We start from the raw sequence: 106612 nt of genomic DNA, 5'->3' as shown, positions 1-106612 counted from the left end.
TGCCGTGCCGAGTATGCAAATGTATGTTTTTTTACTTTATGTTACTTCCGGGTTGAGTGAAGACTAGCGTGTGTGGCTGCCGCTGCTCACCCGCAGAAAAAAAATATCCTATGACTGTAAAGTGTCCTTGAGAGTTTTGAAAGGTGCTTATAAATGAAATGTATTATTATTATTATTAAATTTCTAAGCGCCTTTCAAAACTCTCAAGGACACTTTACAGTCACGGGATAAGAACTTTTTTTTGTGTGCGGGTGAGCAGCGACGGCCATTCGCGCCAGCTTTCGCTCTACCCGGATGTAACACAGCAGCAAAGTTAAGAAAGGAAGAGGAAAGGAAAGAAAGAAGTAGAAAAACAATACAGTTTGAGTTCAATTTTCACTAAACTGTTTGAAAACTGAAGAAGCAAGATAGAAAGTAATTCCTTGTATGCAATAAGTGAATTTGGGGAAATATACAATAGAAAACATTGATTTATACAGCGCTTTAACAGCTGACCCGCTTAACATGGGCAGCTATTATATACAGGAAATAAAGCAGTCACAAAGAGAGTAGAAAGCACCAGGGAGTGAAACCCAAGACCAATTTATCTGTCAATTTTAAAGTCACCGTCCAGTTTAAGACCCACGGTTGAGACTGTTGACTTCAGGTAAGGAGCCAGGGGGGTCCAAGTCTACAGGATGAGATCCACTGGGACCAAACAGTATCTATGACTTCTGTCTTCTTTTCATTGAAATTCAAGATGTTTTGTGCCATATAGGTTTTCATTTGTTGCCAATATATATAACATATATAGGGCCAGAGCTACCAGCAAGATTTTAGTTTGCTGACGAAGCCTCTTGGATGAGAAGCGAACCGTCCGACACCTTCAAAGAATTACAGATGACGGCTGAAGAAACCTTTTCAGTGATTGTCGCCCAACAGTACAACAAATGGAGATGTACATGCAACAAAACCATAGGTAACAGAATTGAAAGTGTTTATGTTCCCATTTATGTATCTAAATAAATTAATTGCAGCCTCTCTCAAATCATGAACATGCTTTAAATGAGATGTTTTCAAGTTATAATGCTAGTGTTAACATTACAGTAGGTACACTACAGTGAGCAATATTCCACCGCGATTGTTACTGTCCAGTGAAACGAGCGCACTCTGTACTCGCAGTCGTATATCATTGCATTTTTGTGAAGTACTTCATGGCTTTTGGCAGTATTTTCCAAGATATGCATGCTGGTTCTTGAAATGTCCCAATACGACAATGAGAAACGGGGGAAAAATGGATTGAATTTGACGCTCTTTTTGCTCACACTACATTTTATAAAGGTGAGTAAGTTGTATTTTTATAACTCATAAAAGTGGTAGAATATATATTTTTCTCCATAAGTGCCAAGTTTCAAGCAAAAAGAAGCATTAGCATATATATTTCTAGCGCTCGCAATTTTCATTCCTAGTATTTCAGTGACAGCCATTTTTGATTTCTGACGAAAATCTGCCTGCATTCGATCGTTGATATTTGCTCATTTATGTTTTGAGTCTTTTCTTGTGTTTTCTGTTTCTTGTTGAGAATTTCAAAAGCTTTCCAATGGTACCTTACTCGTTGAGATCTGCCAAAAAAATAAGAAAGTTATGATTGTTTAAACTGTAATAAAGAACTCGGTCAGATTTTCATTGTTTTAACTGTGTAATTACAGGCAGAAAATCCCCTCATATTTCTACAATTAAAAAATCAATTATTTCCTTATTATTTGTCCTAGAACAATAATCTATACATCATTTGAATGCTATTTAAATGCACTTTAATATGGCATTAGAAAATGTGGGATGAATTATTATTGAAACATTTTGTCACATTCCTACAAATTCAAGTAAGCTAACTGTAATTTACAGTTAGTTTACTAGAATTTGTTCTTATCTTTAGATATAATTTATGTGGGGGGAGACTGTCTTGTTTTCGATAAACACTTACATTACGGTACTTTATTTTTGGTCTCTATGGTGGTACTTGGAGATGTTAAATCATGGCAGTTTGTACACTTAAAAAGTTTGAGAACCACTCAGGGAATACATCATGTGACGCGTTCCAGCTGTCAAACGCTTTATTCGCTAACCAGTTTGTTCGGCACCGTGGTACGATAGCGAGATAAGTTGCAAATGCAGTAAAGTACACCGAACATTCCCATCAAACAAAATATGAATTAATAACAGATATAGAGTGAGTACATACCCACACTTTCCTTAAGTGAGCAGGATCGTCGCGATAATGTAACTCCAAGCTAAAGCTAGCTCTCGTGACCATTTTCACGATAAATCACAAAAAAACTTTTTGGGGTGACTTTGTGTGAGGCTTTTTTTTTCAAGTTTTACAACAAATGTAAGTAAACAATCAAGGACGAAAATCTCAGACGCGTCATGATATCATTGATTTCGATGGCTTTATCGTCATACGCGTCTACGCATATAAATTATTAGTTGCCTCTACCGAATGACGTCGTTTTAAACGTCAAAGTTTTTTTTTCAAGGAAGTGGACTACTGTGAATTTACTTCTTAGACATACCTTTAGGCCATTTAATATTATGGAGAAGAAACACAAGATGTTTTAGGTCTTTCAACAACGGCGTAGAAGAACGTAGTCGTTCATTTTGTTCACCGGCCGTGTCGAGAGGGCTCGTCGGCTTGGTCTGTTACCACCACGGCGTCTCGTTGCTCCCTCGGTCGAAGCTTTTTGCTTCAACTCAATTTGTCGAATGGGATAACTAACATCTTAATTAGATATACAACATCTTCGGAGTTTCCCATTTATATTCGTTTTTTTTAAGAATCCACAGAAGAATTTGGAATATAACTTGTGTTTATTTATATATCACAACCCTAGTCGTTGGTAAAAAATGGCGGTGACACTGAAAAAGTATTAGAATATAGTACAGTATTCGACTCTTCAGTCAAAAAAAAAAAACAAACAATAAAGAGCAAAGACGACATCTGCGGTGAAATTTAAAAAAGTATTGGAATATTCGACTCTTCAGTAAAAAATAAAAGAGTAAGACGACATCCACTGGTCAATCGTAAATCGTCATTCATTGCAAGGCGCCCAAAATAGGATGTCACAGTAATAGCAACTAAGCTCAAAGATGTCATCATTGCAATAAGTGATGACTGGATGAATCGCATAAAAGGCAAAAGTAGTGGTGCAAGGAGGAAAAAAAAGTACTTAAATATTCAAGAGATTACACGTAAACGTTTGAAGTGTATTTTTAGGTGCGTTTTGTGTCACTGTTGTGACAAACGTCACATATGGTAATTGCTGATCAGGTTTGTACTCGGTGATGATCAAGTTTCAATCGTGTTATATTTATTTCAGATTCGTAGTTGATAAAGTATATTGTTGAATAAAAAAAAAAAACATTTCATTTATAAGCACCTTTCAAAACTCTCAAGGTCACTTCACAGTCACAGGTTTAGTTTTTCTGTGGGTGAGCGGCAGCCACACGCACCAGCGTTCACGCAACTCGGAAGTAACTCAAATAGATAGAAAGCTAGCTAGCTAGCTAATAATAAACCATTTGAAATGACTAATTGCCAATATAGCGCATTACTATAGGTGAAACAAAATTACAGTAAAATGAAGAAATTGACAGTGTTGGTGAAATAATACCCATATAGTAGTGTATTAAATAAATTAATTTAATTAATGTCAATTTGTATAGGTTATTTTGTCATTTCTTTACAGAGGTTTGTCTATTCGGTTGAATCCATTTTCTCAATTGTATGCGGTATTCTAAATACATACAATCGACTGAAGCTGAGACATCAAAACATTCAGTACGACGAGTGGCAACATGATGAACCCAAACTGACGCTTGTCATCTCCATCGGAGATGCATTTCACATCTTGAATAATATTCAATATTCAATACATTATATTGAATACAATATAGATCAGAAAGAAAATGTGCATCGAATAAATGTTGAGGCTTGAGACATTTTTAGTATTCCTGTTTTGTTTAAAATGTGATATCACTTACAAAAAATTGAGCTGCAAATTGGGCATTTTCAGAAAGTCCCGCCCCCAGTTCGTGACGTCACGCCAATACGTTTTGCATTGCTCGAGAATCAAAACAATGGCTTCATGTTTGCAATCGATTAAAGAATTTATTCCGTGCCATTTTGAGGCAACATTGGGGGAAATGTATCATCAAAAAAGAGCCAGAAAATGGCGACAGAGCTGCGTGTAAGGAATTAATCAGCCCGTTTCCACAGGCTGATAAATTCCTTACAAGGAGCTCGGTCGCCCTCTCCTGGCTCTTTTTGGTGCAACATGACGTTTTCAGACCAAACAAGTACAGCAAAATATATTGACGTGATGGAAGGACTGCTACAATGTGTCCTTTTTTCGGTCAGGGGCGTTCCTTCAGTGACGTCACGTACGGACTCGTCACCAACTCAAAAACGAGACTTCCGGAATATTCAGCGCGAGTCTTAAAAGGTAAAATCTAGCTATATGTGGTGGATTCTTTGTCAAATCCGCTCAGGAGAAGTCATTTGAAGCCATTTTACAAATGATGGACACAAATTGTCCGGAGACGTCGGTAGTCCTTTCAAACAAAGCAGCTCCTCCTCAGATGGTCCATTTGTGGCATCTTGCTCCAAACGGCTTATACCTCATGGTTCTTCCTCAGTACATTCACATACTGTTGCCTTGCCCTACTCACGGGTGACACACAGGCCGAAGGCATGTCCAGTTTGGCAGAGGCTGTGGAAGGAGGACGCACCTTTCTTACATTTTCTATATTCTTCTTCAATATGGCGCTTCTTCGAATGTTTAGAAAGGCGCCGGCGAATCACGTTGTCGTCACCGCTTTAAATGCTTTGATCGTGTACTCACGATTGGATAATTCTCTCGACATGGCTTCATCCAGGTCTTGCCGCATCTGCAGAGATACAACGCAAGGAAATTAAGCATCATGACCACATTCTTCTTGATCCATTTTGCGCTTTCCATTAATAATAATAATACATTTCATTTATAAGCGCCTTTCGAAACTCTCAAGGTCACTTTACAGGATACGTTTTTCTGCGGGTGAGCAGCGGCAGCCACACGCGCGAGTGTTCACTCAACCCAGAAGATCAGAGCATTGACGTTATATCAGGCACTGCTTATTATTATTAGCTAGCTATTTGCTATCTATTAGCTATCTGGCTGGCTAGCTATATAGTGAATATCTATCTATCTATCTATCTATCTATCTCCTACCTACCTACCTAATCAGACTAGTTTCGAGCTCATTTTTGTGGCAGTTTTGGGACACTTTAAGTCATTTTTATTGGTGTTTTGCATTTAACTAAAAATATCAGTGGGTATTTTAGATGCTATAAAACGTTTTTTTTTTATATCAGTTAGGAAACAAAAAAATGGTGTCGGTTGTTCTTTAATCTATAAAATCCACCGCAAGAAAGTGAGCGACAAATACTGCGGTTTTACCGTTGGCTCGTCCCCACTGTATAAACCTTTCCTGAAAAAGTCACTTCATTTGGCCTAAATAGGACATGAAAACAATTTGATCTATTCAAATAGTCAGTTTGAAGACACTTTCTTCACCAACCTTGGCCAGGTAGTCCTCCGCACTGTAGCTCGGTCCTTCGTTTACGGGACTGAAGGCTTTCGAGCAGTGGCATCTATATTGTAAACCCATTGCGTTGGCTACTGAAGCCAAGCAGTTTCCATCCAAAGGGGGTCCTTGGCTCCGTCTCAGATTCAGCAGCTCTTCTTCCAGCCGCCTTTTTGTCTTCTCCAACTGGTTGCGGGAAGATACTTCCTTCTCTAGTTGCGCCTGAAGTTCATACACCTGGTGACTCAACTGAAAGAAAAAAAAAAGACTTGACATATCAACCAGAATTCACACATACAGTAAAGTCTCGTTATATCGATATTCAAGGGAGTCCAAAAAAATATCGATATAACCGGGACTATCGATATATCCGATATCGATATAACGAGACTTTACTGTATTTGCGTTTTGGACAACCCGTTGCGTTCACAATCACACAGAGGGACAATTTGAAATGAAATGTATTATTATTATTAATTTGGGAGTGCCGAATCAGCCTGCCATGCAAGTTTTGGGAATGTAGGTGGAAACCGGAACACCTGGAGAAAAGCCACGCGGGCACAGGGAAAACATGCAACCTCCACGTAGCAAGTCTAAAGGGGAATTGATGATAATAATAATAATAATAATCCATTTGATTTCTAAGCGCCTTCAAAACTCTCAAGATCACTTTAGAGTCATTTTTTTTTCTTTTTCTAACTGCTCAAAACATTCAACAAAAACTAGCGCTTTCAAATATATGAGCGGGATTTTGATTTAAATTGATGCAGTGGTGGGACAAACCTTTTCTTTATCGGCTCCAATCGTTTGCTGATCCTGCAGTTTCCTCTTCGCGATCTTAACAAGCGATTGTAGCCTAAATGAGTGAAATAATAAATATAATAATAATAATACATTTCATTAAATAAGCACCTTTCAAAACTCTCAAGGACACTTACAGATCATTAGAATTAAGCAAATACAGCGATACCTTGGCTTACAAACTTAATTGGTTCCCAGAAAGTGTGTGTAAGGCGAAAAGTGTGGATTCCAAACATTACTTTCCCATAGGAAACCATTAAAATGAGAATAATCCGTTCCCAGATCTCCATAAAACATAATTTTCAACTAAATAAACCTTGCAGTCTACACTCTGCCTTTGAACTATCAATAAAGTTGAAACGAGTCCAAATTTCACTGTGTTTTCTATCCATTTTCTCACCATTTCACTTGTTTTTTTTTGTTTCAATCTCTGTCATCTCCCTTTCGTGTGTGTGTTTCTGTAGCCCCTCCCCCTGCTCACTGCTGCGTGTCACCCCTTCCTCCTCTACCACGGATCTTGACCAAGCACATGCGGCTTTAACTGAAGACTGGGGGTGGGGGATAGAAGAAAAAAAATCCGGCTGCCATTTCAGGAGCTCCAAGCACCGGCTCGTTCGCGAACGACACATCACTCATTGTGGCGCTCCGTATGTTTCCCGAAAAATAGTTCATATGCCAAGATTATATTCTCGCAAATTTAACGTTCGTAAGGCGAAAAGTTTGTTCGCTAAAGCGTTCGTAAGCCGAGTTATCACTGTACCTTTTCTAGAAGTATTTTTATAGCAAACTAGAAACGCTACCAAAGTCATTCACAAACAAAACCGATGCTAGTAAACAAAAGAGTTATGTTTGACAAGCGCGAAACTGAAATTTGCAATTACCTGTATAATTCTTTTTGAATCTCAGAATTTCTCTTCATTTCCTGTTCCAGACGAGAATCCAACGCCATTTTCTGCCCTGCTAATTCCTCCGCTTTCTTTTTCTCCATTTCCACCTGAATGAAAGAAAGACAACTCGTTCAACCCATCCGGCATCGAGCGTATCGAACAATCCACAAGTAGATCCAAAATGCGATTTTTCAAGAGCCACCTGGTTGTTCATTTCATTTTTTTCCTTTTCCAGCTCTGCTAGACGAAGTCCTAACTTGGAGCGGCTCTTCAGTTCCTCTTCCCACATGAGTTGGGTGTCCTGGGCGCTGTTTGATAACATGCTGTGCTTTTGTACCTGAACAGAAAAAAAAATAAAACAAAAATACAATCTACAATATTAGTTTACCTTCTCTTTGCACATTTCTATATTGGATAAGGTGGAGAAAAGTACTGCCGCTCACCTCTTTGCTGAGTTGATCCTCCAGTGTAAGCTTCCGGCTTTGAAGTTTGGTCACCAAGTCCTCCAATTGAGCTCTCATCTATTAAAATACAGTGATACCTCGGTTTACAAACGCTTTAGCTAATGAACTTTTCCTTTATGATAATAATAATAATAATAATACATGAACATTAAATTCGCAAGAATATAATCTTGGCAAACGAACTAGTTTTCGGGCTTAGCGGACTAGTTTTCGGCAGAAGAACATCAAACCACGCGGCCGAACAGCGCCACAGTGGCTGCTGGATTTCTCTGAGTGCATACGTGGCATGCGTGGTTTGCTATCGAGTGGATACTTTTGCTTTTTTGGGACCGAGAAAGACCCCACCACAGACTAGTGTTCAGCTGAAGAGGACACAAAACAAAATTAAGGCAGAGTGTAGACTGCAAAGTTAAAATATCCCATCAATCAGCGTTGTGTGGCTGCGACACACAACGATTCACCATGGCGTTATTGATGTAGTTTACCTTATAATTTCGCCATCAACATGGTGTTTTCAGCCGAAAAAAGTACCCAAAATGCATTGTGTGCCGCTTTCTCGGTCAGGGGCGTTCCCTCCGTGACGTCACGTCTGACATCGTCATCAACTCGAAAACAAGACTTCATGAATATTCAGCGGGAGTCTTAAAATGTAAAATATAGCTATTTGTAAAATACGCTCAGTAGAAGTCATTTGAAGTGCTTTTACAAATTATGGACGCAACTTGTCCGTAGGTGTCGGTTGTCCTTTAATTGAGGTTGAACACGCATCCAATGCACTCACTCACCCTTGCTTCATCTTGGGCCGCCTTCTGAAGCGCATCAAATTTGTTGGAGTGTTGCTTTGCAGAAGCCTCCAGCCTGATGTTGTGGAGCTCCAGTCTAAGGCGGCGCACGGCCACGTGAGATTTTGGCTCAAGAAAAACATACGAGGACGGACGGACCGTGTTGTTGGGTTTACCTTTGCACATCCTCCTCGAGCTTTTTGGTGAGATCGTTGGAGAGATCCGCAGCAGCCTGAGCTTCCTTCTGTTTCCGCGCTGCAACGCTCAATTCGTTTTCCCTTTCGTCCAAAAGACTCGTTCGCTCCATCATTTCCTTCTCCGCTTGGACGCATTGGGCTTCCTTTTCCCGCAGCTACATTTTAACAGGCATTTTTTTTCTCAGCGATCGTGTAATAATAATAATAATAATAATAATAATAATAATAATAATAATAATACATGTCATTTATAAGCACCTTTCAAAAATCTCAAGGTAACTCGGATAGCAAGCTAGCTAGCTAAAAATAGCTAACTAGGCCTTCACTCAACCCGGAAGTAACTCAGATAGAAAACTAGCGAGCTAATAGACGGCTAATAGAGCGCTAAGTAACTCGAATTGAAAGCAGGCTAGCTAATAGATAGCTAACAGATAGCTAGCTAGGCCTTCACTCAACCTGGAAGTATTTCAGATAGAAAGCTAGCTAATTAATAAGACAGCTAATAGATAGTTAAGTGACTCGGATAGAAAGCTAGCTAGCTAATAGATAGCTAAGAAACAGCGAGCTTGGCCTTCACTCAACCCGGAAGTAACTCCGATAGAAATGACGGCAACGGTCACCGCGCCCTTGTTTTTACCTTTCCTTTCAGATTTTCAATGTCTTGCAGGAGCCGAGTTTTCTCTTCCTCCAAATCGGTGCGATACCTTGTGCTGAATTCCAAAGAAGCTTCACACTTGGACAGCTTCTTTAATGTGTCATCCAACTCCTGCTGCACCTGCCTCTGATGACCCTGCCACACCGGAAACAAAATTACAGACAAATACAGAAATATTCCATCACGTCATGTACACACAAAATAAGCTTAATAGCTATTTAGCTAGATAGATAGCTAGCTAGCTAGACACAGCTAGCTAGCTATAGATAGATCGCTAGCTAGATAGCTCTAGATTGATTGCTAGCTAGCTAGTTATATAGATTGCTAGCTAGACCGCTAGCTAGATAGATTGCTAGTTAGCGAGCAGTCTAAGAGCAATAATTAACAAATTCCGGACAAAAACAGAAATACTGCATCACGTCACGTACACAAAAAAAGCTAAATATCTATCTAGCTAGCTTGATAGCTAGCTAGACAGCTAGAGACAGCTAGCTAGCTAGATAGATAGATAGATCGCTAGCTAGCTAGGTCGCTAGCTAGCTCGATTGATTGATAGACAGACAAACAATCAATCAACACATTCGCCGCCATTCCCAAATTTATTCGGGAATTGAAAAGTGTGACGGGGAGCGCCATTCCAAAATTTGTTCTGGTTTTGGGTTTTCTTGCGGGTGGTGCCGATAAAGCGCTGGTCAGACCTCTGGTGTTTTTTTCCCCTTCCACGAGGGGGCCCCATTTGCCTTTTGTCCGTGTTAGCGCTTTGTTACAGCTTCAGTTGTCGCTAAAGCGATATATAAATCAATATGTATGGATTGTATTTTGTACAGCTGTCCCCATTTCAAGATCAGATAACTCCAGAGCCATATAACTTAGGAATTAACTTTTTGTTTCTGATGAAAGAAGAGACTAACGTTTCTAACGCTGAATGGAATGTTTATGTCGTTCTAAAACTGAATATTCTATGGGTCCTTCAATTTGAGTGACAATGACAAAAACCCCGAATACTGGAGTGGACACATTTTTGCACATCGTCTGGCAGTGAATGAGTGAACCAATGATTTATTCAGTGATTAATTGGGCGCCGTTTCCTTTTATCCACGACGGGTCCCACCTGTCTCTCCATCTTCTCCTGCTCCAATTTATGAACCAGCGTTTCGAGTTGTGTGGCCTTATAGTTGAACTCCTTCTGCCTCGCTTGCGCCTCCTGCACCCTTTCCTCGGAATCGCTTCGAAGCTTAAACAACAAGTCATCGAAAGTCTTTTTGGCGTCGGTCAAAGCATTCTCGTCGGCGACGGCCTTTTTTTGCGCCTCCTCCAGCCGTTGCCGTAGCAAAGCGACTTCGTTTTGAAATTGGCTGAGCTGCTCCTGAGCGGTTCCTTGGCGCGACGTGGCCCGAGCAACCAGCTCCTTCTCGGCCTGGAGGGCCGTTTCCAGCTCTTTGACCTGCGAAGCCGTCTGCTCGCTGTCGCGCTGCAAGTTGTTCAGCTGCGTGGTCGTCTCGGTCATCTGGACCTCAAATCGATGTGCTTTGCTCTCCATGGTGTTTGCGTTTGTTTTCGCCTTGGAAAGCTTCTGGGATAGTTTGTTGATGGCTTCGCGTTGACAGGATATTTTGCCTGGGAAGAAACAAACTGTTGGAACTAGTTTATATATACATCCTAAAAACATCCACTGTTATTTCATTTCTACTTATTTTTATCAGTTAGTTAGTCTATATATGTATGTAGTTTAGTTATTTGTATATGTTAGTTTAGGATATATTTATGTAGCTCAGTTAAAACCTTAAAGGACAACCGACGTCTCCGGACAAGTTGTGTCCATAATTTGTAAAATGGCTTCAAATGACTTGTACTGAGCGTATTTTAATAAGATTCCACCGCATATAGCTATATTTTACCTTTTAAGACTCGCGCTGAATATTCCGGAAGTCTTGTTTTTGTGTTGGTGACGAGTCCGTATGTGACGTCACTAAAGGACCGAAAAAAGACACATTGTAGCAGTCCTTCCATCACCTCAATGTATTTTGATGTACTTGTTTGGTCTGAAACCCTTGTGTTGCACCCAAAAGCCGCCAGAAGAGGGCGTCCAAGGTCCATACAAGGAATTTATTAGCCTGTGGAAACGGAGGTGGCAACAGGAGGTCGCCATTTTGTGCCTCTTTTCTGGGACGCTACATTGCAGTCCAGATGCCTCAAAATGACACGGAATAAATTCTTTAATCGATTGTAAACATGTATGCTTTCCTCTTCAGAACTATTTGAATCATATTCATAACTGGATGTGTAACAAGAAAGCATATTCTCCGAATCTGAAGCCATTGTTTTGATTCTCCAGCAATGCAAGATGAAAATGGCCAATTCGCAGCTCCATTTTTTTGCAGATTTTGGACACCAAGTCATTTTTATTGGTGTTTTGCATTTGAATAAAAATAACATACTGCGTGTTTTGGGTATTTTAGATGCTATAACACATTTTTCTGATGTCGGTTAAGAAACAAAAAAGTGACGTCGGTTGTCCTTTAAGACTCGTGTTGAATATTCAGGAAGTCTTGTTTTCGAGTTGGTGACGATTCCTGACGTGATGTCACGTCAGGAAAGCTCCTGACCGAGAAAGCAATACACAATGCATTTTAGGTACTTTGTTTGGTCTGAAAACTTTGTGTCGTCGTTTTGGGTATTTTAGATGATCTAAAACGTTTTTCTGATGTCAGTTAGGAAACAAAAAAAATGGTGTCGGTTGTCCTTTAAGCTATCTTGTTTCAGTGATCTGATCTGATTTCAGTGAGCTGATAGGTTCTTTTCAAAATGATGTCACTCCTGTGGCCTATATCTGTTGGAGACTACTTTCTCCCTGGCTCTCTTGGCCCCCTCTGCTCTTGCCCCGAAGAGCATACCTATTTCTCTGCCTGCCTAAGAAATAAATTATCTTTTTGTATATCACCTTGCTTCCTGCTGATTAAATATTACCACCAACGCCAACGAAGAACAGAACCAGGAGAAGAACAACAATTGATCCAATACAAACTTTGGAGACAAGACGGCCCGCCGGAAGAGTAGAGGAGTTAAGAACTGACTTGCAAGATGCTGGTTTTCATCCTTCTCTTGATGAAGAGCTTTCTCCAGTTCCGAACGAGCTCGCTCGGCCTCGGTCAGGCAGTTGCGGGTAAACTGAGCCTCGGTTGCTAAATTGTTGTGGGCATGCTGCTCGGTCTCCAGGTGGTCGCTCACTAGTTTGAGCTCATACCTCAGCGAGGTAATCGTATTGTTCCAGTCCAACGTATTTTGGTTCTCGTTGTTCTGTGCAAGTTTGAGTTCCTGCTGAAGATCTTCGACCTGGTCCTTGAGGTCTTCAATCTCTGTGGCGAGGTCTCTCTGTTTGCTACTGCAGTCGGCCTGTACGACCTCGAGTTCCGTTCTCAGTTTCTCCTGAAAGATAAGAGAAGAATCTTAATAACGGCTGCGATGGGAGCGGTATCTTCAGAACAGTTGTTAGAGATGTTTGGTCGGACACTGTGAACAAAGGCTCGGACATAGGAAGATTGTATTTTACTGCCGGTAGGGGACGTAGACGTTCATGACCGACGCCCAACATCTACAGCCCTCTGCCAAGCTACTTTTTGAGAGTAGAGTGATACGGCTTACGAATGCTTTAGCTAACGAACTTTTCGCCTTACATTTTAGACTTTTTAATTGGTTGTCCTTTCCATGAACTGATAAATGTGTAACCTGGCTAATGACTTCTTCCTGTGAAGGAGTTTACCAAGTCTTAAATTAGGCCAGATCTCCTACATGAAGATGACAGTTTAACAGGCTGTGTCTGTTTACCTCAGATTGACCCCAGTTTTCAGTGCTTTCCTTCTGGGCCTTCTAAGCATGAAACTTAAATATCGGATTGGATTTGCCTTTATTAGTCTCGCAGTGGAGAAATTTACATTTCACAGCAGCAAAGTTATGATAACTTCTTTTCTGTCTATTCTTGATCAAGTTTATTCAGATGCGTTTCAAGGAGGTGAGATTCGTACCTCGTTATTTTTGCTCCGTTTGAACTCTTCTTCCAACTCTTTTTGCTTCAAGAGGTAACTGTTGAGAATCTGATGGTGTGCATTCAGCTCGTTACGTTTCTGCGCCCAACGCAGTTCCACCTGTTTCCGATCCTCCTCAAGCTGGAGCATGCGAAAAACATCAAACAAATGTTAGAATAAGTAAAAAAGAAAAGAACGCTGCCATTCCTCACCTTCTTATTGGTACTTCTAAGCAACGAGATGGTATTCATGGCCTTTTCCAGCTGCTCTCTTTAATGGGCAAATAAGTGAACAAGTCAATGCCGCCAATCCATTTCACAAAAGACAATTACAGACGCTTCCTAACTTACGAACGAGATACATTCCGGATGGTTGTTCGTAAGGTGAATTTGTTCGCAAGTTGCTTCAGTGCTATATTTTGGGTGGAATGTCTAAGGCTTATACAAGTATGTTGAACGTTTATATAAGTATGTTTAAGTCTTTTATAAGTAACCAGTATTGGTTTATACTGAAAAATAAACATATAATAAAATAGATGCTCTACAAAGATATGTACATGTACAACTGGACAGAATATGACATAGGTTACGACAAAACTGTTCAAATGTACCGTTGTTCGTAAGTAGGGGAGTGTCTTATCAAATCAAAGGTATCGCATTTGAGCAAAAGACAACACATTTCATTTTGGAATACACATCAGTCACAGGTGTCAAAGTCAAGGCCCGGGGGCCAAATTTGGTCTGCCACATCATTTTATTCGGCCCACGAAAACAAATCAAACTTGTGAAATTCCATGATGCTTGCAAAACTCTGAACCAAAATTTAAAATTGTGCCATGTAAACCACAATAACATCTTCAAATTTGAAAATTGGTTCTTCATTAACTCATTCTCTGCCATTCCCAAATTTATTCTGGAATTGAAAAGCGTGACTTGGAGCGCCATTTCCGAATTTGTTCAGGTTTTGTTTTTTTTCTTGCCTATAAAGCGCTGGTCAGACCTCTGGCAATGTTTTTCTGCTTTGCTACAGCTTCAGCAGTTGTTAAAGCGCTATATAAATCAATGTATGGATTGCATTGTATTTTGGACAGCCGCCTCCATTTCAAGCTTATCTAACTCCAGACCTATCCAACGTAGGAATTAACTGTTTTTTTTCTGAGGAAAGAAGAGAGTCTGTGGTTTTTAACGTTGAATTGAATGTTTATGTCGTGCTAAAACTCAATATTCTGTGGGTCCTGCAATTTGAGTGAAAATGACAAAAACCCTGGCACTGGAGTGGACACATTTTTTGCACATCGTCTGGCAGGGAATGAGTTAATTTGTTGTGTGCTTTATATGAAATATGTGGAGGGGATGAAACATTCTATTGGCTTCCTCAAATTCATATCCCCTGCCACCGAGAGGAAAGTGTAACTACAATGTGGCCAGCAGAAAAAAAATGAGTTTGACACTCTTGACTTAAAAAAAATGTATTATTATTATTATTATTATTATTATTATTATTATTATTAAGTGAAGAGGAAAAAAAGAAGTCATTGTTACATGAGCTCCGTGACATCACTTTTTGACTTCATCTTGCTTTGCTCCAAGACGCGATTTGTCAAATCCACTTGTCTCAGCCTCTGTCTCAAAGCGCTATGGTGACCATTTGCTTTCAGCAAGTAGCGCTCATCCAAGTCCCTCGGTTTCTTCTTACTTCTGGAGTCTGAGGATTATCAAATAGGTGGATCATCGAGGAGTCAAATAAGGGCAGAAGGAATTGCATTGTGTCTTTGTAGATCTGGAGAAAGCGTATGACAGGGTGCCCGGAGAAGAGCTGTGGCATTGCATGAGGAAGTCTGGAGTGACGGAAAAGTATATCAGAGCGGTGCAAGACATGTATCATGACTGTAAGACAGTTGTGAGGTGCGCTGTCGGTGTGACGGAGGAATTCAAGGTGGAGGTGGGACTCCACCAGGGGTCAGCTCTGAGCCCCTTCTTGTTTGCTATGGTGATGGACAGGCTGACAGACGATGTTAGACAAGAACCTTCTTGGACCATGATGTTTGCAGATGACATTGCGATCTGTAGCGAGAACGGGGAGCAGGTGGCGGAGAAACTAGAGATGTGGAGATATGCCCTGGAAAGGAGAGGAATGAAGATCAGTCGCAGCAAGACGGAATATATGTGTGTGAATGAGAGGGATCCAAGTACAAGCGTGATGCAACAGGGAGAAGAGATAAAGAAGGTGGAGGATTCTAAGTACTTGGGGTCAACCGTCCAGAGCAATGGAGAGTGTGGAAAAGAGGTGACGAAGCGTGTCCAGGCCGGCTGGAGAAAAATGTCACGTGTGATGTGTGATAGAAGGATTTCAGCTAGGATGAAAGGAAAAGTGTATAAAACAGTGGTGAGACTAGCCATGATGTTTGGACTGGAGACAGTGCCACTGAAGAAAAGACAGGAAGCAGAGCTGGAGGTAACAGAGCTGAAGATGTTGAGGTTTTCTTTGGGAGTGACCAGGTTGGATAGGATCAGGAAGGAGTACATTAGAGGGACAACTCATATTAGAGGCTTTGGAGACAAAGTCAGACTGAGATGGTTTGGACATGTCCAGAGAAGACAGAGCGACTATATCGGGAGAAGGATGCTGAACCTTTAACTGCCAGGCAGGAGATCGAGAGGAAGACCGAAGAGGAGGTTTATGGATGTGGTCAAAGACGACATAAAGGTAGCTGGTGTGAGAGGAGAGAATGCACAAAACTGGGTTAGATGGAGGACACTGATTCGCTGTGGCGACTCCTGAAGGGAAAAGCCGAAAGGAAAAGAAGAAATAACATTTGGCTTTCCAATTCAAAGTACCTGAGATGGATGCATCCAGCGTCCGAACGTGGAGGGCAATGTCGGAGTCCTCTGACATGCTAATATCGTCCGTATCTTTGGTTAGATCTTCTTCAGTGGTCTGATGAAAGAAAACAGGTTACATCGTTCACACATTCGGAACGTTGAAATAAATATAATGACATCTTTTGAACACATCAAAACTTACTGTGAGAGTGCTCGTTGTTCTTTTCAGATATTCCGATGATTGCTCCCTGATGTGGAGAAAGAGGGAAAATAGCAGCTAGTGGAGTAATTGAACTTCCATCATTGTGTCAATGTCCGGTAAAAACATATTTCTAAAAATGTGGTTTTCATGTCGTTAAAAAAAAAAAAAGTTGATCTTCCAACTTTCTCTTCAACATCTCGCTTCCTGATGATTTAACCATCCTCTGCCATCCATCAAAATAAACCCATCATTATTTCATTTCATTTATAAGCGCCTTTCAAAACTCTCAAGGTCACTTTACAGTCGCAGGATCGGTTTTAATGTGGGTGAGCAACGGCAGCCACATGCGCCAGCATTCACTCAACCCAGAAGTGACTCAAATAGATAGAAAGCTGGCTAGCTAACAGATAATAATAATAATAATAATACATGTAATTTCTAAGCGCCTTTCAAAACTCTCAAGGACACTTTACAGTCATAGGATTTTTTTTGTGCGGGTGAGCAGCGGCAGCCATTCGCGCCAGCGTTCACTCTACCCGGAAGTAACACAGCAGCAAAGTTATGAAAGGAAGAGGAAAGGAAACAAAGGAATAGACAGCAAATAGATAGCTAGCTACGTAACCAGCTAGGTAGCCAACTAGAAAGCTAATAACTAGCTAGTTAGATAGCCGGCTACAAATAGAAAAAAAATAGATAGCAAACTAGGATCGTTAACAGATAGCCAGCTACATAGCGAGCTAGCTAGCCAGATAGCTATAAGGCGCACCTACCGTTTTAAAAGTGAAGACAAAATAAGGTACTTGTACGTTTTATCTGATGGCACTACATAGTGCTGTTTGGAAAATATAAACATCCAATGTATCCTACAGATTACTAGACAACGGTCTTAAGATACCTTCTGTCATCTTCTGACATATCACTTGAGGTGCCGTCAAATCCAAAGTGATCCCTGCAGATTTCACCGTTGCTACGAATGACTCGGAGGTCACGAGGTTCAGTAACAGCAGTCAGCTGAGAGCTGTTCTCAGCCTGGTCATCAGGTCTGATGTCCAAGAATAGCTGATGGGCGACTTGTGGCTCCTCTGCCTGGTCATCGGTTCTGATGTCAAAGGACAGCAGATGGGCGAGTTCTGGTTCTTCTGCCTGGTCATCGGGTTTGATGTCCAAGGACAGTAAAGGGGCAAGTTCTGGTTCTTCTGCCTGGACATCAGGTATGATGTCCAAGGTGAACTGATGGTCAAATTGTGGTGCTACTTTCTGGTCATTGGGTATGATGTCAAAGGACAGAGGTTGGACAAGTTCTGGTTCTTCTGCCTGGATATCGGGTTTGATGTCCAAGGAGAGCTGATGGCCAAATTGTGGTTCTAGTGCCTGGTCTTTGGGTTTGATGTCCAAGGACAGCGGACGGGCAATTTGTGATTCTTCTGCCTGGAATTCGGGTCTAATGTCAAAGGACAGTTGATGGGCGAGTTGCGATTCTTCAGCCACGCCAGCAGGTCTGATGTCCAAGGACAGATTGGCGATTTCTGGTTCTTCTGTATGGAAATCGGGTCTAATCTCAAAGGACAACTGATGGGCGAGGGGTGATTCTTCAACCAGGCCAGCAGGTCTGATGTCCACGGACAGCTCATGTGCGAGTTGGGATTCCACGCTGCCGCCCGAATAGAAAAGTCATTGTTTCTTTTTTTTTAACACATCGCACGTACAAAACCACACATTTGACAGGGGCATATGCAAAATGGCGCATACCTTTGAGAGGTGACCGCTTTCTCTACTTGTAAAGAGGATTCAGTTCGATCGGCTAATCCGGCTTCGGGTTGCTCAAATGTTGGCCCCTGTAAGGCCCTTCGACCTGCGTCGCAGGTAGCACTGAGCTTCTTCAATGTCCAAGGAGTCTCGTGAGCCACCTGAAAAAATAAGACGTAGCAGCAAAGAGAATGTATGGGAAGCTAGCTTCACGCTAACAAATAATTTGCATGCAAATGGTTTGTTTTGAAAGGTGCAATTTCCAAAGCCTTTGAGCAACGGATTCAGAAACAAATGGTGGGAAAACAGATAATTTTGGGGGGGGGGGAACAGATTAAAGGCTTTTCCAATCATTTCAATGGGGAATGAGGATTTGAGATGCAAATATCTTCAGCAATGGAAGTCAATTCGTATAATAACGCACCACCGTAAAGCGAATATCAACCTTACCTCAGGTTCTTCTAACTGAATGTTGTGACAAGGCCGAACTCCGGTGTCGTCGGGTGTGTCGTGACCAATAAGGAAACCTGTGGAACCAAAGTCGACATCGCTCTCCTTTTCGGTGAACGAATCTGTTGTGTCACTCATGAGTGATGCTTCTACTTCCCGAAGCATGATGTTCTCTCGACCGGGTAACTGACAGTCTGCTATCATCTCCTCTTGGAGTTCTCTACCAGGCGGTTCCACCGCTAAGTCTTGTGATTCAGTCACGCAATCGTGGGGTAGATGAAGTGACCGAAGAGATTGCACATCCTCTTCTTCATCGCTTGAATCGCCTTTGTAGGGCGAGGTGGCGTCACTCTGCTTTTCGTCATTCACGCTTACTGATTTGGACAGTGCATTAAACATCCCTTTAAAACCTTGAACGACGTTAGTTAAAATGGTTTTATCGTCCCCATTTTCCTCTTCTTCATTAAGTTTCTCATTGCAGATCCCAGGTTGAGATGGATCCTTAAAAGATGGGGGTGGGCAAAGCAAGGCACAGCAAGAAAACAAGCTTTAACCTTCATGAATAAAATGTTTGAAAATTCAATAGCTACATGGATACAACTTAATACGATCCTAACATTGCTTCACAATACAGTGATACCACGGTTTACGAACTTCTTGGCTTACGAACTTTTCGGTTTACGAACGTTAAATTTATGAACATTTTACCTTGGCATACAAACTAATTTTTGGGATACACACGGAGCCCCACAATGAGTGATGCGAACGAGCCTGTTCTAACAAGAAAATGGCAGCCAACTCATATATTCCCGCCCCCAGTCTTCGGTTTCAACCCACGTGATTGGTCAAGAATGCAGCAGTGAGGGGTGGGGGGGGGGTTTACAGCCAGAAAGAGTGAGGCCGTTCTCCAAAAAGAAAATGGCAGCCAACTTTTTTTTTTGTCCTCTATTCCCGGCCTCCAGTCTTCAGTGAAAGCCGCGTGATTGGTCAAGAACGCAGCAGTGAGGGGAGGTGGTTTAAACATTAAAGAGACAGGCAGACGACAGAGAGAGAGTGGGAAAATGGAGAGAAAACTGAAATTCGCACTGGTTTTTTTAACTTCGATAGTTCAATGGCAGAGTGTAGACTGCAAGGTTAAAATTCCCATCAATCGGGCTCCACAAATAACCCGCACAAGCCATCTGTACACCTGATGCAAAAAGCTATCAACCCAGCTAAACAGAACTCAATTGATGAGGAACAAGGTAAAATTATCGCAGAGAAAACCGACAAGAGATCATTCCTCAAGATGGTGAAAGAAGAAGGCTACATTCCCCATCAAGTGTTTCATGCTGATGAAAGCGGCCATTCTATTCCATCAAGCCATCAACGATCATCACAAAGGTAAATAAAACAACTTTATTCTACTGTATAGTTAATTTCTTTAATTATAATACCATATCACATTTATTATACATATAATAAGGCATATTTTGTGTAGTTTTCAGGCTTAAAAATGAGAAATTAGTAAATGATGTTTTATAGGGAACTGGGAACAGATTTTAATTTTTTCCGATGGGAAATTAATTTTTGGGATACACACTTTTCACCTGACACACTGTCTGGGAACCAATTTAGTTTGTAAGCCAAGGTATCACTGTACAGATCGCGGGTGTGCTGGAAAGTTCCACTGGGCGACAAGATTGTATTATTAAAAATAAGAACTTGATGAGAATGATGTATGTCGCGTGCCACACACAGCACTCAAAATAGACGTGTGTGTGTGTGTGTGTGTGTGTGTGTGTGTGTGTGTGTGTGTGTGTGTGTGTGTGTGTGTGTGTTTGTGACATGATCACCTGTTGGCGTAACTTGTCAGAAGAAAAATGACTTTTGGCATCACTTTCCAGTCTTGAGACTGCGGGGCCGCCTGAAGAAGAGGTGAGATTTTTACACAGACAACATTTACTCACAACTCGGTCGGCTAACAAAAAGCGAGTGTTTTTACCTTCTCTAACTGCTTCCTGAATCTGCGGTACGTCTTTTTTGGCCTCATTACAAAATGAAATCAAACTGTCTCCATCCCAATCTGAATCTGAAGGAGTCCAATTGAATGACAAACGTCATTAAAAAAAAGGACAAGTGTCTACACGGGCCTGTTTCAATTTGACACTAAAGTGGAAATCTGAAAAAGAAAGGCCAGTTGAGTTTTACCATCGCTCTCTTGAAGAATCACATTTGGGGAACGGCGATGTCCAGGTGAACTTGGAGATGCAACAGCCTTTTTGTCATCGGGGATGATTGTTACTGGCAGAGCAACGGGCACTTTTGGAGACACATAAACCACATCTTCTTTAAAGGACAACCGACGTCTCCGGACAAGTTGTGTCCATAATTTGTAAAATGGCTTCAAATGACTTCTACTCAGCGTATTTGACAAAGATTCCACCGCATATAGCTATATTTTACGTTTTGTTTGAAGTATTTGAAGTATTGTTTTTGAGTTGGTGACAAGTCCTCACGTCACGGAAGGAACGCCCCTGACCGACAAAGGACACATTGTAGCAGTCCTTTCATGGCGTCAATGCATTTTGCGGTACTTTGTTTGGTCTGAAAACGTCATGTTGATCACGAAATTAGAAGGAAAACGATGATGAATCGTTGCGTGTTGCATCAAGACTTCTACAGTGTATTTGGCATTCGCTGACAAAACTTCCCAGGAGACAATTTCCACTGAGCTTTGTCAACATCTTCTGCCTTTTTTTGGGTACTTTGAGTACTAAAGAGTTTGTCACTACATTTCTCTCCAGATGCATCAAAATGACCAGAATAAATCCTTTAATCGATTGCAAACATGTATGCTTTCCTCTTCAGAAGTATTTGAATCATATTCATAACTGGATGAGTAACAAGAAAGCATCTTTTCTGAATCTGAAGCCATTGTTTTGATTCTCGAGCAAGGCAAGACGTCTTGGGGTGACGCCACAAACAAGGGGGCGGGACCTTGTGAAACTGGCCACTTCCGGTTTCAATTTTTTTTTGCAGTTTCAGCACACTTGAAGTCATTTTTATTGGTATTTTGCATTTGACTAAAAATATCATACTGCGTGGTTTGGGTATTTCAGATGCTATAAAACGTTTTTCTGACGTCAGTTAGGAAACAAAAAAAGTGATGTCGGTTGTCCTTCAAGAGATGAACTGGGCTGAAATTCCTCTTTGCATCCTGGTAGATTTCCATGATTGATATTGCGAGATTTTTCCGTCTCTGATTTTTAATTGCAAAGAAACACAGGCACAATGTGTGGTATTCAATCATGAAATGTGCGATGGATTTGGATTTTGGTGGGGCTTGTGTTTCAGCGAGGGCTGCAGTTTTACATTTCTAAAAGTTACCTTCATTACAGTCTGGTTGTCCAAAACCTAAATCTTCCATCGGTTCTGTCAAACAAACCAAGTAAGATGTTAGACAAGGACACATGCTAGGAAATAAAAATGAAAGTGACTTACCAAGCTGTTCGATACTTCCCTCTTCACATTTGCTTGAAAGTAACCCCCATTTGTTCAGGTCAGTCTAGTGAAAGGGAGGAGGTGGAATTCAACATTTTTTTTGAAAATCTATTTGGCAAGAGTTATCCTGTATTCTTATGTTAGGCTTACCTGTGTTTTAAGTTCATCGTTTATACAATGCTCAGGTCTTGCATCCACACGTTTGGTGATGGGTAAATAGATACCTGTTAAACAAATCAAAAGCAGTCAGGTCTACATTGCCTGAAAATGATGTCATGTAACCATCGACTGAAACCAAAGTATACTTTGACCAAATACATCACAAAATAGGAAATTGCTAAACAACCCCCCTAATAAACCACATTTGGTGACACGAATTTTGCCACCGTATCCATTTCTTCTGAAGCAAACAACATTTAAGAAACGTCGCCGACGTATGGCTGGATGCCTCAAACTGACGTCTCATGGGTCGATTAAAAAATACAATCTAGCTAGCTTTCGATACCATTCGGCGGTTTGAGTTTAAACATCAAAATACTGAATGACAATCGTCAAATTAAAAACGAGTCAACAAAGGAGATTGCAATGTACATCATCATTTAAAAATAGACACAACGATTTTTAACAACGATTTTTTTTCTGTAAGGAGGACAAAACATACCTGCGTGACATGATCACACGAATATGGCCTCACGTAAAACGTCGGAAACGAGTCCATTGGCACACGCTAACACATTAGCTAAACATCAGCAGCTTGACACTTTTAACATTGCGGAGGTGGTGTAGGGTGCACTAGTAAAACGGTTATTATAAACGTCACAAACAGTAATGCTAACTCATTTAGAACTTTAGAAACTTGGGTCGAATGGGCTACAGAAAGCGCGTAGCAAAATGGATTTGTAACAAGTTACGAACTAGCTTGCTAGCTAGCTAGCAACAGTAACAAACCGTTATTCCACAATTGCGGCCCACTTTACATTTCAATAAATTGAGGTTTGCTTCAATAGAATGGCCACGACATTTAAGTAGAAATAAGCACCGCAAACTGGGTCATTTTCGTTGTGTTTTTGAGACGGACGATGTCGTTTTAAAATTCAGAAAAAAAGGTTTCCCATTCCATTCGATTTGCACACCTGTACCATACACAACAGGCGTGTTGATATTTTTAGTACAGTATACTAAAAACGAAAACATTGCAACAAACAAAAAAGCATTTTCTATTATGTATAGACTACTTTGTTTTTAACTTTTGACCCACCCCCTGTCATTTTTTTCTGCTTTAGATTGCAAATTTCCCGATTGTTGGACCATTAAAGGCTTTCTGATTCTGATCAAACAGGGAATAAAAAAAGCTATTATTCCTATGACTGTAAAATATAGAATACTTTGTTTTTATGTTTTGACCCCCTGTCAATTTTGTTGCTGTAGATTGCAACTTTCCCTATTTTGGGACTATTAAAGGCTTTCTGATTCTGATCTTCTCCTTTGGGCTTTTCCCTTCAAGGGGTCGGTCGCCACAGCAAATCAGTGTCCTCCATCATTAGAGGTTTGATCCGCATGTTTGTTTTGGACAAGCTTTTACGTCGGATGCACTTCCTGACACAACCCTCTGTATTTATCCGGGCTTGGGACCGGCACAAGAAGACTTATGTCCCTTTGTGGCTACAGAACAAACAACTCGCTCAGTAAAAGGCTCCCAAACACAAAATGGTCATCGGCACAGCAACATTCAAAAAAGTAAAAAACTACTTTCTGATTCTGATCAAACACGGAAAAAAAGTTCTTATCCTGTGACTGTAAAGTGTCCTTGAGAGTTTTGAAAGGTGCTTAGAAATTCAATGTATTATTATTATTATTATTATTATTATTATTATTATTATTATTATTATTATTAATTCAGTCGTTCTTTTGCACCAATTATGTGACACAGAAGAGGATTGTTTAAAAGTTTGGACTTAATTTGTAGACCCAACACACCTGCGTGATAAACACTCGGGTTAAAACTAAATGAAGACACACAAGAAAATCAGTCATGTAAAAGCATCACCATCTTTGCTTGTGGATGGTCCTTCCAAAGCTTTGAGAGCTTCGATTGGCCGATCCGGTTTTAATTTGATGGGCTTCGCACATACAGCGGCAGGAGGTGGGGAGGTCACGTGCTTCCTTTTGATGGAGTTCTCAGTAATAAGGACTGTGCATCTGCAACAGAGTCAAGGAAATGACACAGTCACCGTGTTTTGAGTCAGAAATGCCGCATAGGAGAAGAGGTTGAAAAACACAGTGGGAGCTCCTTGCTGAGAGTGAAGCCAACACATGATCGTCGAGTTCAGACTAAATATTTCCCATAGAAAACAATGCAGGTTAAAGGACAAGCGACGTCTCCGGACAAGTTATGTCCATCATTTGTAAAATGGCTTCAAATGACTTCTACTGAGCGTATTTTAAAAAGATTCCACCGCATATAGCTATATTTTACCTTTTAAATATATTCAGGAAGTCTTGTTTTTGAGTTGGTGACGAGTCCTCACGTTACGTCACTGAAGGAACGCCCCTGACCGACAAAAGGACACATTGTAGCAGTCCTTCCATCACGTCAATGCATTTTGCGTTACTTGTTTGGTCCGAAAACTTTGTGTTGTACCAAAAAGAGCCAGAAGAGGGCGACAAAGCTCTGTGTAAGGAATTACTCAGCCTGTCGAAACGGGCTGATTAATTCCATACACAGAGCTTTGTCGCCATTTTCTGCCTCTTTTTGAGTGCTACATTCCCCCCCCCCCATTACCTCAAAATGGCACGGAATAAATTCTTTAATCGATTGCAAACATGCAAAGTATGCTTTCCTCTTCAGAACTATTTGAATCATATTCATAACTGGATGAGTAACAAGAAAGCATCTTCTCCGAATCTGAATCCATTGTTTTGATTCTCGAGAAAGGCAAGACGTCTTGGCGTGACGTCACAAACTGGGGGCGGGACTTTCTGATTTTTTTTTGCAGATTTTGGACACTTTTAAGTCATTTTTATTGGTGTTTTGCATTTGACTAAAAATATCATACTGCATGTTTTGGGTATTTTAGATGCTATAAAACGTTTTTCTGATGTCAGTTAAAAAACCAAAAAGTGACGTTGGTTGTCCTTCAAAGTGTCCCAAAACTGTTACAAAACGAGCTCGGAACTGGGCAGATTCAGAAAGTCCCGCCCCCTTGTTCGTGACGTCACTATTGGTCACACACACTGCCCTGTTCCAGAATCAAAACAATGGCAGAGGCAGAATGGCAACACCATTTTTTGTTTCCTAACTGACATCAGAAAAACGTTTTATCAATAAATTCCATACATGGAGCTTTGTCGCCCTCTTCTGCCTCTTTTTGGTGCAACACGAAGTTTTCAGACCAAACAAGTACAACAAAATGCATTGACGTGATGGAAGGACTGCTACAATGAGTCCTTTTTTTTCGGTCAGGGGGGTTCCTTCAGTGACGTCACGTACAGACTCGTCACCAACTCAAAAACAAGACTTCCGGAATATTCAGCGCGAGTCTTAAAAGGTAAAATATAGCTATATGCGGTGAAATCTTTGTAACATACGCTCAGTCGAAGTCATTTGAAGCCATTTTACAAATGATGGACACAACATGTCCGGAGACGTCGCTTGTCCTTTAAATTGTTAGAAATTGAACAAAAATCACTCACGGTCGATGGCCATTGGCCACGGCGTAGTCCTGCGCCGATAATCCTTTATCATCCTTTAGCGTACAATCGGCTTTAAACAATAAAAGCATTTGGACCATATCCATTTGTCCATTGGCTGAAGCGATCATTAACGGTGACCTATAAAGGTCGGGGAGCGGCGCACAAACAAAAAGTAAGCGTTTTATGATTTTCTTGACTTGTGTGTCATCGTTTGTCTCCAACCTTTGATGTTTATCTAAAATATTCACATCAGCGCCTTTCCTTAAGAGAAACTCGGTCACTGCAATGTGGTTTCCTCGGACTGCCATCGTCAAGGGTGAAAGGCCTTTCTTCAAAATGACAGCAAACTTACGAATAGCGCAAAGTATGCTGGATTTTCATGTTACGCGTGTTTGGAGAATCACCAGATTTTTCACGTTCAAGTCGGCGTCCTTCTTCACCAGCATGACCACGCAGGTGAGCGAGGGGATTTTGGCGGCCAAATGTAAAGCCGTGTTTCCATCTGCGTCCGCGAGGTCGGGATTGGCTTTGTTCGCCAGCAAAATTTCCACGCACAGATCATTCTGGCATTGCACCGCCTGAATCAGAATCAGAATCAGAATCACAATCAGAATCAGAATCAGAATCATCTTTATTGCCAAGTATGTAGAACACACAAGGAATTTGTTTCCGGTAGAACACGCTGCACTAGTATCGTTGTCAAAAAAAACTGCTAAGTGGCACTATACAGTTCCATTTTGGCTACTGTTGAAAAGCATGATCGCAAAATGGCTGGTGGCAATTAAAATGCATCGGCAATAAATACAGTGATACCTTGGCTTACGAACTTAATTGGTTCCCAGAAAGTGTGTGTAAGGTGAAAAGTGTGTATTCCAAACACTAATTATCTATAGGAAACAATTAAAATGAGAATAATCCGTTCCCAGGTCCCCATAAAACATCATTTTCAACTAAATACGCCTTAAAACTAATAATAATAATACATTTCATTTATAAGCATCTTTCAACTACACACAATATACCTTATTTTATGTATAATAAATGTTCTATGGTATTGTAACTAAAGAAATAAACTGTACTATATAATGAAGTGGTTTTATTTACATTTGTGATGGTCGTTGATGGCTTGATGGAATGGATAGCTTTTCGCATTAAGTGTCTCAAGGAGCTCTGGGTTGTACATCTTAGAAACCCAGCCATTTAAATTGTAATTGCAATTACAAAAAAAAGCTACACATTTCCTGTGTAGCTCTATTTCTTGTTTCTATTTATAATTATATTTTATTGTATTCTATTTGTAATTGTATTTTATTTATGATAGTATCTATGCTTGTCTGTGACTGTAAAGTGTCCTTAAGAGCTTTGAAAGGCGCTTACAATAAAATTATTATTTTTTTTAGGATCAGAAGTTATGATATTGCAACAGCGACAGATGGAGGCAGACACACTAGAAACGTCATTAATAGCTGGTTCCCTTGCTTGAATGTTCTCATCAAATTGTACAGATGGCTTGTGCAGGTTTTTTGTGGAGCCTGATTGATGGGATATTTTAACCTTACAGGCTACACTCTGCCTTTGAACTATCAATAAAGTTGAAACGAGTCCAAATTTCACTGTGTTTTCAATCCAATTACTCACCATTTCACTGTTGTTTTTTTCACTTTTGTTTTTTTGTTTCAAGCTCTGTCATCTCCCTTTCGTGTGAGTGTGTGTTTCTGTTTCTGTAACCCCTCCCCCCTGCTTACTGCTGAGTGTATCCCCACCCTCCTTTATCACGGATCTTGACCAATCACGTGTGGCTTTAACCAAAGACTGGGGGCGGGGAATAGAGGGGAAAAAAAAAGCCAGCTGCCATTTCAAGAGCTCCAAGAACCGGCTCGTTCGCGAAAGACACATCACTCAATGTGGCGCTCCGTGCGTTTCCCAAAAAATAGTTGATATGCCAAGATTATATTCTTGCGAATTTAACGTTCGTAAAGCGAAAAGTTCGTTAGCTCATAAGCCGAGGTATCACAATATGTCTTGTCTTACTTTCATCAAGGCCGTCCTCTTTTGGCTGTCGAATAGATTGATCTTGGCTTGTTTACTGAGAAGGAAATCCACCACCCGAGCATGTCCGTTGGCGCACGCCAGGTGAAGTGCAGTTCTGTTAACGACAGAGAATGTTTCGGCCAAGCATGCATTTATTTTTTTTTACCTCGTTTTTCTCTACCAGTGGCGTCGTTTTTGGCACTCACTTACCTATTGTGCTTGTCAACCTTATTCACATCGTTATTACACATGGCCTGCAATCGCAGTTTGCTCATATCACCCATCCAGGCAGCCTTGTGCAATTTGTCCATCTTCCATTTCTTCACCTTGTAGCCAGTAGTGGTTGTTGGTCCAGCGGTGTCTGGTGCAATACTCGGCGCTCGTATTTTGTTGGAGAAGTTGCCAAATAATTTCTTCATCTTCACCACAGCGGCAGTTAGCGCAGCGACTTAATTTGATGAAAACTGATCCGGGGTGGCAAAACTCCTTATTCCTGAAAAGGAGTCATGGAATGTGATGAAGTTTTGGGAATAGCATTTTACTTTTGACATTTGACCTTGCACGATGGGTCCAAGAGGACAGTAATTTCATCTGTGCTGTATGAATCAGAATCAGAATCAGAAAACCTTTATTCGTCCCACAATGGGGAAATTTGCAACTGTCATATGTATGTCAGACATATTAGGATATTTGACAATAAAGCTGACTTTGACTTGACGAAATGAAATACATAGAAAATTAAAACGGATGCATCAATGTAGCGAAATGATACTCATTGTCCAGTGACTGTCAAGTATCCTCGAGTTTTGAAAGGTGCTTAGAAATGTTTTATTATTATCATTATTACTATAATAATAATAATAATTGCCATAATTTCATCACTTCGCTGCTGTGAAATGTAAATTTCTCCATTGCCAGACTAATAAAGGCAAATCCAATCCAAATCCAATTGTAATAATTGTAATTATAATTGTAATTATAGTTGTAATTGTAATTATAATTGTAATTATAATTGTAATTATACAATTATAATTACAATTACCATTACAATTATAATTATTATTACAATTATTTGTACAATTATTACAATTATTATTACGATTACAATTATTATTACAAGTACGATTACTATTACACTATTATTATTACACTATTACTATTACTATTACACTATTACTATTTAACAATTACTATTACGCTATTACTATTACATTATTACTGTTACATTATTACTATTACATTCTTCTTCTTCTTATTATTATTATTATTATGAGTGAATGCTGCCGCGTCTGGTTGCCGCTGCTCACCAGCAGAAAAACAGTTTTCTTCATATTCTGTGACTGTAAAGTGTCCTTTAGAGTTTTGAAAGGCGCTTATAAATTGAATGTATAATAATAATTATTATTATTATTATTAATATTGTGTTATATTGTCTCCCTCTAGTGGTATGTTTCGGAATTAACGATTCAAAGTCAAATTACAAACAACGTGGCAGGCCAGTTCGGTTGTACTGTATTCAACTTTTACAATACGTTTCATCATTTTGAAATGTTTGTTTTCTCCGATGTATTCAGGTGGAATTTTTAAATGCCATTTTTACAATGTAACATCAAACTGACACGTCATGTTCTAGTTTTGAGGGTCTGTAATTAGCATGTGCTTGCCTCCCCATCCACCACCACAGTACACTGTACACACTATACAAATACATGTACTGTATACCCCTCTATTCATCATCCTGTATCATACATATTTGTAAATAATAATTAATTTACTTGCGGAAATATGCTTTCACAAATCTTGAATAAAAACGTACCTGTTTAAATGATGTAATTGATCTGTGTTGTGACTTTGAAGCATTGAACTTTGGTTAAAATCTTCCGACTGACACCGAACGAATAAAAACAACAGTGGCGGAGAAGAATTTTAAATGGCTCATTAAAGCCACCAAGGCTGGTTTATCAATCACTTCGTCAAAAGACATGAAAAGTGTTTGTTTACTTGTCACTGCCATCGAGAAAGCGCAGGCTTTTGCCACCCGGAAGTGCTAATGACGTCACAGCAAACCCCATCAATGGCTGCCATTAAATCAATTGAAAATATGGACTTTACAGTCCATTTATTAGACGGTATTTGAATTAATTAACTAACCAACAAAATTTCCTTTACAACAAACATACAACATCTCGACATTGCATCAACCAATCTGTATTGCAAAAACTTAATTTACTAGACAGGAACCCGACAGTTTCGGGAACGTATATTTATTCTTCTTCTTTTTCTTTGGGCTTTGAAATGACAAAAGGAACGCGTTTTACATACCCACGTTTCCCTGCCGAAAGGGAGACTGGTTTGTCCCCCGTGAGTTTTGCCAACTTCCTGCTTTGTACACGTTTCGAAAGTATTATTTCCGAAACATATTATAATTCTAAGATATTTTCTCGGCGTATCGCGAAGGACAAAATCTACTGAAGACAACATTGTCTAAAAAAAAATCAGATGCTTTACTGCACGCCTCAAAGCCGCAGAATTCTCGAAGGTCTCCACCTCATGACGTTTTGAACGCCATATTTAAAGAAGCAGAAGGCTGGGGAGTTTAAACCAGCATAAATAAATACATAAATAACATACAATAAAAAATACAAACAACAACTTCTCGCATATTCCTACAAATCAATGTAATTCTTTTTTGAAATAATTTAAAACAAAATAAGCCTCAGCGTTTTCGCGACAATTTCACATCGATAGAGGTTCCTTGATTGGTGGAAATATTTCACCGCGCCGTACCTATGCTTGTATGTGACTATAAAGTGTCCTTGAGAGCTTTGAAAGGCTTTTAAATTATTACTATTATTATTCAAACGTACAATTTTAATGCTAAATTGACCGTTCACCCGTGTGAGTGTCGACGGTCTGTTGAACTAAGCGTCGTCTCATTGGTTAAAATGCAAATTTAAGACGGAAATTAAACAACCGTTGTCCATTTTTTTTTGGACCGTTCAGTCTTTGTTCATAATCATAATAGCAAACGGTGAAAAAAGTATACCGTCTTGCGCGTTATGGTGAAAATCTATAGTTGACCACTAGATGTCAGTGTTTTCCAAGAACATTTCTGAGATGGTTTGAGAATGCACTTGAGTGTCGAGCTGCGATCAGAAGAATTGAAATGAAAAAAGTGGCACGACGACTAAGTTTTGATGATGTCATCCTTGTGTGCCAATCACAGGGCACACAAAGAAAAACTCACACTGATACAGAGGAACATTTAAAGGACATCCGACATGTAGCCTGTGGTGGGTTCTTTTTCAGTCCCATAATGGCAAAAGTATCCTTGATAACAAACCACGTCTGCACTCAAAAAAAGGACGGTGACGAAAACTAGTCCGCTGTGGATGCAGTCCTCCAAGCTCACGGGAATGCCATCCACCATATTAATTTCTTTTTCTAAGGCATCATGACTTTATGTTCTGATGTTATTGTTGCATCGTTGTGTCTTCAAAATGAAATATATGTCTAATTTCTACATTATTTTTGTATGCGACAAAACTTTAGTCCAAGCAAAATCTGACCTTTCTGTCCTCATTAAATAATAAAACTCAATGAATGATACAAAACGTTATTTTGCTATAATAAGCATAATCTAGAGATCGAAAGAAAAGATATTTTAACAGGAAGATGTTCACTTTGTAAATGGACTGCTTTTATTTTGTTATGTTGGTTGTGGTGTTTAAAAACAAACAAAAAAAACAGATTGTGGGATAAAATAGATGCTGCCAAGGTATCTTCAGCCGTCATTTGTACAAATTTGAAGGTGTCAGACGTTTCGCTTCTTATCCAAGAAGCTTCGTCAGCAAACTATAAGTCTTACTGGTAGTTTCGGCCCTATATATATATATATATATATATATATATATATATATATATATATATATATATATATATATATATATATATATATATATATATATATATCCCTACTGTCCAGACTTGGCGGTGCCGGGATCTACTATGATTGGTCTCTGCTCTCAGGTTGGGGGAAGAAGAGGACTACTCCCTGCGGCTACACCGATTACTTCTCTCGTGTAATAGTAAGAAAAGAATCTGTTTTAAATTAAATTAAACTGATTACTTCGATTGTCCTGCCTGAGTATGGGGTCTACAACTGGCCTGATTGCCCCATTTGCTCTGGTATCACGTCATCAGCATAACTAAGCCTACGTTGCCGAAGAAGTCTGTTGTACGAACGATCTAAATTGAACCTCACCCCACCGTGGCGATTTAGTGAAGGGTTTTGCAGTTTTCTGAAAAAAGCTTCTTTTACTCCCCTTAAAAAAACATCGATTTTCTTTCGATATTTTTTTAGTTCGCTGACGAAGTTTCTTGGATAAGAAGCGAAACGTCCGACACCTTCAAAGAAGTCCAGATGACGGCTGAAGAAACCTTCTCATTGATGGACCACTCCTGTACGACGACTGAGAGCTTACGTAGACGTAGATGCTGCAATATATTTACGCTTAAATCTCTACATACATTGAAAGCCACCAGTGCTCTCCAGACATTCTTTTGGATACAAATCCTTTACATACTTGCTTTTCTCAAATGCTGCCCCTCCCCCACCTCCTTTCAGTTCAGCCAACGTAACAGTTTGACCTGATGGAACTTATCCCCTCCCCCCCTGGAAAAAAAAATTAAATAATCTATTTTTTTGTCCATTATGTCCATGTCAATTTGGATGTGGAGCTTTTTTGTGTGAAAAAATAAAATAAAATATACAAATTAGTGGAGTTGAATAAAAGGCCATAAATGAACCCGTGTGCATTGAAGAACCCAAGTCAGGTTCCCCTCCAAAACAACAACAACAACAAAAAAGGATGGCGTTGGCGTTCCACAAGTATGGCGAAATTAAAGTGGTTCATCAGTCAAAAAGTCAATCCCGGGGAAAGTTTTACATTCGGCGTGCCAGAAAAAAAGTCCAAAATCTGGCAACCAAAACGCGAGTATTAAAAAAAAAAAAGTGTTTGCAGTCCAGTCCAGGAAAAGTTCCCTTTTGCTTCTTCCACAGTGAGATTTTGTTTGTATTATGTGCCACAAAGCCATCATAAGAACTACTACAAATTCAGGAAAAATAAAAAACATTGCACGTTTTGAGGCGAGGAGGCAGAAACAACAGCTTGACCGGCTTATTACAGTGATAACCTTGGCTTACCAACTTAATAGCTTCCCAGAAAATGACTGTAAGGCGAAAAGTGTGTATTACAAACATTAATTTCCCATAGGAAACCATTAAAATGAGAATAATCCGTTCCCGGGTCCTCATCAAACATAATTTTGTACTAAATAAACCTTAAAACTAATAATAATAATACATTTAATTTATGAGCGCCTTTCAACTACACACAATATACCATATTTCATGTATAATAAAGGTGCTATGGTATTGTAATTAAAGAAATAAACTGTACGGTAGAATAAAGTGGTTTTATTTACCTTTGTGATGGTCGTTGATGGCTTGATGGAATGGATAGCTTTTGTCTCAAGGAGCTCTGGGTTGTACATCTTAGAAGTTGTGATATTGCAAGAGCAAAAGATGCTTGTATCTTCTCTTCAAATTGTACAGATGGCTTGGATTGGATTTGCCTTTATTAGTCTCGCAGTGGAGAAATTTACATTTCACAGCCTTATTTGTGGAGCCTGATTTATGGGATATTTTAACCTTGCAGTCTACACTCTGCCTTTGAACTATCAATAAAGTTAAAACAAGTCCAAATTTCACTGTGTTTTCTATCCATTTTCTCACCTTTTCACTTTTGTTTTTTTTGTTTCAAGCTCTGTCGTCTCCCTTCCGTGTGTGTGTTTCTGTTTCTGTAACCCCTCCCCCTGCTCACTGCTGCGTATGTCCCCTCCCCCATCTGACCAATCACACGCGGCTTCAAACGAAGACTGGGGTCAGGGAATAGAGCTCGTTTGCGAATGACACATCACTACTTATGTGTGTTTCCCGAAAAATAGTTTGTATGCCAAGATTCTGTTCTCGCGAATTAAACGTTGGTAAGGCGAAAAGCTCGTTAGCTAAAGCGTTCGTAAGCCGAGGTATCACTGTATACCCTTTTTTTTAAACAACTTTGAAGGCCGTAAATGACAAATGTGTCAAAATATATATTACAGCGTCTAGCTTTGTAAAAAAAAAAAAAAAAAAAAAAAAATCGCTAATCGCTGGCTCATTTGGGAGAAGATCGTACACTTAAAAGTGTCGTAATGTCTCTTGTCACTACATTTTAACGGCCGATTCGTGGCAGGTTTTTGGCGTAAAAAAAAAAAAAAAAATGGAGGATAGAGGACAATTTGAAATTTCAATTGTCAAATTCATCTTTCTTCATAAAAGATGATTCGGCTCACAATTGGATGATTCTATGGTCCGCTATTTTAAACTAATCCAAACAATCGATGAAAAGGTTTCTTCAGCTGTCATCTGTATTTTCTTTGAAGGTATCGGACGTTTCAAGCTCCTCATCCGAAGAGATATGTCAGCAAAGTAAAGTTATGCTGCCTATTTATTAGCTATATGGCTATCTAGCAAGTTAGCTAACTGTCCAGCTGGCTATCTATTAGCTAGCTAGCTAGATTTCTATCTATTTGAGTCACTTTCGGGTTGAGTGAACACTGGCGCATGTGGCTGCCGCTGCTCACCTGCAGAAACACTAATATTGTGCCTGTAAAGTGACCTTGATAATTTTGAAAGGCGCATAGAAATGAAATGGATTATTATTATTATTATTTTGTGGATGGTGCTGGTTGGCCGCCATATTGGATGTGGCAAAATGATAGAAAAACAACCTCGAGGCAACATCCGACTTACGACCAGCTCGACCTACGACCACCCGCACTTACGATCACGACCTCCAGACCCTATTTTTAAAATGTTAATTCTACGCCTGGCACCGCAACGCGCTAGCAGGCAGGTCTCTATTCAACATTTTGAATGGATTTCGACTTACGACCATTTTGACTTATGACCATTTGGTCAGAACGGAACTCGGTCGTAAGTTGGATGTTACCTGTATAGATATATATATATATATATATGTATATACTGTGTATCTTTTCGTCCGACACCTTCAAAGAAGTACAGATGATGGCTGAAGAAACCTTTTCATCGATGGATCACTCCTGTACGACTGAGAGCCTACACAGACGTAATCCAAAAAAACAAAAAAAAATCAAAAATTAAAATTTTTTTTCAGACTTTTCGAACAACTTGTATCTAAACGTCGCCGCTGTTTTTCTCGCCAGTGGTCCAAATCATCTTTCCTTACTTTCAACTGACCAATTTCTACCCGCCGACACGTTAGCGGCTAATGATGCTAACTGTATACACCGAGAATTAGCATTAGCATCAGCGCAGGGACCACAGAAGGGGGCCGAGCGGTCGCTCTAGCGACCACACGGCGGTGGTTCTCAGAGCGGCTGCGACTGAGTTCGGTGGAAGGTGTTCGCTAAATGCCCGTGGTTGCGCCCGGCGGTGACGGACTGGTTCAGGTTCTGGGACGGGGGCCGCGGTTGTGGCTGCCGCAGGTTGTGCACCACCCGGCTCAGGCTCTCCGTGGTGGCAAAGGCCAAATACTGACAGCAGAGCCAGTCCTCCAAGCTGACTCCGCAGGCGGAGTCCATGGAGCGCTCGGCGAACTTGATCATCATCAGCGTGCGCTTCAGGTCCAACCAATTCTGGAGGGTCGCCTGGCGCTGGCCGGCGGTGGCCGACGACACGGGGCCAGAGGCGCTGCCGCAGCCCAGAGCCTGAAACAGGTCCTCGCGGGGTCCCCAGAGAAGGCACTGCAGGCAGGCCCGAGCCTCCGACATGCGGATCCTTTCCGACGGGTTGACGGTGAGCAGCAAACGGGCCAGCTGCTGCAGGCCCCGCGAGTAGAGCGATCGGACGGGGATCGAGGGTAGGTCCGCCCAGGTGTACTCTTGCTCCTTCAGGTCCGGCGTCTCCTCAAAGGGGTTCGGCCGGTGTAGCATCTCGTAGATGAGGATCCCCGTCTGGAACTCGTCGCACTTGCGGAATTGCGTGGCGGTGATGATTTCCGGCGCTAGTCGAGAGTGGTCCCGCATCGCCCCGGGGTCGGCGGTCATCAGGGCGCTCTTCCGCTTGGCTTGGGAGAAGTTGCTGATTATGAGGCGGGCGGGGCAGGTGTAGTTAGCGGCGGCGGCGGCGCCGTTGTCGACGGGGTCTGCGGTTCTGGGTCGACAGTGAACCAGCAGCAGGTTCTCCAGACGTAGGTCGCAGTGCGTGACGTGGTACGGTTTCATGTGTTCTAGGCCTGAGCACATCTGGAGCAGGAGGAGGCACACCTGGCGCTCGTACAGCTCCGGGTTTTGGACGTGTCGAGACGCCCCCTGGCGGACAAAGTCGGCTACCGTCTGGAAAGGAACCTCCCGCGTGATGACCACCACTCGGCTCCTCAAGCGACCGGCGGCGCTCTCGTCCAAGCCCACCGGAGTCTCTTCCGACTCCCCGTTTGGACGTTGGGACTGGGTTGACCTGGACTCTGATTTCCCTTGACTTCCTTTCAGCCCATCTCCACCGTCCTTCTCCTGTTCTACTTCTTCTCCTAAATCCTCCTCCCAGGGTAGCATGCTACCGGGCACGTCAGCCAGGAAGTGGCCACAGTCCTGCTGGATGTTGAAGTGCACTGCCAAGCTCTGCCTCACCGCCAGGCTATGGAAGAACTGCTGCTGACTCTCCTTCACTTTGCTTCGGCAGATCTGCGGAAAACAAACAAAAGATGGTTCACATTCGCCGCAAAGGGAGTCAAGAGACTCTTGGTGTTGTGAACGTTTCAGACACTGCCATATCCCACCTTAATGGCGTAGTTGACCAGCGGGTCCTTGGCGTAAGAAGCCGTGTAGTAGACGGCATCTCCGGCTTCGCAGCAAGGTTTACCGGCGGTCAACCTGAAGTCGGACCAGCTCTCCGTTTCGAATCTCAAGTGATCTTTTTGACCAGCCATGAAACGGTCCTCGCACTTGGACGTCAGCTTCCGCAGGGTGTCCGTGTGAAGCCCGCGGATCCTGCCCACCACCTCGTCCCAGCTGTCCAGACCCCGGTAAAGGGCGGGTCTGGCGTGTTTGGAAGAAGCGGCGGCGGAGTGTCCGGACTTGCGATTCTTGCTAGTGAGCGATTCGGTGCTCGGGTAGACTTTCCTTTCCCTGGAACCCCCGGCGGCGCCGCTAGCTTGTGACATAAGTGAAGAGACGCTAATCGCCGGGCGGGATTTACCGATGGGTGCCGACGGGCGCTCCAGGGAGTCGCCGCTTTCTTGATCGTGGGTACTGACGGAGGAACCCTGACTCGCCGTCTCCCAGGTGGTGTCCAGGTCGTAAAGCGGGTTAGCCACGCTCAGGTTAGTCCCGCCGGGTTTAGCTTCCGCCCTGGGTCGGCAGGTACCCTGGAGGGGTTCCCTGCCGACCCCTACCAGGCTGGGCTCCGTGATGGAACGCGGGACGGCCTTTTTGGGCAAGGGCGGCGGAGAGGACTGGGATGCCGGATGGTCGCCGAGGCCTTCAAGATCGATGGAGGCCAGGGTGTCGTTGGACGCCTTGATGCTGCGCGGCTGTTTCAGAGGGATCATGTTGGCTCGGGATTGACCTGTGGGGGGCAATCAGAGTTGTAACTTCATTTAAAGGACAACCGATGCCCCCGAACAAGTTGTGTCCATAATTTGTAAAATCACTTCAAATGACTTCTACCGAGCGTATTTTACAAAGATTCCTGCGCATGTTAAAGCTATATTTTACCTTTTAAGACTGAATATTCAGGAAGTCTTGTTTTTATTCAAATGCAAAACACCAATAAAAATGACTTAAAGTGTCCAAAATCTGCAAAAAATTGAGCTGCGAATTCGGCATTTCCCGCCCCCAGTTCGTGACATCATGCCAAGACGTCTTGCATTGCTGGAGAATCAAAACAATGGCTTCAGATTCGGAGAATATGCTTTCTTGTTACACATCCAGTTATGAATATGATTCAAATAGTTGTGAAGAGGAAAGCATACATGTTTGCAATCGATTAAAGAATTTATTCCGTGCCATTTTGAGGGGGTGGGAAATGGATCACCAAAAAAAGTCATAAAATGGCCACCGAGCTCCTGTGAGGAATTAATCAGCCCGTTTCCACAGGCTGATAAATTCCTCATATGGAGCTTGGTCGCCCTCTTCTGGCTGTTTTTGGTACAACATGACGTTTTCAGACCAGACGTGATGGAAGGACTGCTATATATAATGTGTCCTTTTTTCGGTCAGGGGCGTTCCTTCAGTGACGTCACGTACGGACTCGTCACCAACTCAAAAACAAGACTTCCGGCATATTCAGCGAGACTCTTAAAAGGTAAAATATAGCTATATGCGGTGGAATCTTTGTCAAACACGCTCAGTACAAGTCATTTGAAGCCATTTTACAAATTATGGACACAAGTTGTCCGGAGACGTCGGTTGTCCTTTAAGTCATTTTTTTCTCAATGTTTTGCAATTGAGTAAAAATATCAGCCTGCGTGTTTTGGCTATTTTAGATGCTATAAAACGTTTTTCTGATGTCAGTCAGGAAACAAAAAAAATGGTGTCGGTTGTCCTTTAAGCCTTGCGTTACTTTGCTAAGACGTTGAGCCTACACGTGACGAGATGGCTTGTTGGCCTTTTTAAAGACTCAAAGGCAAACATCGCTTGGCAGCCACTTCAATAAGACCTGCGGGTAGGATGAAAGATTTTGACGCATTTTTCCACCTTTCCAGACGATTGTTTGGTGCCATCTGCCTGCCTGGCGCTCAAATCCAGCCTCTCATAGAAATAAGGTCACTTGGACTTGAAGCCACCACGTGCCGCCTCTTTAATCCGCGCTTGCATAGCAAGAGTGCAGCTTGAGTCGAAGACTTGGCGTCCAGTTCCCTCACATGCCGCCGCACGCTAACGTCTTGTCAGGCTAAATGCTAGATGATCACGTCTGACTTCCTTAGTCATATTAACTCATTCACTGCCAGACGATGTGCAAAAATGTGTCCACTCCAGTGCCAGGGTTACAATAGAAGTAATCAGTGTAGCCGCAGGGAATAGTCCTCTGCTCCCCCCAACCTGAGAGCGGGGACCAATCATAGCAGAGTGTGGCACCGCCACATCTGGACAATAGGGATATATATATAGGGCCGAAGCTACCAGCAAACATTTTTAGTTCGCTGACGAAGCCACTTGGATAAGAAGCGACACGTCCGACACCTTCAAAAAAGTACAGATGACATCTGAAGAAACCTTCTCATCGATGGACCACTCCTGTACGACTGAGAGCTTACACGGACGGATTAATACTATTTTTTATTATGCCAAGAGACTGGCTGGACAATGAAAAATAAAAATAACAATAAAGCAGTGAGTGCGTTAAATTCAAGCGATTAGCCTACCTCAGTTCCTCAAGGAAAACGAATGCGCGGCCATGCATTTTTCCGTACTTCCATCCCAGAGACGAACGAGCTCTGAAGTCAGTTAGCTTCCACTAAAGACGGAACGAGGCGGCTGGGGAAAGCAGTATGTGCCTCCCACTGCTGTTGCTCCGCGATTAACAAGCGAGAGAGGGATTTTGTGAGTGCGATCGGTGAAAAGGAATCAAGCGTGGATAACAGGAGATTGCTCACGGTTGATTTTGATGTATCTAGCTGGCTAGCTATCTATTTGCTGGCTAGCTCTCTAGCTGGCTATCTATTGGTTGTATAGCTATCTATCTGGCTGGCTATCTATTAGCTAGCTAGCTTTCTATCTATTTCAGTTACTTCCGGGTTGAGTGAACGCTGGTGCATGTGGCTGCCGCTGCTCACCCACAGCAAAACTGATCTTGTGACTGTAAAGTGCCCTTGAGAGTTTTGAAAAGTGCTTAGAAATCAAATGTATTATTATTATTATTTTTTTTATTATTATTATTATTATTATTATTTACCGAACTAGCTATCTATTTGCTATCTATTAGCTATCTGGCTGGCTAGCTATCTATTACTGTTCTATTACCTAGCTAACTTTCTATCTATTTGAATTATTCAGCTATCTAGCTAGCTATCTATTAGCTAGCTAGCTAACCTATCTATTTGAGTTATTCCGGGTTGAGTGAACGCTGGCGAATGTAATCTTCGTAAGGCTAAAGGTTGGTTAGCTAAAGCGTTTGTAAGCCGAGGTATCACTGTATATTATTTTTTTTTACCAAGGTTACTGTAGGTGGCACTGCAGTGGCTGGAGGCGGGCGAGTGCGAGCGATGAGACTGGTTCCCGTCATCCTCCGGCTCCCCGAGGCTGGCGCTACGTTCGATGTTCGCCGCCGCCACCGCCGCCTGGTTGGCGCAGGTCTCCACGCCGTCCCCAAACACCAGGCTCAGATTAACTCTGGCGGGAAGCGGGGTGACGGTGGGTAACTCGCTAGCCGTCTCATAGTTAGCACTGACTGGTAACTTGCTGTGGAAGAAAAAGGGAAAAAGTATGAGAGACGATTAGCCGAGGGTGTGACGGGGCGATTAGATCCGCTATCGATTTGGAGTTGTGTCACCAGGGTTGTTCCATCAGGTTAGCAACCAATGCTAACGACTCGACTCCCTTCAAATGTGACTTTCAGGGTCTTTATTTGAACGGTGTGACGGCGCGATTAGATCTACTATCGATTTGGCGTTCTGTTACCAGGGTGGTTCACAGGTTGGTTAGCAACTAATGCTAACGACTCTACTCGACGATGTAGGATTAAAAAAAGAAAATGTTTAAAGTCATTATCCACCAACTTTTTTGGCCTTTGTGCTGACCGAAATCTGTTCTCAAGATTCTAGTCGTCGCATTTTTTGCATTTCGGAGAATCCTTATCAGTTTATAATCCGTAATTCTTGATCATGTGAATGGATGAATGATTAACTCAATTAAAAAAAATGCAGTCAGAACCAAGTCGTAAGAGTAAGGGGGGGGGGTAGTTAGTCACTGTCGAGACGGGGTTGACAGGTCCAAATGATCCCAAATCAGATGACTCATTTTCTTTTTTTTTGGGGGGGGGGGATGTTTCCATTAGTCGATCTTCATGACTAATTGAAAAAAAAAACCCTGACAGCTCACACCATGCTAACGAAACACGAACCCCCCCCCCCCCCACCCCCCTCATTGTTTTTGCCCTCGATTCAAATGGTACGGCCCCGTTAGCGGAGACCAGAAGTCAATCAATAACAAAAGTCTCCGCAGTGCAAATTGTTTCAACGCCAAAGGACAAGAACGTTATTTACCTCGTAAATAACTCAAGAGATGGAAGACTAAATAGCTAATAGATAGCCAGATAGCCAATGGTTCGCCAGCTAGACAGCTTACAGCCAGTCAGCTAGACAGCTAATAGCTAGCTAGCTAGCTAATGGATAGCAAATAAATAGCTAATAGATAGCCAGATAGCCAACAGCGAATCAGCTAGACAGCTTACAGCCAGTCAGCTAATAGCTAGCTAATGAATAGCAAATAAATAGCTCAGATAGCCAACAGCTAGCCAGCCAGACGGCTTACAGCCAGTCAGGTCGACAGCTAATAGCTAGCTAGGTAGCTAGCTAATGGATAGCAAATTAGAAAAACACAATACAGTAAAACCTCAGCTGTGTAGTTTTTAGGCTTATTTAGTAGAACATTCTTTTCTATATAATTTGAATATGATTCAAATATAACTACAGTAAAGTCTCGTTATATTGATATTCTAGGGAGTCGGAAAAAATATCGCTATAACCGGACTATCGATACATCCGATCCTGCGGCATGTACATTTTCTCCTTGCGTTCATAGAAATAGTATCGTAATAAGCAGCACTATCGATATAACCAATATCGATATAATGAGACTTTACTGTATTTTAATCATATTCATAACTGGATGAGTAACAAGAAAGCATCTTCTGAAGCCATTGTTTTGATTCTGGAGCAAGGCAGTTTGTGAAGGAGTATCCTGGCGCGACATCACGAACAAGGGGGCGGGACTTTCTGAATCGGCCCACCCAGTTCCGAGCTCGTTTTGTGGCAGTTTTGGGACACTTTAAGTCATTTTGATTGGTGTTTTGCATTTGACTAAAAATGTCAGCGTGCGTGTTTTGGCTATTTTAGATGCTATAAAACGTTTTTTCTGATGTCAGTTAGGAAACAAAAAAAATGGTGGCGGTTGTCCTTTAAATGATATTCGAACCACAAAGCTCCCTTTACAGTAAGACGACGTGGCCCGAATCGAGTGCAAAGGGAAGATCAAATAGACAGCTGGAGGGACCTTGACATAAGAAATACCTTTACGGCTGCTACACGTTTCAGGGTCAGGACCTGACTTGTTGAGATGGCACGAAAACCTTTCACTTTGTTGTTCATTTTTCCTAGGCTTGCTAAGCAAAGCTGTTGGGGGGGGGGGCAAAAAGTACCAGTATGCTAAGTCGACCATTGCTACGTGTGGCTAAGGGTGTTTCTGTGTTGTCTAAGCAACTATCCCAGGCAATAGAAGAGGTTGAAAAACTTCTGTTGATTTGGATTAACGAAAAGCAGCGAGCAGGGGACAGTGTGATTGAGGGTATTATCGCCGAGAATGCACGACAACTTCACTCGGATATCATCAAGAGGCAACTACATCAACGACCATCACAAAGGTAAATAAAACGACTTTATTATATAGTACAGTTTATTTCTTTCATTACAATACAATAGCACATTTATTATACATAAAATAAGGTATATTTTGTGTAGTTTTAAGGCTTAGAAAAGTAGCAAATTATGTTTTATGGGGACCTGGGAACGGATTATTCTCATTTTAATGGTTTCCTATGGGAAAGTACTTTTTGGGATACACTCCTTTGTCCTTAAGCGCTTTGTCTGGGAAGCAATTAAGTTCATGAGCTGAGGTATCACTGTATTAACTCATTCACTGCCAGACGATGTGCAAAAAATGTGAGGCAACTACGTCACCTCAAAGACGTTCCTGCGCTACAACTGGCAAATACGAGACGGTTTTTAGTTGGTTTCTCACCCGCTGTATTGGCTCACGCAGCTTCCCATTTGTGAATCTTGGACTTGAGATTAATTCACATGACGTGAAGAGTCGCCGCTGGTTTACCGTGAAGGCATTTTCCTGCTTGTCGTCCTTTGCCTTACACCTCGGTAAGCCTTCCGTACCTTTCTAAGGTGAGGTGTGCTCTCGAGCGCCGTCGAGCACACGTACACGCCCACCGTGAGCTCATAAAACTCTGGAACTCACTTCCTCCCAACATTCTCTTCCCACCTTCAAATCCCATCTCAAAAGTCACCTATTTAAAATGGCATTTTCTGTGGAGCTTCTTCTCTGGTTTCTATTTATAACTGTATTTTATTTATTGTATTCTATTTCAGCAAAACCGCACTCCTGTTGCTCAAATTTGCCTTTTATAAAAAAAAAAGGCCATTTCGTTACTGTAATTAAATAAAATGTTAAATATATACATAGATATAGATATCTAGGTAGCTAGCACTACAAAAGCTAGCTAAAAAGACTATATTTTCTAGCTGGCTAGCAATCTATTAGCTATCTAGCTATCTGGCTAGCTATGTAGCTATCTAGTTCGCGGGCTATTGGCTATCTATTAGCTAGCTGGCTAGCTTTCTATCATATCTAAATTTGTGCTTGCACTATCAGCAATATACTGCCTCCCCCCTGTGGCCAAATCGCACACACCAGACAAAGCCGAATCGTCGCTATATGTGAGGTAAGCTAGTATGGATCAATAGCTACCTAATAGATATCTATTCGCTAGCTAATAGCTATCTGTTCGCGAGCTAGCTAGCTTGCTATCTAGCTTGCTATCTATTTGAGTGACTTCCGTGTTGAGTGAACGCTGGCGCGTGTGGCTGCCGCTGCTCACCCACAGAAAAAGAAATATCCTGTGACTGTAAAGTGACCTTGAGAGTTTTGAAAGGCGCTTATAAATGAAATGTATTATTATTATTATTTATTATTATTATTATTATTATGAACGGCCTCAGTCAGTGGAAGGAAGAAAAAAAAAACAGGCAACAAAATGATAGCGACGTTAACCACTGAGAGCGGCAGTTTATTACAAAGCCGCCGTAAAATGACCTGAATGTGTGACCGATTGACAGGGCACGCTAACAAAGTCCGAGTAAGGCGTCGGTTATGGAAATTGTGCAGTGATACCTCAGCTCGCGAACGTTTTAGCTCACAAACATTAAATTGGCGAGAATATAGTCTTGGCTAACGAAGTAGTTTTCGGCGGACGAACCAAACAACACGGTCGATTCGTGATGCGAAAAGTTTGTGAGCTAAAGTGTTCGTAAACTGAGGTATCACTGTATTTGAAAGCAAAGCGGCCAACTGTTAGAGTTAACCCGATAATCTGCGAAAAGCAATTTTTGCAACGTAAAACATTTTGGGTGTTGGTAGTACCAAAAATGGTTACGGTTCTTCGAGAAATACCTTATGTCGTTGACAGGGGCAACTTCAGTGAACTCCGACGCTGGATGCTGTCGCCCTGGGGTCAAAGATCTGGACTCGTCACTGTCGCAAGGTGTCAGTAATGCAGTCTCCTTACACTCTTCTACTCGTAATTCTCCTTCTGGGCTTCCGTCGCTACTACTTTCCATTTTGTAGGTAAAAACAATGGTGGGTTTCTGGGACGGATTCTCAGGTTTCGCCTCCGAGAACCAAAGCCGTTGCTGAACCGGAGGCGGCGGAAGCATGTGAATGACCGTTCCGTCCAACCCGACGAGTTTTCCCTTTTCCTTTTCTTTCTCCGCTTTGTCTCGCTGCTCGTCCTCATCTTTCCGCCGCCGGAAAAAACTCTTAAACGAGATCCACCGTTTGGGTTTGGAGCTCTCCGGTTGATTGCGCTTCCCTTCTCCGTTAGGACGTGTTTCGCCTTCACCGGAGCGTAAAGGAGAACTGGAAGCTGAGCTCTTTGTCCAATTGCTAAAATGCCTCTGGAGGATGTTGGAAGCGTGATAAGGGGAAGACGTAGACCTGGGAGGGGGGAAAGGGGCATTAGGCTCTGAGCGGCTAGCGGAGAGGGGCACGGCAGCGGAAGCGCTCTGGGATTTCGACAAAACTTTGGAGAGGGTGTCTTTTATGGGCTTGGAAACGCCGGCGTCATTTGAGGAAAACAGTGACTTTGGTCGTGCCAGGGTTTCCTTCACGGCGTCAGGCGGAAGGGCATAAAGTTCCTCAGTGCTGAAGCTTTTGTCATGGGCAGAAGGAGACTCCGGAGGAGACCGGGGCGGTTGTATGGAGGCCACAATCTGCGAGAGTACATCGCCGGCGTCGACTTGATGGTTTAATCCTGATCCGGAAGAAGAAGACTGGTCTGTAAGATTATCCCGACTGAAGTGACGGGTAACCGTCACGCTAGGAGGACTACTTTTGAGCGAGTTTTCCGCTACAACGGAAGTGGAGTTTGTTAACGCGGTGGGTGAGATAGCCCTGATTGGTGAGGCCAACGCAGTGCTCGTCACAGCGCTGGGTTCTGTAGTGGTTCTGGGTTGTACACTGCGAGATTTTGGCGTCGCTTCTGACTGAGGTTTTGTTTCTTCCAAAGACGCCCTATCCGACGTTCCTCCACCGGATAGGGTTTTGTCTGTCGAGGTGGACCGGACGCTCTCGGAGGAGCCAATCTCTTCGTAGGAATGGCTGGTCACTCGGTTGGCGATCCCCTTCGCCTGCGTTAACTCGCCGTGGAGTCCCAAGAAGCTCTTGTACACGGCTATGTTGTCATAAGCGCTCGGATTGATCACTATCGGTACCTTGACGGCATTTTTGGAGCTGCGGGCGTACGCCGGTTCATCTCGGATAATGATGGGGAAAGGAGGCATGCCCGCATTGTTGAAACTGTTAAACTTAATCTCGGATAAATTTGGGGATTTCACTGGGACGGTTCGGGAAGACGACAACCCAGTGACCGGAGAAGTGGGAGCCGATTTGTGGCTCAAGTGTTCGGAAGGTATCGACTGGCCGGCGGTTCCTCCGTTCCCCAGATCAACTTTGGGGATCTTTTGACGAGGACTTGTGCTTGATGTCCATACTTCTTGGTAACGGATGCTCCCCAATTTCTTCCGCGAGGCATTCAAACGAACACCAGACGTCGGCGATGTCGGAGACAGAGGTTGACCCACGGAAGTGCTACAAAACGTTGTTGGGCTGCAGGGCTTTTTCTGTTTCGATGGAGGATCCGCTAAATGTTCATTTTTGCCCGTCATACAAGCGGATACATCGACAACCGTGTAAGGCTTACAAATTAGTGATTTTTCGAGATTGACAACGCGGTACGGTTTGGCCTGCTCCTCTGTGGGACTAAAACTGATTGTCACCGGTTGACCCGGAAGGGCCTGTGGCATCGATGTTGACTGATCCTGATCCTCCAGTCTGATCGCCAGAACAGCCTTGTGCGTATCCATAACCTTGACTGGACTCAGCGCTCTGTGAGCGGGCTCTTTTTTCACAGGAGATGTACAAGGAAGAGGGAATTTAACAGGCGCCGGGGATCGCGAGCCATTCCGGTGAGCACACGACACGCTGCTTTCACTGCTTGACGTAGTCTGAGAATCTTCTGGTAGGGAAGACGATGATCCCGGAGAAATTGTAGACTCTGAAGTTGTTAGGAAACCACTACTTTGGCAATCGTGAGGCCCGTAATGCGGAAGAACTCCGGTGGAATCCATCGATGGGTACCCATTGAGAATTTCATCGTAACTATCATCGTAATCCACAGCACAAATTCGCTGCAAAGAACGATTGCGGAGTGGTACCGTATTCCATTTTTTGCCGGCAGCAAAGGGAACCGGAGACAAGGTGGCGGCGCGGAAGTTAGCAAATCGTGGCTGACCTTTCATACGGATCTCCATCGCGAGCAACTCTTCATCGCTTTCATCCCAGCTTTCGTGCTGGTCATCTTCATCAGACTCTTCGTCTTCTTCGTCCTCCTCATCTTCCCCTTCACTCGAAAATTCGGGGTAGCAAAAGCGACCGCCCTCGGTACTGATTATCTCGGTGCTGTCACTCAGAGACACCCGTTTTTGACTCGTCCCGCCTCCACCACTAATGCAACTTCCCAACGCCAAGCAGCTTGCGGCCGGAAGGCCTCTTTCTAACGACCTTTGGTATGAGCTACTGATCCGTCCCCAAAATAAGTCTTTAGACACAGGCGTGAGGCTTGGACCAGGACCTAATCCAGCAATCTCTTTTAAGACATCAGTCAGGCCACTGTTATTATTATTTCCACTCGGAGTCCTGGGACTAAGTGGCTCATAGCCCTCAATTTCATCAACGCTATCCTCGCCCTCGTTGTTGTTGTTGCTCGTACCGCTGGCCCTCTTACAGTTTAACCCATTGCGATTCCAGACCATAAAGGCGGAAGCTTTGCCCGGTTCCGGGATGCTTGTTGGAAGCTGCATATTGCCGTTAGAACCTGAACTTAAGGAAACGCATGGCAGCATCATAGTGGGTTTTACGGCAATGGTTGGTTTCTTTGCTACAGGCGGACGAAAGTGTCCTGAACGGGCATTCCCCCTGTGGGAACTATTGGCCAGGTTCGAATTGGATCTGGTCCCAGCATTAACCGGGTTCTGTTGCTGAGACGTCGCAAGTCCGAGCTCGGATCGAGGCTTGTTCCCGCCGCTCCGGGTACAGTGGAGACTCTTTGGCTTGAAGCAGTTCTTGCATTCGCCCGGTTTCCACACATGCTCGGTGAAGGCGCCGCAGGCCGACATGGCCGCTGTTCCGCAAGGTTTTTTGCTTTCAGTCAGTGGACTGCAAACCCCTCCATGAGGACGTTGACTACAGGAACCAACAGGGGTTCAATCACGGAGTCGGTTTAAATGTCAAGACTGAGGATGTCAGACCTGTAGCAAAGAAAAAGGAATGGTTCAGGTAACGACAATTTCAATTAGCTTCCAAAAATTTAGCTCAAAGCCAACTGGGTCATAAAACAACATGTGGAGATGAAGAAAGCTATGTAAACAAGTAGTGCTGCATGATCTCCAATAGATGGCAAGCTTTCTTCATTTTTATCCTGGGGGACAACATTCGGACTTCATGCAACTCAGCGTGTCTCGCAGATCAAAATCAAAACAACAAAAGGGGCAAAGGTCAAGAGGATTATGTCTGTTTGGGTTGTATTGTTTGGGTTATTGTGACACCCTGTGTGAGGTGCGGTTCTTCCTATTCGCTTCTAAGAGCAGCTTTTGATGCTTCAATTTGAAGTTAAGGTCAATGTTTGGCTCACAATTACTACACTAAAATAAAATTAACACCAAAAATGGCGTAAGTGAATTATTATTCTTTTTTTAAATAATAATAATAATAATAATAATACATTTCATTTATCAGCGCCTTTCAAAACTCTCAAGGTGACTTTATAGTCACAGGATGAGTTTTTCTGTGGGTGAGCAGAGGCAGCCACACGCGCCAGCGTTCACTCCACCCGGAAGTAACTCAAACATAGAAAGCTAGCTAGCTTGCTCTATTATGTCCTTCTCGGTCAGATGCTCACTGAATTAACGCTTCTTTTCTGATGACAGAAGAGAGTCTAAGGTTTCCTTATGCCGAATTGAATGTTTATATCGTCCTAAAACTCGATATTCAGAATCAGAAGAATCAGAATCATCTTTATTGCCAAGTATGTAGAACACACAAGGAATTTGTTTCCGGTACAACACGCTGCACTAGTATCGTTGTCAAAAAAACTGCTAAGTGGCACTATATTCTGTGGTTCCTGCAATTTGAGTGAAAATGACAAAAACCCTGGTACTGGAGTGGACACATTTTTGCACATCGTCTGGCAGTGAATGAGTTAATATGAAATTCATCTTGTCTGGCGGTGCGCCTCAAGGTTCAAGTTTAGGTCCTGTATTGTTTGAATTTAGTTACGCTAGCACTCAGCGGTGTCATTAGGAGGTCTCGAATAAATTTGCCATTGAAAATTTCCTGGTCACAAATCACTTGAAAGCACAGAACATTGGCTCAGCACGTGCGCTTCCAACTCGGCTTGTTACCACGGCAGCATTCCTCCTTTCAGTGCCCTGAGCATCTGACAGTTCCTGCCCGAGAAGGACGTCATTAAGCTAGCTTTGTTTTGTGCGATTTTTTTTTTTTTGTGGGGAGGAATGGGGGATGGTGGTGCAACTGGGTGCATTTTATAATAATAATAATAATAATAATACAGTAAAGTCTCGTTATATCGATATTGGTTATATCGATAGTACTGCTTATTACGATACTATTTCTATGAACGCAAGGAGAAAATTTACATGCTGCAGGATCGAATATATCGATAGTCCGGTTATATCGATACTTTTTCTGACTCCCGAGAATATCGATATAATGAGACTTTACTGTAATAATAATAATAATAATAATACATTAATAATACACAATAATTACACAATAATACATACAAGTGCCTTTCAAAACTCTCAGTCACTTTACAGTCACGCGTGGTGAGCAGCGGCAGCCACATGCCCCAGCGTTCACTCAACCCGGAAGTAACTCAAATAGATAGAAAGCTAGCTAATAGATAGCCAGTTAGCTAACTAGCTAGATAGCCATATAGCTAATAAATAGCCAGCTACATAGCTAGCTAGACAGATTGCCAATAAATAGCAAATAGATAGCCAGCAAGACAGTTAGCTAACTAGCTAGATAGCCATATAGCTAATAAATAGCCAGCTACTTTTTTCCTTCAAGTCCCATCTCAAAACCCACCTATTTAAAACTGCATTTTCTGTGTAGCTCTTTCTCTTGTTTCTATTTATAATTATAATTTATTTATTATATTGGATTGGATTTGCCTTTATTAGTCTCACAGTGGAGAAATTTACATTCTATTTGTGTCATATATTCTATTTGTGATTATATTTTATTTATTATAGTACCTAGCCTTGTCTGTGACTGTAAAGTTTCCTTGAGAGCTTTGAAAGGTGCTTAAAATGTAATGTATTATTATGATTATTATTATTATTACACTACTAGATATTTTGTCAGTCAACCAGGCTTGGATTGGTTCTATTGCTATTTCTTATCTATTCTGCTCAGATCCATCCCAGTAGAATCTCGCAAATCCCGTTCAGCAGCTGCTCACACCGCAGCTTTCAGCCTCCGTGGTTATTGCCCTCCTATAATACCGACGGGGGTTTAAGAGGGCGTGCAGGCCTTCTCTTGCTCAACTCCAACGTGCCGTGGGTGGAAAATGAGCCTCTTCCTTCAGCAAAGTGACCCTTCTCAGGGGAAGAACGCAGCTCCGCTGGTGGAGAGCTGGAATCTGATTTGGTATTTGAAAGCTATTCGCGCGTTGCTTCCGGCTTTCATGTCTCATTTCTTTCAAGGACAACCGACAGCATTTTTTTTTGTTTCCTAACTGACATCAGAAAAACTTTTTATAGCATCTAAAATACCTAAAACATGCAGGCTGATATTTTTAGTCAAATGCAAAACACCAATAACAATGACTTAAAGTGTCCCAAAACTTTCACAAAATGAGCTCGGAACTGGGCAGATTCAGAAAGTCCCGCCCCCTTTCGTGACATCACAATTGGTCACACACTGCCTTGCTCCTGAATCAAAACAATGGCTTCAGAGAGTTCAGATTCGGAGAAGATGCTTTCTTGCTACTCATCCAGTTATGAATATGATTCAAATAGTTCTGAAGAGGAAAGCATAAATGTTTGACATCGATTAAAGAAGTCCTTCCGTATCAATTCCAGCCGTCTGGACTCCAATGCAGCGTCCCAGAAAATGCACAAGATGGCGCACAAGCTCCGTTGGAAATGGGCTGATTTGTCTGCTGGGAATTTGTGTCAACTAGTATCAAATAGTAGTCTTGGTGCAACACACAACGATTCACCATTGCATTTTAATTATTATTATTTATGTGTTTTCCTTCTAATTTCGCCATCAACACGAAATTTTCAGACCAAACAAAGTACCCAAAATGCATTGTGTGTCACTTTCTCGGTCAGGGGCGTTCCCTCCGTGACGTCACTTCAGGAATCGTCACACACTCGAAGACTTCCTGAATATTCAGCGCGAGTCTTAAAAGTATAGCTCAAATATATGCGGTGGAATCTTTGTAAAATGCGCTCAGTAGAAGTCATTTGACAAATTATGGACGAAACTTGTCCGATGGTGTCGGTTGTCCTTTAAACGTCAATCTCTTTGGTTCAGGTTTCCCTTTTTTTTTTTTTTTTGTCGCCTCCCGTTTCCCCATATTGTCTGGCCACTAGAGGGCTTTATGTCATTTGAATGCGTTGACTTGTGAAATTTTACTCCACGTGTATAAAACTCAACGACAAGAGGCAGAGTGATCAAACCGCCAGTACAAACGCATAATTTATACGTTCCGGGACTTGAGCAGAAAAATCCACGTGCAGCCGCTAACAATAGATGCGCTTCATGTTTTGAGTTCCCGACAGAGAAAAGTGTATTTTAGGCTTGAAAGGAACAAAACATCTTTTTATAGACTTTGGCGTGAGACAGCTTTAAAAAAAAAAAAACGCAGGAATTTGGACAGTGGATGTATAATCCATGGTAAAGGGAAAGTACAACATCTAAAGATGGAACTTCAAAAAAAAAACAAGTATTTGTTCTCATTTCCGCAATGAGGCTACTTGCCATTGATTTGAAATAGAACGACACAAATAAAAATAAGCTTTAAGATATGAATGACTCAACTTATAAGTTCAATATTCTTTTTCTTCCCTATAAATTGCAAGCAAAAAAACATACACAAAAAAAGAATAAATAAAAAAGTACTGAGACTCTGGAACGGATTAATGGCTCCTCCATTCATTTCAATTACAAAAGGTGCTTTGTGATACAACACAGCCATTTCGTACGATCTAAGCAAGTAAACTTGCATTCAGTTGGATTTTGGATGTACACACTGTTCAAAATGTTTCCCCCCAAAAAAACATTTACTCTACATAATTTTTTTAAGTATCATTTGGATGAAAACTGGATTGAGAATCTTTTGCAGTTTTAAGATGCGAATGACTCGACTTGTAAATTCAATATTCCTTTTCTTCCCTATGACTTGCAAGCAAAAAACAAACAAAAAAAAAGAATAAATAAAAAAGTTCTGAGACTCTGGAACGGATTAATGGCTCTTCCATTCATTTCGATTACAAAAGCTGCTTTGTGATACAACACAGCCATTTTGTACGATCTAAGCAAGTAAACTTGCATTCAGTTTGATTTTGCATGTATACACTGATTTTGGGAGGGAGACATTTTGAACACTGACCTTGAAATGGGGGTGGTGGTGGGGGTTATTATGATTATTATGGATATGATTATGATGATTAATATACAGTAAAGTCTCGTTATATCGATATCGGATATATCGATAGTCCCGGTTATATCGATACTATTTCTATGCACGCGCGGAGAAAATTACATGCAAACAGGGTCGGATATATCGATAGTCCCGGTTATATCGATATTTTTTCCGACTCCCGAGAATATCGATATAACGAGACTTTACTGTAATTACATTATTATTATTATTATAGACTGTACAAAGTAATAAGGCCTATTTAAATAAACAAAGCAGAAAATAATCCGGGTTCGTCCACACATCCAACGGATTTGATATCAAACTCACATTGTGGTGTACCGATAGGCAGCGACGACGGCAGCCATCGAGTCCCGTTTGGCGAAGCGACGACCGCTGGAACCTGCGAGCGACAAAAAGACGGGAGAAAACAAATTCAACATCCTGGACAAGTATTTCGGAGATTTGTCGCTAAGTTCGTGATATGGGATATGGTTGAATTTAACGGCGAGAAAAAAAAAATATGGGCAAAGATAGCTACCCAGCTAGCTATTTAGCTGGCTACCTAGCTATCTGTCTATTTGCTATCTATTAGCTATCTAACTAGCTCGCTAGCTATCAATGAGCTATCTATTAGCTAGCTAGCTAACTTTCTATCTATTTGAGTTATTACGGGTTGAGTGAACGCTGGTGCATGTGGCTGCCGCTGCTCACCCACAAAAAAACTGATCCTGTGACTGTAAAGTGACTTTGAGAGTTTTGAAAGGCGCTTATAAATGAAATGTATTATTATTATTATTATATACATTTAATTTCTAAGCGCATTTCAAAACTCTCAAGGACACTTTACAGTCACTGGACTTTTTTTGTGTGTGGGTGAGCCGCGGCAGCCATTTGCGGTAGCGTTCACTCTATCCGGAAGTAACACTAGCAGCAAAGTTATGAAAAGAAGAGGAAAGAAGATGTGCTGGAAAGACAGCCGCCATCGGCCGCCATCGGCCATCATGCGGCGCCATCCATTGGAAGAAAATAGCTAGCTAGCTAGCTATTTGCTATGGACTTTTCAGTTCTCTGGCGCCTTTTCATCAGTCCCAAAAGAGGACATTTTTGTTTGAAACAAGACAGAAAGTGACTCTGCTGTCCCCCCCCCCGTCTTTTGTCTCTTCCGTCGACAAGAGGGTGACAGCTGCTCAGCTACGATAGCTACTGAATGTCTCATTAGCGCCATGACACCGAGAGGCCCTTCTGTGAAGAGTTCCTTTTTGCGAGCTCGGCTTTGTCTGTCTGACTCTGTTCCACTTTTTTCGCAGAATCACTCGCGATGTTTTGACTGTTTCAGAGTTGATTGCGCATCTGCGTTTCAAAATGGAATGCAAAAGTGAGGGGAAAGGCCAAGCTTGTCCGGTGTAAAACAAAAACGATTTTGATCGGATTGAACGAGTATGTCGGAAATGAGGATGAGAAATAATTATAATACATTTCATTTCTAAGCGTCTTTCAAAACTCTCAAGGTCACAGGAGAAATTTTTCTGTGGGTGAGCAGCAACAGCCACGCGCGCCGGCGTTCACTCAACCCGGAAGCAACTTAAATAGATAGAAATTGAGCAAGCTAGCTAATAGATAGCCAACAGATAACTAGCTAGATAGCTAATACATAGCCAGCCAGCGAGATAGCTAAAAACTAGCCAGCCTGATAGCTAATAGATAGCCAGCCAGCCAGATAGATAGCCAATAGACAGCTAGCCAGCTAATACATAGCTAGCTAGATAGCTAGCCAGGTATCAAATCTCTCAAGGTCAATTATTTACACTCACAGTTTTTCTGTGGGTGAGTAGCGGCAGCCACACGCGCCGGCGTTCACTCAACCCGGAAGTAACTCAAATAGATAGAAAGCTAGCTAGCGCACTAATAAATAGCTAATAGATAGTCAGCTACCTATAAAGCCAGTCAGCTAAATATTCATATAGCTAGATAGCCAGCTAATAGATAGCAAATAGCTAGGTAGCTAGCTATTGAGTGATATAGCACTTTAACAACAGCGTGTCACGCGAGATTGGTTTCGGACTTTAAATTACTCGTTTATGATTGACAAGGCATATTTTGGGGGAGGAGGCTGAAATTATTATTATTTTTTAACGCCACAAGAGCACTCGCCGCTGTGCTCTTCAACGGAATATTTCAAATTGCTATTTTGTCCCATTAAATATTAACCGTGGTGACACGCCGCATTAGGCCTTGCAATTTAAAAGCAAATCCCCGTCACTCAACAGCCGCTCGCTCGCTCGCTCGCTGGGCGGATATTCGAGAGCAGTGCCTTTAACTCATTCACTGCCAGACCATGTGCAAAAAATGGGTCCACTCCGGTGCCAGGGTTTTTGTCATTAATAATAATAATAAAAATAAAATAGCTAGCGATTGAGCTAGCTAGCAATCGAGTTAACGAGTGATCGAGCTAGCTAGTGAGCCAACTAGCCAACTAATCAAGCTAGCTAACGATTGAGCGAGCTAGCTATCTAGCGTGCAACCTAGCTAATGATTGAGCAAGCTAGCGATTGCACTAACTAGCGAGCGAGCTGGCTAGTGAGATAACTAGCTCTTCTTCTATTCAGCCCGGTGGCTAATTTCGATTCAGATTTTAGACAAATCCGCTCAGAGTAATTTTAAATTTACAAATCAAACTTGTGAAATTCCATAGCAATCGAGATAGCTAGCAATCGAGCTAGCTAATTATCGAGCTAGCTAGTGAGAAATCTAGCTAGTGATCAAGCTAGCTAATGATCAAGCTAGCTAGTGATCGAGTTAACTAGCGAGCGAGCTAGCTGGCGAGCCAACTTGCTCTCTTTCTATTCACGCTAGCTAATGATTGAGCTTGCTAGCGATCAAGTTACCTAGCGAGCGAGCGAGCTAGCAAGCTAACTAGCTTGCTTTATATTTAAGCTAGCTAATGATTGAGCTAGCTAGCGAGAAAGCTAACTAACGATTGAGCTAGCGATCAAGCTATCTTGCGATGGAGCTAGCTAGTGATTGAGCTAACTAGATAGCTAGCAAACTAACTAGCTCTCTTTATATTCAAGCTAGCTAATGATTGAGCTAGCTAGCAAGCTACATAGAGAGGAAGCTAGCTAACGATTGAGCTAGCAAGCGAGTGAGCTACATAGCGAGAGAGCTAGCTATCTAGCGATTGAGTTAACTACTGATGGAGCTAGCTAGTGAGCCAACTAGCTTTCTTTCTATTCAAGCTACCTAACGATTGAGCTAGCTAGCGAGCAAGCTAGCTAATTATTGAGCTAACTAGCGAGCGAGCGAGCTAACTAGCTCTCTTTGTATTCAGCTCGGTGGCTAATTCTGACTCTGAGTTTATTCGAATCCGCGCAGTAAGATCTTTGGAAACGTCGCTCCGCAACTGTCGCCTTCAAGATCAAAACTAAATGCTAACGTTGTGGTTATTTATAGAGTTTGGTAATTCGTTAAGCTCATTAAAATTCTTCTTATCCCCTCCCCGACCCCCGGTTGATTTAGCTGAAGCTTCAGACAGTTTTGGTTCATTCAATCATGTCTGATGTAAAAACGGAGCCAAAAATGGGGAGCGTCATTTGTTGACTTAAAATTTGGAATTTGGGATGTTTAAAAAATAAACTAAAAATGTTCCTGACCAAGCATGGGACCAAATGCATTTCCCGCATACGGATTACAAATTTGCAATGGGATCAATAGCGAGCGAGACTACAGAGCCAATGAGTCGATCGACTCTTATGGATCAACAACACAGATGAGGGATTAGCGCCGCTCGTGGCGGCCCCAATTTCATATTCATCATTAATGAGTGAGGCTGCTATGCTATTCGATGCTGAACCACCCCCCCCCCCCCGTTGGCCTCCTTCCTGCTTTGCTTCGCGATGACAGCTTTGACAAATGCGTTAGAAAAAAATAATATAAATACATATACAAAATATATAATAAATCAATAAACATATGAATAAACAAATAAATACTAAATACATTGCTAAACAAATAAACTAATAAAATAATAAATAAACCAAAATATAATTTAAATATATATAAAAATAATATATTAATATATTAAAAAAACAATAAATGAATAAACAAAAGATAAGTAGATAAAAAAACAAAGATATAAATAAAAATGATAAATAAATGAACAAAAAATAGACACTAGATAAATAGATAAACAAACAAATATATAAATAAAAATGGTAATAAATAAATAAAATCAATGAAAAAATAGACACTAGATAAATAGATAATAAATATATATATAATAAATACAAATATATATATATACTAGATAAATAGATAAACAAACAAATATATCAATATAAAATATATAAAAATGATAATAAATAAACAAATAAACGAACAAAAATAGACACAAGATAAATAAACAAATGGATAAATAAAAAAATAAATATATACTATATAAATAGATAAACAAACAAAAAATTAAAAAATATATATAATAAATAAATCAACAAAAAATAAATAGACACTAGATAAATGAATAAATAATATAATAAACAAACCGATAAATACAAAAATAAATAGATATTAGATAAGCAAACAAATATATTAAAAAAGAAGAACAAATTAACAAAAGATAAGTAGATAAACAAATATACAAATAAAAATGGTAATAAATAAATAAACAAATAAATGAACAAAAAATAGACACTAGATAAATAGATAACCAAATAAATACTATAGTAAATAAACAAATGGATAAATAAATAAAAATAAATATATATTAGATAAATAGATAAACAAACAAACATAAATGTGGAATATATAAAAAAAGATAATAAATAAATAAACAAATAAAGGAACAACAATTGATACAAGATAAATAAACAAATAACCTAAAATAAATAAATAAATTAATAAATAAATTAATAAATAAAAATAATGCCTTTATAGTCTCACAGTGGAGAAATACATTTCACAGCAGCAAAGTGATGAAAGGAATAAATAGAAAAACAAAAATACAATGGAAAGGCAGCCACTCTCGCGGCGCCGTCAGTCAAAAGAACAAAAAAAAACTAAATAACAAATAATATGAAATAATATGACAAAACAAAGACACAGAGAACATCATTCTTCAACTTGCTGTACCCTCTTTGTGAAATGAAACAGTTCTAATAAATAAATAAATGCACGAATAAAATAAATAAATAAATTCAAAGCCAGTTTCCAATGTTTAAATAATAACCGACCGTGGATTATTCTTATTTTTATTTTATTTTTTACTCAATAACCAGGCTAAATACGAAGCGAGGTACATATGACACCTTTTTCGACATGAACAATATGTGTCACAGCTGTTGTGGGGTAAAATATGAAATTATGGAACCAAAAAAATAAATAAATAAAGGACAAATGTCCGGGATGGGAAGAAGGTATTGCACGCCACCCTTCCAGTTCCACAGTGGTGGCATGTAAACACAGCTGAAAAAACATGGCAGAAAGCTTGCGATGAACCAGGTCCAGCGACACTGGAGTCACAACAAGTCTCTCGTCTTGCGACCGCGGCGACACAAAACAACACAAAAGAAGCTCGTTTGGGTCGCTTTGGGTTACATGTCGTAAAAAAACGTCGCAAAAGATTCCGACGTCGAGTCATTTCAAAGTCCCTTTCTCGACAGTGGAGACCATGGGTGGGTCAAAGGGCAAACAGCTGAAGCTTCAACTGGTTGGAAACCTCGAGGGGTAAAAACAAAATGGCTCCCGTCATGTTGAAACACAGCAATGGGCGATAAATCGGGTCACAATGTGACAATATGTGACTTTTTGGGTCCCATGATAGCAAAAGTATCCTTGATAACAAACCACATCTGCACTTATAGAAAGGGAATGACGAAAACTAGTCCACCATGAATAAATTGGACACTCTAGAATTAATTCCTGGTAGTGGATGAACAGTCGAGAAAATAGTCACACTTTTATCTACTTAGCTAGTTTTAAGCTAGCAGCTTGGACAAAAAATAAATGGCCGCCTTTCTCTGTTTTGCCGTTCCAATACGAGCGATGTCAATTTTGATCAACAAATTGGTTAACGTTTATGAATCCAAATCAGATTTGTGCAAAGTTGTTGACGAAATTTTGAGCAAAGCGGACTTAAGAATGACATTTTGTGACGCCGCTTTTCATTCGCCTTTTGAATCGATTTTGCGGCGAATTGTGGTTTAGCCAAACGGCAAAACCATGAAAGTATCATTATTAATATTATTATTATTATTATTATTATTATTATTATTATTATCATCATTCTTATTATTGTCATTATTATTATTATTATTATATTATTGATATTATTAATGGTATCATTAATATTATTCTTATTATATATTTTAAATAAGAAGCACATTGACCTAAGTTAACGTGCTTGCTTATGATATTGTTCTCCCCATGCATGTGTGGCTTTTCTCTGGGTATTCCGCCTGCCACCCACATTCCTAAAGTCTACACGGTAGGTTGATTAAGATTATTATGGTTTATTATTATTATTATTGTTACGATTATTATTATTAATTTTATTATGAAACTATTTCCTCTGTTTACAAAAGAAATTTGAAGATATGAAAGGTAAAAAGACAGCCTAAACGCAACATACTTCCATCTGCTCTGCCATTGGATATTACTGAGCATCATCCTAGCATCCCATTGGCTAAGAGTGACCTCGACCAAATCCGCAACTACATCATTTATGGCACGATAATGTAATTATGTTTGTTACCTATTTTGATGTGTTTTTTTTATGCTTTATGAAACATTTATGTCTGAATTTTGGAGGGGCTTGGAACGGATTAGGGCATTTACATGCAAAACACGTCTTGGCTTACTGAATTTTCTTGGAAAGAAAGTACCAATGACAAACAATGAGCGAAAACGACTAAGTATCAATGGATATAGCGCACCAAAAATGTTTGGGGGGGAAACTTTTGGCAGCTGCCAGGTCTTACGGCCATCTTGTTGCGGGGGGTGAGGGGTTCAGCTTTTAAGAGGGAGGAATGAGATGAGAACACATGTTCCAGACGACCACTCAGTAATTGATCTCCTTTGACCTCGTCTCCCCCCGCCGGGGATTTCAAGGGCAGACCTTTTTTTTTCGTTACTAGCGTAGTAAAGTATCACTCTTTCTCCGGCTTAATTGATTCAAACCACGACGCTGCGCTAAGCTCACAGTAGGACGTGAAGAGCGTATAGAACGCAAAACTCGCTGAACACTGGAACATTTTTTATTTTTGTTTTTATTTGTTATGTTATTTTTTTTATTTATTTTTTAAATTTAATTCACTTGGATTTTTTTAAATTAAATTTAATTTAATTTAATAATACATTTCATTTATCAGCGCCTTTCAAAACTCTCAAAATGTAATTACATTTAATTTATTTTTATTTTATTTTTTGTTTTGTTTTATTTTTTTCACGTTTTAGTTTTTCCGTTTTATTATTTATGTTTTACGTTTTACTTCTTACGTTTTACTTTTATTTTTATTTTTTATTTTTCATTTTAACATTTTATTTTTACTTTTTGATTTTTTTGATTTTACTTTTTGATTTTGATTTTTGACTTTTGATTTTTGTTGTTTTTTTTTTCCCGATTGTCCGATTTTTGATTTTGCGAGTTTTGATTTTCCGATTTTTATTTTATTTGTTATTTAGATTTTTTTTGTTCTTTTGACTTCAAAATGGCGCCGCGAGAGTGTCTGCCTTTCCAGCAGCTCCCGTATTTTGTTTTTCTACTTTCATAACTTTGCTGCTCTGAAATGTAAATTTCTCCACTGCGAGACGAATAAAGGTAGCTGGCTAGCAATCTAGCTGGCTAGCTACTAGCTATTGATTGCCTAGCTAGCGAGCTTTCTATCTATTTGAGTTACTTCCGAGTTGAGTGAACGCTGGCGCGTGTGGCTGCCGCTGCTCACCCACAGAAAAACGTATCCTGTGACTGTAAAGTGACTGAGAGTTTTGAAAGGCGCTTATAAATGAAATGTATTATTATTATTATTATTATTATTACATCCAATCCCCCCCAAAAAAAAGCAGTGAGACATCCTAATGCTTTTATCAAGGACAATCGGAAGCACAAAAAAAGGAAAAACATCAATCAATACGGAATGTAACTTAAAGAGCTATGATAAGTCAACAGAGTGTCATCTTAATGGATCCACAGCGCCGATCGATGCGAACTGACTTCCGTAGCGCAAATCAACAGTCCGAAACTCACCAGTGTTGGGCCGTCAAGGACTGCAAGGCCTTCTCTGCTGGCCTAAAAATATCTGAATCACAGACTAATGTGAATTATAATTTCAATAGCACATTTATTATACATAAAATAATGTGTATTTTGTGTAGTTTTAAGGCTTTGTAGAAAATTATGTTTTATGTGGACCTGGGAACGGATTATTCTTATTTCAATGGTTTCTTATGGGAAATAAATTTTTGGTAGACGAACTTTTCGCCTTACACACACTTTCTGGGAACAAATAATAATAATAATAATAATAATACATTTAATTTATAAGCGCCTTTCAAAACTCTCAAGGTCACTTTACAGTCACAGGATCAGTTTTTCTGTGGGTGAGCAGCGGCAGGCACACGTGCCAGTGTTCACTCAACCCAATTAAGTTCATAAACTGAGGTATCATTGTATTGGGAAGATGGACAAAAAAAAATTAAATCGGCAGTGGACTCAAATTTGATTCCTTCTTGATACCTATCCATTCACACAAATATATATAAACCAATATGCATGGATTGTATCGCATTTTGTACATCCGCCCCCATTTCAAGCTGAGAAAACTCCAAACCCGTATAACTTAGGAATGAACTTTTTTTTTTTTGATGAAAGTAGAAAGTCTAAATTTTCTTACGCTGCATTGAATGTTTATGTAGTCGGAAAACTCAATATTCTGTGTGTCCTGGAATTTGAGCAACAATGACAAAAACCCTGGCACTGGAAAGGACACACTTTTGCACATTGTCATCCTCCCCCAAGCCCTTCGGGCAATCTGGTTTTGCTCTCTTTGTGAACTCAAGCAGGAAAGCGTGCTATATAAGGCATTGTTGGTGTTGTGTGCAGCTTTTGGCTCCCAACCGTTAAGAGTATGTTTACACTCAATACAGCATGTCGCGTGCGTTAGCGTCATTCCATCGGCGGTCGGTAGAAGAACAGGAAGGTGTAAGCGACTCTAAGCGTCGCTCATCTGTCTATTTTTTGTTTTGTGAGGCCTAACAGTGTCACAAAATGGGAAACGCAAATATAATCAAAATGTATTTCTCGCCTTGTGAACGCCACTGCATTAAAAAAAATAAACAATTAGCATCACTCTGTAAGATATATTCCTACATGGGCTCAGGAACATGTTAGCAAGGCATTTGTAGTGACCTCAGTTGATTGGATTGGATGTTCGGGTTTTGGGTTTGCTTGTAATAAAGCACATCAAGACATCAACGACCATCACAAAGGTAAATAAAACAACAACAATTTATTATACAGTACAGTTTATTACTTTAATTATAATACCCGAGCACATTTATTGTAAATTATGTTTTATGGGGACCTGGGAACGGATTATTCTCATTTTAATGGTTTCCTATGGGAAATTAATGTTTGGGATACACACTTTTCGCCTGACACACTGTCTGGGAACCAATTAAGTTCGTAAGCCAAGGTATCACTGTATTACGAATTTTACAGGTGACAATTGACCCCCCCCCCGAGGAAGCCTCGCCCGATATTCGGACCTTATTTGTAAACAAGTGTCACGACAAAAAAATAAAAAAGCACCTTGAAGGAAACGTAGCCCGCCAGCTCCGTAAAAAAATTAACGTAAGACTTGTCGGAGAATAAATATAGCAACTGGAGTAGCGCGACGCGGTGTCCGTTTAACGTGATGTCATGATTGTGTGTCGTCGATCCAGAGTGGAAAAAGTAAGGGGGCTGTCCTGAAAGCTGCTCGTCGGGATCGGATTTACATGGCGTCAGATGCTATATTTAAAGATGCTACCGTAACGGCGCAGGGAAAATGTTCAGGCGTCCCCTGGAAACAAGTTACGAAATAGCTAGCCAAACGTTCTTTACATTTAACTTCATTTAATTCCATTATAATAATAATAATAATAATAATAGGAAGAATATATTTCATTTCTAAGTGCCTTACAAAACTCTCAAGGTCACTTTACGGTCACAGGATACGTTTTTTTCTGTGGGTGAGCAGTGGCAGCCACACGCGCCAGCGTTCACTCAACGCGGAATAACTCAAATAGATAGAAAGCGAGCTAGAATAACTCAAATAGATAAAAAGCTAGCTAGTTAGCTAATAGATAGCCAGCTCAATCGCTAACTAGATAGATTATAGCTAGCGTATGCATGGTTTTGTTTGCTACTTTGGACCTTTTTGTTCTGATAATAATAATTGTTAGTGCTTTATTATATAGCCAAGCTATTATATAGCCAAGAGATACCGAGCTAGATAGCTGGTCAATTACAAAGAGAATAGATAGCTAGCTAGGTAGCAAATAGCTAGCCAGATAGCTAATATATAGCAAATAATGATAATAATCATCATAATAATCCATTTCATTTCTAAGCGCCTTTCAAAACTCTCAAGGTTCCCCTATTATTATTTCAATAGGTGATTCATTTTGCTTGGCGGTGTGCCTCAAGGTTCAATTTTAGGTCCTGTATTGTTTGAATTTAGTTACACTACCACTCGGCGGTGATTGAACTAAGCTTTATTTTGTGCCATTTCTTTTTTTTTTGGGTGAAATTGGGGTGCACTGGGTTATGGGGAAAAAAAGAGTTAATTCCTATAAGAGTCTGGAGTTATCTGAGCTTGAAACGGTTGGGGTGCCCTACCCAGAGATTGGCATTCAGCCACTGGGTGCTGAGAGGTCGGGGGGTTAGAGGACTGACTGACAGGAACAGAGGCAATACAACAACAAAGCCACATGCGCTAGCTAGGCTGGCAGGCAGGGAGGCAGGAAAGTTATCAATGTGACGTCCCTGATCCACTGCTGAAAAGGATGCTTTGATCCTTTCCTCTTTCAGCTAGAACTGCTTCATTTCACAATGGGGGTACAGCAAGTGCTGAAGAATGAAGGACTCTCTGTGTCTTTGTTTTGTCATATTTGTTGTTTTGACTTCAAGGTGGCGCCGCGAGAGTGGCTGCCTTTCCAGCAGCGTTGCTTTCCTCTTAACTTTCTATCTATTTGCTATCTATTAGCGAGCTGGCTAGCTCTCGGGCTGGCTATCTATTTGGTATCTATTTGCTAGCTAATCTCACTGTCTAGCTGGCTACCTTGCAATATATCTATTTGGTATCTATTTGCTAACTAGCTGGCTACCTAACTAGCTATCTATTTGCTATCTATATGCTATCTATTAGCGATATATCTCGCTACCTATCAATTTGTTATCCATTAGCCAGCTAGCTAACGTTCTATCTGAGTTTTTCCAGGTTGAGTGAACGCTGGCGCGTGTGGCTACCGCTGCTCACCCACAGAAAAACTTATCATCTGACTGTAAAGAGACCTGCTCTGCCAAAGACCCCTTAGTGTCCCCCGGGCCTCTGCCTGGCCACCCAAGGCGAATTATCACTCGACTTGTGCTCAAGTTAAGCCTTTGTACCAGCACAACTTTAGTTAGCTGACGAAGCTCTTCAGATGACAAAGCTCTTCGGACAACGAGTGAAACATTCCGACACCTTCAAAGTACAGTGATACCTCGGTTTATGAACACCCTGGTTTACGAACTTTTTGGTTTACGAACGGTAAATTTATGAAAATTTTACCTTGGCATACAAACTATTTTTTAGGATACACACGGAGCGCCACAATGAGTGATGTGTCATTCGCGAACAAGCCTGTTCAAACAACAAAATGGCAGCCGACTGTTTTTGTCCGCTATTCCCCACCCCCAGTCTTCAGTTAAAGCCACATGATTGGTCAAGAACGCAGAAGTGAGGGGGGTGGTTTAAACATTAAAGAGACAGGCAGACGACAATGAGTTTGAACTTTGATAGTTCAAAGGCAGAGTGTAGACTGCAAGGTTAAAATATCCCATCAATCAGGCTCCACAAACAACCCGCACAAGCCATCTGTACTCTTGATGCAAAAAGCTATCAAACCAGCTAAACAGAACACAATTGATGAGGAACCAGATAAAATTATGGCAGAGAAAGCACCTACAAGGGATCATTCCTCAAGATGGTGAAAGTCTACGTTGAGGCTACGTTCCTCATCAAGTGTTCAATGCTGATAAAACCGGCCACTTCATTCCATCAAGCCATCAACGACCATCACAAAGGGAAATAAAATGACTTTATTATACAGTACAGTTTATTTCTTTAGTTACAATACCATAGCACATTTATTATACAAAAAATAAGGTCTATTTAGTGTAGTTTTAAGGCTTAGAAAATTCGAAAGTAGAAAATTATCTTTTATGAGGACCTGGGAACGGATTATTCCCATTTTAATGGTTTCCAATGGGAAATTAATTTTGGGGATACACACTTTTCACATTACACACTCTGTCTGGGAACCAATTAAGTTCGCAAGCCAAGGTATCACTGTACTTTTTTTCCAAGCACCTTTCAAAGCTCTCAAGGACACTTTACAGTCACAGACCAGCATAGTGAAAAAAAACAGTGCATGTTCTAAGATTGATCACTCGACTTGTGCTCAAGTAAAGCATTTGTACCAGCGCAACTTTAGTTAGCTGACGAAGCTTTTCAGATGACAAAGCTCTTCGGTCGAGGAGCGAAACATCCGACACCTTCAAACAACTGAAGAAACAGTTTCATCGATTGTACAACTTCATAACCCCCCCCCCCCCATTCAAATCAACGATAAAAGCCCAAACTAATAAACTTGACTAATAAAGGCAAATCCAATCCAAACAAGAAGCAGTTCCGAAGAGGCTGAACCGAATATCGACCCTCTTAGCTCGGCGTGACAGTGTCGTGGAAGCGTCGCGTCGCGTCACGTCGCCTGCACCCACTCTCCACAACAACCACTTACAAACTTATCCACGCCACGCCAGGAATGTGGACATTTAATCGCACTGGCCCCTCCCGAAACTGCAAGTTGGAAGCCGGGGAAGAGGGCGGGAGAGGCGACTTGTACCTTTTTTTTTCTTCTTCATTTCTTTATTTAAAAGCGAACTTTCTCTTACCTCGACGTCGAGCTGCTGTCGTCGGGCAAAAATAAGCCACTTGGAAACGGGGAAGGAAGCGCTTTGGTCACCACAATCCGACAGCGAAGAAGAGATCGACCCCGGTGGCACCACAACGCGAGTGGGCTTTTCGCTTCTCTGCTTCGTGCTCACTTGCTCGCTCTTGTGCTTGGCTCCGACAACTGCCGCTACACGTTCCACCCCTTACACCTCCCCTTCGCTCCACTCCCCCCTCCAAAGACATTAAACACACAAAATAAAACAACAAAAATGTATAGTATGTACTATCAATCACTTCCAAAATCAACATGGCCGATGTCTAAAATCTCGCGTGATTAATTTTTGTAACAAAATTTTGTAACCAATGGATATTGTCATGTTGATGAGCCATCCACGTAGTCACCAAACAAAAACAAAACTCATATTTCCAGAAATAAGCAAATAACGAAATACTTAATCGATTATTTAATTTGACGGGCTGTGCTTTGGCTGGCGTTTATTTTCCTGTTAACGCAAAGCACTTCCACAATTAACACGACAGATGTCTGAAATCTCGCGTGATTTATTTTTCAAATAAAATATTGAACTTTAATGTAATATTGAAGATGAACCATTGTGGTCGTCACAAAAAAAAACAAAACTCATATTTCCAGAAATAAGCAAAAAAAAACACCTAATCGATTATTTAATTTGACTGGTTGTGCTTTGACAGGCGTTTCATTTCCTAATGAGGCAAAGCACTTCCGCAATGATCGTGGCCAATGCCTAAAATCTCGCGTGATTTTTTTTGTTACAAAATACAGTAACTACAACGTGACATTAAATATGAGCCACTCACGTAGTCGCCAAACAAAAAACATATTTCCAGAAATAAGCAAATAACTAAATATTTAAAAGATTACTTAATTTGACAGGTTGTGCTTAGGCTGACGTTTCATTTCCTAATTAGCCAAATGCATCATTTCCTTATTAGGTAAAAGCCTGATTCAAAGCCGAATGCATCTGTTGCTCATTCATTGAAATTCAGACCTTGTGCTTGATGAAGAGACGAGGATGACAAGTGAGGAAAAAATCCCCTTTCGTGCTGTGGGGGTTGAAAAGACAGAAAAAAATAGTGATGAATATTCATTCCAATCGTTCATCGTCATCCCTCCATTGTTGTGTTTCGGAGTCAACTTGTTAGGCAAACGTACTTCTTGGGTTGATTTTAATAAAAACGTGATGTACATGAAGGCAGCACACTTGGAAGAGCAAAAGTGGGCGGAGCCTTCAGCCAGAGCGTAACATGTGGGAATGACTCAAGTTTTCTTTTCTTTTTTTTTTTTTTTTTTGGACGCAAATTCCAAACATTGTTTCCTCCTTTTTTTCTCCTCTTGTCCTCTCGCACTCCACCGGTCGATGACTTTCGAATTGCCGGATGGGTCAAATAATATTTAATGACCCTAATTTACATTTCAATCTGCTAATAAGCACGATAAAAGAAAGGCAAATGTTAAAAGTACTAGCAGGTTGGTCAAGGAAGTGCATGCATGGATGATTTTTTTTAATAATAATAATAATAATGCATTTCATTTCTAAGCGCCTTTCAAAACTCTCAAAGTCACTTTACAGTCGCAGGATCAGTTTTTCTGTGGGTGAGCAGCGGCAGCCACACGCGCCAGCGTTCACTCAACCCGGAAGCAACTCAAAGAAATAGAAAGCTAACTAGCCAATAGATAGCTAATACCTAGCCAGTTAATTAGCTAAACAGCCAGCCAGAGCCAATAGATAGCTAGCTAGATAGCCAGCTCGGGAGCTAGACAGCAAGTAGATAGCAAAGAGCTAGCTAGATAGGTAGCCGGCTAGGGAGCTAGACAGCAAATAGGTAGCAAATAGTCAGCGAGCAAGATAGCTAGCGAGATAGCCGGCTAGGGAGGTAGACAGCAAATAGATAGCAAATAGCTAGCCAGCCAGATAGCTAGCTAGATAGCCGGCTATGGAGCTAGATAGCAAATAGATAGCCAGCTAGATAGCCGGGTAGGGAGCTAGACAGCAAATAGATAGCAAATAGATAGCTAGGAAGATAGCCAGTGAGGGAGCTAGACAGCAGGTAGATAGCAAATAGCTGGCGAGCAAGATAGTTATCTAGATAGCCGGCGAGGGAGCTACACAGCAAATAGATAGCAAATAGCCAGCTAGCAAGATAGCCAGCTAGATAGCCGGGTAGGGACCTAGACAGCAAATAGCTAGCTAGCTAGCTAGATGAACCTATTTATCTATTTGCTAACTGTTAGCCAGCTATCTTTCTATCTATTTGAGTTACTTATGGGTTGAGTGAACGCTGGCGCATGTGGCTGCCGCTGCTCACCCGCAGAAAAACTATAAATCGTGTGACTGTAAAGTGACCTTGAGAGTTTTGAAACGCGCTTGTAAATGAAATGTATTATTATTATTATTATTATTATGAATAAATCAAGAAATATTCCCACTGCTGATTTCATAGCCCAGTTAGCATATTTTAGTGCCGTGATCACCAATCACCATAAAATGAAGAGGTGGAAGCACCCCCCCCCACTTGTTTTTTTTCCTCTTTTTGCTCGATATTACTCACTGTGGCCATCTTTTTCAACACTCTTAGATAGCAAAATTCAACATGGACGACATATTTTTAGCTAGCTGAAAACTATTTTGGAATTGCTCTGAACGGCGCCTCAGAGGACCGTTAGTCATAACACGGCCAAGAAAACTGAAAACAAAGCACGTCGTCCGTGCATGTGGAACGTCCTTCTTATCAACAGAATGTGCAGTCGGAGCCAAATCCAAAATACACAATGCAGGTGCGTGATGACGCAAAAAAAAAAGCATGGCAGCATGAGTCGCTGTTGGCTGTGACATGATAAACTTTCATGTACCTCATGGCGGGAAAAAAAAAAGCTTAAAGGACAACCGACATCACTTTTTTGTTTCCTAACTGACATCAGAAAAACTTTTTTTTATTGGTGTTTTGCATTTGACTACAAATATTTTGCGTATTTTAGATGCTATAAAACGTTTTAATTATGTCAGTTAGGAAACAAAAAAAAATGGTGTCTGTTGTCCTTTAAACATAACATGAATTTTTAATACTCTTATTTTGAAAATTCGACAATGCTTTTGTCGTGGTGCATTCAAGGTCCAGCCTCCAAAATCCATCAAAGCGCATTCATTTTGGTTGTTGTGTAGACAAACAGCAGCCCATTGACTGGCCAGTGCATTTATTCGCTTTGTCGTCGTGTATAAGTTTGTGACACGTGTTGGCCTTCGCAGACAGGAAGTCTCCACTGGCAACATGGAGGAGGGGGGGGGGGCAGCATTGAATGAAAACAGGAAGCCATATAATGTCGAGTCAAAAACAAACAGTAATACACCACAAGTGAAGTTCCTTCGTTTTTTTTCTCAGTGGTTTTGCTGGTAGTTCTTTGTTGAGTCGTGGATACAATTTGTGGGTATCCTTTTTGAAGGACAACCGACACCATTTTTTTTTTTTGTTTCCTCACTGACATCAGAAAAACGTTTTATAGCATCTAAAATACCCAAAACACGCAGGATGACATTTAGTCAAATGAAAAACACCAATCAAAATGACTTCAAGTGTCCCAAAACGGCCACAAAATGAGCTCGGAACTGGGCAGATTAAGAAAGTCCCGCCCCCTTTTTCGTGACGTCACGCCAGGATACTCCTTCACAAACTGCTTAATTATAATACCATAGCACATTTATTACACATAAAATAAGGTATATTTTCTGTAGTTTTAAGGTTTAGAAAATTAGAAAATTATGTTTTATGGGGACCTGGGAACGGATTATTCTCATTTTAATGGTTTCCTATGGGAAATTAATTTTTGGGATACACACTTTTCAGCTTACACACACTGTCTGAGAACCAATTAAGTTCGTAAGCCAAGGTATCACTGTGTATGCGCTCAGTAGAAGACATTTAAAATGATTTTACAAGTTATGGATGCAATTTGTCGGGAGGTGTCGGTTGTCCTTTAAAAAAAAACGTCAGTTCATTATGTTTTTTTTTGTTTATTGAAAACACAACCACTTTTTTTGGGTACAAACACACACAGACAAGAAATGGCACATTTGTCAACAAAGCATTATAAAATATGAAGCACAAAGTAATATTTCTTTTGTGACAATGCAAACAGATGCACTTTTCCTTTCTGGCGACGCGTTTGAGTGTTTCAAGGAGTAAAACTGTGATGGGATCCAGAAAGTGACACATTAAAATAAAAAAAAAATAAAAAAGGAGAAATAAATATGAGGAGCTACATCATCTTCATCGCTTTGGCGAAGGAGATAAATTGTGCCGATTAATGTGGTTCTCTTCAACTTCCCACTTGGACTTGCAGCAATTATCTGGGATGAAACAAAAGGTTCATATTTAATATGTGAGCATTAAAACAATTCTCATTTGAATAGGGATTTATAATTATAATAATAATAATAATACATTCATTCAGGGAGCAGGAAAATCCTACTGGACCTTCCGCACCCTGCCCACCACCTTTTCCAGTGACTCCCCTTGAGGCAGTCGCTACCTATCCATGCACACCAAATCTAGCAGACGTTTAGAATAATAATAATAATAAATTTCATTCATAAGCAATTTCAAAACTCTCAAGGTCACTTTACAGTCACAGTATATTTTTTTCTGTAGGTGAGCAGCGGCAGCCACACGCGCCAGCGTTCACTCAACCCGGAAGTAACTCAAATAGATCGAAAGCGAGTCAGCTAATAGCTAACTAATAGCTATCTAGCTAGCTATATAGCGAATAGATAGCTAGCTAACTAGCTAGCCAGCCATATAGATAGGTCGCTACCTAGCCAGATAGCTAATAGATAGCAAATAGGTAGCTAGCTATATAGCTAATATATAGCTAGCTAGATGGCTAGCCAGCCAGCTAGATAGCTCCCTAGCCACCCAGATAGCTAATAGAAAGCAAATCGATAGCAAATAGCTAGCTAAGTAGCTAGCTAGCCAGCCAGCCAGATAGCTAATAGATAGCAAATAGCTAGCTCGGGAGCGACATTCAATTCAGCGTAAAAAAAAACCTTACTCTCTTATTTCACCAGAAAAAAAAGAGATAATTCCTAAATGATATGGGTCTGGAGTTATCTGAGCTTGAAATTGGGGCGGCTGTACAAAATGCAATACAATATATTGATTTATATAGTGCTTTAACAGCTGAAACTGGAATGAAGCGCTAACGTGGACAAAAGGCAAATAAATTCTGCCCCCTCGTGGGAGAAAAAAAAAAATTTGCCAGAGGTCTGACCAGCGCTTTATGGGCTGAGTTCACGTCTTACCTGTCCAAACGGTTGACCAGGTCTCTCACGGTGTTAATGAGGCTGTCGTGTTCCTGCGGGTTGCTCATGATGATGCTGTGCAGCTTCTTCATGTACGAGTCGATGGAGTCCAGGGTGGGCATCTCTCCGCTGCCTGTCGGAAGCGACCACGGTCATAATTTATGCAGCGTGGGACACTCAGCTATCTATTAGCTAGCTCGTTAGCTGGATATCTATTAGCTATCTATCCAGGTGGCTAGCTATCTTGTTGGCACATTAGCTATCTATTAGCTAGCTAGCTAGATGGCTATCTATTATCTGTCTAATAGCTAGCTAGCTTTTAACCCGGAATAACTCAACTAGAAAGAAAGCTAGCAAGCTAGCTAATAAATAGCTCGATCCGGCTAGCTGGCTGGCTATCTATCCGGCTCGCTGGCTGGCTATCTATCCAGCTAGCTGGCTGGCTATCTATTAGATGTCAATTAGCTAGCTAGTTAGCTGGCTATCTATTAGCTATCTAGCTAGCTGGCTGGCTATCTATTAGCTATCTACCTGGCTATCTGTTAGCTATCTATCCAGCTAGCTAGCTAGCTATCTATTAGCTAGCTGGCTTGTTAGTTGGGCTATATATTAGCTATCTAGCTATCTATTAGCTGTCTAATAGCTAGCTTTTTATTTATTTGAGTTATTCCGGCCGGGTTGAGTACACAATGCCGGCACATGTGGCTGCCGCTGCTCACCCGCAGAAAAACTGATCCAGTGACTGTAAAGTGACCTTGAGAGTTTTGAAAGGCGCTTACAAATGAAAAGTATGATTATGATTATGATTATTATGATAAAGCGGGTCGGTGAAGGAGATGAGATTTAAAAAATAAAAAGTGGAGAAAGAGCAAGCTCGTGTTCTGAGCAACGTCAAGCGTTGTTGATACTGACATCATCTTTGGCAGAAAGCTGTTTGCTCAACAGCATTAAAAAAAAAGGGAAATCTAAAAGTCAACGCCTGACGTTGCTTTCAATAGAACGCCATTTTGTTCATCGGACAAGCCAATCAATCTTTCGCCTACACGCCCATGGGAAACGGCGCCAACGTCTGTGAGAGCGGTGTAGGAAACACAAGGACGACACGGAGGGGTGCTTTAACCTTGAGCCCAAAAAATAAACATTAAAACATGCAGTGATACCTCAGCTAAAGAACGCTTTAGTTTACGAACTTTTCGTCTTTACGAACATTAAATATACAGTAAAGTCTCATTATATCGATATTCAAGGGAGTCCGAAAAAATATCGATATAACCGGGACTATCGATATATCAGACCCTGTTTGCATGTAATTTTCTCCGTGTGTGCATAGAAATAGTATCGATATAACCGGGACTATCGATATAACCAGACTTTACTGTAATCTTGGAATACGAACTAGTTTTCCGCAAACGAACCAAACCACACAGCGCCACGATGGCTGGCGGACTAATTTTTCCACACCCCCTTTCTTTGGAGTGCAGACATGGTTTGTTATCGAGTGGAGTACTTTTGCTATTATGGGATCGAAAAAGACACCACAACAGGCTAGTGTTAAGCCGAAGAGGACACAAAAGGAAATTACGGTCAAGCAGTAGAAGATCCCCGAAAAATACAAACGAGGTGTGCGTTTGTGTGACTTAGCGTCCCAGTACCAGTATGCTAAGTCGACCACTGCTACGTGTGGCTAAGGGTGTTTCTGTGTTGTCTAAGCAACGGTCTCAGGCAATAGAAGAGGTTGAAAAACTTCTGTCGATTTGGATTAACGAAAAGCAAAGCTAGCAGGGGACTGTGTGAGTGAGGGTATTATCGGCCAGAAAGCACGCCAACTTCACTCGGATATCATCAAGAGGCAACTACATCAACGACCATCACAAAGGTCAATAAAACGACACTATTATACAGTACCGTTTATTTCTTTAATTACAATGCAATAGCATATTTATTATACATAAAATAAGGTATATTTTGTGTTAATTAAGTAGAAAATTCTGTTTTATGGGGACCTGGAAATGGATTATTCGCCTTTTTAATGGTTTCTTATGGGAAATAAATGTTTGGCAGACGAACTTTTGGCCTTAAGCACACTTTCTGGGAACCAATTAAGTTTGTAAGCTGAGGTATCACTGTAGTGTAGTGCCTCTAAAAGGGTTCCCTGATGAACTCCGCATCATGATGCATTGGACTGATTGTTGTTTTGAAGGCGCTTAGAAATGAAACGTATTATTATTATTATTTTATTAATCATTTGCTAGCTACTTGCTATGTATTAGCTAGCTGGCTAGCTAGCTCGTCAGCTATCTATCTATTTACTATCTAAATGACTGGCTATCTATCTGGCTGGCTATCTAGCTAGGTATCTGTTGGCTATCGATTGGCTAACTAGCTAGCTCTCTATCTATTTCAGTTACTTCCGCGTTGAGTGAACGCCGGCGCGTGTGGCTGCCGCTGCTAACCCACAGAAAACTTGATGCTGTGACTGTAAAGTGACCTTGAGAGTTTTGAAAGGTGCTTATAAATCAAATGTAGTAGATTGTTATGTGACAAAGATAAAAATGACGATTAGTATTATTATTTTAACAATAATAGTCAAATGACACCTAGCATGATCACCTCATCGAAAATGGCCGCCACGTGTTAGCCCAGTTGTTACCTGGCAGAGGAACAGAAGAAAAGCTGGCGGCCAGCGCCTGTCGCAGGGTGTCCAGGTGCTGGTGAAGGAGACCGTTGCGCCCCCTTTCTTGCATCACGTCGCCCTCCAGACGTTCCACGGCGCCGCGCATGCTCTCCACGTGCTTTTGGAGGGCGGCGTTGCGTTCCTCGTACTCCATGTTGGTCTTGCGCAACTGTCGCATCTCGGCCTCGCGAGCTATAGAAGAGAAAAAAAAATATGAAATATAGTTCATATAATAATAAAATTAAAAAGTCTATAAATGATCTAGGACCAAAAATATGGTCTTGCTCACCTTTGCTGTGGTTGAGGAACTCCTCTGTGAAGATGGGGATGTCAAACACGGTCCGATCTTTACACTCCGAATCCTTCTGGTGATTGACGGAAACACAAAAGCGTAAAAGAAAAACACACAAAAAAACAATGATGGGATACAGTTAACGCTTTTATTTCTGGACCGAAAAATGGCCACTCAAGTGTCTGCGCGCACTTTATAAACAACAAAAACATCAAAATACATAAATATAAAAAAAAAATACACTACAGTGATACCTCAGCTTACGAACTTAATTGGTTCGCAGAAAGTGTGTGTAAGGCGAAAAGTTTGTCTTCCAAACATTTATTTCCCATAAGAAACAATTACAATGAGAATAATCCGTTCCCTGGTCCCCATAAATCATCATTTTCCACAAAATAAGCCTTAAAACTACACAAAATATACCTTATTTTTTTGTTTAATAAATGTGCGACTGTATTGTAATTAAAGCAATAAACTGAACTTAATAATAAAGTCGTTTTATTTACCTTTGTGATGGTAGTCGATGTAATTGCCTCTTGAATGTATCCGAGTGAAGTTGCCGTGCTTTCTCGGCGATAATACATTCACTCACACTGTCCCCTGCTAGCGGCTTTTCATTAATCCAAATTAACACAAGTTTTTTTCTTTTGTTATCCAAGTTAGTTAGTTATCCAAGACTATATGATGGTGAATTTAATGTTCGTGAGGTGAAAAGTTCGTGAGCTAAAGCGTTCGTAAACTGAGGTATCACTGTACATTAAAAAAAGTATGTTTGGAAACAGATTTAACTGAAAAAAATATTTATTTTACTTTAAAAGTTCATTATTTTACTTCAAGAGTTAAATACAGTGATACCTTGGCTTACGAACTTAATTGGTTCCCAGAGTGTGTAAGGCGAAAAGTGTGTATCCCAAACATTAATTTCCCATAGGAAAGCATTAAAATGAGAATAATCCATTCCCAGGTCCCCATAAAACATCATTTTCTACTTTCTAATTTTCTAAGCCTTAACACTACACAAAATATACCTTATTTCATGTAGAATAAATGTGATATGGTCTTCTTTCACCATCTTGAGGAATAATCCCTTGTAGGTGCTTTCTCTACCATAATTTTACCTTGTTCCTCATCAATTGTGTTCTGGGTTCATAGCTTATTGCTGGGTTGATAGCTTATTGCATCAAGTGTACAGATGGCTTGTGCAGGTTATTTGTGGAGACTGATTGATGGGAATTTTAACCTTGCAGTCTACATTCTGCCTTTGAACTATCAATAAAGTTGAAACGAGTCCAAATTTGTGAAATTTGTGAAATTTGTGTTTCTGTGAGACTAATAAAGGCATATCCAATCCAATCCAATCCAATTTCACTGTTTTCTCTCCATTTTCTCACTCTCTTTCTGTCGTCTGCCTGTCTCTTTAATGTTTAAACCACCTCCCCTCACTGCTGCGTTCTTGACCAATCACGTGGCTTTAACCGAATACTGGGGGCGGGGAATAGCGGACAAAAACAGTCGGCTGCCATTTTCTTGTGAGAACGAGCTCGTTCGCCAACGACACATCACTCATTGTGGCAGCTCCGTGTGTATCCCGAAAAATAGTTTGTATGCCAAGGTTTAATTTTCATAAATTTAATGTTTGTAAAGCGAAAAGTTAGTAAGCCAAGGGGTTCGAAAACCGAGGTATCACTGTATAACCGAACTGTCACGAGCTAATACTAATGATGTAGGAAATGTAATATTCAGTTCTGTTTAAACTTCAAATCTGTCTTTTTTTAGCCCCTGAATCACGAAACTTGAACAAAACTTATAATGTCAACTCCAACAAGGTAAGCGTCATTTCCATCCACCCTTTTTTTTGCAATATGGATGCGTTGACAAGCCAGGAAAGAGGCACTGACCTCGTGCGGAGACTCATTGGCCGTCGGATTCCTGACATCTGGCGAGGAAGGAAAAGAAAAAAAAATGGCAGAGAGAAATGAAGAAAGAGGACAAACGGATGGATGAGTCATGTTTCCGTCACTGGGAGCCAGTTTTCGGTCTTGACCCGAGGGAGCCAAAGTCAGAACACCCCGTCCACTGATCCACTGCATGAGATTTAATTCAGCAGCCAAATTTGTGGAATTAGGGGAGGGGGGGGGGTCGTTTGGACCAAACTTTCTCTTTGTTTCCTAGCGGCGAAGAAACAATTCCAATACATGGCAGAATTCACCTGATTATTATTATTTTTTTTTGGGGGGGTGGGGATAAAGTGAAAAATTATTTCACTTTATATTGCAGTGGGTACAAGTGACTCCACATCAAGATTTTTCAACAGAGGAAAGGAAAGAATGAAGTAGAAATACAAAATACAGGAGCTGCTGGAAAGGCATCCCAAAGCAAAAAAAACAAAAAATAATACAGTAAAGTCTCGTTATATCGATATCGGTTATATCGATAGTACTGCTTATTACGATACTATTTCTATGAACGCAAGGAGAAAATTTACATGCCGCAGGATCGGATATATCGATAGTCCGGTTATAGCGATATTTTTTGCCATTCCCGAGAATATCGAGATAACGAGACTTTACTGTAATTAAAAATAGCTCCGGTATTTTGTTTTTCTACGTTTTTCTTTCCTTTCTTCTTCCTTTCATAACTTTGCTGCTGTGTTACTTTTGGGTAGAGTGAACGCTGGCGCGAATGGCTGCCGCTGCTCACTCGCACAAAAAAATAAATGTTCTTATCCCATTACTGTAGTGTCCTTAAGAGTTTTGAAAGGCACTTAGAAATTAAATATATTATTATTATTATTATTATTTGTAGTATTTTTAAGGATAATTTATGCATTAGGTTGCTAGTAAATATTTGGTAAACTCGAGTTGCAACTCACTAAAAAGCGATTCTTCGAAAAATAAATAAATAACTTAATAATAATAATAATTATTATTATTACCACTCCCCTTTTGAAGTTTATCTTTAAATTAAACCTAAAACAAAGAGAATTTATTTACATCAAAGATGTCAGTCATTGTTTTCTAGTTACGGTTTATGATAATAATAATAATGTATTTTATTTATCAGCGCCTTTCAAAACTCTCAAGGACACTTTACAGTCACAGTATAAGATTTTCTGTGGGTTTCCTCTCGGGAGCAGGGCGTTATGAATTTGGGGAAGCCATTAATATCTCCTGCATATTCAGAAAGTCCCGCCCCCTTGTTCGTGACGTCACGCCAGGATACTCCTTCACAAACTGCCTTGCTCCAGAATCAAAACAATGGCTTCAGAGAGTTCAGATTGGGAGAAGATGCTTTCTTGTTCCTCATCCAGTTATGAATATGATTCAAATAGTTGTGAAGGGGAAAGCATAAATGTTTGCAATCGATTAAAGAAGTCCTTCTGTATCAATTGGAGCCATCTGGACTCCAATGTAACGTCCCAGAAAATGCACAAGATGGCGCACAAGCTTCGTTGGAAATGGGCTGATTTGCCCGTTGGGAATTTGTGTCAACTTACACCTTCTTTATGCGTGTTACCGTAATTGGCTGTGACACACAACGATTCACCATGGCGTTATTTATGTAGTTTTGCTTCTAATTTCGCCATAAACACAGTGTTTTCAGACGAAAAAAAGTACCCAAAATGCATTGTGTGTCGCTTTGTCGGTCAGGGGTGTTCCCTCCGTGACGTCACTTGGGGCATCGTCATCAACTCAAGAACAAGACTTCCGGAATATTCAGCGCCAGTCTTAAAAGGTAAAATACAGTTAGCTATATGCGGTGGAATCTTATTAAAATGCGCTCAGTAGAAGTCATTTGAGTGATTTTACAAATTATGGACGCAACTTGTCGGGAGGTGTCGGTTGTCCTTTAAGTATCTTGTGCGATTTGGTCCCAGCATTTATTGGGTACTTGACTGCGTCACTCACCGCCTCTGTGTCGCTTGCCCTTTTGCTTCTCTTGGACCTTCCTGGTGAAATGTTTGTACGCTTCCGTCTTCTGGTACTTTTCCAGTTCTTGCATGTAGCGCTCCTTGTCGCGGTCCGCTTCGTCCAGGTAGCGCTGCAAACGTCAAAATCTTGGGGTCAGTTTTTTTTCTGGTTTATTTTTTTTTTAACAGCAAATTTGGTGAAACACATTTTTCAACAGATGTAATAGCTAGCTAGCTAGCTGGAAAGATATCTAACAGAGAGCCAGCCAGATAGCTAATAGATAGCTAATAGATAGCTGGCTAGCTAGCTGGATAGATAGCTAAAAGATAGCCAGCCAATTAGTTAGCTGGGTAGGTAGCTAATAGATAGCCAGCCAACTAGCTAGATAGCCAACAGATAGCCAGCCAATAGCTTGCCAACTCGCCGGATAGACAGCATACAGATAGCCAGCCAGCTGGATAGATAGCTAACAGAGAGCCAGCTAGATAGCTAAAAGATAGCCAGCTAGCTAGCTAGATGGGTAGATAGCTAATAGATAGCCGGCCAGCTAGCTCGATAGCCAACAGATAGCCAGTTAGCCGGATAGACAGCTAACAGATAGCCAGACAGCTAGCTAGATAGCTAATAGATAGCCAGCTAACTAGCTAGCTAATAAATATCGAGTAGATAGCCAGGTAGCTATCTTACAATCTATTAGCTATCTATTAGCTAGCTGGCTGACTACCTATTAGCTAGCTTGCTAGCTTTCTTTCTATTTGAGTTATTCCGGGTTGAGTGAACGCTGGCGCGTGTTTTTTTTTTTACCGCAAGTGGACTTCCCGGGTCGGACTAAGTCGACTCTTGAGGTGTCAAACCCGATCCCAGCGTCCTCTTTTCGCCCCACCGTTGCTTCCTACCTGTTTGTCCTCGGGCGGCAACTTGCTCCACTCGTTGCCCAGCATCCTGGTGATCTCCGGGAAAGGCACGTCGGGACGTTCGGCCCTCAGCTGCTCTCGCCTGTCGTTCATGAAGCGGACGTAGCCCGTCAGCGGCGCTTTGGGGGCGTTCCTGTCCTTCATGGCCTTCTTCCTCTTCCTGCCTTTGGGCCAGTTGGCTCGTCGTGTCTTCTGAGATGAGGAGCACCCAAAACAACAAATACATCAACGGAGACAAATAAGTGGATAAACAAAGACCACAGGTGGGCAACTTTGGTCTTCCTGCCATTTTGATTGGACGCTGATGACATCATCATACGGCCATGTTGTTGTTTTTTTCTTTTTTTTTTTTTCTTTCCAAAGTGAATTTTGAGTGTAAATATTTTATTGATGAGTTTTTTTGTTACTCGTTAGAGGCAAAACTAACACGAAAATCTCATTACCAATTATGTTATTGTCTGCCGTTTAAAATTGATGTTAAATGAATGACTAAAGGGGAAAAAAAAACGCATTTAGTCTGAATATTTCTTGATTTATTTAGCTAGCTAGCTATTTGCTATTAATTTCCTGTCTAGCTGGCTATCGATGAACTATATAATAATAATAATAACAATAATAATAATAATAATAATAATAATAATAATAAATACAAAAAAAAAAAAAATAAATAAAGAATAAAAATAAAAAGATAAACAAAAAAAATACAATAAAACTAATTAAAATAAAATAAATTAAAAATATATAATAATAATAATAATAATAATAATAATAATAATAATAATAATGGGTGAATCAATGAATAAAAATGAATTAAAAATAAGCGGACACATAAATAAAGCAAATAAATAAATAAGCAAATAAATTAATGAATAAATAAATGGAGATAAATAAATAAATAAACAAGTAAATAAGAAAATCAATAAAGTAATGAATAAATAAAACATATATATAAATAAGTGAGTAAATAAATAATCAAATAAATAAATACATAAATAGATACACAAATAAAAGAATAAATAATCAAAGAATTGGACTAACAGATAAATGACTGAATAATAAATAAAAAATAAAAACCATATAAATAAATATATAAATAAGTGAATAAATAAATAAAAATGAATAAAAAAATAAGCGGACGGATACATAAATAAAGCTAGTAAATAAGCGAATAAATCAATGAATAAACAAACATTTATAAATAAATATACATATAGCTATCTAGTCGCTATATAGCTATCTATTAGCTATCTATTGGCAAGCTAGCTAGCTTTCTATCTATTTGAGTTACTTCTGGGTTGAGTGAACGCTGGCGCGTGTGGCTGCCGCTGCACGCCCACAGAAAAACACATCCTGGGACTGTAAAGTGACCTTGAGAGTTTTGAAAGGCGCTTTGAAAATAATAACAAGAAGAATCCATTTCATTTCTATGTCTCTCACCTCCAACACAGCGCCCCCCTGAGGATTGGAGTGGCTCACCCCTGACAATCATGGTTAATTTGTAATTCTTTGCTTGCAAAAAAAAAAAAAAAAAAAAAAAATATCCAAAAATAAATAAATACAATTTCATACCTCATCTCCATTTCTCTGGCTGGCGTTTTCCGTATTGGCGGCGGGAGACGACTGCTGTTCATCCATGACTTTGAATCCTGCAGAGGAAGAAAAATAGATTTGCTACAACAGTGACCAGTTATGCACGATTGCCCCCAATCCCCTCCTCTTTCTCCCCAACTGACAGTCGGAGCCGAGTTTACCATCTGGAAACGTTTGTTACACTAAAGCCCGAGCCATCTGCGGGAATCAGATAAGCCAAACTTTTGACTTTTAGTTTCCATCTTGATAAAAAGCGGGCGATAACAAACAAGTAAACTACAGTGATACCTCGGCTTACAAACGCTATAGCTAACGAACTTTTCACCTTCCAAACGTTAAATTCGGGAGAATATAATCTTGCCATACAAACTATTTTTTGGGAAACACACAGAGTGCCATAATGAGTGATGTGTCTTTGGTTATCTTGTGACTGAAAAGTGACCTTGACAGTTTTGAAAGGCCGTTATAAATGAAATGTATTATTATTATTATTATGACGGAGTCCTGAAACTTTCCTGACTCACCAGGGATGGGGATTTGCTTTATTATATTCTGTACTGCCATCTTCTGGTTCGAAGTCCGCAATGCACCACCAAAAAAATCGATTATATTTATGCGAATGATTTAATAAGCGCATGGTGGTTGACGTCACTTTGTTAATATTAGTACGGGTTGACGCTGAAGATGATTATTGTATCGGTTTAGTAGTTCACGTCAACTACAGATTCAGTAGTAGTCACATTAGCTGGAAAAAGCACGACAAAAGACATCGATTTTTCAACTACAAATTATCACGAGTGTGGAATGAAAGCACGTCACGGTGTGTTTATTTTTACGCCATTTAATCAAACAATTGAATTCGTTGGGGGGGTGACGTGACAGCTGTTATTAACCTTGGTCATCTTCGACGTAAGACGTAACAGCAACCCCCACTCAAAGAAAATAAACAAAAAAAAAAAAAAAAAACACGAGGCAGTTTTACAATAGGACGCAAACCTTTAACGCTATTTTTTGACTTACACGTCGAAGACAATAAGGACCAACAAGGTTAGCATCGAGCTAACAAGCTAGCTATGCCGTTAGCGTTTGTTTAGCAAGCAGCCGATCGTGAAACATTGCCTTTTTTTGCGATTGTGCGTCCAACTTTCCGTCCGTGAAAAAACCCAACAGATAAAGAGGCAAGATTCATAAAACTAACCTTAAAAAATGTGAATAGAAGCCGAAAGTAAGCGGATTGGTTGCCTTTCTCCGGCTATCAAAACAATGCAGGAGTGACTGTCATCATAAACACGCATGTCGGTCGCTATCCGTCGCCTCCATGTAAACTGGACCCCCGTAATTAGTTAATTCTTGCCATATTATTTCACTGCCATGATTAAAACACACGATACATTTTTTTTCATATTTAGGGATGAGGATCACACGACAAATCCAAATCAAATATTTACCAAAAGTAGATTATTTACCTCCAGATGGGAATTTTGCGACACTTTCTGTTGGAGCCTCTTCTTCGTCGAAGTTCGAAGAGACTCACGACTGCACCGCAGGACGTTGCTACCACCTAACGACCGTTTTATGTGTTATACGCGTTCAACCCGTAATAATAATAATAATAATAATAATAATAATAATAATAATAATAATAATAATAATAATAATAATACATTTCATTTATAAGCGCCTTTCAAAACTCTCAAGGACACTTTACAGTCACAGGATATTTTTTGTGCGGGTGAACAGCGGCAGAGATATTGATATATCGATAGATACAAATGTAGATATAGATCGATATACCATAGATAGGTAGGTAGATAGATAGATATTGCAATAAAACCACAAACCGAGAACATAAAATGTAGGTTTGACTACAATTATATTTGTCATTGTCATTATCATGATCATGAACAGCATTGCCGTTAGCCTAAAATGGCATATTTCCCCATTATCGGACTATTAAAGGCTTTTTTATCAGATATTTCAAAATATTAATACAAAAAATATGTACTGTACATACAATATTTTTGAGACAGCACGCACAATGCTATTACAGTTAAATCACATGACAGCAATGGAAAAAAAAAAACACTGAGTAACAGTAATCAAACTAGATTACTGTTAGTTGGTGTTTATTTTTTATTAAATATGATCATTTAGGCTTCTAAATTGGCTGCACCGCCATTCGGTGAAATCCCTTGCAGCTTCGGAATACACCATTGTGAGTTGTTTCGAAACAAGGGCGTCAACACTAATGGCGTTGTTTGCCTTTGCTAATGAACATCTGTGAATAGCTGCACACTCGCTTCGGTGTGATGCGGAGTTCAGCGCCAGGAGACATCCACAATACACGTGCATATAAATCGCATCTGTGCAACCTTGCTTCATAGAAAATAAATAAAACATAAAAAGGAGGCGGGGTTGGGGTTTGCAAACAAATTATGGGGCCAACCTTCGTTTGCGACGGCCTCATAAATCATCGAGGGGTTCTCGGTATGTCAATAAGAACTCTGTAAACGCGACGCCCTGAGACATAAGCATAAATGCAGCTTCTTCAAGGCCCTTCGGACCCATAATGCAAAGCGTTGATGGTAACAGAAGCGGAAGTGATAGCGTAACCGCTAAGTTCTAGTGAAGGGAATTCCGGCTCTTTTCAGAGAGCCGGTTCTTTTGGATTGGCTCACTAAAAAGATCCGGCTCTTTTGGCTCTCGAATGGCGATGGAGGGAAACGTGTAATACGTCATCATAAAATGCATAGTTTGGAAAAATCCCACGAAAAACGATTACGTACGTCACAAAAATGCAATGATATACGACTGCGAGTACAGAGTGCGCTCGTTTCACTGGACAGAAACAATCGCGGTGGAATATAGCTCACTGGAGCGTACTTACACAATGCTATACACAACAAAGAACATACTTGATTATTGCTAGAAATATCTTGTAACTTGTTTAAAGTATTCATGTTTACATGGGGAATTTTGTTAATAAAATTGCGCAATCAAACATTACACACGCGGAAGGTTTTTTTTTTTCCTTAAGGACAAGTTGAGCGTTACAATTGCAGATATATCGATAACGGCCGCTAGATGGCAGTGTCACTATTTACATCATTGCCTGTGAGGTCAGGGAAGGATTGTGTACAGCTGCGTCCACTCGGCGATTGCCTTATTTTATGAATAGATATGTATTTGTATATTTTTGGATTGTAATAGTACTTTGTCGCCTGGCTCATTTCAAGTGGAATATATCCCGCAGCCCAGTTTTCACGGACGTTGTCGGGCGCACTTAATGGATAGCATAGAAAAAGCCGAGCATGACGCAGTGAGACGAAATAATGATTGCATTTTATTTATAGGAGACTTACAAAGGCAGATTAAAAAAATAAAGAAGCAAAAACAACATAACAGTGATATCAAATGAAAAGGGGGGAAATTTAATATACAAAGTGAAAAGTGTGTAGAATCACACAGGCAGAGCATAATACGCAACATTGATACTTTTTAATCATTGTTTCTCACTAGGACAAACATTCATTCATTCATTCATTCTATTCATGTATGCACGTACCGTATGTACTTATTTATATATTTATTTATGCATGTATTTATGTATATTGTGATGTATTTATTAATGCATACAATTATGTATGCATGCATGTATTTATTTATATATTTATTTATGCAGATTGTTGTTTTATTCATGCATATATTGATACATGAATAGGTTTAGAAATGTTTATTTATTTGTTTATTATTATTTCATTTCGTTGTGTACTTATATATATATATATATATAAATATAAATAAATAACTACACAAATAGATGAAAAAAAAAATATATATATTCATCTATTTGTGTAGTTATTTATTGATGGCATATTGTTATGTAATTATGTATTTATTTATGTATTTATATATATTTTAGGTGTTCATTTATTTATTTGTATACCTACTTATTTATTTATATACGGTACTGTATTTATTTATTTATTTATGGAATATTGTTATGTAATTATGTACATATTTATTTATGTATTTATATATATTTTATGTGTTCATTTATTTATTTTTGTACCTACTTATTCATTTATAGACCGTATTTCTGCATGTTTTTATTTCTGTAGGTTTATTTATTTGTGGCATATTGTTCTGTAATGTACGTAGTTATTTTTGCATTTATATTCATTAAATCAAATATTCATTTATATGATGTATATATGTCTGTTTTTATTTATTTATTCAGCTATTTATTTATTTTGTATGTGTGGATGCACTTATTTCTGTCTTTATTTCATTTATTTATGTACATATTTAGTTAGTTATGTAGTTGTTTATTGATTTTTTTTTTTATTTTATGGTTTATTTATTTATACCCTTATTTATTGGTGTATTTATTTATTTACATTTTATTGTTGAGGGGGTGTGGGGGGGGCGGGGTCCCTGTGGGACCTATAGGAGGAGTTCCTCGTACCGGTCTTGATAAGTCCTTTAACAAAGGGGGACAAGTGAGATTTGAAGGCACACCTTGGATTGCCCCTGCCCTTTTTGTGAGGGGGATAAAGAGGTGACGGGAGCTGACAATGGATAATAACTTGATGTACGACTGCGCCGCACTGAGCCTTAAACGTCTTATCTAAATTCATACGCCGCCGCCCGCCGTTTATCATTCCGCCCCGCTGCCGCCTGGCAGATAATGGACAAAAAGGAAATCAATAAGTTAGAAAATGGTAGCGAATCATGAGGCCCGATGGACCCTGATGAATTCTCCATTTTGTCACGTGCGTGCCGGATTGACTTGCTGAGGGATGGGATCCTGTTTTTTTTTTAACCTTGCATTATCTTAACATTGCATGACGAGAATACACGAGCGAGGCGGCGTACGGAGGAATACAATTCACGCTGTGCGCTGATGCGTGATGATAATGAACGATTCCTTTTGAATATCCACTCGCCGGATTCGCCGGATCACCGAATGAGCACTCCAGCTGAAAATGTTTTGCCCTCAACGATGATCTGCATCAATAACGAGCTCCTTCTTTCTATTTCCACTCAAATAATCTGGAAACAGTTGCTTGTTTAGTGATACCTCAGCTTACGAACTTAATTCGTTCCCAGAAAGTGTGTGTAAGGCAAAAAGTGTGTATCCCAAACATTAAGTTCCCATAGGAAACCATTAAAATGAGAATAATCCGTTCCCAGGTCGCCATAAAACATACTTTTCTACTAAACAAACCTTAAAACTACACAAAATACACCTTATTCTATGTATAATAAATGTGCTATTGTATTGTAATTACAAAAAATAAACTGTACTATATAATAAAGTCATTTTATTGACCTTTGTGATGGTCGTTGATGTAGTTGCCTCTTGGAGATATCCGAGTGAAGTTGCTGTGTTTCTTGGCAATAATACCCACACACACTGTCCCCTGCTAGCTACTTTTTGTTAATTTCAAGCAACAGAGGTTTTTCAACCCCTTCTACTGCCTGAGACCGTTTGCTTAGACAGTACAGAAACACCCTTAGCCACATGTAGCAATGGTAGACTTAGCATACTGGTACTGGGACGCTAAGTCAAAACAAACCAAAAATACAGTGTAACCTCAGCTACGAACTTAATTGGTTCCCAGAAAGTGTGCGTAAGGCGAAAAGTGTGTCTTCCAAACATTAATTTCCCTTAAGAAACCATTAAAAATGAGAATAATGCGTTTCCAGGTCCCCATAAAACATAATTTTCTCCTAAATAAGCCTTAAAACTACTCAAAATATACCTTATTTTTATGTAGAATAAATGTGCTATTAGATGTAATTAAATAAACTGTACTATATAATAAATTCATTTTATTTACCTTTGTGATGGTAGTTGATGGCTTGATGGAATGGAGTGGGAGGAGGAGAGAGGGAGGGAGTTACTGTTTGGAAGGAGAGTCACCTTCCATAAAGACTGTCCCCTGCTAGCTGCTTTTCGTTAATTCAAATCAACAGATGTTTTTCAACCTCTTCTATTGCCTGAGACCGTTGCTTAGACAACACAGAAACACCCTTAGAAATGTTCGACTTAGCATACTTGTAGTGGGATGCTAAGCCACACAAGCGCACACCTCGTTGGTGTTTTTCGATGATCTCCTTCTTCTGCTCGACCATAATTTTCTTTTGTGTCCTCTTCCGCTTAACACTAGCCGGTGGTGGGGTCTTTTTCGGTCCCATAATGGCAAAAGTACTCCACTCGATAACAACCCACGTCTGCACTCAAAGAAAGTGGGTGTGGAAAACTAGTCCGGCAGCCACGGAGGCGCTGTTCGACCGCGTGCTTTGGTATTCTTCAGCCGAAAACTCGTCCGCCAGCCATTGTGGCGCTACGTGTCTTTCCCGAAAACTAGTTCGTATGCCAAGATTATATTCTGGTGAATTTAATGTTCGTAAGGCGAAAAGTTTGTGAGCGAAAGCGTTCGTAAGCCGAGGTATCACTGTACTTTATTTGTTTGACAGTGGAGAAATTGACATTTCACAGCAACAAAAACAAAATACAGGAGCTGCTGTAAAGGCAGTTGCTGTAAAGTTGCGGCTTGGAACTGAAGCGGATTGACTTTGGACAGGAGACGTGAGATAATGTCTTTTTGTCAACGGTTGCTACAGCTTCGTGTATGCTTTGAAAACTTATCTTGTAGCCGACACGCACATTCCACCATGACGTCTCTGATCCACTGGTGAAAATGAAGCTTTGGGCCCCGATTGAGGTATCACTGTAAATAAATAAATAAATAAATAAATAAATAAATATGACACCATGTGCCATTCTGTTTGCTAATCCATCGTGCGGCATACAAAGCAGGCAAATCCTTCGCCAAAAATAAAATAAAATAAAATAAAGACGCAAGTGGCTCATTTGTGAATTTCATAGCAAGGTAAACACATACGGGGTCTGACACACTTGACAATTATATATCAGCTTAATTATACGAGCACAATCTCACACAAACAGACAGCCGACAGGGGCGGGGGGTGAAAAACCTTGTTGGATTTGCTAAATGTGTCATGGACAAACAACAATCTGCTCAGTGTTTGTTGTGGCAGTCATTGGCAGTTACGATTGTTATGTTGTGTCTGAAATAGGACATTGAATGGAAAATGTGTCAACATTTTACATCGACGACCACACACGATCGATAGAAAGCTAGCTAGCTAGCCAATAGAGGGCTAATAGCTAGCCAGCTAGATACCCATATAGCTAATAGCTAGCTAGATAGATCGGCGGTCAGGGAACTAGATAGCAAATAGATAGCAAATAGCTAGGCAGCGGATAGCTAGCCAGATAGCTGGATAGCTTGATATAATAATAATATAATACATTTCATTCATCAGTGCCTTTCAAAACTCTCAAGGTCACTTTACAGCCACATGATCAGTTTTTCTGTGGGTGAGCAGTGGCAGCCACATGCGCCAGCGTTCACTCAACCGGGAATTACTCAAATAGATCAAGTTAACTAGCTAGCTAATAGATAAATAATAGATAGCCAGCTAGCCAGCTAATAGATAGCTAGCTAGGTAGCCAGCAACGGTGACCCCGGTCAACCTGGAATAACTCAAATAGATCAAGTTAACTAGCTAGCTAATAGATAACTAATAGATAGCCGGCCAGTTAACCAGCTAGAGAGCTAATAGATAGCAAGTAGATAGCTAGGTAGGTAGGCAACAACGGTGACCCCGTTCAACCAGGAATAACTTAAATAGATCAAGTGCGCTAGCTAGCTAATAGATAACTAATAGAGAGCCAAACAGCTAGACAGCTAATAGATAGCAAATAGATAGCTAGCAATGGTGACCCCGTTTAAACAGGAATAACTCAAATAGATCAAGTTAGCTAGCTAGCTAATAGATAACTAATATAATGGTTATAACTAATATCCAGATAGTCACTAGATAGCTAGCTAGATAACTATGTTTCCTGACTCAAATACCTAGCTAGCCATATAGCTAATAGATAGCTAGCTAGATATAAACAAATGTGGGTTTAGCACATTGTCTGGCAGTGAATGAGTTAAAAAAACAGAGTATGATTACATTGATTATAATGAGAAATGTGCCGGATTTCAAAGAGCTTTCTGGAATGGATTATGCTCGAAAATCGAGGTTTGACTGTATAACAAATGTGAGATTGAGCCTCTCACCTCTTTTTTCCCGATGGAAGCGCATCTGCAGAAACACTTGTAGTGCCACTTTGGGGCAGCAGAGGTCACTACCTGACAACGAAGGCCAACCCTGCCACTGGAAAAGGAGGAGCCAGGCATGGGATGTCGAGGTCTGATGACAAAATGATACATTGATGGCAAATTAGCCCATCTCCAAAGTAGGACAGGGACCTTCACTTATCACCACGGGAAACGGTGACGAGCTAGCGAAAGGCAAGCAGGTGACCTTTTCAATAATGTCACCGTGCAGGGTGTCGTTTATAAAGAGGGACTTCTGCCACCATTTGACAGAATGAAAGGTAACAGCTCCTCACACTTGACACGAAGATTATGGCCGTTTTGAGAGGACCCGACAGACAGACACCCAAAAATACCCTAATACGTCCATTCTGTATCTAATAGCTAGCTAGCTAGCTACCTAACTATTTATTTGCTCTCTATTAGCTGTCTTGCTAGCTATCGTTTAGCTATCTAGGTGGCTAGGTAGCTATCTATTAGCGACTGTAAAGTGACCTTGAGAGTTTTGAAAGATGCTTTTAAATGAAATGTATTATTATTATTACTGTATCTATTAGCTAGCTAGCTTTCTATCTATTTTCAGTTACTTCCAAGTTGAGTGAACGCTGGCGCGTGTGGCCGCCGCTGCTCACACGCGGAAAAAAATATCCAGTGACTGTAAAGTGTCCTTGAGAGTTTTGAAAGGCGCTTACAAATGAAATGTATTATTATTATTATCCTTTGATAGCTATTTGCTATCTATTCACTATCTAGCTGGTTGGCTATTTAGCTGGTTGGCTATCTAGCTGGCTGGTTATCTAGCTAGGTATCTGTTGGCTAAGGATTGGCCTGCTAGCTAGCTTACTATCTATTTGAGTTACTTCCGGGTAGTGTGAACGCTAGCGCACGTGGCTGCCGCCGCTCACCCACAGACAAAAACATATCCTGTGACTGTAAACTCACCTCGAGCGTTTTGAATGGCGCTTATAAATCAAATGGATTATGATGATGATTATTATTATCATTTTCAACCTATTTGCTATCTATTAGCTATCTGGGCGGCTAGCAAGCTATCGAGTTAGCTACATCTATTCACTATTTAGTTGGCTGGCTATCTAGCTGGCTGGCTATCTAGCTAGTTATCTGTTGGCTAACGATTGGCTAGCTAGCTAGCTTTCTACAAGTTAACAGGTCTTTGAGTGGCCGAAACAAACCGGATGATCCCCCCCCGCCCGCTCCTCTCCAACACAATCACACTTCACCCCCAGTCGAGAAATCCGGCTATCCAGTCCTTGGGCGCACTTGCAGTTAATTAGTGTGTGATCACGAAATGCTCTCTTTCTCCCGACACAATGAGCCGTACGTCAGCCAACACAAACGGATTCCCACGGCCCTCGGGTAGATAACATCTCTGCCAGGCAGGCGCCTTCGCGCAATCCCCGCAGGAGACTTTTCTTGCCCGCCTTTTCTTCAGGCGCTGGCACGGACCAATGTGAAAGGAGAGGGGGCCTAATTAACGGCCATTCCTCCAGGGAGGAAGTCTCAGAAAGGAAATGTGATGTATGCATAGACTGATATATTGCCGGGTTGTTCTTTTTGGCTATATGGCTATGGCTATTACACTACACACACACACACACACACACGCACACACACACACACACACACACACACACACACACACACACACATATATATATATATATATATATATATATATATATATATATATATATATATATATATATATATAAATACATGAATAAATAAATACATAAATAAATAAACACACGAATGAACAAACAAACAAATAAATAAATAAATACATACACGAAAATAAATAAACGAATGAATAAATAAATAACTAAATACACGAATAAATAAATAAATAAATATATGAATAAATAAATAAATAAATAAATAAATAAATACACGAATAAATAAATAACTAAATATATGAATAAATACACGAATAAATACATAAATAAATACATAAATACACAAATAAATACACGAATAAATAAATAAACACATGAATGAATGAATAAATAAATAAATAAATAAATGAACGAATAAATAAATAAATAAATAAATGAATAAATACACGAATAAATAAATAAATACACGAATAAACGAATAAATAAATAAATAAATACACGAATAAATAAATAACTAAATACATGAATAAATACACGAATAAATAAATAAATAATTAAATACACGAATAAATAAATACACGAATAAATAAATAAATACACGAATAAATGAATAAATGAATAAACGAATAAATAAATAAACAAATAAATAAATACACAAATAAATAAATACACGAATAAATAAATAAATAAATACACGATTGAACGAATAAATAAATAAATACATAAATACACAAATAAATAAATAAATACACGAATAAATAAATAAATACATGAATGAACGAATAAATAAATACATAAATAAATACACAAATAAATAAATACATAAATACACAAATGAACGAATAAATGAATAAACGAATGAATAAATAAATAAATAAATACCCAAATAAATACATAAATATATGAATGAACGAATAAATAAATGAATGAATAAATAAATAAATACACGAATAAATAAATAAAATAAATACACAAATAAATAAAAAACTAAATACACGAATGAACGAATAAATATGTGGGATGAATAAAGGTATTCTGACATAAATAAATGAATAACTAAATAAATAAATACACAAATAAATAAATAAATAAATAAATGCCTTATAGGACACCTGCGGGACCTCAAGTTTAGCGCAGCGCTCATTTTGCAACCACTGAGTGCAAAGATACGCCCCCGCCCAAGCCCCCTTCCCTGGTGCCTAATGTATCCCCTCATCTGCGGGCATGGCCGCTGGCAAAAGCACATTGCGCACCCGACGTGCGCACCTGATGTGATTCTTATGCAAATGAGAGGCGCGGTGCATTCAGGGAACCTTGGCCAAGCCGCCCTTGGACGCCGCTATCGTTTCAACCCCAAGGCATTCATGGCTACTTCTGTATCTTTGATTATTTGACTATTACGTGAACTTGACGTTCACCTTGGAAGCCATTGCACGCAGAAACGGGATGACGCGGATTCATAAATACTTGATGGAGGCCGGCCTTGTTTGTCTTACGCTATGCACACGCTAAACAAAAGAAGACGGCGAAAACCTGCAACGGAAACAGAGACGTCTCTCCGGTCTCAAATGGTGCACATAATAATCAGAATAATAATAATAATAATAATAATAATAATAATAAATAATAATAATAATAATAATAATAATGATAATAATAATAATAATCACAATAAATCATCATCACCATCATCATCATAATACTACTACTACTGCTACTAATAATTTACAGTCAAAGGATAAGTTTTTCTGTGGATGAGCAGCGTTCACTCAACCCGGAAGTAACTCCAAAAGATAGAAAGCTAACTAGCGAACTAATAGATAGCGAATAGATCACTATTATATAGCTATTAGATAACTAGCTAGATAGCCAGCTAGATAGCTAATAGATAGCCAATAGATTACTATTATATAGCTATTAAATAACTAGCTAGATAGGCAGCTAGCTAGCTAATAGATAGCTAGCTAGATAGCTCGCCAGCAACAAACACACACAATGTGATCATCTTATGAGAAATTCTCTTAGTTGAGTCGCTCCGTAAGATGAGTCTGCGGGGGGTGATGATATATGGAGCTTCAAAAAAGAAAAGGAGGCTAACAACTAGAGCCCAGTTCATTCATCTCACTAAAGACGCAGCACGCACACATACACACTAAAGAAACACACACAAATACACACACACACACACACACACACACACACACACACACACACACACACACACACACACACGATTTGCAAAACGATGTTTATTTGTTAGCGTCATAAATCCTCCGAAGCGCCATGAGAATACCGTGTTCCGATTTCAAGAAGAGGGGGTTATTATTATTTATTTGCTATTTGTTAACTCTCTCGCTGGCTGGCTAGCTAGCTATCTATTTGCTATATAGCTATCTAGCTCGCGAGCTATCTAGCTGGCTAGCTATCTAGCTCGCCAGCAATCTGGCTCGCTATCTATTCGCTAGCTATTTAGCTCGTCATCTATTTGCTAGCTATCTAGTTCGCTATTTACTTGCTATCTATCTATTCGCTATCTATCCACTCGATATCTATCTACTTTCTATCTATTCGCTATGTATTCGCTATCTATCTACTCGCTATCTATTCACTATCTACTCGCTATCTATTCTATTTCGTGCCATTTTGAGGCAACATTGGGGGGAAATGGATCACCAAAAAAGAGGCAGAAAATGGCGACCAACCTCCTGTGAGAAATTAATCAGCCCGTTTCCACAGGCTGATAAATTCCTTACAAGGAGCTTGGTCGCCCTCTCCTGGCTCTTTTTGGTGCAACATGACGTTTTCAGAGCAAACAAGTACAGCAAAATATATTGACGTGATGGAAGGACTGCTACAATGTGTCCTTTTTTCGGTCAGGGGCGTTCCTTCAGTGACGTCACGTACGGACTCGTCACCAACTCAAAAACAAACTTCCAGAATATTCAGCGCGAGTCTTAAAAGGTAAAATATAGCTATATGCGGTGGATTCTTTGTCAAATACGCTGAGTAGAAGTCATTTGAAGCCATTTTACAAATTATGGACACAACTTGTCCGGAGACGTCGCTTGTCCTTTAAAGAAAAGAGAGAAAAAAAAGCTTTTATCTGCAAATGTTGTCAAGTTGGAAAGAGACCCCGCCCCCCCCGGCATGACCACCTGATGTTTTTCCATCAGTGATGCATTATTTGTGCCGTCAAACACAAAGCGGAACCCCTGCAGACGAGGTCAAAGGCTTGCTTACCTCCGTAATAGCCCGACATTTTGATTTTAGATTTAAAATAAAAAAAAAAAATCAACGCCATTTCATCCGGAAATCCATTTGGGCCGCTGTGGATTCAAAATGAGAGAGAAAAAAAAAGTAAAAAATGGTGAAAAATGTCATACTTGCTCATTTTTCACCCCCCCCTCCCCTCCCCTCTGTCAAAATTGCGACGGGCTTGACTGCTTCTTAGACGCAAAGTGCCTTTTAGGAGGACATTTTGCGTTTTAGTTTAGTATTTTTTTCGAGGTGATGTCTTCACACAAAATATGTCATTTCCCAGTCAACACTGGGGAAGCCAATCAATCGCTGTGTTTTCATTTTTAATGAGTTAATAAGCAGGTTTCGTGTGATGAGGGGAATTTGCATTTGGGGACAAGTGGTTGCGTGTCTTACCGAATCCACTAGATGGCACTGTAGTGTGGAAAAAAAAGTTAACTAGATGATTGTATTTTCCGGTGTATAAGGTGCACCGGAGTATAAGGAATGGTGTATTTTCAAACTGTTTCCATATATAAGGCACACCGGTGGGTAAAACACACCCCTAATGAATGCAATATTTTCAAAAATTTCCATATATAAGGCGTACCGGAGTATAAGGCGCACCCCCAATGAATGGAATATTTTTTTTCCATATATAAGGCGCACCTGAGTATAAGGCGCACCTCACTGAATTGAGTATTTTCAAACGTTTTCCATATATAAGGCGCACCGGAGTATAAGGCCAAATGAATGGTGTATTTTCAACATTTTCCCATATATAAGGTGCACTGGAGTATAAGGCGCACCCCCAGTGAATGATATATTTTCAAACTTTTTCCATAAATAAGGTGCACCGGCGTATAAGGCGCACCTCCAATGAATGGTGTATATTTTCACGTTTTTCCATATAAGGCGCACCCGAGTATAAGGTGCACCCCCAATAAATGGTGTATTTTCAAACTTTTTTCTATAAATAAGGCGCACCGGAGTATAAGGCGCACATCCAATGAATGGTATATATATATTTTTTTCCATATATAAGGCGCACCCGAGTATGAGACGCGCCCTCACTGAATTGATTATGCCATTTCATAACTTTTTTCCATTTTCCATAAATAAGCCATAAATAAGGCGCACGGAGTATAAGGCGCACCCAATGAATGGTATTATATTTTAATATTTTTGACTATTTTCAATGTAAATAAGTATAAGCGCACATCCAATGAATGGTATATATTTTAATTTTTTCCAATGTATAAGGCGCACCCGAGTATAAGGCGCACCCTCACTGAATTGACTATTTTCAAACTTTTGCCATAAATAAGGCGCAACGGAGTATAAGGCGCACCTTCAATGAATGGTATATATTTTCACTTTTTTCCATATATAAGGCGCACCCAAGTATAAGGCGCACCCTCACTGAATTGAGTATTTTCAAACTTTTTCCATATATTAGACTTACAATATGACTTCATGTGCAAACAAAAAATATAATAATAAATAAAATAATAATAATAATAATAATAATAAAAATCATTGATTGTTGTAGCCCAAGTTTTTTCCCCCCACAAATAATAATCTCATTGTCAAAGCTTCTTATTGATATTTTTTCCATCATCATCCCTTGTTTTTGTCTTCATCTCAGGGAAGACTGATATTTCCTCGCTACATATTTAACGTATGAGTACCTCGCGCACATACATGTGTGTGTGTGCCAGAGTAGGTGTGTGCATTATTCATCACGTGCGGCATGTTGAGGTTATTGCAGCTTTCCGCTAGAAAGCCTCCAAATGAAATCTGCATCACAAATGCGCAGGACTCCCACCTGTGTTTACCCTCGTGGAAAAAAAAAAAAAAAAAACGCCCCCCCACCCCCCAAAAAAAAAAAAAAAAACAAAAAAAACATGCTACTCGTACCAGCACATTTTCAAATCCCATTAACCTGAAGCCAATGTTCCAGATGCATTTCAGGTCTTGACCTGACATGTGATGTCTCATGGGTGTCTTTGCGCAGGGTTAACATCATTTAAATGTGTCAAAAGGGAGCAGCACGGGGGGGGGAGGTGCAAAATATAAAACAAATCATAAAATACAGTGATACCTCAGTTTATGAACTTAATTGGTTCCCAGAAAGTGTGTTTAAGGCAAAAAGTTCATCTTCCAAATATTTATTTCCCATAAGAAACCATTAAAATGAGAATAATCCGTTCCCAGGTCCCCATAAAATATAATTTTTTACTAAATAAGCCTTAAAACTACACAAAAGATACCCTATTTTAGGTATTTTTTTACTTTATGTTACTTCCGGGTTGAGTGAATGCTGGCGCGTGTGGCTGTCGCTGCTCACCCGCAGAAAAAATATCCTAACTGTAAAGTGTCCTTGAGAGTTTTGAAATGAGCTTAAAAAATAAAATTATTATTATTATTGTATTGCAATTAAAGCAATTAACTGTACTGTCTAATAAAGTTGTTTTATTTACCTTTGTGATGGTCGATGTAATAATAATAATTGGATTGGATTGGATTTGCCTTTATTTGTCTCGCAGTGGAGAAATTTACATTTCACAGCAGCAAAGTTATGGAAGGAATGAAAGCAAAAAAACAAAATATACATAATAAATAATAATAATAATAATAATAATAATAATAATACATTTCATTTATAAGCGCCTTTCAAAACTCTCAAGGACACTATGGTCACAGGATATTTTTTGTGCAGGTGAGCAGCGGCAGCCACACGGGCCAGCGTTCACTCAACTCAAAAGTAACATAAAGTAAAAAAAAAAAAACAACAACAACAAAAAACAACTAAAGAACAAATAATATGTAGTTGATATCTTAAGGATATCTGAGTGAAGTTACCGGCAATATAACCCTCACACACATTGTCCCCTGCTAGCTGCTTTTGATTAATATAAATCAACAGTTTTTCAACCTCTTTTATTGCCTGAGACCTTTGTAAGGCGAAAGGGTCGTCTGCCAAACATTTATTTCTCATAAGAAACCATTAAAATGAGAATAATCCGTTCTCAGGTCCCCATACAACATAATTTTCTACTAAATAAGCCTTAAAACTACACAAAACATACCTTATTTTACATATAACAAAGGTGCTATTGTATTGTAATTAAAGAAATAAACTGTACTGGATAATAAAGTGGTTTTATTTACCTTTGTGATGGTCGTTGATGTAGTTGCCTCTTGATGATATCCGAATGAAGAATACCCTCACTCACACTGTCCCCTGCTAGCTGCTTTTCGTTAATCCAAATCAACAGAAGTTTTTCAACCTCTTCTATTGCCTGAAACCGATGCTTAGACAACACAGAAACACCCCTTAGCCACACGTAGCAATGGTCGACTTAGCATACTGGTACTGGGACGCTAAGTCACACCTTGTTCGTGTTTTTCCATGATCTCCTTCTTCTGCTCGACCGTCATTTTCTTTTGTGTCCTCTTCGGCTGAACATTAGCCTGTCGTGGGGTCTTTTTCGGTCTCATAACAGCAAAAGTACTCCACTCGATAACATACCACGTCTGCACTCAAAGAACGTGGGTGTGGAAAACTAGTTTCAAGGTTTTTTTTTACTCTTTTGCATTAAACCAATGATGTCAAAAGCATTTTTTTTTTGCCAGATGATGTGCTTAAAAAAGTGTCCAGTCCAGTGCCAGGGTTTTTGTCATTGTCACTCAAATTTCAGGACCCACACAATATTGAAATTTAGGGCGACATCATAAACACGGCAGCAAACTGGATTGTTATAGGGGGACAGGAAAAGATGAGCGCCAACATCCTGGCACTTTCGCCACTTCCTTTTCTGGCACAGCAGCTGAGCGCTCTTGAGTTCGGAACAAAAACATCCTTTGTGATGTGACCGAAGGTCCTTTGACTACGTTTGTGCGTTGGTGAATGACAAACAGTGTCTCCAAATACTGGACCGGTGTGTCGTTGAATTAGGTAACCATGGCAACAGCATCATAATCAAACCGGGTTGGTCTTTTCTGTTTGATCCTGAAATTTGGAAATTATTTGTTGGGAAGATTATTTCTTAAATGTATGATTGCCAGTAGATGTTTTTGTCCCCCCCGATCTGGCGTCCTTACTGACTGATTAGTATGATGTCACACAGAGAGATGGACATTCCGTCCCAGGGACAGAATGCTCCATCCATCTGGTTTTTTAGATTCATTTTTATTTATTTATTGATTGATTGATTTATTGATTTATTTATTATTGATGTATTGATTTATTGATTGATTTATTCATTCATTCTGTTCATTTATTCATACTTTTTTTATTATGTATTTATTTATTCATGTATTTATTTACTTATGTATTTATTTACTTATGTATTTATTTACCTATGGATTTATTCATTTATTTTTTATTTTGTTTGTTTAGAATTATTCTTAGTATGTATGTATGTATGTGTGTGTGTGAGTATGTGTGTATGTGTGTGTGTGAGTATGTATGTATGTATGTATGTATGTATGTATGTATGTATGTATATGTATGCATGCATGCATGCATGCATGCATGCATGTTTTTCCTGTATTTATTTATTTATACATTCATTCATTCTGCTTTTTATTTTGTTTGTTTGTTTATAATTATTACTACCAATGTATTTATTTATTTATTCATTCATTTATTTAGTTGTTCATTTATTCATTCATTCATTTTATTTAATTGTATTTTGTTTGTTTAGAATTATTATCAATTTGAGTGAAAAATGACAAAAACCCTGGCACTGGGGTGGACACATTTTTTGTCTGGCAGTCAATGAGTTCAAGACAAAACAAATTATGATGATAATTTGCTGTCATGGATCCAGTTCATACACTACATTGTGTGTGTGTGTGTGTCTAAAAATCACTTATTTCATACGATATATATATATATAAAGAAATAAAAACAATCATAACAGGTGTCCTTGAATAAAATATTCAGAATTCAATGCGTGCGCGGGTGTGTGTGTGTGTGAATGCGCGTAGCGCGGGTGTGCTTTGCTTGACGACAGGTGACGGAACAGACGTCTCTTAAAGGACAACCGACGCCTCCGGAGAAGTTGTGTCCATAATTTGTAAAATGAATTCAAATGACTTCTACTGAGTGTATTTTACAAAAATTCCACCGCATATAGCTATATTTTATCTTTTAAGACTCGCGCTGAATATTCCGGAAGTCTTGTTTTTGAGGTGGTGACAAGTCCGTTCGTGACGTCACTAAAGGAACGCCCCTGACTGAAAAAAAGACGCATTCTCGAGGTCCTTCCATCACGTCAATGCATTTTGCGATACTTTGTTTGGTCTGAAAACTTCATGTAGCACCAAAAAGAGGCAGAAGTTGGCGACAAAGCTCCGCGTAAGGAATATTTCAGCCTGTGGAACTGGGCTGATTAATTTCTTACATGGAGCTTTGTCGCCATTTTCTGCCTCTTTTTGGTGCTACATTTCCCGCCCCCAGATATCTCTTCAGAACTATTTGAATCATATTCATAACTGGATGAGTAACAAGAAAGCATATTGTCCGAATCTGAAGCCATTGTTTTGATTCTCCAGCAAGGCAAGACTTCTTGGGGTGACACCACGAACAAGGGGGCGGGACCTTCTGAAACTGGCCACTTCCGGGTTCATTTTTTTTTTGCAGATTTTGGACACTTTAAGTCATTTTTATTGATGTTTTGCATTTGACTAAAAAATATCATACTGCGTGTTTTGGGTATTTTAGATTCTATGAAAGTTTTTCTGACGTCAGTTAGGAAACAAAAAAGTGATGTCGGTTGTCCTTTAAGACAAGCAGACAGCGATGGCCATCACTCCGGGGAATGGAAACGTCTCCCACGGACGGGGTCGACCTGCCCTTGACAATTCGACCGTACTGATGCACGCACAACCCCGTCTGGTCTTCTATGTGACAGCCAATCGCTCATTTCCAATTAGCGAGCAGCCAGCCAGCCGCCGTTTCCAGACAATCCCTCGCCAGAAGTTGATTAGCCGTTCCCACCCACCGCGTCGGCAGATGAAGTCTGAGGTGGGCGCGCTGGGCTTTTCTATTAGCTATATAGCTTCACTTCTCTCTTCACTTCTTTTTATTTATCTAGCTATTCAGTTATCTATCTATCTGGCTATCTAGCTAGCTATCTAGCCGGTTATCTGGCTAGCTACATAGCTTGTTATCTCATAGCTATATATTGCTTACCCACAGAAAAAACTTAAACTGTGACTGTTAAATGACCTTGAGCGTCTTGAAAGGCGCTTAGAAACGGAAATGGATTATTATTATTATTATTATTATTATTAGCTATCAGTTAGCTATTTGGCTGGCTATCTGGCTATTTAGCTAGATATATATTAAGTATATAGCTTTTTTTTCTCTCTTCACTTATTTTCATTTATCTAGCTATCTATCTGGGTATATAGCTAGCTAAATAGATAGCAAGCTAACTAGCTAGCTATCTATTTGCTATCTGTTAACTATCTGGCTGGCTATCTAGCTAGATATCTATTAGGTATATAGCTTTTTTTCCTCTCTTCACTTATTTTTATTTTCTAGCTATCCAGCTGGCTATCTGGCTAGCTAACTAGCTTGCTATCTATGAGCTATCTAACAGCTATCTGTTAGCTATCAGTTACCTATCAGTTAGCTATCAGTTAGGTATCTGGCTGGCTATCTAGCTAGATATCTATTAGCTATATAGCTTTTTTCCTCTCTCCACTTCTTTTTATTTACCTAGCTATCCAGCTATCTATCTATCTAGCTATCTAGCAAACTATCTAGCTGGCGATCTGGCAAGCTACCTAGCTTGCTATGTATATGCTATCTCTTAGCTATCTGGCTGGCTAGTTGGCTATTTAGCTAGATATCTATTTGCTGTGTAGCTTTTTTCCTCTCTTCACTTATTTTTATTTATCTAGCTATCTATCTGGGTATCTAGCTAGCTATATGGCTAGCTAACTAGCTTTCTATCTATTTGCTATCCGTTAGCTATCTGGCTGGCTATCTGGCTAGATATCTATTAGGTATATAGCTTTTTTCCTCTCTTCAGTTATTTTTATTTATCTAGCTATCTAACAGAGTATAGAGCTAGCTGTCTGGCTAGCTATCTATTAGCTATCTGTTAGATAGCTGGCGATCTAGCTAGATATCTATTAGTCACATAGCTATCTATCTAGCTAGCTGGCTATTTATTAGCTAGCGAGTTAGCTAGCTTTCTATCAATTTGAGTGAACGCCGGCGCTCGTGGCTGCCGCTGATCGCCCACAGAAAAACGTATCCCGTGACTGTAAAGTGACCTTGAGAGTTATGAAAGGCGCTTATAAATGAAATGTATTATTATTATTATTATTACTTTGCAAACGTTTTCTATTTGCCGATAAAAGATGGAAAAGTTACAAAAATCGACAAACGGACATGGTTGGGGGGAGTCGTGTCCCTTCGAGATACAAAAGCCAAAAAAACACCGAGCCAAGAAAAAGATTGTGCACGTCAGCGACTCAACGCAAGGTGCTGCCAGCAGCCATAGCGACTGAGGGAATGTGTTTCTATAGCAACCATCCGCCTATGCTATATGAGCAAGGCCATTTTTATGGCATCATACTTCTTTTTGGTAGCACGCTACAGCCGGTGAGGTGGCCCCTTAAACGACAACCGACACCATTTTTTTTGTTTCCTAACTGACATCAGAAAAACTTTTATAGAATCTAAAATACCCAAAACACTGCTGAAATTTTATCTGTTAGCTAGCTAGTTAGCTAACAGATAAAATTTCAAGAGGGCCTTCACGCCGCGTACGCGCAGTTATTTGACTGAAAATATCAGCCTGCATGTTTTGGCTATTTTAGATGCTATAAAACGTTTTTCTGAAATGGTGTCGGTTGAAACACCAGTTGAAAAGGGTGCGGGTGTGCTCTTCGCTGAGCTCGCCGAAAAACAAAAAACAAAATGGCAAACAGACGCTAATATCCTATAACGCGATTGGCCCGTTGAGAGCTGCAAAGGCGAAATTCCAAAAGCCATTTCACGCCGCGACTTCCCAGCACAACGGATGTGCTTTGTTTACTCTGACCAAGAAGCTAATCCCCACCCCCCTCCTCCGCTCCCCCTGGGTGGACTTGAGCGTGTTCCCATTTTCCCAGGCTCAATACGGGGCCTCGAAGGCAACACGGGTTGCGGTGTAAATAAGTCAGCGGTGCGATAATGTGTTTCTAATGACCATCCAAAATGAGAAATCCTCGAGTAATTAATAAAGTGGGGAAGAACAAACGAGACGAGCGACAAAACAATACGGGGCGAGCGCTACAAACGAGCTCGCTCGCCGTATGGATTGATGCTGGTGTATTCCCACGGCGGATACAGCGGCGTGCGGGTGAGATGCGACAGGTGCCGTGGATGCTTCTGCTACATTATGAATAAGTATGTCATAAAGTGTATCGTGACTCATTTTTTTCCCTTTCTGACCCCAAACTGTGGAACTCACTTCCTCGGAAACATTGGCAACATCGATTTTCTTCCCACCTTCAAATCCCATCTCAAAAGCCACCTATTTAAAATGGCATTTGCTGTGTGGCTCTTTCTCTTGTTTCTATTTATAGTTTTATTTATTGTATTTATTGTCTTCTATTTGTAATTGTATTTTATTTATTATAGTACTAGTCAGTGACTAAAGTGTCCTTGAGAGCCATGAAAGGCGCTTAAAATGAAATGTATTGTTATTATTATTATTATTATTATTATTATTATTATTATTTTATTATTATTATTATCATTATAACTATTTATCAAATTACTCACTGAGCAACCACACCAACCAACCAACTAACTTACTAACTAACTACCAACCAACCAACCAACCAACCAACCAGCAAATAACTAACTAACTAACTAACTAACTAACTAACTAACTAACTAACTAACTAACTAACTAACCAACCAACCAACGCACCTAACAACCACACTAACAAATTACTTGCATAGCAACTACACCAACCAACTAAGGAACTGTTTGACAAAGTACTCACCCAGAAACCTAACTAACTAACTAGATAACGAACCAACTAACCAACTAACTAGCTAACAAACTAAGTGTTTTTAACAAATTAGTCACCTAGCAACCACATCACCTAACTAACTAACTGTGTAACAAATTATTTACCTAGCAACCACAGCAACTAACAAAATAAATGGTTAACAAATTACTGACCTAGCAACCATGCTAACCAACTAACTAACTAACTAACTGTTTAACAATTTACTGACTTAGAAACCACACTAACGAACTAACTAATTACTCACCTAGCAACCAAACTAAACAACCAACCAAGTAACTATCCAAATAACCAACTGGTTAGCAAGCAAACCAACTCTTCCATTTGACGCCAAGTACTACTGACGCGGTTTATATTGTATTGATATTGGAGTTTACAATAATACCGAACAATAATTAGCATTGATCCGTCGCTAAAAAGTTGAGTGTGGCGAGTCTCCGTCCCGAAATGCCAAAATGTTTTGGGTGAGTGATGGTGGGTGATGTGCGGGTGTTGTGGGTGGGGGTGGGGGGTGTTCCCAGGTGATGTTTTGAAATAACGTCACCTCGTCTCCACTCGGGTGTGAAAGGCGAGCCGGTGGTAGCGGCGATGCGGAAGATACCGCCACGCTCGGCGTCCGTCGCCGTGCCAACTCGTGTTTTATGTTTGTATTGCGTCTGACCCCTGACCCTCGGCCCCCCCGCCCTTGTCAACCGATTGCTATTGCGTGCGCATGACAGCTGACATTGGCAGGCTGAGTCAGAGACAGCTTGTGCCTGGCAACAACGACTCACTTTGACAAAGTGGACGCATTCCATTTCACCCACCCCACCCTTCCACAAACTCATATCACCATCTGATTTTTTCTCGATATAAAAAGTCATAAAAAAGTTGCGAATAAATCTACCCAGTCTCAAGGACTAGCACACTGCAAAAATCTAAACAAGTGCGCAGAAAAATCCTACTGGACCCTCCGCACCCTGCCCACCACCTTTTCCACCGACTCCTCTCAGGCAGCATCTCACTTTTGTACAGCAATCGACCGTGTGATGGCACCAGAGTGGGGAGTTTGCCAGTCATCTAGCCTCCAAGTCACTATTCAACATTTTGAATGGATTTCCACTTACAACCATTTTGACTTACGACCATTTGGTCCGAACGGAACTCGGTCGTAAGTCGAATGTTACCTGTACTTTGTGAAACAGGAAGTATCTTGGTTATTAGCAAATACCCCGAGACCTTTCCTATTTACATCAAGTATATAATAATACTAATAATAATAATAATAATAATAATAATACATAAAGATGATTCTGATTCTGAAAAAGGCCTCATACAAACTGACACAATCGGTTGTTGTCTTTCTCTCTCCCTCTCTCGCAAGTTACCTCCCAGCCCTTTTGACGTGCTGTCAGTCATCATCAATCAAAAGGTCCTTTGGCGGAAAGTCCTCATTAAGTCCGGTTTCCTTCCGAAGACCATCCGTCCCCTGTCTTCCATCCGTCATTTGTTCCATCTGCCGAACAGAAAAGGGCGATCTCGGGTGAGATGGTTGAAAGGTGGCTAATCGTCACGCGGTATTGAACTCGAACCCTGAACCTTTGCACTGCGAGGTTAGCATGCTAACCGGTCAACCACCAAACCGCATGGAAGTAAAGCGTATAATAAAAATGGCTGACAGCTGTCTTTTAATCGCCCGGTATCACTACCAACTGGATCTAGTTGTTCACTATTAACTCATTCCCTGCCAGACGATGTACAAAAATGTGCCCATTCCAGTGCCAGGGTTTTTGTCATTGTCACTCGAATTCCAGGACCCACAGAATAAAAGAAAAAAGTTAATTCCTAAGTTATATGGGTCTGCAGTTGTAGGAGCTTGAAATGAGGGCATCAGTCCAAAATACAACGCAATACAATACAGGTAACATCCGACTTACAGCCGAGTTCCGTTTCCGAACAAACGGTCGTAAGTCAAAATGGTCGTAAGTCGAAATCCATTCAAAATGTTGAATAGAGTCTGGGAGGCTAAATGACTGGCAAACCACTGGCGTGCAAGAGTAAAATGCTAGCTGGCTGGCCAAAATGACCATACACATTGCTAGCTATCTGTTAGCTAATTATTAACTTGCTAGCTTTCTATCCGATTTACTTCGGGGTTGAGTGAGTGCTGGCGCATGTGGCTGCCGCTGCTCACCCACAAAAAAAGTGATCCTGTGACTGTAAAGTGACCTTGAGAGTTTTTAAAAGGCGCTTAGAAATTAAATGGAATATTATTATTATTAAAAATAGGGTCTGGAGGTCGTGGTCGTAAGTCGAGCTGGTCGCAAGTCGGATGTTACCTGTGTATAGTGATTTACATAGTGCTTTAATAACAGCTGAAGCTGGAACAAAGCGCTAACTTGGAAAAAGGGGAATTGCTGCCCCTTGCGGGAGGGAAAAAAACATTGCCAGAGGTCTGACCAGCGCTTTATCGGCACCCAAGCATGAAAAAAACCCGCAAACAAATTCGGGAATGGCGCTCTACGTCATATGTACAATTCCCGAATAATTTCGTGAATGGCAGTGAATGACTTCAATTTTTGTCGTCCCTCCCCCACCGACTCCCCTCGAGCCGAAGCCGCGACGCTGCCGTTTGCACCCAATCATCTCCCGACTTTCTTCCACGTGAAGCCGATAACTAGCCAGAGAGGCCATTGTGTCCCGAGGCGTACACAGGAAGGGGAAACGTGGAGTCGTGGTGGGGTTGACATTGAGAAACCATTGAGGGACTTACAACCATAGCGAAGAGCCGTAGCAAGGGGTAAGCGCAAGAAATCCGATTTCCTCCCTTTTCCGCTAAACCTGAGCTGGCACTGGTACCAGGCCCCGGCCCGGGATCAATGGCAAGTACTTCAGAGTGGAAGGGGATGAGATTATCCCGCTTGGGATTTGGATGTGGACTTTGTGGAGGAAAACGCTGAAGGTGGGAGTACGCGTCAGGCTCGGAGAAACAAAACCAGACATGTTTTTTCCGTCCTCGACATAATAATAATAATAATAATACATTTAATTTCTAGGAGCCTTTCAAAACTCTCAAGGTCACTTTACAGTCACAGGATACGTCTTTTCTCTGTGGGTGAGCAGCGGCAGCCACACGGGCCAGCGTTCACTCAACTCGGAAGTCACTCAGTTAGACAGAAAGCTAGCTAGCTATATGGCTAGTAGATAGCTAGCCAGCTAGACAGCTAATAGATAGCGAATACGTAGATAGCTATATAGCTAAAACTGTAGATAGTGAGCTAGATAGATAGCTATATAGCAAATAGCTAGCTAGATAGGTAGCCAGCTAGCTAGCTAGATAGAGAATATATAGCAAATAGATAGCTAGCTAGGTAGTCAGCCTTTCAAAACTCTCAAGGTCACTTTACAGTCACAGGATACGTCTTTTTTCTGTGGGTGAGCAGCGGCAGCCATAAGCGCCAGCGTTCACTCAACCCGGAAGTCACTTAAATAGATAGAAAGCTAGCTAGCACGCCAATAGATATCTAATAGCTTGCCAGGACACAGCTCGCGTTGCCGGACTGGCGTCCTTCTACAAAGCCCGGCACATTACGTGCGTTTGCGCGACTAATAATTGCTTCCATTAGCAAGCGCACCCATTAGGGTCCGTCCGTGCAATTAGAAAGCTCCTCGATACACAAACCGAGCGCCTGTTTCGAGGAGCGCAATTAGTGCTTTTTACTAATGATCAAAAACTCCTTACTTTCATGTTTAGTAGGGAAAAACAAGATACACTCAGAATTCATTGAAATCTACCAGAAGCCTCTTGCGTGCTTTCTTTGCAGCAACGTTGGTTGAATAGTTCGACACTCAATGACTGAGAAGCAAAGAAAAAAAATGTACAAAAAAAAGCAACATACAATAAAAAAAAATAATAAATAATCAACTGTAAGGAAAAAAATATATATTGAAATGTTCACTTTCATGTTTGTAATTTCATTGTTTGATCAAGTTAAAGTCCAAATTGCTTCGTTGGAAAAGAAATGACGCCATATTCAAGGGTCAAGATTTATTGGGAGAGCAGTGAGAATCAACAAATCTGATCATCGTCAAGGCGACCGTATGAAGGATCAAATTAACTGTTGTTGTTTTATGCTTATACGCCTCTGTTAATGATAAACCAATGTGAACTGATTTTTGTCTAATAAAAGGCCATCATACGGGTAAAGACAGCTGGGAATCAACTCGCAACGCTACGCTGTTTTGCCTTGCAGCTGATGACCCCGTATGTACGTAAAACTGTTGGACGCGTGGACTGTATATTTAGCATAGTTGTTGTATTGTTGCACGGATCGTTCATGCAATAGCCTGCTTAAGCAACACAGGTTAGGCAACATTCGTAATGCTGATGAGGTGATACCGGTGGGAGTGGGGCAAATAGGCCAGTCGTTAGTCAGGAA

At 40.3% G+C, this 106612-nt stretch overlaps 3 protein-coding genes across 15 annotated transcripts; all 3 read right to left on the bottom strand.

The window, feature by feature from the left end:
* Positions 1–2851: 2851 nt before the first annotated feature.
* Positions 2852–31118, bottom strand: LOC148897402 (uncharacterized). 4 transcript variants are annotated; one of them, XM_088995820.1, is made up of 33 exons: positions 30162–31118; positions 28050–28332; positions 27840–27954; positions 26213–26386; positions 26031–26137; positions 25809–25946; positions 24163–24314; positions 22266–22339; positions 22116–22179; positions 22002–22046; positions 20823–20933; positions 20617–20703; positions 20468–20538; positions 18633–19133; positions 18186–18343; positions 17332–18087; positions 16437–16482; positions 16250–16349; positions 14954–15116; positions 13625–13682; positions 13413–13553; positions 12465–12816; positions 10502–11007; positions 9373–9525; positions 8715–8890; positions 8542–8635; positions 7736–7813; positions 7495–7629; positions 7287–7399; positions 6388–6460; positions 5599–5853; positions 4881–4926; positions 2852–4748 (listed from the first exon to the last, which is right to left on the bottom strand). In XM_088995820.1, the coding sequence occupies exons 2-33, from the start codon at positions 28256–28258 to the stop codon at positions 4651–4653; spliced, it is 5349 nt and encodes a 1782-aa protein (XP_088851946.1). In that variant the 5' UTR covers positions 28259–28332; positions 30162–31118; the 3' UTR covers positions 2852–4650. The 4 variants fall into 4 exon arrangements, with proteins under 4 accessions (XP_088851946.1, XP_088851947.1, XP_088851948.1 ...); XM_088995821.1 differs by lacking the exon at positions 30162–31118 and adding an exon at positions 29656–29899; XM_088995822.1 differs by lacking the exons at positions 27840–27954; positions 28050–28332; positions 30162–31118 and having other exon boundaries at positions 26031–26133; positions 26213–26321.
* A 644-nt stretch (positions 31119–31762) lies between these two features.
* peak1 (pseudopodium-enriched atypical kinase 1) lies at positions 31763–65522 on the bottom strand. 3 transcript variants are annotated; one of them, XM_088995817.1, is made up of 6 exons: positions 65351–65522; positions 52489–52561; positions 44319–47731; positions 40075–40322; positions 36701–37488; positions 31763–36605 (listed from the first exon to the last, which is right to left on the bottom strand). In XM_088995817.1, exons 3-6 carry the CDS (start codon positions 47597–47599, stop codon positions 35295–35297), a joined length of 5628 nt encoding a protein of 1875 aa, XP_088851943.1. In that variant the 5' UTR covers positions 47600–47731; positions 52489–52561; positions 65351–65522; the 3' UTR covers positions 31763–35294. The 3 variants fall into 3 exon arrangements, with proteins under 3 accessions (XP_088851943.1, XP_088851945.1, XP_088851944.1); XM_088995819.1 differs by lacking the exon at positions 52489–52561; XM_088995818.1 differs by lacking the exon at positions 65351–65522 and having other exon boundaries at positions 52489–52569.
* A 3859-nt stretch (positions 65523–69381) lies between these two features.
* Positions 69382–103677, bottom strand: hmg20a (high mobility group 20A). Of its 8 annotated transcripts, none has more exons than XM_088996852.1 (9): positions 103562–103677; positions 80045–80121; positions 78458–78667; positions 77559–77691; positions 75549–75586; positions 73648–73720; positions 73335–73550; positions 70685–70817; positions 69382–69733 (listed from the first exon to the last, which is right to left on the bottom strand). In XM_088996852.1, the coding sequence occupies exons 1-9, from the start codon at positions 103593–103595 to the stop codon at positions 69730–69732; spliced, it is 918 nt and encodes a 305-aa protein (XP_088852978.1). In that variant the 5' UTR covers positions 103596–103677; the 3' UTR covers positions 69382–69729. The 8 variants fall into 8 exon arrangements, with proteins under 8 accessions (XP_088852978.1, XP_088852976.1, XP_088852979.1 ...); XM_088996850.1 differs by having other exon boundaries at positions 73648–73723; positions 103562–103670; XM_088996853.1 differs by lacking the exon at positions 103562–103677 and adding an exon at positions 82512–82640 and having other exon boundaries at positions 73648–73723.
* Between the last annotated feature and the right edge of the window lie 2935 nt (positions 103678–106612).

This window comes from Hippocampus bargibanti, linkage group LG05 (genome assembly GCF_051943395.1).
Source record: "Hippocampus bargibanti isolate YZ-2025 linkage group LG05, ASM5194339v1, whole genome shotgun sequence".
Classification (NCBI taxonomy): Eukaryota; Metazoa; Chordata; class Actinopteri; order Syngnathiformes; family Syngnathidae; genus Hippocampus; species Hippocampus bargibanti.
The sequence above is the reverse complement of the archived record's forward strand: the minus strand, read 5'-3'. Positions and strand labels throughout refer to the sequence as shown.

What these genes read in the sequence shown, in the direction of transcription:
- LOC148897402 (XM_088995820.1), bottom strand. Translation starts at nt 28,258, where the DNA reads ATGAAGAAATTATTTGGCAACTTCTCCAACAAAATACGAGCGCCGAGT. An exon ending in GATTCTTCAAGAGAGCGATG is followed by an intron (nt 20,704 to 20,822) that starts GTAAAACTCAAC and finishes GGACTCCTTCAG; the next exon opens with ATTCAGATTGGGATGGAGAC. An exon ending in AAAGCGGTCACCTCTCAAAG is followed by an intron (nt 18,088 to 18,185) that starts GTATGCGCCATT and finishes TTCGGGCGGCAG; the next exon opens with CGTGGAATCCCAACTCGCAC.
- peak1 (XM_088995817.1), bottom strand. Translation starts at nt 47,599, where the DNA reads ATGTCGGCCTGCGGCGCCTTCACCGAGCATGTGTGGAAACCGGGCGAA. An exon ending in GCCCCTGTCAACGACATAAG is followed by an intron (nt 40,323 to 44,318) that starts GTATTTCTCGAA and finishes TTTCTTCCACAG; the next exon opens with CAAGTTACCAGTCAGTGCTA. An exon ending in TGGTCAACTACGCCATTAAG is followed by an intron (nt 36,606 to 36,700) that starts GTGGGATATGGC and finishes TGTTTTCCGCAG; the next exon opens with ATCTGCCGAAGCAAAGTGAA.
- hmg20a (XM_088996851.1), bottom strand. Translation starts at nt 103,595, where the DNA reads ATGATGACTGACAGCACGTCAAAAGGGCTGGGAG. An exon ending in TGCCGCCCGAGGACAAACAG is followed by an intron (nt 77,692 to 78,457) that starts GTAGGAAGCAAC and finishes TGACGTTTGCAG; the next exon opens with CGCTACCTGGACGAAGCGGA. An exon ending in TTCTTCTGTTCCTCTGCCAG is followed by an intron (nt 70,818 to 73,334) that starts GTAACAACTGGG and finishes CGCTTCCGACAG; the next exon opens with GCAGCGGAGAGATGCCCACC.